Source organism: Prunus dulcis, chromosome 3 (assembly GCF_902201215.1).
Source record: "Prunus dulcis chromosome 3, ALMONDv2, whole genome shotgun sequence".
In the NCBI taxonomy this organism is placed as follows: Eukaryota; Viridiplantae; Streptophyta; class Magnoliopsida; order Rosales; family Rosaceae; genus Prunus; species Prunus dulcis.
In genome coordinates, this window is record NC_047652.1 from 4,723,787 (window position 1) to 4,848,492 (window position 124,706).

General features: G+C 37.3%; 16 protein-coding genes, 1 long non-coding RNA gene and 2 other non-coding genes across 25 annotated transcripts; 5 read left to right on the forward strand and 14 right to left on the reverse strand.

Moving 5' to 3' along the window:
* The first annotated feature begins 11,900 nt into the window (after positions 1-11,900).
* Positions 11,901-16,390, forward strand: LOC117621072 (homeobox-leucine zipper protein GLABRA 2). The gene is made up of 11 exons (XM_034351347.1): positions 11,901-12,118; positions 12,231-12,508; positions 13,109-13,226; positions 13,328-13,522; positions 13,610-13,984; positions 14,105-14,206; positions 14,382-14,591; positions 14,917-15,091; positions 15,192-15,463; positions 15,565-15,651; positions 15,752-16,390. The coding sequence occupies exons 1-11, from the start codon at positions 12,038-12,040 to the stop codon at positions 16,130-16,132; spliced, it is 2,274 nt and encodes a 757-aa protein (XP_034207238.1). The 5' UTR covers positions 11,901-12,037; the 3' UTR covers positions 16,133-16,390.
* A 1,557-nt stretch (positions 16,391-17,947) lies between these two features.
* LOC117621073 (30S ribosomal protein S17, chloroplastic) lies at positions 17,948-18,715 on the reverse strand. The gene has a single exon (XM_034351349.1). The coding sequence runs from the start codon at positions 18,590-18,592 to the stop codon at positions 18,131-18,133; it is 462 nt and encodes a 153-aa protein (XP_034207240.1). The 5' UTR covers positions 18,593-18,715; the 3' UTR covers positions 17,948-18,130.
* A 16,350-nt stretch (positions 18,716-35,065) lies between these two features.
* Positions 35,066-36,425, forward strand: LOC117621377 (photosystem I reaction center subunit VI, chloroplastic-like). Its single transcript, XM_034351813.1, has 3 exons — positions 35,066-35,311; positions 35,411-35,537; positions 36,029-36,425. The coding sequence occupies exons 1-3, from the start codon at positions 35,184-35,186 to the stop codon at positions 36,206-36,208; spliced, it is 435 nt and encodes a 144-aa protein (XP_034207704.1). The 5' UTR covers positions 35,066-35,183; the 3' UTR covers positions 36,209-36,425.
* Positions 35,640-35,713, reverse strand: TRNAT-AGU. The gene has a single exon. It is a non-coding gene; the product is annotated as a tRNA-Thr (tRNA).
* A 137-nt stretch (positions 36,426-36,562) lies between the features above and the next one.
* Positions 36,563-39,891, reverse strand: LOC117621376 (rop guanine nucleotide exchange factor 12-like). Its single transcript, XM_034351812.1, has 7 exons — positions 39,173-39,891; positions 38,929-39,045; positions 38,480-38,634; positions 38,288-38,362; positions 37,905-38,177; positions 37,475-37,795; positions 36,563-37,258 (listed from the first exon to the last, which is right to left on the reverse strand). The coding sequence occupies exons 1-7, from the start codon at positions 39,402-39,404 to the stop codon at positions 36,833-36,835; spliced, it is 1,599 nt and encodes a 532-aa protein (XP_034207703.1). The 5' UTR covers positions 39,405-39,891; the 3' UTR covers positions 36,563-36,832.
* Positions 39,892-40,637: 746 nt separating this feature from the next.
* LOC117623223 (probable E3 ubiquitin-protein ligase RHC1A) lies at positions 40,638-42,915 on the reverse strand. The gene is made up of 2 exons (XM_034354122.1): positions 42,790-42,915; positions 40,638-42,085 (listed from the first exon to the last, which is right to left on the reverse strand). The coding sequence occupies exon 2, from the start codon at positions 42,000-42,002 to the stop codon at positions 41,037-41,039; it is 966 nt and encodes a 321-aa protein (XP_034210013.1). The 5' UTR covers positions 42,003-42,085; positions 42,790-42,915; the 3' UTR covers positions 40,638-41,036.
* A 1,167-nt stretch (positions 42,916-44,082) lies between these two features.
* LOC117623494 (glyoxylate/hydroxypyruvate reductase A HPR2-like) lies at positions 44,083-46,788 on the forward strand. 2 transcript variants are annotated; one of them, XR_004585138.1, is made up of 3 exons: positions 44,083-44,594; positions 45,769-46,392; positions 46,520-46,788. XR_004585138.1 is itself a non-coding variant. In XM_034354497.1 (3 exons), exons 1-2 carry the CDS (start codon positions 44,172-44,174, stop codon positions 46,285-46,287), a joined length of 942 nt encoding a protein of 313 aa, XP_034210388.1. In that variant the 5' UTR covers positions 44,083-44,171; the 3' UTR covers positions 46,288-46,301; positions 46,520-46,788. The 2 variants fall into 2 exon arrangements, 1 of the variants encoding a protein (XP_034210388.1); XM_034354497.1 differs by having other exon boundaries at positions 45,769-46,301.
* Positions 46,789-47,435: 647 nt separating this feature from the next.
* Positions 47,436-50,325, forward strand: LOC117623493 (glyoxylate/hydroxypyruvate reductase A HPR2-like). The gene is made up of 2 exons (XM_034354496.1): positions 47,436-48,129; positions 49,631-50,325. Exons 1-2 carry the CDS (start codon positions 47,482-47,484, stop codon positions 50,147-50,149), a joined length of 1,167 nt encoding a protein of 388 aa, XP_034210387.1. The 5' UTR covers positions 47,436-47,481; the 3' UTR covers positions 50,150-50,325.
* Positions 50,326-50,470: 145 nt separating this feature from the next.
* LOC117623492 (protein disulfide isomerase-like 1-6) lies at positions 50,471-55,754 on the reverse strand. The gene is made up of 12 exons (XM_034354494.1): positions 54,959-55,754; positions 54,560-54,689; positions 54,226-54,391; positions 53,807-53,925; positions 53,171-53,251; positions 52,995-53,084; positions 52,815-52,886; positions 52,666-52,734; positions 52,192-52,272; positions 51,445-51,579; positions 50,980-51,033; positions 50,471-50,893 (listed from the first exon to the last, which is right to left on the reverse strand). Exons 1-12 carry the CDS (start codon positions 55,474-55,476, stop codon positions 50,777-50,779), a joined length of 1,632 nt encoding a protein of 543 aa, XP_034210385.1. The 5' UTR covers positions 55,477-55,754; the 3' UTR covers positions 50,471-50,776.
* Positions 55,755-56,400: 646 nt separating this feature from the next.
* On the reverse strand, positions 56,401-58,881 carry LOC117623323. The gene is made up of 3 exons (XM_034354258.1): positions 57,902-58,881; positions 57,360-57,545; positions 56,401-56,983 (listed from the first exon to the last, which is right to left on the reverse strand). Exons 1-3 carry the CDS (start codon positions 58,367-58,369, stop codon positions 56,699-56,701), a joined length of 939 nt encoding a protein of 312 aa, XP_034210149.1. The 5' UTR covers positions 58,370-58,881; the 3' UTR covers positions 56,401-56,698.
* Positions 58,882-59,995: 1,114 nt separating this feature from the next.
* Positions 59,996-60,067, reverse strand: TRNAM-CAU. The gene has a single exon. It is a non-coding gene; the product is annotated as a tRNA-Met (tRNA).
* A 7,086-nt stretch (positions 60,068-67,153) lies between these two features.
* LOC117620589 (dynein light chain LC6, flagellar outer arm-like) lies at positions 67,154-68,054 on the forward strand. The gene is made up of 2 exons (XM_034350699.1): positions 67,154-67,548; positions 67,658-68,054. Exons 1-2 carry the CDS (start codon positions 67,411-67,413, stop codon positions 67,817-67,819), a joined length of 300 nt encoding a protein of 99 aa, XP_034206590.1. The 5' UTR covers positions 67,154-67,410; the 3' UTR covers positions 67,820-68,054.
* Positions 68,055-69,555: 1,501 nt separating this feature from the next.
* Positions 69,556-73,355, reverse strand: LOC117623326 (sulfite exporter TauE/SafE family protein 3-like). Of its 2 annotated transcripts, none has more exons than XM_034354266.1 (13): positions 73,202-73,355; positions 72,466-72,781; positions 71,938-72,097; positions 71,589-71,789; positions 71,457-71,521; positions 71,330-71,366; positions 71,167-71,246; positions 71,012-71,098; positions 70,858-70,908; positions 70,523-70,744; positions 70,231-70,324; positions 69,981-70,121; positions 69,556-69,904 (listed from the first exon to the last, which is right to left on the reverse strand). In XM_034354266.1, exons 2-13 carry the CDS (start codon positions 72,676-72,678, stop codon positions 69,819-69,821), a joined length of 1,437 nt encoding a protein of 478 aa, XP_034210157.1. In that variant the 5' UTR covers positions 72,679-72,781; positions 73,202-73,355; the 3' UTR covers positions 69,556-69,818. The 2 variants fall into 2 exon arrangements, with proteins under 2 accessions (XP_034210157.1, XP_034210156.1); XM_034354265.1 differs by having other exon boundaries at positions 72,466-73,076.
* Positions 73,356-74,673: 1,318 nt separating this feature from the next.
* Positions 74,674-79,033, reverse strand: LOC117622141 (sulfite exporter TauE/SafE family protein 3-like). Of its 5 annotated transcripts, none has more exons than XM_034352706.1 (13): positions 78,922-79,033; positions 78,468-78,739; positions 77,541-77,700; positions 76,878-77,078; positions 76,725-76,789; positions 76,602-76,632; positions 76,425-76,516; positions 76,271-76,357; positions 76,109-76,159; positions 75,737-75,958; positions 75,381-75,474; positions 75,119-75,259; positions 74,674-75,003 (listed from the first exon to the last, which is right to left on the reverse strand). In XM_034352706.1, the coding sequence occupies exons 2-13, from the start codon at positions 78,699-78,701 to the stop codon at positions 74,918-74,920; spliced, it is 1,464 nt and encodes a 487-aa protein (XP_034208597.1). In that variant the 5' UTR covers positions 78,702-78,739; positions 78,922-79,033; the 3' UTR covers positions 74,674-74,917. The 5 variants fall into 5 exon arrangements, with proteins under 5 accessions (XP_034208597.1, XP_034208601.1, XP_034208600.1 ...); XM_034352710.1 differs by having other exon boundaries at positions 75,119-75,281; XM_034352709.1 differs by having other exon boundaries at positions 78,941-79,016.
* Positions 79,034-80,612: 1,579 nt separating this feature from the next.
* On the reverse strand, positions 80,613-85,777 carry LOC117623491 (sulfite exporter TauE/SafE family protein 3-like). The gene is made up of 13 exons (XM_034354493.1): positions 85,471-85,777; positions 85,055-85,290; positions 84,609-84,768; positions 83,010-83,210; positions 82,872-82,936; positions 82,751-82,778; positions 82,547-82,638; positions 82,387-82,473; positions 82,225-82,275; positions 81,876-82,097; positions 81,504-81,597; positions 81,241-81,381; positions 80,613-81,126 (listed from the first exon to the last, which is right to left on the reverse strand). Exons 2-13 carry the CDS (start codon positions 85,274-85,276, stop codon positions 81,050-81,052), a joined length of 1,440 nt encoding a protein of 479 aa, XP_034210384.1. The 5' UTR covers positions 85,277-85,290; positions 85,471-85,777; the 3' UTR covers positions 80,613-81,049.
* A 2,770-nt stretch (positions 85,778-88,547) lies between these two features.
* On the reverse strand, positions 88,548-89,160 carry LOC117622968. The gene is made up of 2 exons (XR_004585054.1): positions 89,049-89,160; positions 88,548-88,968 (listed from the first exon to the last, which is right to left on the reverse strand). It is a non-coding gene; the product is annotated as an uncharacterized LOC117622968 (long non-coding RNA).
* Positions 89,161-96,104: 6,944 nt separating this feature from the next.
* Positions 96,105-96,885, reverse strand: LOC117622300. Its single transcript, XM_034352934.1, has one exon. The coding sequence runs from the start codon at positions 96,758-96,760 to the stop codon at positions 96,254-96,256; it is 507 nt and encodes a 168-aa protein (XP_034208825.1). The 5' UTR covers positions 96,761-96,885; the 3' UTR covers positions 96,105-96,253.
* Positions 96,886-97,497: 612 nt separating this feature from the next.
* LOC117622885 (ras-related protein Rab7) lies at positions 97,498-101,489 on the reverse strand. Its single transcript, XM_034353681.1, has 7 exons — positions 101,209-101,489; positions 100,907-100,933; positions 100,712-100,811; positions 99,772-99,918; positions 99,607-99,687; positions 99,359-99,504; positions 97,498-97,849 (listed from the first exon to the last, which is right to left on the reverse strand). The coding sequence occupies exons 1-7, from the start codon at positions 101,259-101,261 to the stop codon at positions 97,780-97,782; spliced, it is 624 nt and encodes a 207-aa protein (XP_034209572.1). The 5' UTR covers positions 101,262-101,489; the 3' UTR covers positions 97,498-97,779.
* Positions 101,490-103,415: 1,926 nt separating this feature from the next.
* Positions 103,416-108,207, reverse strand: LOC117623148 (proline-rich receptor-like protein kinase PERK1). The gene is made up of 8 exons (XM_034354019.1): positions 107,703-108,207; positions 106,910-107,395; positions 106,679-106,765; positions 106,503-106,573; positions 105,869-105,945; positions 105,566-105,713; positions 105,046-105,207; positions 103,416-104,104 (listed from the first exon to the last, which is right to left on the reverse strand). The coding sequence occupies exons 1-8, from the start codon at positions 108,082-108,084 to the stop codon at positions 103,784-103,786; spliced, it is 1,734 nt and encodes a 577-aa protein (XP_034209910.1). The 5' UTR covers positions 108,085-108,207; the 3' UTR covers positions 103,416-103,783.
* Positions 108,208-124,706: the final 16,499 nt, after the last annotated feature.

The following is a 124,706-nucleotide window of genomic DNA, read 5'->3' on the forward strand; positions in this document are numbered from 1 at the left end:
TTTCTTTTACTCCTCTCTTTTATCATTCCTTATTCATCTTTCCTGTTGGTTGGTATATAAAATTTTTCATATTCGTGTGATAAAACCTCTATAGGTAGAGGTAGGAGATAGGAATCAAGCATTTGTGCACCCAATATAACAAAGGAACAAGTTAAAGAAGGTCGTTTCTCCAATTGGGTTAATTTTGGTCCTTTTCACAATCGGGTTAATTCGGGTAATTTCTCCAATAGGTTTTATTCGGGTAATTTCCCCAATAGGGTTAATTATGATCGTTTTCCCTAAACCAAACCATGAACTTCAATATTTCCAAATATGAACTTCCAAACATGAACTTAAAAAAATCTTTTTGCCTCTGTGCACTTGCAATAAAACATAGGACGCATCCGTCACAATAGAAGACACCAAGCTAAACGCAACAATTATACACGAATCGGACAATCTCAGGGATTTTTCCCACCAACTCAGGTAAATCACCCCCGAGTATATTCCAAACCTGTCTCAAACCATTCATTTTTTCTTTTTCCCTCCTCTCTTTTACCCTTCTTTATTCATCTTTTATGTTGGTTGGTGTAAAAAAATTTTCATCTTCGAGTAATAAAACCTTTATAGGTGGAGGTAGGAGGTAGGGAGCAAGCTCTTGTACGCTTTAGATGTGTATCCGAAATAACTAAGGAACAAGTTAACAAATGTCGTTTTCCCAATTGGGTTAATTTAGGTCGTTTTCCCAATCGGGTTAATTCAGGTAATTTCCCCAATAGGGTTAATTCGGGTAATTTCCCTAATAAGGTTAATTCAGATCGTTTTCTCAAAACCAAACAATGAACTTCAATATTTCCAAATATGAACTTCCAAACATGAACTTAAAAAAATCTTTTGCCTCTGTGCTCTTGCAATAAAACATAGGACGCATCCGTCGCAACAGAGGATGCCAAGATAAACGCAACAATTATACACGAATCAGACAATCTCAAGGATTTTTCCCACCAACTCAGGTAAATGACCCCCGAGTATCTTCCAAACCTGCCTCATACCATTCATTTTTTACTTTTCCCTTCTCTCTTTTACCCTTATTTATTCATCTTTTATGTTAGTTGGTGTATAAAATTTTTCATCTTCGAGTAATAAAACCTCTATAGGTGGAGGTAGGAGGTAGGGAGCAAGCTCTTGTATGCTTTAGATGCGTATCCGAAATGACCGAGGAACAAGTTAACAAATGTCGTTTCCCCAATTGGGTTAACTCAGGTCGTTTCCTCAATCGGGTTAATTTGAGTAATTTCCCCAATCATGTTAATTCAAGTCATTTCCCCTAAACCAAACCATGAACTTCAATATTTCCAAATATGAACTTCCAAACATGAACTTCAAAAAATATTTTTGCCTCTATGCACTTGCAAGAAAAGAATAGGATGTAGTTGTTACAACAGAGGACGGCAAGCTAACCCTAACAGTGTACAGAGCCATCATCTTTTAATTATATATGAATCGGACAATCTCATAGATTTTTCCAACCAACTCAGGTAAATCACCCCTGTGTGTCTTCCAAACCTATCTCACACCATTTATTTTTTCTTTTTCACAGTCTCTCTTTTACCATTTTTTATTCATCTTTTCTGTTGGTTGGTCAATAAAATTTTTCATCTTTGAGTAATAAAACATCTATAGGTGGAGGTAGGACGTAGGGAGCAATTTCTTGCATGCTTCAAATGTGCACCAAAAATAATCGAGAAACAAGTTAACGAAAGTCGTTTCCCTAATTGGGTTAATTGATGTCGTTTCCCTAATCGAGTTAATTCGAGTAATTTCCTTAATCGAGTTAATTCGAGTAATTTCCCTAATAATGTTAATTCGGGTCATTTCTCCTAAACCAAATCATGAATTTCAATATTTCCTAATATGAACTTCAAAAAATATTTTTGCCTCTATGCTCTTGCAATAAAAGTATAAGACGCAGTCGTCACAACAGAGGACGCCAAGCTAACCGCAACAATTATACACGAATTGGACAATCTCATGTTTTTTTCCCACAAATTCAGGTAAATCACCCCTAAGTGTCTTCCAAACCTGTCTCACACTATTCATTTTTTTCTTTTTTCCTTTTCTATTTTACCCTTGTTTATTCATCTTTTCTGTTGATTGGTTTATAAAATTTTTCATCGTTGAGTAATAAAACCTCTATAGGTGGAGTTTGGAGCAAGGGAGCAAGCTCTTGCATGCTTCATATGTGCACTCGAAATAACCGAGAAATAAGTTAACGAAGGTCGTTTCCCCAATTGGGTTAATCCAGGTCGTTTCCCCTAATTAAATATTTCCAAATATGAACTTCAAAAAATATTTTTGCCTCTATGCTCTTGCAATAAAAGTATAGGAAGCAGCTATTGCAACAGAGGACATCTAGCTAACCCCAACAGTGTACAGAGCCATCATCTTCCCATTATACACAAATCAGAAAATCTCATGGATTTTTCCCTCTAACTCAAGTAAATCACCCCTGAGTGTCTTCTGAACCTGTCTCACACCATTCATTTTTTCTTTTTCCATTCTCTCTTTTACCCTTCTTTAGTTATCTTTCCTGTTGGTTGATAAATAAAATTTTTCATCTTCGAGTCTTAAAACCTCTAGTGGAGGTAGGAGGTAGGGAGCAAACTCTTGCATGCTTCAGCTGTGCACTCGAAATAACATGGGAACAAGTTAACGATGGTTGTTTCTCCAATTCCGTTAATTCGGGTTGTTTCCCCAATCGGGTTGATTAAGGTCATTTCCCCAATCGGGTTGATTAGAGTCATTTCCCCAATCGGATTAATTCGGGTTGTTTCCCATAAACCAAACCATGAACTTCAATATTCCCAAACATGAACTTAAAAAAAATTAAGACATGAACTTTAAAACATGAACTTCAAGAGCACTAAAACAAGTCAAAGCATGAACTTCAAAAAATCAAAACATACACTTCAAGAATTCAAAACATTAAATATAAACCAAATAAGAGAGATAGTAAAGCAAACATACAAGAGGACATGCATACGTGATCAGAGATAATTAAGCAAGGCAAGACAGCTGTAACATATGTACTCATATGTCGATTATAAATAATAAACTTAAAGATTAACATGCAATCATCACATCTCTCTTAAAATTCCGAAACCATAGAACAAAGAAGCAAACATAAACACAAAATGAAAAAGCAACATAACATAAACAACAACATCATCATATTTAATAGCTCAAAGCGTAAAGAAAGAACAAAACAGAATAGAGTGCCAAGAGAGAACAAAAAAACCTCAATTATACCTACTACGTGCACCTTACTACTTGCTCCTTACTGAGCAAGAAATTAAAAATATATAAATCAAAAATGAATGGGAAGAACAAAGAGAGAGAGAGAGAGAGAGAGAGAGAGATTGAAGGGAAAGAAATTAACTACTTTGTAAAACTTTAAGTTCTGAGTTACCTGAGGCGGTTGAGAATCCAACTAGGCTTTGAGTTCTGACGTCCCTGAGATGTTTGAGAAATTCATCAGTCAGTCCAATTCATATTGAATTGAAAAATGACAACTATTGTAGCTGTTATGGGGGCTGTCGCTATTAGCTTGTTGTAGTTTGGTGTGACGACAACGTCCTGTTTTAATATGGCCAAAGCACAGATTGCGACTGCGGCAGTGAGAGCAGGCCAAGCAGCCCCTCCTGCTCCAGGGCTGCTTGGGCTTCTAGGAGGCGGAATGACTGCCGCTGCGGCTGTTGTAGAGGTGAATTGCCCTAGAGAGGAAGCACCCACTGTTGGATGTTAGAGCTTCTGCAGCATTGCAACAAGTCAAAATATGAACTTCAAAAAATGAAAACAACAACTTCAAGAATTCAAAACAAGAACTTCAAGAAATCAAAACATGAACTTCAAAAGCATTGAAACAAATCAAAATATGAACTTCAAAAAATCAAGACATGAACTTTAAGAATTCAAAACATGAACTTCAAGAATTCAAAACATGAATTTCAAGAGCATTGGAACAAGTCAAAACATGAATGTCAAAAAATCAAAACATGAATTTCAAGAATTCAAACAATTAATTTCAAAGAACATTGAAACAAGTCATAACATGAACTTCAAAAAATCATAGAGAACCCTCCCCAACCACAAGGGAATGAGTACTATTGAATTAGACACCACCAACTGAGTGGTTGGTTTGTGACTAATAAGTTGGCCAATATCAAATGTCATAGCACCCGAGTCAATAATTCATGTGGGCTTTGGAGAGGACGTATGAAAAGCATAAGCTTTGGTGGTGACGATAGAAGCATGAGCCCGAGTAGCTGGTTCAGCATGAGTGACTGCATGCATCTATGAGTATGCAAGGAGGGAGTGAATCGTAGGGGGTCCTGACATCGTAGTGGAAGTAAGAGTTGATATGAGTGGTGTGTTTGTGGTTAAGGAGTTTATTTGAGAATTTGAGGAATTTGATGTATGAATTTGATTTGAAAGGTATGTGTTTAAGGAGTTTGATAAGAGGATTTGATTTGAGAGGTAAGGAATTTGATTTAGGGTTTGGATTTGAATTTGAGGGCATGATTTGAGGGATTAGAGACAACCTAGGATCGATTGCTCTGATACCACACTAAAATATGAATATGGTTTGAATACTTTAGGTTAATTGTATTCTTTTCTATAAAGAGTTATATATAGGAGTTTATAAGAGTGATTTACAAGGAAATAGATACAATATTTAATTATGAGAATATCTCTTAATTATACAAGAATTTGTCAACTATATAAAACAAGGAAGTAAATCACATAATTAACTTAGCAAATAAATCTCCTTGATTTTAGGTTAACTCACGTCAACACTTTCCACGCTGATTGTAATCCTTTAAGCTTTGGATACTAATTGTAGTAAAGTTTCTATTAATTTTTAGATTACTACTGAGACATACTGAAACATGTACTACAACTTTGTATAATGATCTACACATTATTGGTTGGCCTTTGTTAAACTTATGATTGATTGGTTTGGAAGAAGAAAAAAAAGTTGTTTATAGGCATTATGATTGGAAACTACCATATTTTTAATAGATTATTGGTGTGGATTTGCGGAATGCTCAATAAAGGTGACCATAGATGAGCTGGAATTTGATACTAAAGTCCAAGAAATGCACAGTTGCACATCTACTAGCATTTCAAGGGCTTTAAATGTCATAGAGCTGGCTGCAAGAGTTAATATGAGATTGCAATCTGTATTTGCCTTTTTTTTTTTTTTTTTAATATTTTAATTTCCTCTGATTTGTGTACAATTAAACTTAGGCCATGTGAAATAGTTTTAAACCAAAAAGTGCTAATTAATAGTTTAAAACTAAAATTAAACTAAACTAAATACAACTTAGGTTATGTGTTCGAATCCCCTCACCATATCACAACAGGTTTTAGTTTCAGGGTCTGGAAAGTATACATATTAGTGTCCAAGTAATGTGCTGAATAAATTAAATGAGAAGTATATTTGGAAGTTTTAAAATCAAGTATAGGTGTCCAGAAAAACAACACTATTAACATTTTAGGACCGAAGGTGGGTGTACGGCCCATTAGACTGGACCAAAGCCCAATAAATTCGTTGGCCAAATTCCGTTAGTCTTTAGACGACGGTCAATTTCCGCCGGCGACATCTTTTCCCCAATCTAACTAACGGTTATGTAGAAAACCTTAATCACTCAAAATTTTCAAAAATCCTTCCAACACCTAATCGCTTAGTTAAATTGGTGAAGATTAGTGGGAGTTAGAAGCTTTGATTTTTCTTCGCTCCATTTTTCGCTGCCTCCATTTTCTTGTTCTTGTACTTACGAATTTTAAATAATTATAAATCCTGATTTGTGTAAATTGCCTATTGCCAGGTAATTGTTCAACCCAGAAGATTTGATAGAAAGACCCAATTGAAGCCCTAGCTTTTCTGGTGGAAGGCAATTGACACCAAGGTCGAATTTGCAGTCAACAATTGCAGGTTAGTCTCTTTTCCTATAGGTGAAATGGCACTTTTGTGCGTTCTGTATTTAGATCATATCAATAAAGCCCCTTTATTTCTCACCAAAAAAGAAAAGAAAAAAAGAAAAAGAAATTAGAGTAGTTCATAGGGTTTTTCAAGTGAATTCAGTGTTGATTTTGAGACATTACAACTTACAAGTTCTAAGCTTTTTCTTATAAATTTTGCACTAGGTAATCTTTTTGCATTTTGTGAGCACATTCTATCTGCCTTGGTCAAGAATTTACAAATTTTCATTGAATAAAGTTGCAATAGTTCTCTGTTTGCATTATTCTTCTAGTGTACTCTGAGTTGTTCTTTCTGCAGATTGTTTCTTTTTTTGCTTATAGTTCCTTTTAGAACAATTGCCCTGAATGAAACTTTAGGTGATCAGTCAATTGAAGAACATGTGCATTGCACGTTTAATTCATGATTATATATGTCTATGGCTCCATTAACTTCATGTTGGATATTGTGAAAAATATGGCATGCATGCATTGGATCAGCATTGGAGTTAGTTGTAGACTGGTAGTTGATTTTATCCTTTCTTTTTGACTGATGTGAACCATCAAATTGTTAGGGAAAAGGCTAATTTTCCAAACCAATAACCAACCATTCGACTATAATGATTGGCATTCATTTGAGATCCAATTCTGTATATTTAATGACATAGTTGTCTGGATAGTGTGAGGGTTTTGCCTAACATTTAGCCTGCTTGAAACGATTAATCTGACCATACCTGATCATGCTGAGTTTAGGAATATCTGGCATGACTAATCTCTCCATTTTGATGTTTCTTAGTTTAAACGTATTCTAGTTGAGAAGTTGACAACAAATCCAGACTTAGTTAGTCCATATCCCAATGACTTTATCTTGATGAAAGGGATTTTCTGAAAAGACTTGCTTCTCCGATAGAACTGAAAGCTATGGTGGCTAGGCTTTGTGTAAAATTCTAACGTGTAATTTTAATTGGAGATAAATGATAACAATTTCTAAATTGTTGAGTAAACAATCACCTTGGTTTGATCTGTAAGTGTACTGGATAATGGTTTAATATTGCAGAGAGTAACAATGATCCGCGGGCAAAAGTTTTTGCTCACCTAATCTCCAGTTTCAGCACTCATGAATCTAAATTTATTTAGGAGTTTAATTACTAAGAAGGGACAAATTGTGGTGGAGGATCTATTTTTGTTTTTGGAATCATATATTGCCTCAGTGTTATCCTTGGGCGTTCATTAATGAATTACCTAGAATTGTTCAGAGACTCATCAAATCTATTTTGAAGTACATACTCCACAAAATGTCCATAGCATTCATTTCATTTCTCTTTAATCTATTCAGTTTTGCTTGGCGCTACTTAGTGGTAGCTTTTCACCTGACTTCCAAGACCACCATCTCATCTACTCTTCAATAGCTAACTGCCACTCAAGGGTTGGATAGGAAGTCTGCTTTTTCTGCAGGATCTTATGAGCTTCATGCTAGTTGTGCTAAGATTGAGTGGCGTGGCATCCTTATTTGACCCAATTTTCAATGAGACCACATCCCAAGGTGGATGGTCTTTTTACGTGTCATGGAGCGTTTGCCGCCATGCGAATTGCGTGTCGTGTTAGTTTTTATTTTTTATTTTTTATTTTGTATTACGAGGGTAGGGGATATTCGAATTTGGAACCTCTTCCAACATTGAGAAGAGAAACACGAACAAACCAAGTGCTACTACTCGGTGCATGTCGTGCTAGGTTGCTTGGTGATCTGAAATTTATGACTAAATGCCATTTTATTAGTCTTAGGTGACTTAAATTATTATATTGGAAGATGTTCATGGATTTTCTGAGCAAGTTCTTTCTGTGATGAATGATAGTCTTGAGCCTAGGAATTGTTGGACCATAGAATTCCATATGATGGCTAGAGGTAGGCGATTTAGCTGTATTTCTTTGATTTTACTAGAATATATTTCCCTTTTTCCAAGGTGGCTCATATCCAGTTTAACAACATGTGGTGATTGTTTAATGAAATTCAACCTGATTTGGAACATGTTTACAGTGTAAAACATCTACTGGCTGCCATCTTTGATATATTATCTCATTATGTAGACTAATCTCTATGATTCTTCTCTTCTTCTTCCAGTGACATATGCAATTCCATGATGAAAACAAGCATCTTTTAGTCTTCGAGTTTTCGTAAAGTGAATGAGATAATGATATTTAAGCAGGAAATGGAATAATTAATCTCTATTGTAATTTGTATAATAAATGATGAGATGTTTATACAAGGAACAAGTAAACCAAAGTTGAAGGAAACAGTGATTTGGAACAGGACATAAGATTGTTAATACTTTCTCTAAGCAAGTTTAATATTCTTCTTTGACAACCTTTTCTTGTTTGTATGGCTTTCCCTCTTTTCTTTTGAATCTTTTTGTGGACTGCATCATTTCAGGTCTTCCCCCACCTCAATTTTATCAAAGCTTCTTCATCTTTGCCTTGCTTTTCCCTAATTGAAAAAAAATAAATAAATAAAATAAAATTGTGATTATGTGTTGTGAGTGACACCAAAACTTGTCTCACAAGAAAGCCAAAATTACTTCAAATCAAAGGTAAAGCAAAGCAAAGCAAAGCCAAAGATGCCACTTTCTTGTGGGTTTTTTGGTTTCTTCCTTTTATTTGCTTTCCTTAATGGATCTTAAAAAGGACAAGGCAGTGCAGGACGAAAGAGAGAGGGATAAAGTGAAGAGAGAGAAATTCCAAAAGGAACCTCAGGCCAATAAATACAGCTTTTTTTATTTGTTTTTATAAGAATCATGTGATTGCTACAAACTATCTACCGTTCCAAACTACCAATATTTAGAGAAGAATTGTAAGGACATGAAGGACATTATATAATTTGACGATTTGAATTGCAGATGAGCTTAATCATAACCCATATGGCACCAAAACTATAATTATGGATTGTGATGGCTCATAATGGTGCTGGTGACTTTTATTTTATTTTATTTGGGGGAAAAAAAATAAAAATAAATGCCTGGAGCTTGAAATTTAATCAAGGTTTCTCTTATGCACAACCTAAGGTCAATGGGGTGTTGATGGAAGAAAAAAGAAAGCTACAAGCTCACATTGTGATTTGTGAATTTTGATTGACTGCATCAAACCAATGTTGTGTTGTGCTGTATGACATCAAGTGTCGAGGACCAATAGATCATCTACTTCAAGCTGCATGCCACCTAATATTTTCTTATAATGAATTCAGTTTGAAATTTGGGATGTATCACTCAAGTACACTGCTAGCTCAACCCAAACTTAGTGGTCTTATTTATTTATTTATGAACCAAGTAAATTTTTTATAGTGTAATCTAATGTAAAACTAAATGCATTACTTTACTTACTCCGAGATTTGAGTTTCTGTGTTCGGATCTCTCTTTTGCTAATATCGCTTATGAAAAAAGAAAAAAAAGTAGTACTTTACCTTTTAAATTGGAGTTACCAGTTGTAAGTTTAGTATTAAACTGAAGTGTGCAGGGTTACCTTGTTGCTTAGGACTTTTGGTTTTCCCTTAATCCCTTGCAAAGTCTACTTTTCCTTTGTTTCTTCCAAAAGCTGTAGGGATAGAGGGAGTAACCTTTTTCTTTTTTTTCTTTTTTTTTCTTTTTTCTCCTTTAATATAAATGAAAGCAGTATATAACGCAAATGGGTTCCTACCACAGTGGTGGTGGATTCCCCCTCTCCTCCATGGCGCCCCAGGATCAAATTCCAGTGAAATTTATTTCCTCCAATATAACCCCAAAAAAAAAAAAAATGTATGTATAACCAAAGAAATCCTTCCCTCAATCCAAAAATAATGATAAATTATTTTAAAAAGCATTTATCATAATTTCCCTATTTCTTACTTGGTGCGCAAATGTCACTTTTCAAAACTTTAATAATATCATTTTCTAATTGTAATAATTAGATTTTGATTAGAAAAATAGATTTTGAAGGACACAAAAATTGCCTGCCTCATGAGAGAGTGTTGTCTATTTCCCATGAGGTCCAAGGGAATAACAAGAATAGGGCATTTGACCGAAGAAACCGTTGTGTTCGTCCATCCGTCCATCCATCCGTCGGGGCTTTTAGAGTTGAGAGAGTTTTTTGGTTTCTTAAATAATTCGAAAAGCTTGGACCCAAATTCATTAATTGCATTCACTTCTTTCGGCCTTTTAAATGACATAAAGACACAAACAAAATAAATAATATAATAATATAATAAATAAAAAACAATTTTAAAAAGCCAAAAAAAAAAGAGAGGATTGGATAGCACAAAAAGCTCGGTCTACTAGCATCACCATGTGCTGGTTGTTCATGACTTATGACTGTAAGTTTTGACCTTACTGTTCGTTAGCTGCAGCTTCTTTTCTTGTCTTCTTCTATGTGGCTTGGCTAAGCCGAGCTCATGGCTCTTCTACTTTGTTTGTTCCTTCCTTCTACTCTCAACCAAACAATTGTAACTTCTAAAAAGAAAAACAATTATAGGAAAATGTTATATAGTTTCTATTATTTTAATTAGTTATGGTCGACGGTTTTCACACTCTCATTTTATACAACCGACATAACGAGAGAATGCATGTAATTCAAACGGGTGTGTAGAAGCTGATTAAGCTTGACGATATGGAATTATTAATGGATATGTCATCCATTCTATCAGGAAGAAAGAATAAGCGTGATACAATATAAATGTGATCAGAAAATACAAAAGTAAACCAATCATTCGAGACAATAATTGTTGATGAAGTTCATTCAATTTGAGCAACGCCTCGGATTGCTAGAGATTCATTCTTCGCAACTCAAAAAGAGTTATTTGATCTATCTTATGCAATGCCCTCTTGAAAATTGTGGTTAACAGGCTATTAGGTAGAGCAATTAATGTCATAAGATATCATAATAAGCAAGAGCTCTTTGGAGTCTTTAAAGTCTTATAAAATATTGAAGTTAAACCTTTTCTTTTTAAGTAAGAGAATTGAATCTAGAATAATCTTTTCTTAATCTCATTATGTTGGATGGTTATGAGCTATGATGGCACATGGAAAGAGATTTGAGGTTTTAAGACCTAAAAGTGGAGAAGTGTGAGCACCAAACTCCACCTAGCATCTACCACTTATATTTCTCTTTTGGGCATATTTATGCTCAAATGACAAGTGATGACTATTTTTTTTTTCCAAGGAAATTGATTTGAGCTTGAGACCTAAAGGGGAAAAATAAGTCTCATGGCCACAATAATTTAACACGTATATTACTTTCTCCTAGTTCATATTTGTATTGAGAGAGCTAGTGGGATCCAATTTAAAACCCTTTCATGATTTCATCCTTCATTGCTTGCTTTGTTGTGCCATTGAAAGTTGAATATATAGGAGATGGTGGTTGATTTGTCATTTTGAAGTCATAGATGGAAAAATAAATACATCCATTTTTTATTTTTTTTTACAAAGCAATGGAGAAAATGCAATTCGAATGCAAAATAACAGACACACTATTTTGATTAACTAGTCCAAAAAAATATGTATAAATAAATTCATATATATATATATATATATGTGAGCCCGCCCACCTAAGCCTAAACCTAAAGGCTCTTATAAGCCGCTAGTTAGCTAATATATGATGAAAGACAGGAAACAGAAAATACCGTTGAGGCGTTGGACTCAACTGCTTCAAGTCAAGGTAGTTGAGTTCTCTCAAACTTCACACTTCCTCCTCTACAAAAGAATATCTAACAGTCAACCCCTACCAGCCTTCTCTCTCTCTCTCTCTCTCTCTCTCTCTCTCTCTCTCTCTCTCAAATCAAAATCCCTCACATCCCAATAGCAAAAAAAAAAAAAAAAAAGAAGGAAAAAAAACAACTCTTGCACTTCATTTTGTTTTATATCCTTAAATCAGCTACACCCGCACCTCTCTCTCTCTCTCTCCTTGAGCTGCAGTTAGCTAGGTAGCCACCATTGGCATCCCATAAAACAAACCCGTTGGTCACAAGTTCTAGTTGAAAACTCTTAACATCTATATTATAGCATGCACTAAGCTTGCCATGGGCGTGGACATGTCTAACAATCCACCAACTTCTCGCACCAAGGACTTCTTTGCCTCCCCAGCCCTCTCCCTCAGCCTTGTACGTACCATTCATTCTTCTTCACAATCCTTTTCATTTCTTCTCATCCATTTCCTTTACATGTTTGTGTTAAATAACTTTCTTTTTTGTTTTTTGTATTTGGGTTTTGAAGGCTGGGATTTTTCGTGATGCTGGAGAAACGGCGGCGGCTAGCAGGGAAGTGGAGGATGGAGACGAGGGCAGCGGAGGCGCAGGCAGTGTCCGCCGTAGAGAAGACACGGCAGAGATTAGTAGTGAGAACTCGGGGCCCGCGAGGTCAAGATCGGAAGACGAATTCGATTTAGAAGGAGAGCACGATGAAGATGATGGTGATGGAGACAACAAGAATAAGAAGAAGAAGAGAAAGAAGTACCACAGGCACACCACTGAGCAAATCCGAGAAATGGAAGCGTAAATTCCATATTCCCTCTCTTTTTCCTATTTTTCTGTTTGTTACGCTTTACAATACAAGCGATATTAAAAAGGAGAATCGAGCACAACACCTAAGTGCAAAGTTAATCATATGAACTTCAAGTCCTTCTTTCTTTTCTTCAATTTAGCTCTTTTATTTCAAATTTTAACACTTAATTCATAGTAGAGTTTTTATTTTATTTTTCTTTTCAAAATTCCATGTTTTGTTGGAAATTGGATATGACTTATTGGAATTTGAATAATGCACATGGTTTTGGAATTGGTCGGCGTTAATTCTTTTTAGTTTTCATGCCACACAAGGCATGCAGCTTTATGAACAAAAAAGATAACTTTATCATGTACGATGTACTACAAAGATCCAAAGATGACTCAATCTTTTAAATGACTCCCCTTTTTGCTCTTGTTTTATATGCAAGTAGTTATCTCTCTCTACAGCAAAGAAGAAAACTAAAACCACTAATTAATTTCCTGAATCCAAATTAGTTGATTTCAATTAAAAATAATCAGTGTGATCTACATGCAATGTGTTCCTATATTGTCAATGAACATCCTGCCTCTTACATGATGAAACTTCTGCAGGCTATTCAAAGAGTCACCCCATCCAGATGAGAAGCAGAGGCAGCACCTGAGCAAGCAATTAGGCCTTGCTCCAAGGCAGGTCAAGTTTTGGTTCCAAAATCGTCGAACCCAAATCAAGGTACTTCATTTCATTTTCTGATCATTTCTATTGACAGTGTTGCTTCTTGTTCTTTTAAATAGTTTGTAACGAAGAATGGGATGGTTGGTTCTTTTTCACAGGCCATACAAGAGCGCCATGAGAACTCTTTGTTGAAAGGAGAAATGGAGAAACTCAGAGATGAAAACAAGGCAATGAGGGAGCAAATAAACAAATCTTGTTGCCCCAACTGTGGCACTGCAACCACTAGCAGAGATGCCAGCCTCACGACCGAAGAGCAACAACTGCGAATCGAAAATGCCAGACTTAAATCCGAGGTTCGAGTTTTGTAAAATGCTCAAGTTAATATTGTACATGTCACATGTTTGGAAGTGACTAAGTGGCTCCAATATATAATTATGTAGGTTGAAAAACTCAGAGCAGCTCTTGTGAAAAATCCTCCTGGGACATCCTCTCCTTCATGTTCTTCTGGGCATGACCAGGAGAACAGAAGTTCTTTGGACTTCTATACTGGAATTTTTGGTCTAGAGAAGTCGAGGATTATGGAGATAGTGAATCAAGCTATGGAGGAGCTTAAGAAGATGGCCACTGCAGGGGAACCACTCTGGGTTCGGAGTGTGGAGACTGGCCGCGAAATACTAAACTATGATGAGTACATCAAAGAGTTCAACATTGAAATTCCTGGAAATGGGAGGCCGAAGAGATCCATCGAGGCCTCCAGAGAGACAGGGGTGGTGTTTGTGGATATGCCGCGGCTGGTTCAGAGTTTCATGGATGTGGTACACACTAGCACCTCTTGTATGCATGAAGCTGAAATCTTATATCATGAAAAGTCTTATTGCCTTGTAGGTATAAGAATTGCGAGCTAATACTTATAATATTATGATTTTGATCTGCAGAATCAATGGAAGGAAATGTTTCCGTGCATGATCTCGAAGGCAGCCACTGTTGATGTTATCAGCAATGGTGAAGGAGACAATAGAAATGGTGCTGTACAATTGGTAAGCTGCAGAATTATGCCCTTTTTGTTTCCTTTTCTCCATAAACATAGAAACCCATTTTCTTTCATTTGGATGAGCTGCAAAGTTCGTTTTTGACATGAATACGTAAGATCAGTCTGCCTGCAGCATAGATCAAAGCCTTTTGCAGATGTTTGATAGTTGAGTGTGGTTGCAGATGTTTGCAGAGCTTCAAATGCTTACACCATTAGTTCCAACAAGAGAAGTGTACTTTGTTCGATGCTGCAAGCAACTGAGTGCTGAGCAATGGGCTATCGTAGATGTTTCGATCGACAAAGTTGAAGATAACATCGATGCATCGTTGGTGAAATGCAGAAAGCGTCCCTCTGGTTGCATCATGGAGGACAAATCAAATGGCCATTGCAAGGTATGTAGATTTGTTAGCAAATGTCAATCTTTTAATCTTGTGTGCATAGAACATGACATTAGATCGGCATCCTTTGGTGAGATTTTCAATTCATTCATTGACTGCATTTCAAGAACCTAGACTGCCCCGAGTGTGAATTTTGGGACATCAGAATTTTAGATGAAGTACCTACATGAGTATTGGTTTTGTTTTGACAATTGACTTTGGCCAGGGAATGGAAACTACACAAAAATGAAAACAGAAACACAGAGGTGAAAATGATAGAGCCATGCATAAATATTCAGTGGTGCAAACAAGGTTTATAATGATTAATAATGGTCTACAGGTAATCTGGGTAGAACACTTAGAATGCCAGAAAAGCACAATTCAGACCATGTACCGCACCATTGTCAACAGCGGTCTAGCATTCGGTGCAAGACATTGGGTTGCAACGCTGCAACTGCAATGCGAACGGCTTGTTTTTTTCATGGCAACCAATGTTCCTATGAAGGATTCAACTGGTATGTCCAAGTTAAACAGAATTCAAATACATACAGAATCGCTGCAGCAGGGGACATATAGTCTCTAATAAAATGCTTGATACTGATTACTGAATATTAGGTGTAGCCACCCTGGCTGGAAGAAAAAGCATATTAAAATTGGCACAAAGAATGACATGGAGTTTTTGTCGTGCAATCGGAGCATCAAGCTATCATACCTGGACTAAGATCTCAAGCAAGACAGGGGATGACATAAGGATTGCCTCCAGGAAGAACTTGAATGACCCTGGAGAACCTCTCGGCGTGATCTTATGTGCAGTTTCTTCAGTATGGTTGCCTGTCTGTCCTTACGTCCTCTTCGATTTCTTAAGAGATGAGACTCGCAGGAATGAGGTTAGCAAAGATGGCTCTGTTTACAATACAACTGTACTAATCAATAATCATGTTAATTGTTAAGATAATTGTTTGACAGTTTTTTGCTCTCTAATTGCTAGTGGGACATTATGATAAATGGAGGCCCAGCTCAAACAATTGCCAACCTATCCAAAGGACAAGATCGTGGCAATGCTGTTACTATCCAAGTGGGTTCTCCTCCTTCACGCACAAGTTAATAAGCCTCATATTTCTAATGCAAAATATTCATAATTTTTGCTTATATATTCTGGAATTCCAATCTTTCAGACCATGAAATCAAAAGAGAACAGCATGTGGATACTGCAAGATACCTGCATAAATTCTTATGAGTCAATGGTGGTCTATGCTCCGGTGGATATAACCGGCATGCAGTCTGTGATGACCGGATGTGACGCAAGCAACATTGCCATATTGCCTTCCGGGTTCTCAATTCTTCCGGATGGGCTGGAGTCAAGGCCTATGGTCATCACTTCCAAGCAAGAAGACAGAAGCAGTGAAGGAGGAACTTTGCTGACAGCAGCATTTCAAGTCTTAACTAATTCCTCTCCTACAGCCAAACTAACTATGGAATCTGTGGAGTCTGTCAACACCCTTATATCATGTACCTTGAGAAATATTAAAACAAGCTTGCAGTGTGAGGATGGCTGATCACCACAACTTTATTAATTAGCTAGACGTAGTTAACAGTTAAACATAGGGTTTTCTTTCTTCTTTATTTTTGGAATTACCAGTGGTTTTAGCATATGTTTTGTGAGTTTGTTTCATTCGTTTTGGTTGGAATGGGAGACTTGTACTGGAGGGCAAGTCTACATCAGTATTCTGGCAAGATTTGATTTATAATCTTTATAGTTTTACAAGTTTCCATGTACAGAACTATTTATCAATGTGAAATTTGCTTAAAGTTAATTGGTATTGCATTCTTACCATCTGAAATGGTCCAGATAAGCCCATACCATGCATTACAGCAGATAATCCTGCTGAATGCCACACTAAAGCAAAGCAAAACTGGCTTGCCTAAAAGAAACTCTATAGATTAACAATCAGTCAACATGGTAAACTATCATTTACCACAAGGTTAAAGAAAGTAGCACGTGTTACAAGTCAGATGTAATTTACACCAGCTCTAACTCGCACTGGATTACTACTGACAAATTGACCGCCTACATCGTGCTGTCATTGAAGCTGCAGCAGTCCCCACAAAGATGAGAGATTGGAGGTACCCTTCTTCACTTCTATCAACTAGCTCAATAAATTTTTTCTACATATAGACTTTCAGCATTATGATCATTCTTCACCGAACGGCAACACTTGAACTTTACACAACAGGAATCACAAAAGACTCATTTTGCAGCTACATCAGCAATTATGCACTTCCTCGTCGGTCAATTTCATGCAATTTGTCAGAGAAAAAAAAAAAGGAATGAAAAGTTTTACTTTCAACTATTTCAGTCCCCTTTTATACTCCAGACTTCATACTTCAGTAATTTAGTATCAGCACTTTAAACATCCAATCCTTGTTTCAAATTCCATAAAATAGCATTTCCTGGACAAACAAACTTACAAGTTACATCTATTCAGCTTAATGAAACCAGCTAGTGGTTTGATGGCATCTCCTCAATACTAAGTCTCTATGATATCTCATATTTACCGGTCATGGCAAGTAAATAATCCAAAAACCATATGTAGTAAAAACAGAACATGTTCTAGCAAAGGGTCCCGGCCTCACAAGGTTTCTAACTTGACAGGAATAGAGCTTGGACTTGCTCATAGAAACACAAGTAACAACAACAATTAAGAGGAAAATCACCCCCTATGACTATAATAATCACTCAAATGCTAAATTTCTCCCAGTTGAGAAACCAAACCTGAAAACTAAATAAAACCCTACATTGCAAATACTAACAACCACCACTTATGGGCATATTGTCAACAAGCTGTTGTTCCAAGTTCCTCCTGACAGAATAGGGTGATGATCAACTCCAAGGATTAGTGTCAGTTGCTCACTAGTAGTTTAACCAATGTGATTCAAGGTAATCAAAAGACCACTCTGATGGTATTAACTCAAGAGACTACAGCTAGAGAAATCAGATAGTAGCAAAAGTTCTAATTTTCCCCAATATTAGACTAATACATTCTTTTTGTGTCAAGAGCATATATCTCTTTAAATTTACCCTGTAAAACACAATTACTCCAACCCAATAGGAGTACCAATTTCCACATTAAATTCAGCAAGCAAGCAAAATTCTTTCATAGTTTTACAATGAATTTAAACCCACAAATGATCACATTCATGCCTTCTTTTACTCACATTCCTCACACTTGTTCCTACTCTCATGTATGCATTAATCCAAATTCACTGAACACTACCTACATTAGATTTGAGGATTCATCAATTCCCAATCCAAACCAAATTCATGGAAAGCTAAATCCACACAATTCAATCTAGAAGTATAACGAAACCCATTAAACCAGAATTAGAACAAAATCAGTTAAATAAGTTAATATGAAATCCATTACCAAAAACCCATTAAAATTATACTAATTCCAAGCAACAAAAGCTAAGCATTGAATCATTTTCGACCAAATTACACAAATTCTCATTCCAAATCACAAAATGAACAATCAAACAGCAACATGGACCTCACTCTAAACCTGCTGAGACTCCAAAGGAATCCCAAGCTCTTTGGATGCATCTTCTTCAACAGACTTGCTCTTCACATTCTTGGCAGGAAGCGGAACAGCAATGAAAGTCTTGGTCTTGCTAATGGGTCTGCTTTTTTCAAGCTGCACAACGTCCCCAACCTGGAACTGGTTTTCTGGGTCGTGAGCCTGGTACTTCTTCTTCTTCCTCACCCTCCTCTTGTACTTCGGGTGTGGGGCCAAGCGAGTGACCTCAACGGCGACGGTCTTGTCGCTTGTGGAGCAGACGACTCGGCCTTGAAGGTACTTCAGGGCTCTGACGGGAGGGAGGAAAGAGTGGCGTTGTAGGGTTGGGAAGGAGAGAGAGGAAGTGGGTTTGGAGAGAGGAGAGAGAGGGGTAGAGGAGCCATGGAGGAATTGGGTGGAGAGCTTGGGAGAAAGATGGAGAAGTGAAGCTGTGAGTGACATTTTCTTTGGTTTGATGTTTGAGTTTGGAGTTTGGGTAAAAAAAGGCAGGAAGGGATAAGAGGGATGGGATGAGGTGGTGTCTCTCTCCACTCTATCTTCTGGATTGGGATTCAATTTTGGGTTTCTCTATTGAATTTTTCTATGTACACCCAAAAAAATAATTGGTTTTTGGACACATAATTTTCATGCCATTCATGTTTAAATTTGAAACTTATATGAACTAGCTCTTGGTGTTAGTAATATTCATTTTTTCAATATTATAAAATTCTAAATTAAAACCTCAAATTAATTTGAGACTCAACTCTCCAAACATTTCAGATTTAAAAGAAATTCTAAATTCAAATCTTAAACCCCTAATTAAATATTTTGAGAGTTTTAATTTGAGACTGTAATGGGCTTGGATACTTTTATATGGTTGATTATTATCCAGAATTTGGCCGTCAATTCACACCCAAAAACCTACATGAAAATGGGTCTAGTAAATATTATGTTTATTTAGCCCACATATGTTGATTTTGTGCTTGCGAAAAATTCTTGAGTTCGACTGCCGGGTCAAGTCATCCCCATGAAACAGCAAAACTCAAAGTCTAACCAGATCTCACTCTAGTTCTACTCCGTCCACGACAGACGTACATCTTGGATGCTTCATAACATGCATGATATGCAGGTGTGTCAAAGTCTAGTGATCGATCATGTGCTTATGCTTTGTTCGTTACAATTTAGTGAACATCAATGCTCCCATGCCTCATTGTGTCTAGCTTGACTGGAATTGCCAATTCTCATGCCTGTTAACTTTTAATCCTTGAGGAAGATTAATTTGTACGGATGCGATTATAAGATTCCCAAATTTCTTTTGTTGTGAAATCTGGATCCATTGTAATTAGTGCCCACCGCATATGTTTTGTTTTGAGTATCTTCATGATGTTTTTATTGATTTCATTAAATTGAAGAGGGTTGGGTCAAAGTGGTGCTATAATTGCCAATAAAGTAAAAAATAATTAAGATTATTCCTAAAAATATTATAGTAGTTAAGATTAATATAATGTGTGTTTTCAGTTCAAAATCAATTGGTAGTGGATAAAAAGGTTTAATCTTAGGATGATTCTTAAAAATATTAAGGCAAAGCTTTCATTTCCAATATAGGATAATACTCTTAACATGCCCCTTCGCATATGGCGCCACTCGAACTAAACAGTGAACAATACATTATTAAGTGACGCATGTAGTTGTTGGGATCAACACGTAGATAACCTTCTATAATAACATTAGAATGTGAGCATTCAATCAATCATTTAAATTAGGACAATATGCTTGGCTCCTGATATATCAGAAGTCATTCCTCAACACATGATGTGGCCTCCTTGAAAAAGACACATGTTTTTTTTTGTTTTTCACTGACACTCCCTCTCTCTCCTCAACCGCCATGCGGCTATACTCTTGACATGTATTAAAATATTTAAACAGTATAGCCGCACGGCTATACTCTTTAGATAAATTCGTATATTTATGAAGTATAGCTTTTCGGCTATACTATTTAAAATTCGAAAGTGGATCATTTTCTTTTTCTTTAATATAAAATTAGTTTCTTTTAGGTCAATAAATATTTTTTTATTTTCTTTTTTGTAATTAAATAATATCTTAGTCTTATTTAAGTACTTTAATTAGTAATTATGTTTTAATTGTTATTTCTTTAGTGAGTAATTAATATTAGTTATTTTAATTAACTCCATAAATTATATTACGTAATAAATAGTAATTAACTATTTGAAATTCACTAACCTAAAGCCAATCAACTACCACTCCCTTATCTTCTTTTGCAGTAATAAGACTAATGTAGTTGTGTAATTTTTGTGTGTGGTATAGTATTGAGAGCAATGTTACGTGCGTGGCAAGAGATTTGCTTTGACCTTTATCTTTTTATTAGCCTTTTCGCACACGCTTTCGCGCTTGCGAGAGGCATTTTTTAAAAAAATTTAAATTTATTTTAGAATTAAAAAAGATAATGGGTAGTTGTATTCCATAAAAATATGATCCATTATCTTATTTTACTTTTATTTTTTATTTTTTAACATGAAAAAGTGTGAATTTACCATATCATCTTCATTATTCTTAATGTTTGTATTAATCAATGACATTTTCTGGTATTTTGAATGTTTCACCATGCCTAATATCAAAAGGCCATATTAAATTACAAACGGGGGTACATGCAAATGTGAAGTGAGTACAAGCACGCAATGCAGTTATGCAAAATTTATTGGAAATTCTACTCTTATTATATTTTCTATATTTCTATACGGTATTTTTATACCACCTTATGTGGTATCTAACTTACAGGTGCCACATCAATTACTTATGTGTCAGTTATGTTTTAATTTTTATTCTCTTTTAGTTAAAGCAACTAATTCATTACTATTTTCATGCCTTCACACTGCCCTCCACCGATTGGTTTTTCATCATTGGGACAAGTCCACAGTGAAAACCAATATAGGACTCCAGATCTATAACTTCTTATATTTGACATAAAATTTTGTGTTACCTTATATTAATAGGAAGACATAATTAGTATACTTATATATGCAAACAACTCACGAATCATTCCCCTTTAATAGGTAGACTAACTCAACACTCGAACCTAAGTAAGTACGTAGTTACATAAACTCCTGCTACCTAGGTACACAAATGGGGCAAAAAGAAGAAGGAGAACCACCAACGTTGAAGGAGAATAAAGTTAAATTCAAGTGGTGTGTAGAGTTTTTTTTTTAAAATTTTGGTGGAAGGGTGTGAGAGACTTTGGGGAAAGAAATGGTAGGTTTGTATTATAAATGGTAATTGTCTAATTAATTTCAAAATGAATGAAGAAATTTTTTTTTGGTAAAAATTAACAAAGAGATATTATTGGGGGTAAAATGAGCATTGGGAAACCCATCTTGATCAGAAAATCAGCTGACACTATCATTCATTCGAATTTTGATATAACCCCAAAAAAATGAGCCTAATTGATCTTAAAAAAACCCATGGCTTTTTCCATGAATGCTTGAACTTTTGAGTTAATATCTAATTTTTTAAAATTGCTATTGGACTATATAACGCTTTACATATTTATTTATTTTGAAATATAAGTTGCAGGTCTGAAGTTTGTGATTTGAGTCAAATAAAATAAAAAGTTACTTAGTACCTTAAACTTTAAAGTAACCATTTTGTTTTTTGCCAATGTTGAAATATTATATTCATAATTCAAATACGTCAGCCACAAATGCTACAAATACAATATTCCTAGGGGCCAATACAATACAATACAAATACACTAACTACACATTCTTCATAAAAATATGGAGAGGTCCAACGATAATATCAAGTTCATACACTATACCAACTCCCATGTAAGGCCAAAGAAATTCTCATGCCAAAAGTGTAAATTTTAAAGTTACCATTTGACAACATAAAAGATTAACAAAAATAAACTTCAAACCCTAAAATATACACTCATGAAGACTTGAATAAACTTCAACCCCTTCAAAAGCAAAAAATAACGGGTAGTTATCACAATTTAAAATTTTGATGAAATAAAATAATGAATTCTAACCTTCCGTTTTGATGAAGAAATTGAAAATTACATAGAATTCTAAAATGACGAAATTTTGATTTCCATCATTTCAATTTTTGGCAATTGAAGATTTCAGTGTTTGGATTCATGTATGTCGAATTTTGTAAATGACACTATAGAAATTGTGAAATGACGCCTATTTTGATGGAAATTAAACTCGGGAATTTGATGCTCCAATTTTCACGATTTTTTTTCACGTCATTTAATAAATTCCACGCTTAACTTGCCAAACAAGGGAATTGTCAATTTCTCCTCTTTAATTCTCGACTTTTAGTTAAATTACGAGTTGTTTTCCCTCATCCAAACGGAGGGTAATTGAAAATAAGACTAAGTTCCAATCCAATATTGCATTCTTGTTTTTGTCTTCCAAAACTCCAAAAACAAGAATACATAACATAAAAGAAAAAGAATTACATGTTATGGAGTTTTGCATCTACAAACACATTTACTTCATCATCTTTATTTGATTTTCGGCTTGCATGTCCATGTTTGAGGTTCTAGCTCAGCGCTTCAGACTGGGCTTTCGCTGAGTTCGCTGACGTCAGCGCACTAAAATCAATTTTTTTTACTGTTGACTGCCACGTGTCGTCACCGGGTGGCTCCGATTGGATTTTTTTTCAGCAATCCTACGGTTCTCTTTTTTTTGGCCAAAAAAATTTTAAAAAAATCCAAAAAAATCCGAAAAAATTCTGAAATTTTTTTTAAAAAAATACCAAAAATTTATGTATTTTTTCCCTATAAATACCTAACCATTTTATCTACTTTCAACACCAAATCTTCATACAATTTCTTCTCCATACAATATTTTCTACTCTCCACTCACATAATTCATTTTCCACACCAAAATATTTTTAATTGCCATTTTAATCAATTTAATGTAACTTTTTTTTGCATATTCTATTTCTTTTTGTTGCACAATGTTTATTTTATTTTTGCATTTCCTAATTGGCTTTATTTATTTACATAATCAATTTTATTCTTGCATTTCAAATAGTTTATAATTTCATGCATAATCTTTATTTTTGTTTTTGCATTTTCAATTTGTCTATATTTATTTACATAATCAATTTTATTCTTGCATTTGAAAATAGTTTATAATTTCTTGCATTGTATATTTTTTGAATGCACTTCCAATTATTTATTTTGAATAGATCATACAAGCACAAATTTTATCTGGAATAAGACACGTGGCAACCGAGATTCACATCCGAAAATCTTATCCGAAAATTTAATTACAAAAGATTATCAAAATTAATGATTTAAAGTATAAAAAAATAGGAAATAAAGTACAATGAATAGTAATTGCCCTAGACTTGCCCTAGACTTTGCCCTTGTGGGTGGAACTACAAATGGCAAGGCTGACACTATTCACGTGAATAGTATCAGCCCTTGCTTGCCCTAGCCTTAGACTTTGCCCTTAGGGGTGGAGTTGCTCTAACTCTCAAATTTTGGACCCTTATGAGTACTGTCTTGGGGGGGGGGGAGGGGGACCTTATTCAAGCAAATATTTCTTCAATACGTAAGAGTTAGGTTATTCATGTAAAACTCTCTGTGGATTAAATATCTAAAGCTTTTTACCTAGATTGACCTTAGGTCCCTTCATGCATTAATATCATACATGAAAAATTGTTTTATGTAAAAATATTGACTAAGTATGAAAAATGGTTTTTCGGAATAATCATTTTCTCAAGATAATTTTTGGCGGCTTTTATTCCTTACACATCAAATAAGAAAACTTGATTTTATAGGATTTTATTATGAAGTATATATTGACTTAATGAGCCATTATTTTTAGCCTAAATTGTATTGCACTAAAACCGATTTTTCATATTTTGATTTGGTGGGAATTTGATTTTCTAGTATTTTTATTTGAATCCAAATGGGGGGTACTTCCTTATTTATATTGTAAAATTAAGTAAATGGAGTAATATAAAAATAAATGAAAGTAAAAGGACAAAGACACCAAGCAGTTTGTGGGCAATTTGCAGGGGTCAATATCTTCGCCTCCAATGGTGGATTCCAGGCTTGCAAGGGTCAATTGACCCCTCTTGCCCCTATGTAGATCCGCCCCCTGATATGCACCAAATTCACCAAATTTTATCATATTTACTAATTATCATGATCAAGATAACTAAATACAATCATTAACTAATGTGGTATTACTTAGCAACTTCAGCGTAGATTATCTTTTGTGTTGTGAAGTGTATATATGATATACGCACGGTGATGATTTTGGTATTCTGAAATCACCATTAAATACCACATTGTTAAAGTTGTTAGGACTTTCTTAGTCACTAAGGTTAGACTTCCTTTTCAGGTCTAATACTTACGTAGCTGTTAATAATTCATGTTTCTAAGGAACAAGTATTGTTGCACGTTCAGTTTAAAGTCTAGTCATATACCACGATTCTAGGAGCTGTAAAATCGTGGGTTGTTGCATTTCCATTCAGTTACTTTGTAAGGCTTTTAAAAGCTATTGCTATCTTTCAATTCAATAAGACATTCTTCCTGCAAAACAAGTGGTATCAAACTTTCTCTTACTCAGTTTCTTGTGGATTTTCTGGTTCCAACATTTGGTATCAGAGCTCCACCATGGGGCTTGATCGAAAGTCTTAAAGCAAACACGAGTTCAGTGAGAAGGGGTAACGATATGGCTGGTGAAAGCAATTTTGTACAGCCAGCCATTCCCAAGTTCGATGGGCACTATGATCATTGGAGCATGCTAATGGAGAATTTTCTGCGATCCAAGGAATACTGGGGTTTGGTGGAAGCTGGGATCCCTACAGCAGCAGAAGGGGTGGATTCTACTGAGGTACAGAAGAAGACAATCGAGGATCACAAGCTAAAGGGTCTGAAGACAAAGAACTATCTGTTTCAAGCCATTGATCGATCGATTTTGGAGACAATCTTGAAGAAGGATACAACAAAGGCTATTTGGGACTCCTTGAAGCAGAAATATCAAGGCACAGCCCGAGTCAAACGTGCACAGCTGCAAGCTCTTCGCAAAGAGTTTGAGGTGCTTCACATGAAGGTGGAAGAATAGGTGAATGATTATTTTGCACGAACTCTCACTATTGCCAACAAAATGAGAATTCACGGAGAACAGATGGGTGATGTGGTGGTCATTGAGAAAATCTTAAGATCCATGATTCCAAAATTTGATTACGTTGTGTGCTCAATTGAGGAGTCAAATGATATTGACATTCTATCCATCGACGAACTTCAAAGCAGTTTGCTAGTTCATGAGCAACGGATGAGTAGACATACTGTTAGTACATGCTGATATTTGCGGGCCAATCAATCCAACATCAAACAGCAAAAAACGGTATCTCATCACCTTCATAGATGACTTCAGTCGAAAGACTTGGGTATATTTTTTGGTGAAAAAGTCTGAAGCTTTTGTTGTTTTTAAAAACTACAAAGCTAGGGTGGAAAAAGAAACTGGATACATAAGGGCCCTTTGCACAGATCGTGGAGGTGAATTCACATCACAAGAATTCACTAATTTTTGTAGTGTGAATGGAATTCGAAGACAACTAACAGCTGCATACACTCCCCAACAAAACGGAGTTGCCGAGAGGAAGAACCGAACAATTATGAACATGGTTCGCAACATGCTTTCTGGAAAGCACATTACAAAAACATTTTGGCCTGAAGCAGTTAACTGGACTGTGCATATTCTAAATAGAAGCCCTACACTTGCCGTGAGAAGTAAGACACCAGAAGAGGCATGGAGTGGAGTTAAACCATCAGTGGGTCATTTCAGAATTTTTGGATGTATCTCTCACGTTCATGTACCTGATCAGAGAAAAATAAAGCTTGACAATAAAAGTCTCAAATGCATATTCTTTGGGGTAAGTGACGAGTTGAAAGCTTACAGATTATTTGACCCGATTTCTAAGAAAATAATTGTGAGCCGAGATGTTGTTTTTGAAGAAGATCAAAGTTGGGATTGGGAGGTGTGTTATAAGGAAGCCATTGTGGCAGACCTTGAGTGTGAAACAGATGAAGGAGAGGGAACAGAAGTTGGTGACAATGAGGAGGAATTGGAAGCTGACAGCACTGAAGAAAACGAGGACAGTGAAGAAACGGATCATGGTATTGCCCAAGAAAACTCGTCTCATGAGGAGATTGATGAGAACTCACCTCATGATGCACGGACACGAAGACCACCAGCATGGATGAAAGACTATGAGAGTGGGCAAGGTCTTTTCGAGGAAGAAGAATCAAACATTGCTTACTTGGCTTTGTCCACTGACAGTGATCCTATATTCTTTGAAGATGCGATAAAGAATGAGAAATGGAGGCAAGCCATGAACTCCGAGATCGAGGCAATAGAAAGAAATGATACGTGGGAACTTACAGAGTTACCACTTGGCAGCAAAGTTATTGGGGTGAAGTGGGTTTACAAGATGAAACTCAATGAGAATGGAGAAGTAGATAAATACAAGGCACGACTCGTTGCAAAAGGGTACAGTCAAAAGTATGGAGTAGACTATGCTGAGGTATTTGCACTTGTGGCTAGGCTTGACACCATTCGGGTTGTGATTTCACTTGCTGCTCAGAAGGGTTGGACGATCTATCAACTAGACGTCAAGTCTGCCTTTCTACATGGAGAGTTAAATGAAGAAGTTTTTGTCATCCAACCTCCTGGCTATGAGAAAACGGGACATGAACACAAAGTGTACAAGCTTAAGAAAGCCTTGTACGGTCTGAAACAAGCTCCTCAAGCTTGGTACAGTGGTATAGAGACTTATTTTGACAATGAAGGTTTCAAGAAGTGTCCCTATGAACATACTTTGTTCATCAAAATAGCGGATGGAGGTAAAGTTTTGTTTGTTTGTCTTTATGTTGATGATCGCATGTTTACTGGAAATGATGAGGTTATGTTTAAAGATTTCAAACGATCCATGATGATTGAATTTGATATGACTGATCTCGGAAAGATGAAGTATTTTCTTGGTATTGAGGTGTTGCAAAGACCAGATGGTGTTTTCATTGGGCAACGAAAATATGCACAGGAGGTGCTTAACAGGTTCAAAATGGATCAATGTAATCCAGTGCATAATCTAGTAGCTCCTTGGTTTAAACTCATGAAGGACGAAGATGGAGTAAGGGTAGACAGTACACTCTACAAACAAATTGTAGGAAGCCTTATGTATCTGACTGCTACACGTCCTGATATGACATTCATAGTTAGTTTGATTAGTAGGTACATGGAGCGTCCCACTGAGATGCACCTACAGGCGGCAAAAAGAGCATTAAGGTACGTAAAGGGAACTATTGGTATCGGGGTGTTTTACAAGAAGGGAGGAAAGCAGGAGTTTTTGGGATACACGCATAGTGATTACGCAGGTGATCAGGATGACAGAAAGAGTGCTTCGGGGTCTGTGTTTCTGATGAGTTCAGGTGCTGTGTCTTGGTCTTCGAAGAAACAGCCAGTGGTCACTCTTTCCACCACTGAGGCCGAGTTTATTTCTGCAGCATCTAGTGCTTGTCAAGTAGTCTGGTTAAGGAGAATTTTAAAGGAACTGTGTCATGATCAACGCAAATCTACAGTGTTATATTGTGACAACGTATCAGCCATCAAACTCTCAAAAAATCCAGTCTTGCATGGTCGTAGCAAACACATTGATGTTCGCTTTCACTTTCTTCGTGATCTTACGAAGGAGGGAATTGTGGAGTTGGTTTAGTGTTCAACCCAGGAGCAGGTCGTAGATATTTTTACAAAGCCTTTGAAGCTTGATTTTTTCTTAAAGCTGCGAGGTTTGCTGGGTGTCTGTTCTTATCCAGCAGTAAACTGAATGACAATGGTATTCAGTTTAAGGGAGAATGTTAAAGTTGTTAGGACTTTCTTAGTCACTAAGGTTAGACTTCCTTTTCAGGTCTAATACTTACGTAGCTGTTAATAATTCCTGTTTCTAAGGAACAATTATTGTTGCACGTTCAGTTTAAAGTCTAGTCATATACCACGATTCTAAGAGCTGTAAAATCGTGGGTTGTTGCATTTCCATTCGGTTACTTTGTAAGGCTTTTAAAAGCTATTGCTATCTTTCAATTCAATAAGAGATTCTTCCTGCAAAACAAGTGCTATCAAACTTTCTCTTACTCAGTTTCTTGTGGATTTTCTGGTTCCAACACACATGCACTTTTCATTTGTGAGTAGTAGAGTATTGCGGATGTGAGATGTAGAGTGCCTAAATCATCATCTCTAATATTTATTATTGACTCACATAATATGATGTGGAAGAGTACACTAGGCCTCCAAATAGTCCTAGCAATCCTCCAGAAAATGGAATGCACATTGCAATAAATCCTGCTAAGACTGGATAAACATTCCAAACAAAATCAAATATCAGGACATGGAAGATGCCCGACATATGACAAGTACATAGAATTAGCACAAATGAAGAATGGCTATAATCAATACTTTAATTTGGTGCCTATGTCATAGAAAACCTGTTTTTAATTTTAGAAAATGGGTAATAAGAGAAAATACATGAATTAATTAACAAAGATAAGTGGATATTCAAAACAATCAATTTTTTTCAAGTTGCAATAGGAAATTGAAGTCGAATTCCAAAACTAATATAGTTACAAATAAAGAAATTGTAATATTTAAAATAAAAGAGTAACAATATAATAGGGTTAATTACAGTTTAGTACCATGTGGTTACATCCTTAAGACATGTTAGTCCTTATCTTTTCAATTTCAACAATCACATACCTCGGTCTTTTAAATTTGTTACAATGTGGTTCCACCATTGGTGTTTATGTCAAATCTCTCTGTTAATTGCCTACGTGGCACTATGAGTCCCATATTATTTAATTTTTAAAATTTAAATTGATTAAATATAATAAAATATTTTTTGTGTGGAAAAAGTTGAAGAAAAAGAGAAAATAAAAATATTGGGACCCACTTACTCAAAACCAGAGCCCCCTTCCTTCCACCTGCACCACCTCTCGCTCGCAGCCTCCACCCTCCCCACAGCCCCTACTTCCCACCAAGCCACCTCTCTCATCACCGCAGCTCTCTCGCATCCTCCACTTTCCCTACAACCCCGACCTCCACCAAGCCACCCCTCCTCCCACCATAGCTCTCTCTCTCTCTCTCTCTCTCTCTCTCTCTCTCTCTCTCTCTCTCTCTCTCCAGCACCCACAATTTCGAGCCCAACATTATTCCCTCACCCAAAAACTAGACGCTCCCTTCTCTACCGCCCTTAATCCCTTCTTGCGTGTCGACTTCGTAGCCAAGATCTGGATCTGCCCTTTCTGCTACCATCAGAATTACTTCTCACCTCACTATGTCACGATCTCCAGACCAACCTCTCTATGAAGCTCTACCCTCAGTACATAACCCTCCAGTATGTTGTGTCGGCCGATTCAGCCTCCCCTCAATCTTTGCCATCTCTGGTCTTCATCTTCATGCTTGACACATGTATGATAGAAGAGGAGAGAGAGAGAGAGAGAGAGAGAGAGAGAGAGAGAGAGAGAGAGAGAGAGAGAGAAAAGAAGAAGAAGAATTCTTGGGAGAGGGGGGGAATCGGGAAGTAGGAGGGGGGTTGCAGGATGGGTTGGAGGGTGGTTGTGGCATGGGTTTGGGGGTTGGAGCTTGCGGCTAGTGGTCATGGGTGAATAGGGGGAGAAGAAATTGACGGGGGAGAGGGAGAGCGCAGAGAGGATAGTTTTATTTATTTATTTTGTGTTTAAATTTTTTTTCTTCTTCATATTTTAATCAATTTAAATTTTAAAAAATAAATAATGTGGGACCCATAGTGCCACGTAGGCAATTAACGGAGAGATCTTACGGAAACCCTAACTGCAGAACCACATTGTAACAAATTTAAAAGACCGAGATATGTGATTGTTAAAATTGAAAAGATAGGGACTAACATGTCTTAAGGGTGTAAGCACAACGTGCTAAACTGTAATTAACCCAATATAATATGTATCACATTTATTGATTACATTGTTGATCACATTAATATTTTTCAATAGTGATAAGATGTACGAAAGACTCACGTATGCAATTTAGTCACGATCTCCAGACCAACCTCTCTATGAAGCTCTACCCTCAGTACATAACCCTCCAGTATGTTGTGTCGGCCGATTCAGCCTCCCCTCAATCTTTGCCATCTCTGGTCTTCATCTTCATGCTTGACACATGTATGATAGAAGAGGAGAGAGAGAGAGAGAGAGAGAGAGAGAGAGAGAGAGAGAGAGAGAGAGAGAGAGAAAAGAAGAAGAAGAATTCTTGGGAGAGGGGGGGAATCGGGAAGTAGGAGGGGGGTTGCAGGATGGGTTGGAGGGTGGTTGTGGCATGGGTTTGGGGGTTGGAGCTTGCGGCTAGTGGTCATGGGTGAATAGGGGGAGAAGAAATTGACGGGGGAGAGGAGAGCGCAGAGAGGATAGTTTTATTTATTTATTTTGTGTTTAAATTTTTTTTCTTCTTCATATTTTAATCAATTTAAATTTTAAAAAATAAATAATGTGGGACCCATAGTGCCATGTAGGCAATTAACGGAGAGATCTTACGGAAACCCTAACGGCAGAACCACATTGTAACAAATTTAAAAGACCGAGATATGTGATTGTTAAAATTGAAAAGATAGGGACTAACATGTCTTAAGGGTGTAAGCACAACGTGCTAAACTGTAATTAACCCAATATAATATGTATCACATTTACTGATTACATTGTTGATCACATTAATATTTTTCAATAGTGATAAGATGTACGAAAGACTCACGTATGCAATTTAGTCTTACTTAACAATGCATTACCTATAAACGTGATACGAGTAGTTTTGTATAAATTGAAATGGTACATACGTACGTACAAACTACAACCAATGAAGCATAAAGGTCGTCTGGGTTTGAAACCAAAATTTCCTACTAAATATGACTCAATCACATCAAACACAGGCATCCAAAAGATCTGAATACAAAACAGAAAAAGAAATCCATTAGCAAATGATTTAATTTTCACAATTTCTTTAGTCTATATAATACATCTTCTAATTAATTTAAATTAATGTAACCGTTTTGCTTTACCTGATAGCTTCCTATAGCATGAAAGAACACCATAATGTTGGCCAATGCAACGAGCCAATTAGTTTTCTCCAGTGAGATGAGAACATCATCTTCTATAACATTGCCAAAAGCGCAGAAGCCATAGATTGCAACAGCAACATAGCAAAATGCCATTAGTTTTCTCCAGTGAGATGAGAACATCATCTTCTACAACATTGCCAAAAGCCCATAAGCCAGAGATTGCAACAGCAAGATAGCAAAATGGCACAGTGATGTAAGCAACCACAACACCTTTCCACATGGCAACTTTTGATGGCTTCTCTGGAGTTGAAGGGATTGTGGCCTGAATCTCCAAGGCCACACTGTGCCCTGCAAAAGCAAATGCTACCGTTCCAAATCCATTCAGCATATCAAAAACTTTTCCAGACGTTCAATGAGACCGAACTCCATGATTAACATGTTGATGGTGATTTGTGGATGCCACAAATGATATCATGGCGCAACTACATCCAATTAATCCCCATTTTACACAACCATCAATTAAGTATTCCTAAGAAGAACTAATATATGGACCATTATATATAATACACATACTTTTAAAACATATTTTGGCTGCCATGTACGTGGTATTCAAGTTATCACAGTGAATAATGATGGGCAACGAAAGGGGAAAACACAATTCAGGCAAGAGAACACGAAATAGAATAATATAAGTAGACATGGCAGGAGCAACATCCAGTACGGGAGCGGCTAGAGGCTCTGCAGCTGAAGGTGCGACATGAGACTCAGACTTAGGAGAGGGCGAGTCTACAACAAAGGGCGATTCTGCAGGGGAGGGCAAGTCTTGGACTGGCCTTTGAGACGACTTTCACTCACCTAGCTATTACTTACACGTACTTATAACATTTCCTGAGTTTTGAAAAAACTAGACTCTAGACTAAAATGCCACCCACTGCAGGCAAAATATATGGTGAAGGTTCTTATGAATGGCTCGAGGAATGGCTAAACATTAAATTTAATTTCCTCCAATAGCTCATTTATAATGGAAATCCTTGATACATTTGTATGAATATTGTTCAATGTAAACCTACAAGTTGCAGTAATATACTATATTCAACATATAGTAACTATCACAATCCCATATAAGTGATATTTAATTCAATTCTTGCGGAAACAGACTTTGAAGAACATGATCATACCATCATGATGAATAGTCTCTTCACCATGTGGTTGGCATTTCCTAACTACTATTCTTTTCTTTACTTTATAAAAATAAAAATAAAAAAACAAAAAATCAACATTTTTTATTGATAAATTAACACTTTTTACACTAAGTTTTCTCATATCATTATCAAAGTTTAGTTGAAAAGGATCTGAGATTGCTAATTTTAAGCTTACTATAACCTATTATTTCGTAAAACTAAAATGGTCATCACTTAAAAAAACTTCCAACACACATGGGGGTCTAGCATGACATAGTTGAGTGTGATGCTTTTTGGTCACCGATTAATTAGCCACGGTTGATTAGTTTTGATCACATTATGAGAGCTACAAGGCAACTTCTTTCTACATGAGAGGAAGAAAGTTCCACAACCCCTGCATTCCAACAGTTTTCATCTTCGTTAAATCCTCGGAAACTAAAAAGATAAATGCAATCAAGAAACAAATCATGTAACAAACGTTCAACATTTAACAACCGCATACCTGACACAATTAATCTTTCTACCGTTTGCCTACCTTTAATGTGATGTGGGAGTGGGAGGATAGTTTTCAATGTGAAGTGGTGTACAAGGCCTCAAAGGAACAATGGATCTCTTACACGGCTAGTTTGGGGGTTTGAGCTACCCAAATTATGATGACTAGCTCAATTCATCAAATTTCAGCTGCCAATAATGTTCTTTTACCTATTCAAAGCTATTCCAGTGGGTTTATAGCCATGAATGTGAAGAAAGTGGAAAAGTGCAGTCTTCAAACCTCAATTCGACCTTGTTGTTCCTTTTTGATTAGGTTTGAGGGGTCCAATTTTTCTTTGAAGATTTTAGAGGCCAACATCCTGCATAGATATTTTCTACATAATATACTACACTTGTGGGAACTGGTTTTGGGGCCAATTTTTGACAAAACAATTTATTTGGGACATTGGTCTTGTTGCTGCACTTTGGCAATTTTTGCTCTGCTGCTGCTATCCTTGTAGCACCTTTTACTGATGTTGTTGTCTTCAAAGGCAGCTATCTCACACTAGGGGTGGGCGTGGCCCGGTTCAGTTCAATTTCTACCTCACATTGGAATTGGTACTATTCAATTAGTGTAATCGGTAGGTTCAATTTAAACCAATTGCAGTTCGGTTTCCGGTTTTTCCGATTTTGGACCGAATGTTTTTTTGTATATTTTTCAATTATTATTATTATTATTTTACAAATTCCAACTAAAGTTTATATTTTGGGCTTCAAAATTCACAAATGACCTAATTTCATACAAAGAGAGATGATTGGGCCTAGAAAAGAGAGACGCTTTGAAGTTAAGCTTGGGGAAATATTAGATATGGGATTTGAACTTTAGTATTGGACTTAAATATTTAAAAAATACACAGTCAGTCCGATCTGATCTAGTTTTGTAAGGTGTGAAATCAATACCGAAATCGATTTGATTTGGTCCAGTCTAGTTCGGTGTTTGTTTGTTGACTTTTTAGTCAACACGATTTTTTTCTAGTTTTTTCTGTCCAGTGCAGCTTGGTGTTCCGATTTTCCGATCTCAATGCCTACCCCTATCTCACACCAAGTTTGAGGGTGGTTTGCCTTGTACACAAGAGCATCATGACGCATCAATTTATCTTCATGGAGCTAGAGCCAATAAACCCCGGAAGTCCTCTTCTTTTTCTTGTTTCTTTTCTTTTCTTTTAGTTTAATTTTTTTTTTCCTCCTTCCTTCCTTAACTGTGGTGTTGCTTTCTTTTCTTAACATTAGGGACAATGTTTAGTTCTTGTTTTTGGAGAACATTTCCTATTGAAAAGAGTGATAATCTAAACTATCAAGTCCATTATTAGTTTTTCCTCCTTCGGCCAAGTTCATATTAATGTGTTTTAAGTCAATATATTCCATGGATGATAAATAAATACAGAGAAAGAGAATCTTTGTGTTTTAATATTTCTATAAGAGGGGATTCGAATTTAATTCATATTTTACATTGGAAAAGAAAAATCAATGTATTAATAGCTAGTCAAATTGAAAAAACTTACTAATCATTCAAATATGACACACTCAAATTGAAAAACTTTTAATCATTCAACTATGTTCAAATAAATAAACGAATACAATATTTCTATAAAATAAAATAATCACAATATCTCGAATTTGACTTCTTGTTTTTTTAATTTTGATATTCCATTAAAAGTTTTAATTGAGGGTAATTTTTCCAAGTGTGACCTTTTTCTATATAAATTTTAAAGTTATTTTGGCTAACGACTTTTAATATCTTTTCCTCCAATTATATTATTTGTTTTAATTATTCTTAAAGCATGAGCTAACTTATGAACAAAAAATAAAAATAAAGTAAAATAAAGGAAAATTCGAACTCGAATACAAACACAATACTCTAAACAACCAGTCTAACTCACATATCCCGTCTTATGATCATCATGGTTATTATTTACTCTATTCACAAAGAAAATAACAAAACAAAATGACCACTAATAATAATAGTATACTCTAGCTGGATTTCTGAATATGATCAACAAGGATAGCCTTATCCAGCTTCCACTCCACGTGGCAGCATGCAAGTGAAGTTCAATATCCTCCAAACAAAACCCATCTCACCACGTGTCATGCTCAGATCCATGCAAAAGATCAAAAACCCAAACACACTCGGCTCCTCATCCTCCATAACCCCACTGAAACAAGAACATAAGAAAAATAAAATTAGCTAGCCAGAGACTCAGAGCAGACCAAATTATCTGGCCATGGCATCTCTGGCAACCTTAGCAGCTGTTCAACCAGCCACCATCAATGGCCTTGCCGGAAGTTCCTTCACTGGAACCAAGCTCTCTGTCAAGCCCACCGGCCAGACCCTCAGACCCAAAAACATCAGGTAAGTGCTAGAAGAAAAGGTTCTATATATTTCCATGAGCTTGTAAATTTGTAATGGGTGTGTTTAATTATAAGTTTACTGGGTGTGTTGCGTAAATAGGAGCGGTGCTGTGGTGGCCAAGTATGGAGACAAAAGTGTCTACTTCGACCTTGAGGATCTGGGCAACACTACCGGGAAGTGGGACTTGTACGGCTCAGATGCACCCTCACCCTACAACCCTCTTCAGGTTCCGTTGCTAACTACCCTAAATTCTTTGAACCTACGTAAATAATGTACTTAAAATTAGGAAGAAAAAAAAACAGAAAAAGAGAAAAATAAAATACAATAATGCTTTCATTGAGAGTCGAACTCAAGACCTCCCGCTTACTAAACGGGTGCTCTAACCAACTGAGCTATGAAAGCTGTTGTTGACAGAAGCAAAATTTTATAAAGCTTAAACGGCTTATTTTAAAAGCAGTTTTCTTTTCTACCTTTATTTTTAGTGGAAATCCTGACACATTAAACTTTATATTTGTCTCTAATGTTATAACATGTGCTATATAATCAAATATCATGTATATATTAACCTTGGTCATGTTGGTCCAATATTTCCCAATTATTTTCTAACCCAAGCTAATAATTAACAATTGAATATGTAACCCAAGTTGGTTCAGTTATTTGACCAAGTCATCATCTAATTTAAGCTTGCATGGCTATGAAATGCTAATATTTATGCAGAGCAAGTTCTTTGAGACATTTGCTGCTCCATTCACCAAGAGAGGCTTGTTGCTCAAGTTCCTGATCTTGGGAGGTGCTTCCACCATTGCTTACCTTAGTGCCACTGCTTCAGATGACATTCTACCCATCAAGAAGGGCCCACAACTTCCACCCAAGCTAGGCCCACGTGGCAAGATCTAATTGCATTTGGGATTTTCCATCTCTTCAAAGCTTTTCATCATGTGTATGTAATTGCTTCTCTATTTTGTACTTGTAAGTATGTCTAATGCAGAATTAAGACCACCTCACTTGACAATTATTCAAAGATGTTTCTTTCAAGTGCAATTTGGGGCACTACTGCTTTTATGTTTTAAGATCATGATATCTTCATCATATTTTGTGGTCTATGATCAGTGAAGTCTGAAATCTTCAAAACATGATGAAAATTGGTAGAAAATATTGCAAACAGTCTGGAGGATTTGAAGTACAAATGGGCAAGGAAAAAAATTGAACATATGTCTAAGACAAGTCATCAAATTTATATTTTCAGTCAGTCTACAAAGCCATTTCTTCCACAGAAGAAGAAACCATGTTCAAAATGCTTCATATGTACCCCCATTGGGTTTTCTCATTCTTTCCTATGTACAAAAGGAAGGAATTGAATGAAAATAAGTGATGACAACTCCAAGGATGCCAATGAGTGCTGAAATTTACATTTGAAGGCCAGGCTTTCTTGCTCTTTACATCGCTGCGTCTCTCTCATTTTGTTCCTCTTTTTCTCTCTTTTTTGCTCAAACTCCTTTGATTTTTCTCCTGTCAATGCTGTTAGTGGCGTGCCGTTGGACTTCTCAATCCACCCAAGTTATCTAGATAGGAAATCTTCTTGTTGGTCACTATGTTGGCAATCTTCTGCATATGTGGATGCTTAACCTCACAGAAGTCTTTGCCTTCATCTGTAGCATCTGGGTCCTTTTTTGCCTCAGTGTCACCTTGATCCAATCCCCAACCCATGAAATCCGACAGTGTCATTGAACCGGGTGTCTCTGTCCCGGAATTCTCTTCTTTCGTGGACCTATCTGGAGAAGTTGCAACTGGTGTAGATTCTCCTAAATTGTTCCTTTTACATGCTACATGTGATGGATTCTGAGAAGCATAATCAGCGTATAGTACATCTTCAATCCGGGACAAGACTGTGAAGGCCAAGCTTTCTAGTATTCTTGAATAGCTCTCAAGAATAGCCTGTCCAACATTCTATAAAGCCAAGAAAAAGCCTTTATGTAAGTTCATAGAGCATGATCAAATATTACAAGAGAGAATTTTTCCCAAACAACACTTCTACAAACAGAATAGAATATATTATGTGGTATGTTCTGTTACATTGCCAATAAGCTTGCATTAACTTTTTGATTCTGCAATTAGGGGGTGGAGTAATTCTTCAAGATTTAAGGTATATGAATTATGTCTTACCGCGTTGTATTGGATTTTACTGATGTCTAGTGAAGATTGAGGGATTCCAGGGAACCTCTGCTTGAGGAGGAGTAAGATGGTCTCTGCTCTCTCTTCAAAGAGCTCTCTCTTTTCCAAGCTCACGGCTGAGCCCCAACCTGATTTCCCATCTTTTTGGTTCATCTTTCTCTTCCATATCACCATGGAAGCCTCCATTTTGTTCTTGAGGTCCAGTATTTTGTGCTCCGATGATAAGTCCATGCTGCAAAGAAATTGGTCAGGATCAAAGAATTCAACTGTAATGCTCCGATAGATCGAATCACCAAGACTTGCCCTTCCATTCTGCAAAAAACCAATAAACCATCTCAATTTCATAAAGTAGTAAGAGAACTTATCAAGGCTCAAAAGTGGCCTGTAACATTGCAATGAGATTAGTTCTATCATTCTTTACCTTGGGGAGGGATTCAATGTAGTTCTCGGGAATTTCCATTTCTGTTAAAACTTGAGCATTTATGGCCATTGCTGCTTTAAGCACTTGGTTGACACAATCTTTTTGATACTGCAAAAATTTTCTAGCCGCTTCTGATAAACCATTTGGCGGAACTTTAGGAGTAGGTAGCCACCATTTGTCATCTTTTCTCTTTGCATTTCCTTTCTCGTTCTCATCAGCATCTTTGGATACATAATAGAACTCTTGCTTGTCTATGAAATTATCTAGACAGTCCTGATTATTATAAATTTTGTCAGAGCAATATAATCCATTGTGCACACGGGACATGAAACCATATGTTATGGAAAATGGAAAAGAATTTTAGCAAGCACGTAATTGCTTACAATAAGCATTGCATCAAGCTTTCGCAGGGCAGGGATGTTCATGTGAAGATCTGTTCGTTGCCGAGTCACCATTATCTATTAAACCAAAACATGCAAACTCTCATCAAGATGTGAAATGTTGCACAATGCGCCCATATGTGTGTGTGTGAGTGTGTGTGTGAAAAAGAGAGAGGAGAAGGGAAGAGATTGTACCTCCATATTGCTTCCATCCTTGGATTTCTGTTGTGAAGGAACAAATTCAACTATGTAATCACTCACACATAATAACCAATCTATTTCTTTTCTCCACCTCTTTTTCCTGTCTGCAGACATGGGTTCTAGGCGAGTTTGTTCTCCAAAAACAGAAGCTGCAATGCAGTTGGAAGAGTAACATGAGGGTTATGCGAACTGGAAATTTAACAAATCGGCCTTTTCAATAGTACAAATTATATAATTTGTAAGAAAAAAGTCTAAATAGTTGGACGTTCAAAATCAAAAACCAACATTATGAAATCTGAAATAGCGGCATTTCAGAATTGATATGTTTCCTACATTTACCTTAAACTAATGTATAATCTTTCCAGATATATCTTGCTGTCATAACATTTATAATACAACTATTCATACCACATTTACACAAAATAGACAAAGAGTATGCATACCGGCAAGGTTTGTAATAGCATTCGACAATGCCAAAGCTGACGAAACACCCTTTCCTCCACCAGACATATCTTCTCCCAAAAGCAACTTGGCAAACCTCTCCTTCATCTGCTCCATATCTGAATCAAACCCGACAAGCCAAATAATTATAATTCAAATAAAGATATGTATGCTGGCAAATTCTGCAGGACCAGCTAAGCTATTTATTCAGACTAACAACAACAATTATGGTGGTGACAAGCTCACCTGTCTGTTGTTGCTTTTCTCTGGCTTCGGCTTCTTCTTTGCTCAACCGTGACTTGGAGCCTTGAGCTCCATTACTTCTTGAACCCTTCTTATCATCGTCCTGAAACTCTAACGCGGTAGCGCTCTCAACGCTCAAACTCTTGGTATGCCTTCCTGTATTCTCATGCATCCCTTTGAAATTATGCAATCTAGACTTGTAATTTTCTTCTTCTTCTTCAAGTGCTCGGACCATTCTCAACTTTTTGAGAAAAACCTTTATAGAATGAACAAGCGAGAACAAGGCATGAGTGCTGCTCAATCTATTGGCAGGAGGGAGGGGAGGAGAGGGATCTATTTTGTCTGTTACTCAAGTTCTTACAGGTGAGAACTTCCAAATGATTGAGAGACAGAGCTGTTGCCGTTGTTGTTTTTTGTTGCTGATGTTGTTGTTCTTGTGGTCGATGATGTTGTTTTTGTTTGTGATCTTGTTTCTTGAGAAATTGGCAAGTTTTGACAAAAATGCGGAGGTGATTGGTTTTGAGATTGATGGGTTTTTGGGGTCAGTTAATTTCTTTTCTTTTTTTGATATCAGTTGGGTTGGTGGAACGTGGGGTGCATGTTGTGAGAAATGAGGAAACAAAACTATTCTTTTTGTTGTTGTGTTGGGAGGTTTTGGCTTTGGCTTTTTGAGGTTTGCATGAATTGGATGGTTGAGGTTTAAATGTGGAGGTCAAGGAAAGCTAAAATCCCGGTAAGACAGAGGTGCATTTCTTATTTACCAGCTCTCTCTCTCTCTCTGTCCTCATGAAGTGGATGGTTCTGGTAGGTCAATATCAGCTTCTCCCTTCATAGAATATTTATTTCATTTTATATGAGAGAGAAAGAAAGAAAGACAGACGGACAGACAGACAGACAGAAAATTTTGTTCATCTTCTCTACTCCAACGACTTCTTTATAAGAACTTCATTATCAATTCTCCAATATTTATGAATACACTGCCTTTTTGTTTATATAATAAAGACATTAAAAAACAGCCTATAATAATATCTATGAATAATATTTTTTTTTCAAAGAAAATATCTGTGAATAATATATCGACCGACATTGTTAATCTAGTGATATTTCTCTCTACTTTGTAAGAAAATATTATTCGTGCAATTCAATATTTGGCCGGGTTGGTTTCAGAACTGTGCACCTTTGATTTGGGAGGACTAAAATTCAGCATTACATCGAATGCAAGTTGGATCACAAGTTTCTACTTATTCCAATCAAAATTGATTAAGATTTTCTTGGTTTATCATATAGCTAAGTCTAAGGTTTTGATCTCATTAAAAAGAAAAAGTTTAAAGTATTAATGGATAAACGTTAAAACCAGTTTTTATTTGTTCCTATGATCTATTCCAATTCATGCTTAGTTTTCTTTTTTCTGAAGTTTCCATCAATTTCCATATCCTTCATAGTAAATTACACAAATGATTCTTATGTGGGATTAACAAAATGATTCAAACCTCCTATGGTAAAAAGTTTACACCGATCAAGACAGCGAGTATGAAGCATACAATGGAAGCCAAGAACAACTTAGAAATACAGCAGTTCACAAAAGAAGGAAATAGTCATTTACATAGAAAGAGAGGCATATTAAACACCAAAAGACCATCATACACCTTTTAACAACATACTGGAACGCTAAAACAGGGTCTCAAACCCACACGCTGCTCTTAGGAAGCAGTGCTAGAGCATCTCGGTTCGAGTCCGATTGGCGGCATGGCATCTTCTAAAACAGGGTCTCAAACCCACACTCACCACAAGCAATTTGCTTAGTTCAATTGGCAGCTCTACATTCTGAAACAAGAGGAGAGCAAACAGTATTGTGAACTTTATAACCTCAGTAATCAAATGGCCATCCTGAATACCCCATCTGATTATTGTTTTCACGCATAGTCGATGAGCTACTTTCGGCTGTTGGGTTATGGTTAGAGGTATGGGTATGGGTATGGGTATGGCTAGAGCTAGAGCTGGCACCAGATGAGCGAAATGGCCACAAATAAGAGAAAGGATTTCTCCTTCCTTGGTTTTCTCTACCACCCTCCCTTCCATTGGTATTGCTACCAAAACTACTGCTTCTACTTCGACCATTCGAGCTACCACCACTTGCGGCTCCTTGCAGAGGCAGTTCTTGGCGGCAAACAGGGCATGAGTTGTGTTGGACTAGCCATGGTACAATACAATCTGTGTGATATAGATGGTTACAGGGCATTTGCCTTGCTTCAGATCCAAGCTCGAACTTGTCTTTGCAAACAGGGCAGTGTGAATCAGAACGAAGATGCCTATTTGTGATCTTAATAGTAGGCATTGCATCAATTGAAACTCTGGATGCTGGAGGAGGGCCTCGCCGGTCATTAGCTGAAAGCTGCTCAAACAGTTCTTCCAAGCCAGGACCTACAAAATAATCCCCCACATTACCCCGCGTCACACTTATTCCAGGAGAGCCATTGAAAAAAGCTTCGAATGCACCATTCCCAGACAGTCGAAAAGGAATTTGGCCACCAAAGATCAACAGAGGAGTAAATGCCGGGTTACGTTCAGGAGCTATATCTGATCTTCCCCTGATATCGCTACGTCTTCTGTCTGTCGATTGCTGCCAGGCTGAGAAAGCTTCCATGAACCCAAACCTCCTGTCATGATCATCATCATTGTCCAGTCCAAAGAAATCCAGTGGACTGACATGAACCATATCATTGAGTTCTTGAATAAATCCTCCATCGCAGCTTGGGCAAACTGCATCTCGCCCTTGCAGACGAACCGGACGCCTGCAATTGTAACACCAATGGGTGTTTCGGCCACTTGACATTATCTCCTCTCCCTCTGCTCTTTCAAATCTTATTGTACAAGCAACAAGTCTCGTCTCTGAACTCCTCAATCTTCGAAGGTTAGCTGAGCATGGTAACATAGGGAGATCAAAAAAGGATTCAGACACAAGGTCAGCCAATTGTTTCAAAATCATTAAAAATCATACAATCTGGACCCAAACAAATTCAAATTTGATGGTTTCATATAAAGAAATTGAAACTACATTTGATACTATCAAAGAATATCAAAATCTGAATCCATTGTTGGAAAGATAAATTATTCAGATAGATTATTCAATATATATATATGCTTCTATAATTTCTTCAATCCAAATTATTTTCTCAAAGCTTAGAATTACCCAATTCAAATACTAAACAATAGAATTCCAGTATAACCAAACCCATCTATTTCAGGTTGATAATTGCTTGCATCTTAGCAATTAGTGATTCCATATACAGAATACCAAACAAATAAACAAAAATATAACCAAGATCAGAACTTTGACCAGCACAACCATCAGTAAGAGAAAAAAAAAAAAAAAAAACCTAGTCTCATTTGCTGCTAGAAATTACCAAAGCCTCTGATATACAAAATCTGAAAAACCCAAGAAATTCAGAAACTTGGAACTACAAAATTTTTATTAAAAAAAAAATAAAAATTACAAGAAACACTGACCTTAGATTCATTAGAATCAACAAACAAAAGCCTTAACATCCAAAATAGGAAGCCGTAAAAAATATCTAGTTAGTGCAGAAGAACTTTAAGCAACAAAAATAAAATCCCCTAACCTTGAGAACGCAAAGCTTTGCTCAATTTTCTCGGATTGTGTTCTCATCGATTGTGCGAAGATAAAAATGAGTGAGGCGTGTGTTATCTCTCCCTTTCTCTAGTCTCTTCTTCCGATTGGTCTTCCCTCATATCAGAGCCGTTCATTTGATCCTGCGGTTGGAAATAACTTCACTAGAGCATTTTTTGTGTATTGACATTGACCAAAAATAAGCTGTGTAATCTCTATAGTCTATACCTAGCGAAATACCCTTCCAAATAACTCAAAACAATCCAAAATAGAATTACATTTTTAAATGGACAAATACACAAAAATAATATATTTAAAAAAATAAAGATTTATGTCAAAAAATATATATATAAATAAATATAAAACACATGTGTGAGGGCGAGTCAAGAGGTTTTTTTTTCTTGGTCAACAAGAGGTTAAGTTTTTACTTGAGTCAAATCACAAACTTTTCTTCCTTTTATCTCAAGTTTTCAATTGTGTCCATCCAAGTGTAGTTGCCATAGTTGGACTAAGTCATATAAATTTTGTCTATTTTAATGAACTTGCTTGTCACATGTAATAAATACAAGCATAAAAATTGATGGAAAACCATTGGATTTGACAACTTAAACCAAGGATCAATTATTTGATCATTATAGTGCTACAATGAAAAAAAAAAGTACTTATGTATATGCTTGGCTTCGTACGTCTCTCACAATATTTTCTTGTATAAGGGTAAAGAAAAGTGATTTCGCCTTTATTTTATTTATTTATTTGTTTTATTGTAATTTGCTCGCTCACTTGGTTATAATTGTATGAAGTTATTTACATTAACATCCCTTGAGGTTTAAAGATTTTTCACAAAATCTTCTGAGGTTTAGGAAATTAGACTAGCACTCCATGATGTTTTAAATTATTTTCACAAACCCATTTTTGTCTATTTTTCATTTAAAGATTGATGGTTTTAGATAAAAGAATTTCTCCAAATAACAAAGTCTTTGAAATTAGATTGCACATATATTTATTGATGCTGATTTTGTCATTTGCACACGTTTTTAAAATTAAATTATCAAATTTTGGATGAACAAACGAAAAGATTTTTATGAAAATAATTTAAACACTCAAAGAGTGTTCATGTATTTTACGAAATCTCAGGGGATTTTGTGAAAAATCTGAAAATAACTCTATATATTTGTATGCTCTCTCCCTTTACACAACACGTCGACGTTTACATTGTCGTCCTCGCGGGACCACCACAGAATTGCGAGCCACCCCCATAACTACCAGTCAGACAGTCACCGAATCACTCTCAGTTCACAAATAACAACCTTTTCCAAGCGTTTTGGGGGCCACAAAACTCAAAACCAATCAAAACCCATTACTCAAAATCCAACAATGGACTCCATAGGCGTGCTCATGCCAGTTCCAATGTCCCCATATTTAGAGCAAGAGCTCGAGAAGCGCTTCAACCTCTTGAAGCTCTGGACCGTCCCTCAAAAAACCCAGTTCCTCAAGGACCATTCCGGCTCCATCCGAGCCGTCGTCGGTAATGCAGGGAACGGAGCGGACGCCGAGCTCATCGAGACTTTGCCAAAGCTGGAGATCGTGGCCAGTTTCAGCGTTGGGACCGATAAGGTCGATTTGAACAAGTGCAGGGAAAAGGGCATTCGGGTCACCAACACGCCCGATGTTTTGACCGATGACGTGGCGGACCTTGCTATTGGGTTGGCGTTGGCTGTGTTGAGAAGGCTCTGTGAGAGCGATCGGTATGTGAGGAGTGGGCAGTGGAAGAAGGGTGACTACAAGTTGACCACCAAGGTTTGCTTTTTCTTAGTATTTTAGACATAATTTATATTGCTTATTATTGGGTTGGTTTTGTTTTGCTTTGCTTTGCTTGTGCATTGGCAACCAATTTCTAATGTTGTTTACTGGAATTGGAGATTATGGTAAAGAAAGTTTACCAATTGTTGAACCAAAAGGGAAAGAATAATAAACCTGATACTGATATATTTTTTTTTTTTGGTCATAAACCTGATACTGATATTGAAAAGTTGAATGGGTGATTCTTGATAAGGCTATGCTGTTAAGAACAAAGTAGTGGATTTTGATGTTCTATGCTCAATTTAGTGTTCGAGGGCAAGAACGTGTGATTCTTGCCCAAATTAGCAGTCAGGCAAACACTACTGAATGTTGTTTCCAATTGCTGTTGCCGTAACGTGTCTTATTTTCCTGAACTCTTATTGAAAACAACTTTGTTGTGGTGATGTATTTCGGATGACAAGCAAAGAAAGGAGGTGAGATGGTAGTAATTGTTTGTTCTTCTATGATGCAGTGATTGATGTCTTTCTTGTAGTGCGTGTTCAGTGCACTCTACATTGTTTGTGTATATGATATTATAAAAGAGAATGCAAAACTTTTTTTCAACAGTGACCAAATTTCTTGAACAAGGAAGCCTTGGTGTTTGTTTCTCTGTTTTCTGTACAGATGTGAATTGATTTTGGCTGAGTTGGTCATTTTCTATTTAATGTGTTCCGCTGTGTGGTGTTTGTTTAATTGCCATTATCGTAGACTGGGTATTGCTCAATATTGTGTAATTGCTTTTGGTGCTCTGTCTTGCATGCATAAAATGCTGCACGATATAGTAATCAAGCAAATGACAGCATAAAGGTATGAATTCCTTTCTTAAAACCATGACAGGATGCTAACGGTGTGTTTTCTTAGGGTAGTTTGAATCTAATGGTTATGTCACATATTAGCATATGATATAGTGAAAATTTTGGGTTCTATACCTCCTTTGAATCTTTGATGATGCAATTACTTGACATTTGAACTTTTAAAAGTTGGAGATAAATGTGCCTTTAATGTGATACGTCAAGTTCATCAGTTGCTAAAACAAATAGCATTTTTTTTTTCCTTTTTTTATCTCTTCCTGACTTTTCATCCATATAGTATCTTTGTTTCCGCTTTCTAATAGCTCTCCTGTCGTTTACAGTTCACCGGAAAAACAGTTGGCATCGTCGGTCTGGGACGAATTGGCAAAGCAGTTGCCAAGAGAGCTGAGGCTTTTAGCTGCCCAATCTCTTACCACTCCAGAACAGAAAAACCAGAGTTGAAGTACAAATACTATCCATGTGTTGTGGAGTTGGCCTCGAACTGTGATATTCTGGTTGTTGTATGCGCATTAACTGAAGAGACCCGTCACATTATTAATCGTGAAGTCATTGATGCTTTGGGCCCAAAGGGTGTTCTCATTAACATTGGGAGGGGTCCTCATGTTGATGAACCTGAGCTGGTTTCTGCTCTGCTAGAAGGCCGGTTAGGTGGTGGTGGACTTGATGTTTATGAAAATGAACCAGAAGTACCTGAGCAGTTGTTTGAGCTTGAGAATGTGGTACTCTTGCCTCATGTAGGAAGTGACACTGTACAAACTGACACTGCCATGGCTGACCTTGTGATTGGGAATCTTGAGGCTCACTTTTCAAACAAACCATTGTTGACACCAGTCGTTTAACAGAGTATTTGAAGGTAAAGTTGATTGAAGGCTTCATTATCTTGTTCTGGTACCAAAACTTCTTCAATCCATGACCATTGTTTCAAGAGTTGGCAAAGAATCTTGGTAATTAAAGTGCATATTCGCTTCTGATTGACTAGAGATTGATTGCATCCATTTTATTCAATTATTGCAATGTCCGCAATGGAAGTAGTTGGGATGGCTCCTTAACAAGTTTTGTACCCACTTGCAGGTTCTTGTGTGTTTTGAAGAATGAAGGATTTCATCCTTCACTTGCAAGTGCTTGGAACCTCCAACGAGTACAACAATCTGAAGTATCCATTAAGTGGTGGATACCCTCAATCGGCAAGATCTCCTTTACCCTATAAAGAGTCTGTAATTTCAAAATGCCCTAGAAAGAGAGAAATAAGAGAATTAAAGTGATGAAATTAGGAAATGAAATTACCCTTAAATTTGGTGGAACAATATTTGACAAACAAAAAAAAAGGTTGGAAGTGTTCATTGATAGAAGTATATTCTCCCCTTATAAGTTCACAAAAAGTAAATTTTTTTTTTTTCTGAAAGAGTTGCAACAAGAGATACAAAATCCCAATCTAGAAACCCAACTCAAACTAACCCAGAGCAATAAAGAACCAACGCAAACACAAAACGTACAAGGCCCGCACAAAATGCATCTCAAATCAAACATAATTACACCTTCTACTTGCCTAAAAAATGCCTACACTCCAGTTCTTGTTCTCTTGTCTTTTGCTGAAGTTTCCATTTCCAATTTTCCACCGACTCCCTCTACTATGCCAGCCCATTTTTGCAATAAACTAGTCTCTCGATTCAGACTCATGCTTGTGTCACTTCTTTTTCAGAGAATCTTGTTTTTTTGGTCAAATTATGGAGAATCTTGTTAAACATAGAGTTTTATTTACTTTTTGCTTTCTAATTATTTGTATCTTAATATAAGCTACTGTTTTACGTTTTTCTTCCTTTAAAATGAAATTGTGTTTTGAATTTTTTCTTTGTAACGACTTTCTGCCTTTTAAATGTTTCGAGTTTTTTTTTAATGTTTAACCATTCTGTGACTTTTGATATATATATATATATATCACATTAATGATTAACAAAATAAACTTTTAATTATTTAGTAAAACAAAATTGCATTATTCTATTAATATAATTTATCTTATTTTTTTAAAATAAAACATGGCCGGTCACTACAACACGCTTGGTTTTGGTTGTAAGCTAATCTCAATCTGCCTTCATCCAACGAGACGTTCACATTTAACTCCATTTCTTCCCTTCCACTGGTCCTCCTCTCTGAACACCACACAACAACAAACAACCGTCCACCACTACCAGTCCACAAATCCCAACCTTTCCCACCGTTTTGGGTGCCACCAATCGAAACCCAGTACCGAAAATCCAACAATGGAGTCCATAGGCGTTCTCATGCCAGCCCCAATGTCCTCATACTTAGAGCAAGAGCTCGAGAAGCGCTTCAACCTCTTGAAGCTCTGGACCGTCCCTCAAAAACCCCAGTTCCTCAAGGACCATTCCAGCTCCATCCGAGCCGTCGTCGGTAATGCAGGGAACGGAGCGGACGCCGAGCTCATCGAGAAATTGCCGAAGCTGGAGATCGTGGCCAGTTTCAGCGTCGGGGTCGATAAGGTCGATTTGAACAAGTGCAGGGAAAAGGGTATTCGGGTCACCAACACGCCCGATGTTTTGACCGATGACGTGGCGGACCTTGCTATTGGGTTGACGTTGGCTGTGCTGAGAAGGCTCTGTGAGTGTGATCGGTATGTGAGGAGCGGGCAGTGGAAGAAGGGTGACTACAAGTTGACCACCAAGGTTGTGTCTTTTCTCTGTTTTTGGACTTAATTTGCATTGGTTATGCTTTTTTTTTTTTTTTCATCTACTTACCGTTGAGTTGGTTTGTTTTTCTTTTTTTCTTTTGGTCTCAAGTAATATTGATTATGGTTTTTGTGATTTGTGTCTAGGTTTAAAGTGAAATTTTGAAATTGTGTTTTGTTATTTGTTGCTTTTGGTGGAATACCCAGTTTGAGTTTATGGTAAAAATTTACCCCAAAAAAAGAAAACCCAATTGTTTGAAAGAAATAAGAAACGTGATACTGGTATCGACCAGTTGAATTGATGATAAAGCTTTGTTGTTAAGCACAAGATGTGAAGTCCTGGATTTGATGTTCTTTACTGAGTTTAGAATTTAAAGGCATGAAATAGTAGTGCTTCTGCAGATTAGCAGTCAGTTTAAGTACAGGCTGAAAGATGTCTTAAAGTGCTGTTGTCTGTACTGAAAGCAACTCTGTACTGATGTATTTAGGATGACATCAACCCATACCCATTAAAGGGAAAGAGGGTGAGATGGTATTCAGTATTGATTGTTTGTTTCTGATTCTTTTTTGAATAGGTTCTTCAGTAGATGTAATGAGGAAAGCTTGCGGCCGTTGTTGATTGTTTGTTTCTCATTATTGTGTGTACATGCGTATCTGTGAACCCTTTGTGGTTATGGAGTGTTCATCGCATTCTATTTCTTAGGTTGAAAAATGCTTGCTTACTAGCTGCTTTGCTCTTCGGGCTTGGTGTATCTATTGAAACTTTTCGTATTGTTTCCAATTTTACAGTAATGCATTTGAAAATTTAGTAACAAAATTCACGTCCATTCTGTATAATACTTTCAAACTAACATGGTTATTTTTTATCTGTTTTGTGTGCAAATGTCAATGCCTGTTGAATTACGCATTTTTCGATTTATTGTTTTCCTGTGTGTGGTTCTTTTTTCATTTCATTGTTAATATCGTGGACTTTGCTATTTCTCAATATTCTGTGTAATTGCTTTTGCTCCTCTGTCTTCCATGTATAAACTGCTTCCCTGTAGGTTTCAAAGAGTTTTGCCACTTTTATATAAGCTGCTTATGTGCTACGCACATGATAGCATAAGATATGAAGTCCTTTCATGAAATCAAGATTCTCAAGATGTGTTGTTATTATGGTAGTTCGAATGTAATAATTTTGTGACATGTTGATATTTTTGGGTTCTTTACCGCTTTTAATTATGTCTACCACTTTAAAGTTGGAGACAGATGTAGCTCTAATTTGAAATGTCGAGTTTATCAATTGATAGAACAAATAGTTTTTATTTATATTTATTTATAGGAATGTAGAACAAATAGCTTTTTTCCCCTTTCTCTTTCCCTTTCTTGGGTCCTGAAATAGAGTTAGTAGTGAATTAGTAACTACGAGCCAGGGAAAAATCTGCCTAAAACATTTCTTTCTTGATTTTAACTTCCATTCATATAGTATCTTTGTTTTAATAGTTGTCCTTTCTTTACAGTTCACTGGAAAAACAGTTGGCATCATCGGTCTGGGAAGAATAGGCAAAGCAGTTGCAAAGAGAGCTGAGGCTTTTAGCTGCCCAATTGCTTACTACTCCAGAACTGCAAAACCAGAGTTGAAGTACAAATACTACCCAACTGTTGTGGAGTTGGCCTCCAACTGTGATGTTCTAGTTGTTGCATGCCCATTAACTGAAGAGACCCGCCACATTGTCAACAGGGAAGTCATTGATGCTTTGGGTCCAAAGGGTGTTCTCATCAACATTGGGAGAGGCCCTCATGTTGATGAAGTTGAGTTGGTATCCGCTCTGGTAGAAGGCCGGTTAGGTGGGGCAGGGCTCGATGTTTATGAGAAGGAACCAGAAGTCCCCGAGCAGCTGTTTGGACTTGAGAATGTGGTGCTCTTGCCTCATGTGGGAAGCGGCACCGTAGAAACTCGCAATGTCATGGCTGACCTTGTGGTTGAGAATCTTGAGGCTCACTTCTTGAAGAAACCATTGTTGACACCAGTGGTTTAGTACTTGTAGTATCTGAACATGTTGTCCATTTACCACAAATGTCTTCTTCAATAATTTGTTTCTATCAAACAAAAAGAGATGGCTGTTTCTAGGATTGGAAATGAGTCTTGGTGAAACAACTGATTGAAATTTCTCGTTAATTCATTGAAGCATGAATCAGTACATTTTAACCTTAATTGGAAACCTTCTAATCGCGAATTAATAAATGCAACCTTAAAGCAGATTTTTCTCTTTAATGGCTTAACAAATCAAATATGGATTGAGATGCTAATTAGAACAACTTTTTTTCTTGAAAATTATCATTTGCACCGTGCGATGAACTAGCCACAAAAACAGGAATTGCGCCAGTAAAATCCCTGTTGACTGAAGTGAATAAATATGCACCTTTAGCTAGGCAGCTACTTTTGTGCGGACAAAATTGTCAAGTATACATATATAATGCTTCACAGAAAAGCTAGATGCCTTAACAAGGGAGTGTATATACCAATTCCACATGCCTAACTTCCTACAGACCATAAATTTTTTTTTTTAAAAAAAACGTCTTCCTCAGTATTCTAGTTATAAATCACGCAGTAATCAGTATCATATCCTATCTCGAACTCTCGGTATACCAACCAGTATATGTATCTATAATTCATCTTTAGGGACATTATCTTTTTCTTTAGCAACATTATCTTTCGCTTTCAAATGTTTGTTGATAGTTGTGGCCAGGTCCTTCAAGCTGGATTTTGTGGAAAGTTTGATCTGCACAGTGGAAAACATTTCTTGCATAAGATGGCTCTACTGATTGGAATATAACAGAAAAATCGGGATGTGTAATGACTAATTACCGGATTGGCTTTATCATTGGCTGTGTAAAATAAGAGTGTTGGATAGTCGTTTACCTGCAATAACAAACAATAATAACTGAGATAGATTTCAAAATCATCACTCTAGCGTCTCATCAACCGAAAACTTCATGGTCAGAGACTCAGAGTTGGTTCTCATTGATGATATTTCTGCCATATTAAATTGGTTGGAAATTGACACCCTCTGCCATATTGAAACAAAGAAGACAACCGGAACTCTAAATGCTCTAGCAGGACATAAGTAAATGCTATAAGAAGTGCTTGAAACAAAGGCATATTCATAACTAGCCCTCTCCCTATGCTCTAAGATGCTATGAACACAGGATGAGAGAGTTAATGTCTGTATCTCCTTAATGCTTACCAATGTCCAAGGTCATGGATTACATGAAAAGCTAGGGTTTTATCCAATATTGAAAACCAATACATGATCCCAAAAATAACACTTACTTGCAGTTTTGGATGTTCATTTGCAGAAGCATCTATTCTTGCGAAGACTAGATTATCCAAACCTTTAAAGTGCTTAGCCAACTTCTCAACGTGTTTGCTAGTGGTCTCGCAGTTGATGCACCATGGTGTGAACACCTGTTTCACAATGATGATAAATATTCTATGGGCATAGTCAAAATAGTCTCTCTATAGAAAATTCTGAAACCTCAACACCAATTAAGATTTAAAAAATTCTAGAAGTTGGGTGGGGTATATAGTTAAGTATATTCAAAAAATTCGCTCAACGTCACCACTATCATATGGAGATCAAGGTTATTCTTGAATTCCATAATTCTTTGTTTTAAAGAAGTGGTTTCTTCTATGTATCTTGACCAATGGAACTCGAGATTACTATTACAAAAATATGATGAATTCTACAATTCTTTGTATTTTCAGTGGTTTTTTGTCTGCTTTATGCAATGGCTTCTTTTTCGGGAAAAATAGGTGCAGTACCTGTATCAATGTACAATGTACATGCTCATATAGTAAAGAATATCAAAGAATACAATCATAACATAGCCCAGCCAAACTAACAGCACTGATATTCCATATTTCATATTTTGTTTGATGAGCAAGACAAATCCTAACATAACAGTGCATAATTATATATAACAGAAACATTATTACATACTTTTCTTTTTCAAACATGAGGAACTTCCGCTTAGATGTGATCAAGTGAACAGAAGTAGAAGGGAGAAACACACATACCTCTAGTAGAACATTCTTGTGACTATTCAAAACCTTGTCATCAAATGTCTTTCCTACAATGCCCTGGACAGTTTCATTTGTCTGCAATTTTCGCAATTGTAACGAAGTGAGATCAAAATATGTGATATAGCATATATTTAAAAAATTCATAAAAATGTGACGCATCTCCCAGATTTATTGGCTGATTTAGACAATACTTTATGTTATAGAACTATAAGTTTACAAGAAGTGCCTTCATATTTGTTCTTAATGGCTATGTTAAACACCACACTACAGTTTTGGTTGGTTCACAGTTCACCAGCTCAGTGAATAACATCAACTTTTTGGCTGAAGGATAATGTAACACACACAGAACCAATCATGCAACTATTGTCCAAATGTATCCTAATAGAAAAGAAACTAAGATAGGATTCCAAGATTAAGTTATCATCACTGATCCAAAAAAACCTTTGAGGAGGAAGCGAGGGGACTCACGTTATCAGGTATTGGTTGCGATTTGAAGTGCGAAGATAGAGTACCACGCAGAAGCCCTGAGCAGAACTCCTACAAAAGCCAATTCAGAATTTTAGTGGCCTAGGTAGATATTCTTCACAAGGAAAATTCACAACATGAGAAATTGTTACTTTGATATTGCTTGGTGTTGGATCTGACTCTAATAAATATTTAGAGTTGACGCTGATATCAAAAGCAGTCACCTGTTCAGAGCACATACAAAACCTGATTAGTTATAGCCTTATTAAAAGCTTATTTGACAAAGAACAAGAACTCATAGTCAACATCTAGTTCAGATGTGGGAAACTGACCACAGTACTATCTGATTCTTCAAGCCCAAATAATGTTAAGTACGGCTTAGCAAGGTTTTCATCTGTGTTGTCTATATATATAAACAGTATCTGGATCAAGAGAATGACAAAGGAAAAATCATTAGTAGGTTTAACCAGTTCACCAAATAGCTTCAACATTTAGTACATTTGAGTACCTTTGACTTGAACTGTCTAGCAACATCTTGAAGGGGCTCAAGAAGTTTCTTAAAGTCATCTGCCTCTGCAAAGACAAGAACCTAGGCAATAATAGAGAGTCATTAAACAAAATAACCTTGCAAGTATGCTTTCGCATTTCCAAATTGTGATTGATACTGAGCTTCAAGAAAAGTGTAACCCTTAAAAGTTAATGTACGTCCACAAATATTATTTTGACATATGATTTACATTGAATGACAGAAACCTGCAAATTGTCATTTTGAGTATCTTGAATTCCAGAATCCAGAAGGGAGATGAACAGTTTCCACAAGTTTGGAAGATCATAATGTAGCTTTTGATTACAGTTTCTCAAATAATCTAATTCAGAAGGCCAAACTTGGCTCTTAATTGCGTACCGAGTGTACTAGTTCAATTTACAATTTTGAGTATTGTACACATGATTGTTGTTTCTTATTTATTTATTTTCAATGACCCTTTTTGTTTAATATTGTCCAGACTTCAAATTTTCATCTGCAACAAGGTACATGGTAAAACAATATAAAAATTCAACAAAAAGATGTAGACATATATATAATAACAAGACAATTTATGATTGAAGCTTAAAAAAGATATGATGTATTGGAAGAAACAGCAACCTGAAGTTTAATAGGGCTGGAGTAAACTCTGGCGGAATTTGTTTCAGTCAGTTTGTTAACCAATGGAAGCTTGTTATAGTCTAGAAACTGCAAAATTTTGTCCGTTTCAAAGGTCCCTTCTGCAAAACCAAACAAATTCATGAATATGTTAGAATAAGTCCGTAACTAAAAAATATGTCTACTTATTGTTCACAGAATATAAACTTCATTTAATAACAAAAATGAGCAAAAATCACATATTGACCAAGTTGAACAAGCAAGCAGGAAAACAATAAATTTCATCACCTTGGAAAAAAAAGGAGATATAAATTACACAAAGCACAAATACAACAAGAATAAAATTGAACTACAAATAACAAGCTTTTCTGAGAGAAAAATTGTGTCAGTAATAGATAAGTTTTACTCATTCACCAACTCACCATATGAAGTATATCTTTCTGGCTCACTTTTCGCAATTCCAAGGAAAAGATTAGTTGGTTTTACATTTGGAAAGAGAACTTTAGCAACCTCAATGTTGCTTACTCCTACAAACTGGATTGCATTGTCCGCTGCTGCTGCTTTTACAAATTCTTCGTAGTCAGGCCCCTGAATAATTTCAGAACAAACATATAAGCCCAAGAATATAAATACTGTCCAAACAAATATACAATCAAGGCAGAGGCCTCATTCTAACCCCAGATTCAAAATCAGGTTGACAGTATTTCTTGTGTAGCATTCTAAGATAATCTAGAAAAACAATAAACGTGCACCAACCTCAAATTTTTCAAACAGACCAACAACAAATATATGGTGCTTTTTGAGAAACTCTTCTGCCTCTGTCACTGAGCTTATCCTAATAACAGGTTCACCAGTTTTCTTCCTTGCCCAAATCACTATTTCTTCCCTGAATCAAAATTTGCCCAACAAGAACATTAATGGAAATGCACAACTCAGTTGATGTATATATTCAAACACATACGTACATTATATTCATGCTGCACAGAAATGATTAAAAATTGTTCAAGTCAAACACACTATGAGGCCAATAACAAGCACATAAAGCACAGAAATTTTCTGCTGAGTTATATTTTATCATCTCACTGACGACCAAACAACAAAGATTCACATAAAATATTTCAATTAAACAGTTTGACCAATTTGTGAGCTACTTACGCAGAAAAGCCACCGGTGTACACTTGAGAGGTGCCATTGACAAACAGAAGCAGAGTAGGGAACCCTTTGATCTCAAGAGACGACGCCGTTTTCGGATGCCGCTCGGCATCAAGCTTAGCCAAGAAAAGGGGGCTTCCCAATTCTTTCAATGAAGTTGCAGCCTCAGCAAACTGAGGCATAAGCTCAGCGCTCCTAGAGCACCAAGGGGCATACCCAAGAACCAGAACAAACTCATGCCCTTCAATGACCCTCTTTGTGTTGTCATGGTTAAGCTCAAGAACAATCCTCTGGGCTTTGGTTAACACCTCTGCCTCTGAGGACCTCACACTGGCACTGGAACCTTCTTGCTCTTCTTCTTGTTCCACTTGTTCATCCAATGCCAATAGCTCCTCCAATTCACCATCTTCATTTTCATCTGTGGTGGGTTCAGAGGCTTTGATGGAAGTTAGGAAATTGACTAATAGGAGAAGGGTGAGGGTTAAAAGGATCAATCTTGAAGTGGGTTTTGGTCTAAACATGGTGTTGAGCAATGGGTTTATCAGAAGTTTGCAGAGGGAAGTGCGGTTCTTGTGGATCTTGAATGAGACCTATGGTGTAAAAGACAGGGTCTTTGTGAGAAGCTTTTATATCAGAGAGAACTGAGAAGGGGATCTGTGTAACATGAAGATGAAAATGAAGGTCTTTAATATCTAGTGTCAGTCAAATATAATAGAAAGGTAATGTCCAATTCCCTTGATTGATGCTACTGCCTTTCACTGCCTTGATTGATGCAATTGTTGCCTTTGTATTTTTCTTTTTTCTTTTTGTAATATTATTAGAATAAATAAATGAAATTGTCAATTTTTAGTTATTTTAGAAAATGTCAAATATTCCCTTTTCATTGAAATGTTATTTTGAATATAACCTGCATGAACTATTTCTTATTGCTTGTGCATCCTTATGGTGGTAGCCACTACGCACCATGTTTTCAGGTACAAAATAAGGTTGACCATGGCAAAGTCATTATGAAACTGTTGCCATAATGAGTTTCCCTTCCATCGATTCACTTCTTTCTTGTAGAGAAAATTGAGTGCGATCACAAAATTAATAATAAATGCTAGAAACTTCACGTCTTTTTTCAAAAGAAAATATTTTTGCTCACTATTTTAACTCAAAGTGAGAATACATACTAGATTACCGTGATCATTAACGTAGAAATTACAATATTCCGTTTATGTTGGAAGCTGTTATTTGCAACTCAAAGTATTCTATTTATTTTGAAGTACTAATAACAATTTTCTTTTTCTTTTCTCATATAAATATTGTACTTATGTCTAAAAGGAGGTTGCTTTAAGGTTTAGCGCCTAGAGATTATGATTTGGTGTTAAAGGACTTGTAAAGTAAGATATCAGCTAGAAGAGGTGAGCAGAGGATTTGACCCTCCAATTATATGACTCAGAACATTGTGCTGCACATCCAAAACTTCATTGTCGTTGAAATCGTTCATACAATACAACATGCATAACACAAATTCAAACTTATTTACATTCATTTGCACAATCCTCACAGAGGATCACAACTAAACCAGTGCCAGGAATTGTCAAAGTAGGGATTTTAATCAGGCCAGAAAAGAAAGCGACAATTTTAACTTGTCGAAAATGAGCAACTCAACTCAAATTGCAGGTACTCTGTATGCTCCATGAAATTTCACAAGCAATGAGTAACAGATACTGCAAGTATGCACCTCAATGCTAAAGGACATCACTCATAAGTGCATGAACTCTTTTTGAACTTGATGGGTTTGGTAAAAGTGGGATCCAGAACCAAAGGGCACGAGATTCGCCTTCGATGCTTTGTTTTCACTAGCTTCCCTACCACAAATGCTCGAGACCGGATTTCTAACTTTAAGGTCAATGGAATTGGAACCAACCCACCAGTCTTTGTGTATGTCAAACTTGATGCAGCCCCGTATAGAGGAACCTTAGTTCCTTGCAAGTTCACTGATACCGTTCGGAGACTCTTTCTTGGCTGATAATATTTCTTCAACTGCAACAACAAAGTTAGCAAAAGTTAAAACTTACCATGAGGTTCCAATGGCAATGGAACAGCCATTGATCTTTATTGGATTGGTTCAATATGCTTTGCTCTTTTGCCTATTTTGTGCAACATGCTATAACTTAACCTAAATACTCAACTTTCATTGTTTGTTAACATAGCATCTTAGTGGTGTAAATTACGATTTTGGTTCCTGTGTTCTGACCTGAAAACCATTTAGGTCCCTTGCAAATTGGCAAATTGAAACTTCAGGAACCCAAATGTCGAAAAACAGAAACCAAAATGGTAGTTTCCCCTTAAGATTAAGCAGATTGATCACCAATTTTCTTAGAGATTAAAATGGTATTCATGGAGCACAGAATCCAACCTGGCCAGTTGCCACAGAAATCTCTGAGTAGGCGAGAATGATAGGTGCGGAGCTAACATGAATTCCAAACATTGAAGCAGAGTTGTGCACGCTCAATCTTAATGAGCCATTCACTGTCAACATCTTTGTTGGAACCCCACTGGAATCTGAACCCTCACCAATATAGAAGTTACTAATTTCCAAGCTCTGCAAGAATCACAAGTCCTCCGTTAGACCAAAACAATCTCATCCTGTTTGCAACAGCAAAATTCCCACTTCATGCTACATTATCCTTGAATTAAAACCCCCACGCACTTTTCTTTTTTTGCCTAATGCACCAAATTATCATAAGGGGCATTTTGAAAATAGAAGAACAACAAGTCCAATTCCTACAAATAATCATTCTTCATTATGTCTCACACTATAAAAGGCTAAGGAACACATTGTTCAACATCAGAATAAGAACTTAGACAAAATTCAGTATCAAATGATGATAAAGACATATATACTACAGAAAATTTTGAACAAATATTAGACTATGACAAGTTGTAAAATTAGCATACCTTGACTACAACCGTTGCATTGTAAGGCCTGCTTGCACCCCATATGATCAAGCAGAAGATAGTGAACAACATCACAAAGCTAAGGAGAGCAATGCAGACCTGCACACGCCGCGAGAGCCCCTTATCAAAATCATCATAAGCCCCTTCTTCCATTATCACCTTACACTCTGGCCACCCCTTGTCATTCCTTGGCTTCCTACCGCCTTTTCTACCCGAAGAGGACCTGAAAATCCCCGAGAATCTACTCGCAGAGGAGTTCCTTGAGTGACGGCCAAAGGAGGGGTGTGAGGGTGACTCCATGGGACTGTTGTTGTAGATTGGAGTGGCCTGCATTGATGAGGACTTGTCTCCATCATGAGAGTCCCTAGAAGGGCTCTGCACATAGTATACAGGTACCTTTGGGGACCTTGATGGTGATGATGGAGCCAAGCTTGTGACATCAGACTCAGATTTTGTTGAATGCATCATTTCCTAGTAGTAACTATGCAGGATTGGAATTACAAGACAAGGCTCTGTGCCAAAAACTTAAAACACAAATTTGGAAATTCCCAAGTTCACAAACTAGTTGATGGAGCAAGAAAACACTAAAAATTGAATGGAATTTCACCAAAGCTTCAAACTTTGAGCAAATTCTCTGAAACCCAGAAAAGGGTTGGAAATATATGAACAGGTTTCCATGCTAAAGTGAAGAAGTTGACCAATTGAACTGTGTACTAGAAAGAAAAATGAACAAAATTGAAAACCCTTTATGGAATTTTCACAATTGAACTACTTCAACAGATGAGATGGTGATAAAGAATAGTCAAGATTGTATCAAATGCCACCACAAATCACTGTCTGTTTCTCTCTGCTGTGTCTCTCTCTCCATATGTTAGCAAAACAAAGATAGCAAGTGTAGTGAAGCTTTCTTTTTCTTTTTCTTTTTCTTTTTGCACTCAACGACCAATGAGAAGCTATGCACGCCCCCACTTGACACTTTGTTTTTTAGCCAACACCAGTTGTGAATTGGGCAACTAAGTGTCGGCAGAACATATATTCTTGTTATTATATTCCCCCATAAATAATTGTCTAATTATGTAATTGGGATTATATATGTTATCTGTAGATATGTGACACCGACGCTCCTAATAGTATTATTTGTTTTGATGGGTGTTTTGACAAACTACCTAATAAGATTCGGAGCCTAGTGCTTGTGACTTTTAATTTTTTATTTTATTTTATCTGCATGATTGTCCATAAATAAATGTTTAATAATATTTCCGTTTATGCTTTTCTTTGATGGTGCTTTGGAAAATGTTTTGTTTGAGTATGTGTTTTATAAATTGTCTCATCCTATTCCTATCATGACATAAGAGGTATGAGACTTATGAACCACGCAGACCACAAAAATATATTTTTATTTACATTTATAAAAAATAAAAAATAAAAAACCACAACCAAAATAGCTACACAACAAAGTCAAGCACCTACACTTTGCCAAGTGGTTTGCGTGCTGAGGGTGGGTGGGAATAAGCATGGGGAAAAAGCCATTGTTTTCTCTATTCATGATACAAGAGAAAAGGAAAGGAGGTGATTTAGAACTTGAATTTTCTTCTTTGGGCAATTTAAGGGCAAGACGTTTGGTTATTTTTTTCTTTGTTCAAAAGACACTTCATTCAATTAGGTATTATAAGTTAAGCACATTGGAAAGGTCTTCTTCTATCCTAACATGAAAATTGAGACACACAAACACATTCTTAGCAAAAAGATGCATCGTCTGATTACAAATAAAGTGATCATACGTATATGAATAGTACGAAAAGAACTAAATAAATTCTTCATTTCCTAAATTATTTTTTTTAATTTTAAATTCACTTTGCCTATTTTATTTTTTTCCTTTTAAGTAATGTTAGAGGAGAAACTAAAAATTGGAAAGAAAAAAAAAAACAACAAAAGAAAACAATATCATCAATGCTAGTGAAGTACTGGGTTTATTAATAGTGAACGGACTAGAAGCCCAATAGTGAGTAAATGATAAGCAAAAAGGTCCAATAGCAAGCCCAAAAATCCAAAATGAAAAAAACACAAAAAAAAGCGTTTGGAAGCCTTCTCTTGTATCAGAGCCAGGTTTCGATCCTGGGACCTGTGGGTTATGGGCCCACCACGCTTCCGCTGCGCCACTCTGATCTGTTGAACATTGACTACACTTACTCATATTTAACCACGTATTTCTAAAAGCAACCCCCTTACATATGCATATATTGGCCAGGCTAGAATGAGGGGTTTTTGTAAGGGGTTATAATGAGTGGGTCCTTAATAGCTATTCGATTCAGTGTAAAGTTATTATTGGACTGTTGGATTGAAACCCCTTATTGTAATCCCTCAACATAGCCCCTCATTATAGAAGCTCCCTGCATATATGGCTAGTGTTCTTCTACAATGTAATTTCTGCCATCAGATCCTTTTTCAATTTTTTTTTTCTTCCCATGTTCACTAATTTTTATATTTTGCATCCAACATGGGTTATCTGTTTGTTTTTTTTTTTTTTTTGGCCTGATTGGTTATCTTTTTGTAACCTTTGAATTTTATAAAGTTACACACTTTCCAAATTGTTGTTGTAATTCCTCCATAATCCATATATACTTTGTTTGAAATTTCAACTAACAAAAAAATTGTTGGCGTGACTTGTGGATTATTGACTTTCCTTGCACACCAAGGATTCCCATATTAATTGTAATTGATTTACTTTAATTCCTGATTTCATACTGTAAATAGAAATATGAATTTATTATTTTACTTGGGCACTAAGGCTTCGTTGTATTATAAATATAACTTCCTACAAAGAGTCATACACAGAAAATTCCAACAAATAAATATTCTCTCATAATTTCTCATATTTTAATATGGTATCAGATCATCGATCTTGGGATTGCTAACTCTATTTTCAAACCCTCGCCACCATGAGGGATGATGATTTTTTCATTCCTCATAGAGGAAGCACCATCGACCCCGTCTCTCCTTCTCACTCAACCTTAGCCGAATTGAGTGCTCAGATGGCTCAGTTTGTAGAGATGCAGAACCATACCCCAACCCTAGCCGAATTGAGTGCTCAGATGGCTAAGTTCCTAATTATGCATAACCAGACCTCGAACCTAATCCTAACTCAGGATCCGACCAAGACCTTGATTTTGCCCTCGATCTTCGAAGAATTTATTTTTAAAAAGACCTAGACCTCGAACATGTCTCTAATTCTGACCCAGATACTGACTCCGACTCAAACTCAGACCCCAACTCTTACACAGATTCTGATCCAGATTCCTACTCAACCTATATGTTATGCATCTTTCACTGCATAGATTACGATTTCCAGACTAACGACCCCCAACACAGGGAGAGATTGCGCATCCTATGGTAATCCGAGACACACTCGTGATACTTGTTTCAAATTGCATAGCTACACCGAATGATGGGCTACTCTTAAAGATAAAACAACGCGATACTGCTAGTAATGGTACTGGTATTGGATTCCATACTTTAGATAAGAGTGATTCCCAGGCTGGATAATTGATTCTAGTGCAACTGATCATATGACATTTGATCCTGATGATTTTCTGAAACTACCCAAAAGATCGAACACAACTCGATACTATCAATAATGGTACTGGTTATGGATTCCATACTTCAAATAAGAGTGATTCCACAGGCTGGATAATTGATTCTAGTGCAACTAATCATATAACATTTGATCCTAATGATTTTATGAATACTACCCAACCTAGACAAACTTGCATTGCGAACGCTAATAGAGTTACTTATCTTGTGGCACGGGATGGCATTGTTGCTCTCTCATCATCTCTATCATTATCTAATATTTTACATGTTTCATCTCTATCAAATAAATTGATGTCCGTTAGTCAAATTAATGAACAATTGAATTGTATGTACTAATTTACTCTAGTTTTTGTTTGCTATAGGATATTCACACTAAGGAGATTCTTGGTTATGATATTAAGTGATGAAGTGACAAGACCCGCCCTGAATTTCTCGAAATCTGTGATTGATCCTGTGGTATTTCCGACATCACACTGATGTCGGGCCCACTTACTAGCTACATAGCATATTTTCCAAAACAAGGAAAAGTGGGAAATAGACATTTCCCAAAAATATAGTAAAATAGTCCCAACAGCAGAATACATAATATAGCAGCACACAATTTACATAATAGGCCTCTGGCCATACATCCAACCCTAGCATGGATGATAACAGAGCATATTTAAAGAATTCCAGCTTACAAACACAATAAAGTTCAACGAAAATAAAAACAATTAAAGGTAGCCCTACAGAAGTTTGGGGCTCAATCGTGCAAGTCACGTCTCAGCCACTAGTTTCAAGTCTAGCTACTGCATGGGAATAGCAAAACAGAAAACTTGTGAGTGGACAAAAACAAAGTTTTGTTATAATTGAAAACAACATACTAACCCCGCGTTTTGAAAAACGATGCTAAAAACATGCAATTCAATCTATTCATACTTAATCAAGGTGAAATCAAAGTACTTTCACATCCCCGATATCATATAATAATATCCAAGTCAAATCCTTTGGCTCCAACCAAACTCGTTCCCGAAACATAAGCTTATAAAACGGAATATGTAAAGATAGCTTTAAAATAGTTAAATGTATGTATATATATAAAACCGGCCGAAACTTAGGTTGTAAAACAAGTTTCAAAACTTCAAAATCGATCCTAACCAACCTAATCATCAGCTAGATCACGTTGAAAGGATGAGAAAGCATACCTGGATCGACAAAAATTGTGGACAGAATCGTCGGAAAAGACATCGAAAAGTTTGGGTAAAAATTGGCCCTTTTCAAGCTTTTTTCTGCGGCTGGAGCTGCCGGCTGTGGCGGAAATGGGGCGGGATGGAGAGAGGATGGTGGGCTGGTCATTTTGGTACCGGCCCTATAGCCTGAGGTGGTTGGACGGGAAAACTACCGGCCAAAATATGGCCGGCTAGAGCTGTCGTGCGAGAGAGAGAGAGAGAGAGAGAGAGAGAGAGAGAGAGATATCTGGTGGTTTTTAAAAATCTAACTTCGAAATATTTACAATTGTGCCACAGCACTTCCGTTGATTGTAACTTTTTCGTTAAAACTCCGATTTGAGCCTACTACGTGTCTACAAACTTGTATTGACGCGCTCAACGCAATGGTGCCATTTAATTCCCCACAATCTTACCGAATTAAAAAGTGACTAAAATGACCCTATTCCAAGGGTAAAATTGTAATTTTGAAATTAAATAAAAGAAATTAAATCATTTATATATATTAAATAAATGGTTAATAGTGTGATGCATCCTTCTGATAGCAAACATAAGCAAATCTAGCTGTGGCACCGTCGATTAGGATATCCGTGTTTTAATTATATGAAGCATGTTCTGCTGGATTTATTCTTAGATTTTAAAGACTACGACTTCAAAATGTGACACATGTATTTTGGCCGAGAGTCACCGTGTGCCCTATTCGTTGAGTATGAGCAAGTATACTACTCTGTTTACGTTCATTCACTCTGTTTGGGGACCATCACCTATCACTATATCTTCTGGCGTTCAATGGTTTGTCACATTCGTAGATGATTGTATACAAATAACATAGCTTTATTTGATGAAAAATAAAAACGAAGTGTCTTCATTGTTTTAATTCTTCCACAAACAGATGCAAACTCAGTTTAATGCTAAAATACAGATTCTTCGCTCAGATAATGGTGGAGAATTTGTTAATAATGACTTTCAGACTTACTTCCAACAACATGAAATTATCCATGAGACGATTTGTCCTCACACACCACAACAAAATGGTGTTGCTAAACAAAAGAATTGACATCTTATGGAAACAACCCGAGCACTTCTGATTGGTGCTCATGCTCATTGTCGTCACTGGATGATGCTGTCATCACCACCATTCACCTGATTAACCGCATGCCATATGTGGTTCTGAACTTTTGTACTTCCCTACAAGTGCTCATGCAACACGAGCCCTACCCTCTATTTTAGTGCTCACACTCTGAATCTTTGGATGTGTGGCCTTTGTTTATCTACGCAAAAATCAACGTAGCAAGCTTATCCATGCGTCATTCATTGTGTTTTTTTTAAGGATATTTCACTCATCAGAAAGGTTATCGTTACCAACCAGACCTATGTCACTTTAGATATAATCTTTCTGGAATCTGAGATGTTCTTCCGTGATCCCGCATCCAATTCTATGCTTCAGGAGCACGTAAGGAGTGAAGAGCAAAATTGGAGCAACTTGGAAAAAGAAGAAAATTGTGTCTGCACAAAAGCGATCAATCGTCTTACCTTTAACGATCGATCGCCACAAGGTCTGGAGCATGGGTCTTCTCTCTGCCAAGAAACGATCTCTCATCTAACACCAAAGATTGACCGCCCCCGTGCATGGAACACAATGTTCTTCTCTGCTGGAAACTGATCAATTATCCATTCCCGACGATCTATCGTCTAACCCTTGCAAATCTGCTTTTGATTTGAGTCTCACTCCTATAAACAACCTATAGCAACAAGTTGAAAACCCTCATTCTCATTGAACAATACCAATGGACCAATTTCCTGAGAATATCTTTGAGGTAACTACTTCTACTACACTTGTGAATTTAAAAGGTAAATATATTGGATATCAATTACCTTTCCGTTAGAATCGTGGGAAGCCATCAAATCGTTATTCACCAGATATTGGCAAGACATCAAAGTATCCAATTGTGAACCATGTATCCACTGAGAAACTATTTGAACCACTCAAGACTTTTGTGCATCAGTTTTCTACTATCCAATTGTATGGATTGAAACAGTCACCGCGCACATGATTTGGACGGTTCACCATGAAGATGAAGAACAATGGTTTCAGATAGAGTAACACAAATCATACTGTGTTCTTGAAACATCAAAAAGGGAAGGTAACTTTAATAATCTATGTTGATGATATGATTATACTGAGAATGATAAACATGAAATATCTTAGCTACAAGACTATTTGGCTACTGAATTTGAGATGAAGAATCTATGTGGACTCAAGTATTTCTTGGGAATTGAGGTGGCCCGATCAAAGTAAGGCATATTTCGCTCTCAAAGGAAATATATCTTGGACTTGTTGATAGACACAGGAATGCTATATTGCAAACCTTTAAACAATCCTATTTTTCAGAATCATCATCTTGGAGAACACTCAGATCAAGTTCCAACTAACAAAGAAAGATATCAAGGGTTAGTAGGAAGATTGACATACTTGTCACATACCCGACCAGATATTGCTTATGCGATGAGCGTCGAGAATCAATATATGCATTCTAAGTGAAGACCACTTGAATGCAGTTCTTCGGATATTTAGATATTTGAAGTATGCACTCGGAAAAGGACTTATGTTCTCAAAACATGGTCATCTGAATATTGATGTGTATTCATATGAAGATTGGGTAGGCAGTGTAACAAATAGAAGATCCACATCTAGTTACTTCATATTCATGGAAGATAATTTGGTGACATGGAGGAGCAATAAACAGAAGGTAGTAACTTTATCTAGTGCGGAAGTCGAGTTCAGAGGTATGACTAAAGGAATTTGTGAGCTCCTTTAGTTAAGGAAGTTGCTTACTAAACTTGGGTATGAACCTACGTCCACAATGAATTTTTTTTGTGACAACAAGGCTACAATCGCTATTGCACAAAATCCAGTTCAACATAATCGCATCAAACATGTTGAGGTGCATCGACACTTCATCAAACAGAAGCTTGAGGCTAAAGTGATTCAGTTTCCTTTCATGAAGTTCCAAGATCAATTGGTAGATATTTTGACAAAGGCAATTTCCAGTAGAGCGTTACACAATTCACTGGACCAGTTGGGCATTGACAACATCTATGTACCAACGTGAGAGGGAGTGTTAGCGTGACTTGTGGACCGTTAACTTTCCTTGCTCACCAAGGATTCCCATATTAATTGTAATTTATTTACTTTAATTCTTGATTTCCTTTTGTAAATAGAAATAAAATTTTATTATTTTACTTGGCCACTAAGAATCCGTTGTATTATATATATGACTGCCTACAAAGAGAGAAAATCACAAAAAATTCTCACAAACAAATATTTTCTCATAATTTCTCATATTTTAGCAAGAACTTCCAATTGAAAATCATAATAAACGCCTTCATGACTTGTAAATATTTTAAGGCCGAACGACATGATATTCGTATCAAATCAAATCACCTCCTAAAAATCCCCATGACAAAAATGTCAACATCAACACCTCCTATACATGAAATATCATCGGCACATATTCTCAAAGTATGTAACAATTCGATGGTGTAAAGAGAGAGCAAATTGCAAGTTAGTGACTCTATTCACATAATCAACTATGGGTGATTCTCTGCATATAAAAATTGAAATAAAAGAGAAGTCAAAGCCAAGTAAATAGACTGTGCAACAAAATCAGGGTATCTATACCATGGAATTCGATTTGAAAAAGGTCAATAAGAATTGTAAAAATAATGTAGCTTATTTATTTTCAAAAAAGAAAAAAGTCCAAGCATGAATCTTGTTAAATTGATTGTATCTTATTATTGATAGCATTAAGAGGGGAAATGTTTGCAGATATGAGCGTAGCCTAGTTGACTAGAGTGGTTATGCTTCCCACTCTATACATGACTTCGATTCCCCTTTTCTAGTTTAAATTGCTTATATCAAAAACAAAATAATAAAGAGGGGAAATGTTTAATAGGATTTTGAGACCATGTAAGTAAATTGAAACGTTTTTAGAATCAACTCGTTAATAATTTTATTGGTAATTTACCACGTAATGTTAGATGATATTTCAAGTTCAAAACATCACATGACAAGTCAAAACAGAAGTTTTTGAAAAAATGAGATGAGATTCACAAACATGAGTAGACATCACTTCAAGTTCTTGAGAAAAGTTCTTGGAAATGTGAGATGAAATTCACAAACATGAGTAAGCCTCACCTTGATTTAGGATCATCCGTAGACCTCAAAATCTTAAATTGTCAGACTGATGATGCAAATAGCAATGCACAACCTCCCATCTTAGCCATACCCAAAAAGCGAAAAAATAAAAAAACTAAAATGGTCCATAACGTGGCAAGAGCCGTACTGGTTATATAATTAAAAAATAGAATAAAGTCAAAGAAAATCCATAAAGTGAGGAGAAAAGACTGAGAAAAACAATATTTATTGGAGTACGTGCCAGGTTGGAATTGCCTTTATGGGCTTCAGCAAAATCTGCCGTGTGTTTATCTCTGTCTACCTCCTCTAGCAACATGTGCCATTTTTTCCCTCTTCTATTTCTGATAACCACGCTCTGAAAATTCATATTAAAATCAAGAGAGAATCATTTCCTCCTTGAAGATAAGAACTACCAAATCCTAAAAAATCCCAACTGGGTTGTCTTCTTCAGGCACAAAAACACACACAGAGAGAGAGAGAGAGAGAGAGAGAGAGAGAGACAAAGAGAAGAAAAGATGTTGGAAGGCAAAGCTTTCGTGGAGGACACAGACATGCCAGTGAAGATGCAGATGCAGGCCATGGCTGCTGCTTCTCAAGCTCTGGATCTTTATGACGTCTTTGATTGCAGATCCATAGCTGCCCACATAAAAAAGGTACAAACTTTCTCTGCCACTTTGTCTAAACTAACATAATTGAAGAATTTCCTCTGTTTTCTTTCTGTGGATAATTGATGGATTTATTTTTTTATATACTTTTTTTCAGGAGTTTGACATGAGATATGGGGGCGGTTGGCAATGTGTGGTGGGCTCAAACTTTGGGTGTTTCTTCACTCATTCAAAAGGAAGCTTCATCTACTTTACACTTGAGAGTCTCAGCTTCCTCATCTTCAAAGGGGCTTCTTCTCCTTCCTCACCCGAAGGCTAACGCAGTGTTTGGCAGAAAAGAAAAAAAGTTGGAGATTCAGAAAGGCTGTACATTTTGCTTCTTTGTTCCCTTTTTTTGGGTTTTTCTTGTTTTCCTGAACTGGGTTGGTCTTGCAATGGAGATGTTTAGGGTAGGCTATGCTAGGTAGGGACTTTTATTTTGTGATCAAGTGCTTTGTAATGTTTTTCTATGCAATGCAATGTGATATAGCTTTTAGCATTTTTTTAGTTTTTTTTGGAATCTTTTGTTACTGTTTGTTTTCTGGAATTAATTTCCTATGTGACTTTTTCTGGCTCAAAGGGTTTAGCCAAAACTATTTGTGGATGTTCTTATCAGTTTTGTTTTTACTTTTTTAGTTTAGCCTTCTTTCTTTAGAACTAGTTTGGAATTGGATATGCCTCTAATATCTACGCTTAGAATTGTTTCCAATATTAAAAAGATGGATTAACTTCAATTTAGTACTCTCCAGTTGCACTCGTAAGATGGATTAATTTTAATTTAATACTCTTCAATTTAAAAAAATAAATTAATTTCAATTTAATACTCTCAATTTTAACAATTAAGAATTTCGAATTTTGGTTTTGGTTTTATCCTGGGATTAGGATATATTGTCTGAAAATACCCTTAAAATAACTTTAAAACACAAAAATGTGAGACCTACGTGGCATATGAATGGAATGTCCTAGATTGAGACAAGAGTGAGTCAGCAAACCAAAGATATCTCAATCCACCTCCTCCTTAACCCTATCCCTTTATCCACCGCTAACCTTTTGAGATTCACATATTTTCTCCTATTTATCTTCTCAATCACCAAGCAAATTAGTAAATGATGTCGATAAATCTCTTTCTAAGACAAAAATAAAAATAAAAATTAGAGTACTATTATCTTCCACCAAAAATATAAAATCAGCCTGGGAATTAAGCAATGCTTATGACAACCTTTGTTATCTACCACAAATTGCTTGTAGTTTTATAATGGTGAATGTTGAGCATGGTATACTAATTTTAGTTTGAAAGGGGAGGAAAGGATGCCCAGCGACTGATTCTTTTGGCTAAATTTTATTAATTTTCATAAGTTTTTTATTTTATTTTTAAAATCAGCGATATTGGACGATGTGAGAATCGAACCTAGTACATCAAGTGTAAGAGTAAGTACTCTTAACAACTTGAGGTATAAGCCCCTTGCATAAAGTTCATGTATATATATATTTTTTGTCTGAAAACATAGAGTTCATATTATTAGTTTAGTTTACATTGTGTGATTTGATATTTTTTTTCAAGTACAAGTAATAGTCTAAATTATAAAGGGATGAGGATTTCTCACACATACACACATTCTACCACGGTGCCATAGGGTTTTAAACTTGAGACCATTAGTCTGCAAATCGAGGCCTCTTTTCACTGAACTAGACCCGATACTTGCATAATTTGATACTTAGACTAGCAAGAGGTTTGCATAATTTGATACTTAAGACTAGCAAGAGGTTTTTTCAGTCGCCATTTGTTTAACAAAAAATTTCACCACCTACTTTTTACTACTATTATTATTTTTCATATACAAGCCATATTGGGGAGGGTATTCAAACCCAAAAACTCAGTGAAAGAGTAGCTACTCTTAACAACATGAGCTACAAACCTCACTTGGGTTTGGCATGAACGAATAGGCTGATTTTTATTAGCAGTATCTTGTAGTTAGTGATGTGGTGGTTCAAATACTTGTCAATTTCATCCTCACCTTATCCTTGTCAAATGCATCCATATCTAGAATTGTGTCAATACAAGTTTATGCATCTGAACAGCAAGTATATCCAACAATTTTAAAAATAATAAACAAATGCAAAGCAGAAAATTGAAGTTCGACTTTAGCATTACTGTTGGAACACTTAAAATCATATAATCATTGCAACATGATTTGAAGTGTGAAGAATTTTGATGGTCTGGGATGTGAAGAATTTTGATGGTCTGGGAGTTAAGGAAGTCAAGAGAAGAGTTAACAAGATTAGGATTTCTGTGTGCACATCCTCTCAAACCACAGGGATTCCTTGTGCTCAATCTTTTTCACCATGTTTGCTATGCCAACCCCACCTGTTCACAAACAAAAGCTATGTAAAACAGAAAATCCATATCTTGATCTGGACACATATGTAAAAATGACACATACCTAATGTCAATGCACTCACAAATATTGTGAGAGCCAGAATGAAGATGATCAAGGATGCTCTTCCTAATGCTTTGATCACCTTTCCTACTAAATATTGCCCCATGATCGCGGAAACGGTAGCAACAGCAGCAAAGTAGAGAGCTGCAGAGGAATCACAATGAAATAAAAGCCAACATTTATGACTAAGTTGAAGATAGAAATCATCTTCTAGACTTACTGACACAGAAACTTGAATGGTTAAAAAATTTACCATATGGAATTGGAAACCGTTTTAGGAGGTAGTATTCTAACACAGACATGGATGAAGAGAATGTCATGATTAATGTGGCTGTGGCACTTGAAACCTGCAAATGTAAGGAGGATTTAAAGGCGTCCAGTAATTTCCTAGAAAATTTCTGACGGATAGCTTTTCCCTTTTGAGGGGTGCAAAAAAGGAAATGAAAACAATGTGAATTGTACTGTAAATAATAAAAAAAATTGTAACTTTCAAAGGAAACAAACTCAACTGCAGAACTTATCAAATGTTGAAGCATGAAATGTACCTGAGGAGGAATTCCCATCTCCAAAAAGACTGGGCCCATAATAAACCCTCCACCAAGACCAAGCAACCCACCAAGTATTCCAGCTACTATGCCAAAGGCACAATAAGAAACAAGCTTGTGCACTCTCCAGTTTGCACCACCTTCTCCCTTGGATTCAATTATTCTGCTCCCCTTGTATAGCTTAACTGCCTCATATGAAGTTATTCCCACGGTCACCGGAATCTAAACAAAAAGAAGGAAGAAAAAGTTCCCATATGGTTAGGTTCTTATTTCGCAATCATCATTTCCAGCCACAAGGAAGATAGCTTTCCTGATACAAGCAGCATGGAAGGTACCTGTAAGAGATTTAATATCCAATATACCACTGAACATTTCGCCGCGTAATTCTGTGCCAGCAAAAATGAGTTTCTTATTAATCTGACTTCTTAGGGAAATTCCAAATAAATAAGCTATCAAGGAAAATCAACATCATATGTACTTGATTGAAACCTTAGCAATCTGCAATGCAAGTATTATGATCCAGATAATAACTATGACCCCAAGTTGCCTCCAGCGAACATTGTGAAGAATAGAAACCTGGGAAGGTCACAGAAGAAGTCAGTCCCTATAAAACCATGCATAGAGTTTAGTTTGAAAATTCTAACCTTCTTTCTTTTAGTTTCCTTGGTTTCAGTCGTGTCGTTGCCTACTCCTCCCGGGATAGTTATGTCTTCACTGCCAGCACCTAGTTAAGGAGCATGTCATCCTGGAAAAACCTATAGATGACAGACGTGTACCAGAAAGTGAAGAAATGAGTGACCAACTCACCTTTTGATTGCAAACTTTTGGAAGCATCCAGCAAATTCTGAAGAAATGAAACAGGGTGCAGTATTAGATGGACAACATGATGCAGAACATACAATCAGCCTAGAAAACAAGCAAATTTTAAAACTACCTTTTTTGTGATAGTTTCTTTCTTCCACGTCTCAACGCCTCTGAAGAACGACTTAGTTGATGTGCCTGCAGATATACATAATTAAGTTGTCCAAGTGCGAACAGGGAAGGATGCAGTTTAGAAAAGTGTTACCTAAGAGAACAATAATGAGTAAGATTGTGATCATCCATTCAGAAAGAACAACATTCAAAGAAACTCCTATACTGATCCCCAGCACCAACATTGGTTGGAACAGAAGTGCAAGATCATAGTCAATGAGGGGCAACTCGAGTGTCGGATGCCTGAGCCTTAAATTGTAGAAGACAGTTGCAGCTGCTCCACTTGTGATCATACCTGACCAACCACACAGAAACATGCAAAATCAATTTTCCTGCTTATTATTATAATTCTTTGGAATTTTATAAAACTAATGTATTTGAGTTCAGAAGAGGTGGCTTCCTCAGAAGGTGAAAAGGGAAAAAGCTGTGATGAAAGTACTTACATTTTGATATTGCTGTTGATGATTTCTGATCAAAGCCAATAATCAAGGTGAGCATTGGAACAAAAAAGCCACCCCCACCAACACCTCCTACACTCCCAAATGCTGCCCCAAGGAATCCAATTATCGTTCCAACGGCAATTTTCCAGCCAAACCTCATTTCCTGTGACCCAAATTTCAATGAATAATGCACCACAACATTTCTTAGTCAGGGCTATCTAGAGTGCCAGACCTTCTAAAATCTATTATTAAGAAGAGAAAAACAAATGAGTCCATGCTTTTTGGCCTATTGGTAACAGAGAAGTTGTTTCTTTGATGATAAAACAGAGGAAGGTCGGAGGGAACAATAGGGAACGGAAATTGAGAAGTAAAACAGTATACATAAATATATACGCCCAACTTTTTACATGCTTAATCATTCTTAAGCAACATTTTCTCACCAGCCAAACAGTATTCAGCTTCACACAATCAGTCTAGAATCACCGAAAAAAAAATAATATATCTGACAAAGTTAATGGAAATTGGACTTACAGGCCAGACATGCTTATAAACCACTCCACCGGGATGCGAAAGAAATTTGGACGCTCGGATTAAGTCATTAGATTCAACCTCTTCCCCAAGAGTCTGACTTAAAGGTTGCTGCTCCAAAATTTCTTGTGCTGAAACAAATACTAAAGCTAAAACAAGGTAAACCATTCCAAGCAACCTCAGACTCCACCAATTTGATCCGCTCCGACCAGCCATCGGAAACCTCGGAACTTCCTCCTCAAACCCAACAATCGAAACAGAACATTTATTCTAACAAATACTCATGGTTGAAACCAAAACCATGTTCTTGTACCAAGTTCTGCAGAATTTAAAAGTACTGTTAAGAGGAATACTAATCTCTAGACATAAGCAGTCAATTTTGGAATCTATTCTTGTGTTCAGAATTTTTCCTTGTAACTGTACACAAAAGTGGTACTTTCTCTCTTTGTCAAAAGTATAGTGGTAGCCCAGCCGTGGACTAGTCTCTCTCAAACTCCCAGCCAAGAAGACATTTCATGTTTAGATTGCATGCAGGAATTCCATGCATGAAAACAAGCTTGAGGTCTGCTAATTCACACACACACCCCGTCCACTTTCAACTTCCAGTTGCCCGTCTGCTTCCCATGCCATGATAACCATTTTTCTGATGAAATCAGGAAAAGGAAAAAAAAAAAAAAAAGTAGCAACAAAAAAGACTATGTAAAAAAAATTATGAAATGAAGAATCAAATTACTTAAACCTTGAATTTCTTTGTTGTAGAAACCCACTTAGCCCAGCATTATGCAGACACCAACTGACCAATATCTGTGATGCATCCACCATTTTTTTCTTGTTTCTTTGTGTACACTGTTTTTGGTAGTCTTCACTGGCTATGGTTTTGGTTGGAACTTTTATTTTAATTTATATATTCTTGTAGTTTTGGTGGACGGGAAACTTAATTGTTCTTTGTTTAATTGCTTGTGTTTTGGCGTTTATTTATTTATTTTTATCTGGCTAGAAGTTATTATTTGTAAAAGGTGAAGGAGATGGAAGAACATGATGTTAAATGCATTTAATTTACCGACTTCTCCTTGCTTCCGAGCATCCCATCACATCAAGTTGGTTCACATCAACAAAATTCTGGTAAATTATTACCGGAAGTATTTAGAAAAAAAAGAAAGGGGATTCCATAAAACAAAAGGTAAATTGAAAGCTGTAAATTTTGGTCACTTTACTTCCACAAGCGTTTTGGTCTAATGATATTTTCTCTTTTCTCAAATTCAATGTTTGATGTTTAAATATTTTCTTTCTCATGTCATTATAGTACAAGGTTAAGACAACAGAATGAGAACAAGAAACACAAATCTTGGTTTGTTTGAAAAATCTTCATCAATTGGATTTTAGATACCTATGAGAAAAAGCAAATATCATTCTCAAGTGTCACAACCACAAGATAAATGCCACATCCCGTATTGTTGTGTGGTAAATGCGAGACCAGACAAAATGTATCAAGACTGTAGATGGGCTTGACCCATTCCAATTTGGTTTGGGTCATGTCTAGGTCATCTAAATATCATGCACAACTCGAGACTCGAATGTGACTGGATTTTTTTTCCAATCAGATCTTGATAAGGATTTGATCTAAACGCTTATCAAATATGATATTGATTTACAGTTTGAAAACATAACATGTTACATTATCTAATAACATCATACGTTTAACATGTCAAATATTGCTCCGTCTTTTGTTGTCTTTATTTCAAATTGTCTAAGCGTTGCCTCCACCAAAAATCTCCCCACTCCCATTTTGTTGAAATGATTGGAGTGTCACCAAATTAATGGAAATTTACTTGGAACACGGCATGCAATTTTTCATGTGTTCTCATTATTAATTTTCTCAGTGGTCCAACAGACTGCATTAAACAAAATCCAATTTTAGTCAAAGGCACCAAGAAAAAGCTAACCCGTTCATATTTGCTTGATGTGATAGAGATATAAGGTAGCAAATAATTAAGGGAAGCTGTTTTGTCGATTGTGTGCATAACGTGAAGGATGAATCTTTGTCCATAGGAAGCCCGAAGCAACTTTGGTTGATTTTGTATATTTTGCTTTTGCTGGTTCAAATTGTATATCCTGTTCAGGTTTTTAGCCCTTATACATAGCAGGATACAAGATGCTTTCTTTACTTCCATGATTTCAAAAGAAGAAAGGAAATTATAATAAAATCCCATAAATCATTAGGAAAGCAACTGATCAAATTTATTTTCCAAATCTCAAAAGGTACAAGCCGAATTGGTGCTCAAGAATTTCAGGACAGTTCGTTTCTCTTCCCTCTCATGCTAGTGATAACTTGTAGGACCAGCTCAGTTGGTCCAAAAAAGGATCCAACTTTTGTTGTCAAATCAGAAGAATCTTGCAGCTTAGGGTAGGGTAAGGAGTTTGCGATGGTGGAAGTGGAAGCAGAAAGTCGCTGAAACTAGGCATCATAAGTGCAGATGTTTTCAAATCCCATGTACTCTTTGTGCTCAATCTTTTCAACCATATCTGCTATTCCAACCCCACCTGTTTAAAAACACATTAAGCATCCATTAATCATTTGGAGGAAAATAAAAAGATACCCTAATCCATTTCATGGGTAGGAAATGATCACTAACATAATGTATGAATGAAAACATACCTAATGATATTGCACTCACAAAGATTGTGAAGGCCAGAATGAAGATAATTATAGATGCTCTCCCTAAAATCATGACCACCTTTCTCACTACATGTTGCCCTACAATGGCAGAAAGGGTGGCTACAGCAGCAAGATAGAGAGCTGCAAGACAAATCAAATAACACTGACTAAAGCCAACTTCAAATTATTGGAATAAGATTTTATCTTCCTACCATTCAACATTCTATAATTTACCAGAAACTTGAATGGCTACGATGGTTACCGTAAGGAACTGGAAAACGATGTAGGAGGTAGTACTCTATAACAGACATGGAGGCAGAAAATGTCATGGCAAATGTGGCTGTGGCACTTGACACCTGCATGAAAGTTCTCAAACAGAGTGAGCCAGGCATGAAAACAAACAAGTATATAACACATAATTACCACTTATCATTGAAATATCGTCTTCGCCAGTGGTAACAGGCAAAGTGAAAGATGGTCATTCTCATTCAGCTGTTTTACCTTAAGGATGACTGTTCTTAATGGGATAATTAAATGCTGGATTATATGTAAGGAAATTCAATAAACACAAACTCAATTAGTCCACTCACTAACATCAAAGAGAAGTATAAAATTCACCTGAGGTGGGATTCCCAGCTCCAGAAAGACAGGACCCAAAATGAACCCTCCACCAAGACCAAGCAATCCACCAACTATACCAGCTATGATGCCACAGGCACTATAAAGAACAAGCTGGTGCACTTTCCAATCTGTGTTCGATTCGCCCTTGGATGCAATCACTCTACGTCCCGTGTACAGGTTAACTGCCTCATATATAGTTACTCCGAAAGCAACAGGGAGCTAAGAATTCATTTGAGGAAAAACAAGGAAAAACATCATGGTTTTGAACCAAAATTCATTAATTCAATCTCAAATGAGGGTCGTGTTTGAAGCGTGAAATATGGAAAGTGAAGATTTATGTTTTCTTCTGATAAGGGACATGAAGGGTACCTGCAAGAGGTTTAATGCCCAATATGTAGCTGAACAAGTTGTGGTATAATTCTGTGACAACAAACAAGTTTCCCATCAGTCTGACTCAATGCATAAAAGCAAAAAAGGGAAGTACCAAATCATAAGCCTATAAAGAAAATCATCCAAATAGTAGATAAATACCTTAGAAATCTGCAATACAAGTATTATGACCCAGACAGCAACAAGAACTAGAAGTTCCTTCCAGTAAAGATTCTCAATGATAGGAACCTGAGAAGGTTACAGAAGTCAGCATCTAAAATGCTTCATGGAAAATATAAACTGCAAAGATTAGTACCTCTGTTCTTTTAGGTTCCCTGATTTCTGTTGGAGTGCCAATGCTTGGGCCACCAGGTAGAGGTTTGTATTCAACTTCTTCCCTAGGATCCCCTGAATGAAAAAATATCTATATATTAGACTGGTTCAAAAGTTGAAGAACCATTGCTAGCAAAGAGAGATTGAGAGATCAACTCACCATTCGACTGCATTTGTCGTCTAGCAGCCTCCTGAAAATTGGAAAAGTAGAGTGAGCCAAGATGCAGGGGATGGATTAAATTATGCCATATTTACAAATCAAACTAACACATCTTAAGGTGACCTCTTTTATTATAGTTTCTTTCTTCCATGTCTCAATGCCCTTGTAGAATGCCCTAGTTGATGTGCCTGCATGTCATCGCTATACAACTCAAACAAGTTGTCCAATTGATGAAACAAGAAAAGCACGGAAGATTTCGTTTCAAATAACTCTTACCTATGAAAGTAATAATTAGCAACACGGTAATCATCCAGTCAGCAAATATCACATTGAAAGCAACTCCAATACTGATCCCAAGCACAAGCATTGGTTGGAAAAGAAGCGCCAAGTCATAGTCGATGAGGGGCAGGTCAAGCGTGGGATGCCTTAGCCTTAAATTGTAGATAACAGAAGAAAATGCAGCACCAGTGATCATACCTGACCAACCAGCACAAGCATTCAAAATTGCGTTCATTTTTATGGATTCATTCGGTGAAAGCAACAAAGGACCCATATGTTTCTATCTGTCTACATTTTTCGGTCTCTCCACGTGCAGGATCGAGTTGCATGCGAGAGATGGTATTAGCTTGATATATATTGTTTGGCACATTTCTTAACAGTTTAAGCCTCTCACTGAGACAAATAGTCAAATAATACTATTAAAATGTAAGAAGGGAAAAGAGAACTAGAAGTATAGCTTTTTTCTAATGGTCATAACCAGAAGTATACACTGATGCATAAGTTGAATAATTGCATCAACACTCAAGACTTCAAATAGCATGACTTGGGATGATATTTTGGGGTGCCTAGTTGGATTTTATAAACGCTGCAATAAAATTTGAGGCTTTTGTTGCAGCTGAAAACTGTAAAAGAGGGCAAAACCTGTGAGAAAGGACTTACACTTTGATATTGCTGTTGATGATTTTTGATCAAACCCAATAATCAGAGTGAGCATTGGAACAAAAATGCCACCCCCACCAACTCCACCCACAGTCCCAAAAGCAGCCCCAAAGAATCCAATTACTGTACCCACCACAATTTTCCAGCCCAATTTCATTTCCTGCATATCCAATTTCACCACATCATAAATAAGTCAAGTTTTGAACACTTACTGCACCCTCAAAAAAAATAAAAAAAGAAGCAAATTATGAACTATTTTAAAGCACTAAACAAGGGTGCTCTAGCAAGCACTATATATCTAGGCTTCTGCTGCTATTCCACAACCATTATCATGGTTTTTCAAGCTTTAGAATCAAATTCGGATAGTAGTTGAGTTTTAAATTGAAAGTATGCTATATCAAATCAGATTCAGATTAAAATCCAGACACCTCTATCAGAAACCACCATAGTCCACGAAAAGTATCTTCTTGTAAGTTTGTGGCTGCTTGAAAGAATCTTTTTGGCGTTTGGTTATTTGTCTTGGGCTGAAATTTGCTATCAAAGAGGGTTGAATTCCCCTACTTATCCCTTTGAGGATATGAGTAGGTCTTAAGACCACACCAAAAAAAAAAAAAGAAAAAAAAGAAAAGAAAAGAAGAGTTATCTCTTTATGTGTTTGTGTTAGATTTTGTGAGTGTAAAACACAGACTAGCTACAGCATACACAATCATGTTCATCTGTAATAATTCCTTTACATAGACTTTATTATATGCTGGATAATTGATGTTTTGATAAATAAAGCACTGCAAAAAATGCCTTTAAATAAAATAAAAAGAAGCTTCATAGACTCATAAATTTATCACAACCCACAACCACCTTTTCCTGTAAAGAAAAATATAGGACTTACAATTCAAAATATATGATAAGGGAAATGAAAATTAGACTTACAGGCCAAACATGCTCATAACTCCCTGGACCTTGTTGCCATAGAAAGTTGAACACTCTGGTAAATATATCAGAATCAGATTGAAACTTTTGAGTCCCATTAATGTATCTTGAAGAAGCATCATCTCGCTCCAAGCTGGTTCCTTGTGCTGAAGCAAGTACAAGAAAACCAGTCACAAGCAATATTGCAGTCCACCTCAGACCCGACCATTCTGCTCCAACAGCTTCTGTAGCCATGAATGCAGATTTATGTCTGAATCTTTGTAATGAAAACTCTGAAAACAAAAAAGGAATAATTTCCAGTTATATAAAAGAAAGCAGGGTAACCCAAATGCATGCATTAATAAAATTCTATATATTATGGATATGAGAAAGAAGCTAACCAAAAAGAAAGAGCAATAATAAACAAAAGGAAAAGAAACTGGAGCTCAACTGACTCAAACCAGAAAAGAACTACCTAGCTTCAGCGTACTCACTCTATTATGGCCCTGTAATGTCAGTCATATAATTATATATAGGATTGCTCTCTTATGTCAATTATATCATTTTCTCCCTCTCTCTCTCTCTCTCTCTCTCTCTCTCTCTCTCTCTCTCTCTCCTTTTTCTACAGGAACAAATTTTTTGAGAATTAAACTTCTTTCAGGATTTAAAAATAAACTCTGTATCCGAGTTCGATTATCTTTTCTCGTAGTTTAGATTAGATTAAAGTAGAATATTCTTGTATAAAAAATAATAATAATAAATAAAGCTTCTTTTATTATAGACTCATTCCATACTAAAAATATTTATAAAAAAACCCTTGTATTACACTTATTAAATTGAAGCCAAATCCGCATTAGTTACTTATTTTTTATGGCTATTTTGCCAAGGTAAAAAATGATAGCAAATTCAAAGTCATTCACTTCGGTCAATATTACTCTTAAATTTTGAATTTGACTTTAAGGTAATCCCTGAGCAATTATTGTTGAAATATGTTTTTGGTGATCTGAATTAGCTATCGATGGTGGTTTCAATAATTGGTGGGTGGCGGGGGGTGGGCGTGGGGTGTGGGGGTGGTACGGTGCTTACCGTAGCCACACAGACCACCTGTTTCAAGGCCATCCACGTGTTTTTTAAGGTAGAACTGCCCTTTTTCTAGTTAAAAATAAAATACGTTCTTGTTCTTTTTTTTTTTTTCTTTTTTTTTTCCGAAACTTAAAAGAGTAAGTGTCATGAGTTCAAACTTGACATCATTGATTTGCAAATAAACACTATTATCACTAAGCTATAATACTTCTAAAGAAAAGAAACTCTTACTTTCTCGTCAACTATATGATTTGATGTATTTGATATATATTTGTGTTTTTATGAGTAATTTGTACATATATGGCACACAACAATCTGCAACTCAAGTAGGTAATTTGAGTGAAATTGTCATTCACATGCATGTGTTGTTGTTTTTTTTATTTTGATTTTGTTTCTTTCTTTCAAAGCCATAAGATTCAACACTAATTACAAAACTCATTTGTAATAATAAATAATAATAATAGAGAATAGGATCTCAAACTAATATTCCAACAAACCTTGTTTACTGTTTAGTATACTTATTTATCTATAATATTTCAAGGGAAGTACTGATTTCATCAAAATCGATGAATCAAACTAAGGAGTTGAATTCCGATTACGGATTACTTGTGTGTTTACTTCGTATAGATGAATGAAAGAAGTAAGTGGGGCCCACACAAATTCAGGAATTCAACTCTTGATTTTCGAGGAATTTGACTCTTGAATGAGATGTGATATTCTAATTTCTGGAGAACTAGATAGCCCGTCATGAATCCATTTTAAAATTTCAAATTTGTCATCTACTTTAACCCAATAATTTATTTAGAACAAGTGCATTTTAGTAATCAAACTAGTTTTAATTCATATTCATGAGAATTTGGTAAACAACTTATAAGGAGTCAATACAATTCCTACCCTAATTCCACATAATTTGGTAAACAACTTTAATATTCTAACTCCTCCTCAATTCAATTCTTCCTAATTTAATTATGGTAGTAAACACACCAGGAGTGTATAAAAAAATGATGTGAACATACAAATCCTTTGCAAATAATTTTTTATTTTTATTTTCAACACGTGATCTCGTGGTATAAATAAATGAGGTGGACCTACAAACCTTTTTTTTATATTATTATATAAATTTAAAACACGTGATGTTAGCTAGAATTGACTAGACAAGCAAAACAATACCACACAAGACAGATAGAGTCTTAGATCACAAGCTGTGGGACATGCCTATCCTGAGCCTGAACCCAAACCTAAACCCAGGTAGAAAGGTTGTTAACACCACCATGCCCACCTCCTTTACATTCAATTCATATCATAGACCATAACTTAATGAGTTATCAACACCTCCTTCCTTCCCATTGGATATATAATATTGAAAAAAAAAAAAACAAAAGCAAAAGACAAATACAGGTCAACATATGCTTTTGTTCCCAGAAAGGGAGTTGGAGACAACTTATAGGACCAGCCAATTCGTAGGTCCAGAAAGCTTGAGATTGGGAAAGTGAAGACAGAAGTCACTAAAACTAGCCCTGCTAATTGCAGATGTTTTCAAATCCCATGTATTCTTTGCGCTCTATCTTTCCAATCATATCTGCTATGCCAACCCCACCTGTTAAAAAAAAAATATATTAAGAATCCATTAAAAAGAAACCAGAATCAAAATCATAGGGGAATGACAAATATAAGGTAGTCTCTTCTGCAAATCAATCAAATGTTCACATACCTAGTGATATTGCACTCACAAAGATTGTGGAGGCCAGAATGAAGATAATTATAGATGCTCTGCCTAATACACTGATCACCTTTCTCACCACATGTTGGCCTACAAGGGCAGACAGGCTGGACACAACAGCAAAGTAGACAGCTGCAAAATAAATTGACAATGACCAGAGCTGGGACATCAAATTATTGAATGCCAAAGAAAATCTTGTATTCCTACCATTCAACGTTTTATCAACAGAAACTTGAATGGATGAGAGAAGTTACCGAAAGGGACCGGAAAACGTTTGAGGAGGTAGTACTCAACAACGGACATGGATGCAGAGAACGTCATTGCAAATGTGGCAGTTGCACTAGATACCTGCACGACAATTCTCAACCATTGAGCCAGGATGGAAACATCATCATTAGAAAAGAAGCGGCCGGCGTCTCTTAAATGATTTTAGGACCACTTATCTATAACAGATAGGAACACTTATCACGTATCACCTGAGTGAAATTGTGAAGACAGTGTAATGGGAAAGTGTGCACCTAATTTTGAGCTATTTTTAACTAAAAATAGAAAGGTGGGACCTGTTTCTTACTGGGATTGAATGCTAGAATTATCTGAGGAAATTAAAGAAATATGTAAGTACACACCTGAGGTGGGATTCCCAGCTCAAGAAAAAGAGGTCCCAGAATGAACCCTCCACCAAGACCAAGCAATCCGCCAACTATCCCAGCTATGATGCCACAGGCACAATACAGAACAAGCTGGTGCACTTTCCAATCTGTGCCTGATTCTTCCTTGGATGCAATTACTCTGCGCCCCTTGTACAGGTTAACTGCCTCATACGTAGATACTCCGAAAGCCACAGGGATCTAAAATAAAAATTTAAAAACTACTGAACGACGACTCGATAATTCAAGCTCATAATGGGGATTGTCTTTTCTTATGCAACAAACGGAAAATGCAAGTGTTTTTTCTTGTAAAAGACATGGAAGGTACCTGCAGGAGATTTAATACCCAGTATTCTGCTGAACAAGTTGTGGTGTAATTCTGTGCACAACAAACAAGTTTTCAAGCTGAGTTTTCAATGCATGAAAGCAAAGGGAAGCGCCAAATCGTAAGTTTCTAAAGAAAATGAACCGCATAGAAATGGATAAAGACCTTAGCAATCTGCAACGCAAGTATTATGACCCAGACAGCAACAAGTAGTAGTAATTCCTTCCAGTAAACATTCTCAATAATAGAAACCTGAGATGGTTATAGAAGTTAGTCTCCAAAATCATGTGTCTAAGGAAGGACATTCAGGCTGCAAAAATTATACCTCTGTTCTTTTAAATTCCTTGGTGCCTAATAGAATGACATTGTTTGGGCCACTAGCTAGAGGTCCGTATTCAACTTCGTCACTAGAATTACCTGAATCAAAGATACTTAAATATTAGACTGGAATCGAATCCTCGTTTCGATGCCCAAATTTGGATAGGTGAAGGAACATTGCTAGCAAAGACTGAGTGATAGATAAACTCACCATCTGACTGCATTAGTCTGGCAAACTCCTGAAAATTCAAAAACTAGTCAACTGAAATGCAGGGTTTGATGAAGTGAAGCCACATATACAAATAAATCCAATAACTAAATTTTGAGACAACCTGTTTCATTACAGTTTCTCTTTTCCATGCCTCAACACCCTTCAAGAATGCCTTCGTTGATGTGCCTGCAGGAGGTCATCATAATACGACTCAAACGAGTTGCCTAAAATGGAACGAGAAATTTCATATAATTCTTACCTAAGAAAAAAATAATTAGCAACACTGTGATCATCCAGTCAGCAAAGATAACATTGAAAGAAACTCCAATACTGATCCCAAGCAAAAGCATTGGTTGCAAAAGAAGTGCCAGGTCATAGTCGATGATCGGCAGATCAAGTGTCGGATGCCTTAGCCTCAAATTGTAGAAAACACTTGCAGCTGCTCCACCAGTGATCATACCTGTCCAACCAGAGAGAACCATGCCAAACTGCTTTCAGGTGTGTTTGCTGTTGAATTATAAGCTCTTAAGCTGAGTTAAGAGTTAGTTAAAACAGCATATTTGTTTTCTTAATTTTTATAGTCAAGTGTAAAGATCCTATTGGATAACTAAATGAATGGCTGAGATCACCTCGTGATGTAAGGGATCTAGCTATTGTGCCTAACGGTTATATTCCTCACTCCAAGTGCGTGTGGTTGTAACTTGTAATGGAATAGAAGAAAACATTCCACTGCTCCAAGAAAGCAGAGCAGTTGTCATTTTTCGTTTATTCCTTCCTCTCTCCCTTCGTCACTCTCACAGTCTCACTCACACACATCAGAAAACGCTAAACGCTTACATTTGCAAAGTGAAAAGCTAGATAACTTTCCTATTAAATAAACAATTCCATGAATGGTGAACTTATTTATAATTTTTTTTTTTTTCAAAGGCAATGGCACACACATCATTTGGTGGAAAGCAAAGAACCTAATTGAAATTAAGCATCTCAAATTGCGATCGGTTACACCCTCCATGGAGAAAAACAGAACCAGAAGTATAAAATGAAGCATAAATTCATCATGTTTATTTCTATAAACAGCAGTTGAGGGGCCAATAGGTTTCATTTCAATATTGCATCAACATTCAAGTAGCATACAGTTTCTAAATTACTGAGATGATCTTAGGGGTGCATAATCAAATGTTGAAAAATAATGTCCATTTGTGTTCTACACAGTTCTAGAAGAATCATGAATACAAGGATGGTTCTAGAGTTGTGGGGAACATACTATGTCGGCTAGACAAAGAGAACTGAAGTTGGAAGAACTCTCTAGAGCAAGAACACTCATGTTGCTAGACTATGGCAGTGGAGCATGATGGCTAAACAATAGCCACAAATATAACATTGTACAATATAGAATATTCAAGATGAAGCCACACACTTGTGGCTGGAGTAAAGAAGCCAAGTCGGTGGACTTGGTGATGTCGGCTAAGAATGCCTATAAATAGGCACGCAATGCCCCAAAGCAAGGCGGAGTCTAACAAAAAGAACTCCCAAACTAATGGAGCCAAGAGCTACCGAAACAAAGCTATGTTGAGGAGCCAATAAGCTCACCAATCTAAGTGAAGGGCCAAATAGCCCAAACTATTCTAAATCAAGCTCTGTACTATTCTCCTCCAATATAATAAAATCACTTTGTTCAACTATTGTCCTATTGTCCTAAAGCCCTTCACACATAAACCAAAAATGGTGTCCGAGCATCACAGACACTCATCTCGCCTACTATATTCCAACATCAAATTATAAATTTGCCAAGATGAGATGTTCTAGTGCAGTCATGGAAACTGGAAGGGAAGGGTAAAACCTGTGAGCAAGGACTTACATTTCGATATTGCCGTTGAAGATTTCTCATCAAATCCTATAATCAAAGTGAGCATTGGAACAAAAATGCCACCTCCACCAACTCCACCAACAGTCCCAAAAGAAGCACCGATGAATCCAATTACTGTACCGACAACAATTTTCCAGTCGAATTTCAGTTCCTGCATATCCGATTTTGCCACATCATAAGTTGGACAAGTTTTGAGCAGTTACCGGCCAAAAGTTTTAAGTCTTGTTGAACCATTTTAGCACAATTAACAAAGGGTGTTCTAGCATGCACCATCTCTACTTCCATGGTTCCACAATCAATCAAAGGATCAAACTATTCAATTTTCTAAGCAATTCAGGTTGCAATCTGATCTTGTTAGAAGGAAAAATATGGGAATGACATATCAGATATATCATGAAGGAAAAACTCATCAAGAAGGCAATGAAAGTTAGACTTACAGGCCAAACATGCTCATAACCCAATCGACCCGGCTGCCAAAGAAAGTTCAACACTCTCTCGAAATAATCGGGTTGAAACTTATCACTCCCACTGTAACTTGAAGCATCTTGTTCCAAAGTTTCTTGTGCTGAAGCAACTACTGAAGCTGCTAGAAGAAAACCAATCACAACCATTGCAGCCGTCCTCCTAAGACTCCACCATTCTAATCCAACTTGACCCATCTAATATCTCCAACCTACAGAATATCAAACTTCCTTAAACCAAAAGCTCTGTAAAAATATTTGTTGCTGTCCCTCACTCTCTAAGCTGGAAATGGAGTTGCTAGCCAAAACCTAGAAGTAGAGTTAGCTTTGCTTTTTATATTTGTATAAAGATGGTGACTTTAAATTTAAAGTTATAGAGAACTGCGTATCACCTGGACATGAAAGTACTAAGAAACTTCTTGCCAAAAAGAACCGAGAAGATTTCAGAAAGGAGCTCTGTTTTTGTCACACTCTGCCTCCCTCTCTCTCCCTCTGTCGTCCAACATCTGTCTTGATTGTCCCTTTCTACCTCTCTCTCTCTCGCGTCCAAAATCTGTCTTCACCGTATCTCACTGGCTTTCTCTCACTGGCTCTCTCTTCCGTTTTCTCTCTCTCCTATATAAGGTGGAATGGAATGGAAATCTCATGAATCTTTTGTTTGCTTCTTCAAAATATTCCCATTCAAAACATAAGCCCGCTTCTCTTAGAGACAATAATAAGTAAACAATTTTCTATTTAAACCTCACACTTTTCTTTGTTCATCCCAATACTTAAAATCATTACACTCTTAAATTTTATTATTATACACAAAGACAAAAAAAGTCATCCAACTTAATACTTAACCCTGTATATCTATGCACACATGCCCACATATCCCACCACTCTTCATATTAAGTTTTAGGAAAACATAAACTCATCTACATCCTATGGCCATATTATTCTTCTCTTTTAATCTAAGAAACTAACTACACTCTCATCTTCTCTTCACAAACTCTAAATAATAAAATAATGTTGCTACACAGTTGACAACATTATTATTTTTATCACTTTAAGTAATGTGAGGTTGAGGTGAACTTAGAATGATGAGGAGTAAGATAGCAGGGTATGAGGTTGATAAATTATTTATTTTTATTTTTTTTTCTGTTTGGTATGTATTTTATTATAATTTGATAATATAGTGAGATTTTCTTAGAACTTGTAAAAATTTGAATTAAAAGTTGATAAACTTAGAATGTAGAATAAAACAAAGAGAAGTGCGGAGTTTAAATAGAAAAACTCATAAATAAAATATCTTTCGTCCGCTGGAAAATGTTTAGCAAATCATTCCTAGGATGTTATCCTCTATAATCTAAAATTAGCTTTTCATATATGGCAGACATTTTGTGCTTTTTGGGTCCCGAATGTATCATCAATTGGAGTAAATTATGTCTTTGTTTAAAAAGTCGAAAAGTGTTTCGCTAATACATGACTCAAGAGATATAGATTGACGTAAACGGTTTTTAGATATACATATGATTTTGGCAAGATGTTGACCTACACTTGCCTTTTTCTTTTTCTTTTCTTTAAGGAAAGCTAACATAGCAGGATATGATGCGCAAACGTGGGTTACACTCGTTGATACGTCACTTTGCACTTAAATTCGAGTTTTTTTATTTATAAATTAAATTAATTTAAAATAAATTATTACTTATATTAAATTTTTTTTAAAATAATAATAATTGGATATGATGGTTATTTCTCAACATAACCAACCAATTAATAAAGCAAATAGATCCATGAACTGCATTGGTCCATCAAGTTGGGTGGGAGAAAGGAAACTTGACTTTTGGATCGACCTATGGCCGATCTCCATGAAAAAAAATAGCACTATCATCAGCATGTGACTGAATAGAATCAAATGATAATTGAGCTGCAATGATTTGTTTATCATGAGTTCCGTCAAAATTAAGCAACTGTCAGAACGAGGTACAGAAACAAAGGGCTGAAATACACATATATCTCTATAAAAAAAATTAATAATAAATATTTTATGCATCCAGCATAACATGTTGCCCATGATGATAATGTGAGGGAGAGAAGTTTTTGCATTATTTTGATACAAGCGATATTGTGGAAGGAGAGAATCGAACTTAGGATCTAGAGTGTAAGGTAAATACCTTTAACTAGGGGTGGGCACGGTTCGGTTTGGACCGGTTTTTGTCTCAAATTAGAACCGATCCGATACTATTCATGCGGTTTGGTTCGGTTCGGTTTTAATTAAAAAAATTCAAAAACTGTCCGGTTCGGTTTGAACCGGTTTCGGTCCGGTTCCGGTTCCGGTTCGGTTTTGAACCGGATTATAAAAATTATTTTTTAAAATTGTTTTGTAATACAATTCTCAACTAAAATATTATTTTTTTACTTGAAAATTAACAAATTATTCAATTTCATATAAAAAATAAATATTAAAGTGAGAAAAGAGAGATATTTTGACATTGAACTTGGATAAATATTAGGTTTTTTTTAGTGAAATTAAAAATATAGCATTAAATATAAATATATATTGAAATTATATATTTTTTTAGTTTCACCGGTTCGGTTCGGCCCGGTTCGGTTTTTGAAGACATGGAACCGGATCCGAATCCGGTCCAAACCGGTCCGGTTCGATTTTTGACTTTTTGGTCAACTCGGTTTTTTTCCGGTTTGGTTCGATGTGGTTCGGCTCGGATTTCCGGTTTGCCAGTTTGAGTGCCCACCCCTACCTTTAACCACTTAAGCTGCTAGTCCTTGGGAGAAGTTTTTGCATTATTTCATCAAATCTTTGATGAATTAGAATCTCCATGAATATAAGATCCTATCTAATACAAAAACCATGCCAACACCACCAAAATGTTCCACAATTCCATCTGTATATTCCACAATTCCATTATCCATCCCATACAATTTATACAACCAAACACAAACTTAGCAATGTGATTTACCCTTGTTACACATAAATAACCTAAATCGCTCTCTCAGGATTGGAGTGTAGAGAGTAGTATTGTGTGATGGTTCCGTCCTCCAAGTTGAAGATACCCATGTCAAATGGTTCATCACTGTGTAATGTTGGCCAATTTGATAAGTAATCATCGGTGTAATATATGGAATATGACTGTCATCCAGAAAACTTTGAAGCTAAAACAGAGATTGAGTGATTGCCGCCCACGAACAAGGCCTCATCTCCATTGCTTTTCACCTCAACATTGTGCCCAATAGATCCTCCATCTTCATACACCCACTTGTAAACGACGAAGTGTGTAGTCTGCAGCCTAGAATCATACCTAAAATGACCGTCACTTGACACATAAAATTTTAAGATATGCAACAAGTCTCCCTTAGTTGATTCCACAAGATATGCATGCAAAAATTTACAAGATGGTAACGGTTTATAAGGTGTGCGTAGCTTTAGCCGCAGCAAGTCACTGCTAAAAACATTCAATGACTCAATCTCTCCAAAGGTTTCAAGTGCGTACACTTTTATAGAATATAACATCATTAAATTCACCAGTTGGGATGGGATAAGTCCAATTGTTTTGGCCTGCCTTGATGAAAGCCAACATGAAACCGCGACCGTAAAGTGCTACAACCACATAATTCTCTGGATTCATAGTGGGATCAGCAGACAAGATAATCTTACGAACGTAATGCTCATGGTAGGGGGGGTCATCGTGTGAGATAATAGTTTTCAAGGGAGGGAGAAAGATGGGCTTTGCTTTTGTGAAAAGGTGCCTGAGTACTACCACGGGAAGTCTTTGCTCCACATCTACTGTGGCAAACCAACAATGGCTAGAGCCACAACACCTCCTGCTAAAAGGCACTTGCAGTCGAATTATGTTACGCACGTTTACTCATGAGACCAGCAAGGAACCCATCTGCCACAGGACTCAATTAGATATAGTGTTAATCACAGTATATAGAGCAGGTAAAATTAAAAATTAGATTAGACCGTTACCTTTTTTTTCACATGCCAAAAAAAATTCGTCGAACGCATCCATAAGATCCGGATACCTTCCAAGTAAATCACTCACCTACAAAAGCAAAAATCTCTACAAATTAGAGATTGTATTCTGATTAATGTCCTTAAATGAGTAAGGAGATGATAACATTACATATCTATATTACATGCACATGTCTTAGCCAACCGGTGGGTAAGAAAAATCAATATGCCTCTGGTGTGTCTGTTTCACTCGCCACACAGACATTTCACGTTCTGTTTGCTTGTGACGTCCCCCCACACAGACATTTCTGTTTGCTTGTGATGGTCCGCCATGCCTCCAATCCATGCACGTCTCTTCTTTTGCTTTTAAAGACCAATCATCAGCTGTCACGTTGTTGTCCACTCCACGTCATTGTAGGGCAGTTTAACGATTCGAATCGAAGACCAATGATGAGTGTCAGTTCTATTAATCGTGGCACTACTGATTAAGATAGTTTCTCTATACTCTTTAGTGGTTGGAGTATGTGTTTAGACCCCATTTTTAACAGTCTTGGGCTTAAACAATATGGGCTTTCAAAAAAGAAATACTAGGAGACGAACGACTGAGAAGAAGTGTTCGAGGTTCAAGCAGAGAACCAGTGACCCAAAAGGTACTTAACCCGAAAGTATGTTGACTGGCTGAATGAGTATGGAGTTATCGACTAGTCCAAAAAAAAAAAAAAAAAATCCGGAGGTTACCTTTTCTACCGCCCAAGTTGTCAGAATTTGACCAAATGTTATCTTTTCCACCACTCATTTTAACCAATCACGAACAATAGAGTCTAAAGGAAGATTTGAAGGTGATTGGACGTCTGTCAGAGTAATGGTCAGAAATTTAGTTCGACCCAAGAGTTTACCAAGCCTAAAAATAGAGGACCCCCATCAATGCTCAAAGGGTCCAACACAAAATCAAAAAGCCTCATCGAGCAAAAATCTTTATCTTTTATCGTGTATCTTTAAAATGCTTTCTTATGAGTAAGAGTAACTATCAATAACCATCGCAAAGAATCCCAGAAATCATTCTGAGATTCGTGGGCAATCCCCACTTCATTCCATCCATCATTATATTAACAAGAAAGTTCTTTTGATACCCGCATTTCTTAAGCATTTTCTTGAGCACTACCATTTCTATCTAGATTCCTCATATACTCGCATTTCTTGAGTAGTCTAAACCCATGGAGCTACCAAACTCAATGCCACCATCGCCAAGCTCAGGGACGGACCTACCCTTTGGCTAACCTGGGCTACAGCCCAGGTGAGTTTGTCTTTTTTCAGCCTAAACTAACATACCCAGCCCAGCCAACAGACAACCATGCACTACACTCTTGGATTGGTTGTGCGCCACTTGGTTCTCCACTGTTATGAGCGTATGACTTTTCATCGAGCACATCACACTAAAAAGAACAAATTTATATGGTCACTCGTTTTGTTTTGGTACTTTTTCTTTCTTTCTTTTTTCTTTCTTTTTTTTTTTTGGTTGCAATTTTGCACTATAAATAGTAAGATATAAGCCAGGGTCAGTTACTTCAACCCCAAATCTTCACCTTTTTAATTTTTTGGGTACAAAAAGGGCCAAAGGCTAAACCCCCATTTTTCGGTCAAAAATATCCATATTTTCTTTTTTGATAGAAAATAACATGTTCTTCACTTCACACACCCCTGTCCGTAGAAAACAAAATAGCGATATGTACTAGATGAATTTTGTGGGGTAAAGCTCAATTATGTCCTCTTGATTAGAATATATTTTTTGTGATCAATGAAATTCACTCATACTGTCAAGTTTTCTATCTTCTTAATAGATTTGTGCATAATGTAAAATTAGCCCACCCCAATTTGAAATCCTTTAATAATAGGGAAACTATTTTCCCCACAGCAATAAGAAAATAGTAAGAATGTATAACCAAAACCTACTCGTATTCCTAGTAGGACTTGTGTTTCGTTGCCAAAGATAGACAGAGGGGCTGGTTGTGAACTGTAATTCAGAGCTAAGGTTATGGACTGTGGTTGTGAATTTTTAATGAGTAGCTTCAGCCAGTTTCAAACATACATGAAAAAATTGGACGCAAAAGCTCTTCTCCATGTGTTTCACAAACTCATCAAAATCAATCACTCCATCTTCATTCGTATATCTACTACCGTCGTTGGCAGCCGTCAACCACCGCACCGGCTGGCCACCATCCACTTCCGCTACCCACTAAGAGCATTTCCACCAGTTAGCCCCTTGTCATGGCAATGGGAGTCTTAGGACAGCTACTATTCATGTGAATAGTGCCTGCCCTAGCTCTCCTCAACAAAGTGTGTTTCCAGCAGTTTAGGCTTGCCATGACAAATACTATTCATTTTTTTGTTTTTTTCACAACTTTGTTTACTTAAACAATTAATTTGGATAATATTTTCTTATAAGATTTTTGGGTTCCTATGTGTTAATACTATTCCTATCGGATAAGATTTTCGGTTTCAAATTTCAGATAAATTTCAAAATTTAGATACATTTCAAAATTCAAATTTCAGATAAATTTAAAATGTCAAATTTCAAATACATTTTGAAATTCAAATTTCATATATAAATTTCAAATTTCAAATTTCATTTGAATTTACAATTTCAGATAAGATTTTCACCATCTAAGATTGCGCCGCGTGTCATATCTATCTGTCTAAATTTTTCTATAAAATCAGAGGTTTAGCTTATACCTCCCACACCAGTTTTTCTCTACATTTTCATTTCTCATATTTTAGATTTCATTCTCCATTCTCAATGACAGACATGCAAGAGGTTTTGGAGAGGCAAGAGCGAGAAACTAGAGAAAGAATGCGTAGACGAGCTGCAAGCAAAAGGGCGCAGAGAGAACTAGATGAGCAACTTGGCATAGCAGTTGCTTTGCTGGAGGAAGAAAACCAGGTCGCCGTGGTTCACGAGAAGGCCGTCGCCCAAATGTGGACAGACATAGACATTCTCGGGGTAAGAATCTTATGGAAGATTATTTTATCCCACAATCTCTGTACTCTGATGTTCATTTTCGAGGGAGATATAGAATGCAACCCCATTTGTTCAATAAAGTCATGCATGATATTTGCAATTATGATGAATATTTTGTTCAAAAGAGAAATTGTGCTGGAAATTTGGGACTTCTTCCAGAGCAGAAGTTCACAGCTGTGATATGAATGTTGGCGTATGGGTCATCTGCTGATCAGGTGGATGAGATTGCCGGATGGGGAAGTCCACTGTTTTGGAGAGCTTGGTGCGATTTTGTGATGCAGTGGAAACTCTGTACACCAGAGACTACCTCCGCAGACCTACGCCCAGGGACCTGCAACGGCTTCTCCAAAAAGCTGAGTCTCGAGGATTTCCTGGCATGATTGGTAGCATTGACTGCATGCACTGGCAGTGGAAAAATTGTCCAACTGCTTGGCAAGGGGATTACGGAAATAGAAAAGGGCAGAAAAGTATCATCCTGGAAGCAGTTGTTGGTTTTGATACATGGGTTTGGCACGCCTTCTTCGGAGTTGCCGAATCTCAAAACGATTTGAATGTCCTAGGTCAATCCCCGGTGTTCAATGATGTTTTGAGAGGTGAAGCCCCAAATATCACATATGAAATTAACAATACCATCTACCAGAACGGGTATTATCTAGCTGATGGCATCTACCCGAGGTGGACAACATTTGTGAAAACAATTCCACATCCCCGATCCCATAAGCAAAATTTTTTTGCTCGCTATCAAGAGGGGTACAGAAAAGATGTTGAGAGGTGCTTTGGTATCCTTCAAGCCCGGTGGGCTATTATCAAGGGGCGCGGCACGTCTATTTGACGAGGAGGTGCTTAGGAGTATAATGATGACTTGTATCATCCTCCATAACATGATTGTGGAAGATGAATATGATTACGATGTTGATGAAGTGTATGAACCAAATCCCATGGACACGGCCCTAACACGAATTTATGAAAAACCAGTGGGGCCAAATGGAGAACCAGTGCAGCATGAACCGTTGGTTAGAGACGGTAGTTTCATGCCCCATATGATTGATCGCTACACGGAGATGCAATCGTCGTATATTCATGAACACCGTCAAGTTGACTTGATGGAGCATTTATGGGCGGTGAAAGGCAATGAAGGTGAATGAAGTGAAGTGAAGATGTTTTTTTAATTTATTATGTTTATGTTGTATTTTTAGTTATGCTTTGTTTTTTTTATGCTTTATTATTTTTAGTTGTGGGTTGTTTATTTTTTATGCTTTGGTTGTGGGTTGTTTATTTTTTATGCTTTGGTTGTGGTTTGTTTATTTTTTATGCTTTGGTTGTGGTTTGCTTTTTATGTATGGAATGTTTTGAATAAAAAGGAATTTTGTTGAATATTTTCTTTATTCACTAAAAGAAAAGCAATACAACTAATAAAATAAAATACATGAATTAAACAAAACAAAAAATACAATGAAATCAAAGGCAAGTAAACTAAGACATGAAAGGCAAGCAAACTATTTTAATGGTTTTCATCATTTAACCAATCCGTGTTGCTAGGTCCATCGTCACGAAAAAGTCTTCGTCTCATAACATCCCTTCGTTCTAGCTTCCAAAATTGTTTTGTTTCAGGGGACATATGGCTTGTATCCATGGCCATGGTTTCCCGATCTTTTTTTTCAATGTTTTGTTCGCGTACATACTCCCTTTCTTTGCGTACATACTCCATTTCTTTTGCATATTCTAGTTGAATAGCCATATCGTGCTCTTGTTGTTTCAAGTCCATTTCAATTCTCATGGCTTGGTGCTTTGAAAGTTCCTCCAAAAATTTAGATGCATTCTTGCTAGAATTACTCCCTCTCTTCGCCTTCGCCGCCTTCCTCCCAATAGGCCTTGGCTCCTTTTCAATGGGTGAGTCTTGACTCATCGGGGAATCCATAGGTGAATCCGATGCCCGCGTCTCATGAAGTGGAGTCTCGTTCAAGACTACCGTTGGACCGGTTGGAATAATTTGGAATCTCTTACAAGTCTTCACCACCTCCCAACAATGGGTATGGTTGAAACTTTTTTTCCCTTGCCCAGTAGCACCAAACCACATTTGTGCTTGCATAATCTATAAAAAAAAATTAAATGGAAATGCAAGAAACTTTAAAAAATATTGGCAATGCAACATGTAAAAAAAAAACTAATGCAAATTCAATAAATTTTAAAAAAATGCAACATGTATAAAATAAAAAAAACTAGAGACATATTAACAAAATATATAAATTGCAAGAAACATTTAAATAAAAATTAATATGACATAGAAATTAATAGAACGAAAATGACAAATAATTTACCTCACTGCTAAGGTTTTCTCCACTTCTATGGTTGTCCATCGCTTTTGCCAAGGCATTTCTCCATTTCGCCAACTCTTTATTAAGAATTTTCCACCTACTAGATAATGTCATTTCTGTACGTGTCGAACCAATTGCCCTTTCACAAAATGCTTGATGAATTTTTTTTCCACATATGAGAAAATTGGACCCAAGCCTCACCAGAGACGGACCCACAGTGGGGTCAATGGGGTCAAACGACCCCATGGACTCCATGGAAGCAAGGTAGAAGGTGGCTTTGAAATGGGGTATGACCCCATGAGAGAGGGGATTTGCAGACAAGAGATGAACAGGGCTCTGTTCTGTTTTTGAAAGAAGCTCGTTTTGGCCCAGCTTCTATTTTTTTTTTTTAAAACAGACTGACCAAAATGGCGTCGTTTTGGACAAAAACGCGCTGGCCAAAACGGCGTCGTTTTGGACCAGACGCGCGAATTTTTTTTTAAAACTCGCTGGCCAAAACGCCGTCGTTTTGGACCAGCGAATTTTTTTTAAAAACCCACTGGCCAAAACGCCGTCGTTTTGAACCAGCGAATTTTTTTTTAAAAGACCTGGCCAAAACGACGTCGTTTTGGTCCAAGTGTTATAAAAAAAAAAAACACAGATCAGTTTCCCTTCTTCTTCCTCCCGAATTTTCATTCCAAAACACCTATTTTCTAAACCCTAAAACTAAATCCCCAATCTCCACCCCCCACAAACCTTTAACCCTCTTCCCCACCAAGCCTTGAAGCCCCAAATCCTCCATTTTTTTACATGAATTATGAATGAATGTACTCTAGTTTTATTTTCAATGTTATTTTAATCTTTCAAAAAAAAATTAAACTTTTACACTATGACCCCACGACACAAAATTCCTGGGTCCGTCCCTGAGCCTCACACAAGCTAACATCTTCCATCATGCTCCATGCCCCTCCATTTTCAGTAGGAGAACTCATAATATGATAGAGAAAAATACAACTTGAAAGTAAAAAAATATTGAGTAGAAAGTGAATAATAGTAGAAGGAGAAGAAAATGTAAGAGGATTTGGTGTTAAAAGTGAAGAGTATTGGTTGGTATTTATACCAAAAAAATTCAGTAATTTGTGTGTATTTTTTTAAAAAAATTTCGATTTTTTTTCATTTTTTTATTGCAAAAAAATTGGCTTCAGTTGGATTGAAGGAAAAAATTGAATCGGAGAGCCAATAGGCCGACACGTGGAAGGTAGCCGTTGGCGGCTACTGTAGTGCAACGTTTCAAATTTTTACGCACCAACGGTGAAAAAAATTTAAAAGCTGAAGGGCTGGCGCCAGCCTAGCGTCAGCCATGACGTCACCACCCTTGGACTCTTGCTCGGGCCAAACTCCACCTCGGGCCAGCCCAATCTCGTGGCCCCCACCTCTTACCGAAGTTGCCTTTTATTGCTGAAAGCCCACTTTTCTCCCAAACCCCCCCAGCCCGAGTCCAGCCTTAGCTGTTGGCCTTGCTCTAATGGGACACTATGGTAGACCGTAGATCACATTCAATTAAATTAATTTTTTTTTAAATTGTAATGCAAGTTTTTTTTTTTTCTACACAAATTATCATATTTTTTATGAAATTTAGAAAATAGTTGTTCACTAACACTAAAAATTTTCTTATTATAGTTGGGAATGCATCCATTCATGTGGAGGTAGGCAACATGTTATGGTGGTGGATGCATAAAATGCAAACCTTCTTAAAACCACTTGCAACAAAGCTTGTGTATTTTACCTCATCTTCACATTGTCAATTTGTCTTTACACTATACAATACAAGCACAAACAGCATGAAGTTAACACAATCACCAAAAATAAAATCAAAACAAAACTAGTAAATGTAAAATCTAATTAGGGTTTCAAACATAACCCCCAACCAAAATTGGTCCTTCACCATCACCATTCCTCACCTTACTGTTCTTCTTCCCTCCAATTTCTAACCCAGCCAACCCATCCACACAAGCCCTATCACCACCCTCTCTCACATCTTCACCTCCCACAATCACCTTATCCCCTTTCACCTCCTCACCGCCCACCACCACTTCATCTCCACCGACCTCCACCGACCGACCCTTATCGCCGCCACACGGTGCCGTCGACCGCGTCTCAGGCCCAGCTCCGATCACCTCGTCGGCGGGAACCTTTAGGTCAGGCCATGGGTCACTGATGCAATCCTCAAAGGCTTCTTCGTCTTCGTCGGCGGTGAAGATCGAGGTGGATCGGGACTTCACGGCCGTGGCGGCTTTGAGGAAGGCTTCTTTGATGGAGTCCGCTGGGAGCGCGCAGTCTTCGAGGCCAGCGTCTTCGAGACGCGGAGGGAGGATGTGGTGCAGTAAGCCAGCTCCTTGTTCCTTGGTGGCCTCCATTGTTGAGATTTGAGGGAAAGCTTCGTGCTCAAAAACCCTAACTAATCGAAGACGAAGAAGAAGAGGAAGTGCAGCGAAAGATGTAGAAAATACCGTGTCTGTTTGGTTGCTTGAAGAATGATGCGCTTTTACCCTTTTTCGCATAGATATCTGCTGTCAGCGGTACACGCGTCACGCTCTGAAGGAATATTAGTGTAGCTACGTGTTAATAGCTACTTGCTTGCTCAGGTGTTTTTTTTTTTTTTTTTCGGGAAAAAAAAAATGCATAGAGGAAAAAGAAAAGAAATAAAATAATTTAAAAAAAATTCAAGTAAAGGTCGGTATTAGACTTACTAAATTTGACAAAAATTGAATATATTGTGTTTTACAAGTCCCATTTAGAAGAGTATGGTAATAAACTTGACTCTAATCAGTCTAAACCAAACCACCATACGGGGCCTTATAAGTTACAACACAACAAAACAAGCTATTCTGATTTCACGTAATTTACTTTTACTGCTGAATGGTGACAAGATTATTGTATGTAGTTATGTAAATAATCTCCACTAAAAACACCCTATGGGTCTAAATTCAATCCAAAACTACCTAGTATTTCTTGGGCCTTCATAGGTTCAAGGCTGCACGATTAAAGAAATTACTGATCACTGTTTAGTGGGTTTTTCTGGAAACTGATATCTACCAAGTATCAGCACAACTAACTCCCATAGATTTTAAGTACGCATTTCACGAAGATTCTAAGTGTAAATAAGTATATGTTGAGTTTGAAGGAGCTATAGTAAATGAAAATAACCATTATCTTCCCAGAAGAAACAAATGGAAGGGGAAATACAACCATCAAATATAAACAGAAACAATACAAAGTAAACAAATGACTCTTCCCATCCACTTATAATACAAATAAAAAAATTGTAACCTTGCCTATATTATCAACTTTTAAATTACTGAGTCTTAATCACCAAATATCGTTGATGATAATTGCTTTCTGCCATCCACAGAAAAAGCCCCATTCAACAACTCTTTCAACATTCACAGCCAGTAGATCTTTGCTGCCTCCCTCCACCAGCAACATCAATTGTGTCAGGAAGGTATCTTCATCATCCACACACAAAAGCCAAAAGTGTTTAATTAGTAACCGCATTAAAAATTGGGTATTCCTACTGATTTAACATGTACATGATAAGGAAAAGAAAAATGGGAGAAGGGCAAGTTCGTTAAATATAAAGGAGTCATTTGTTTCTGTCTGTGGCAATTGCTTTCTTTTTACACTGTATCAACTTTAGGTTAAACCTAAAACCTGGTTTGAGCGAGAACTGGAACTGAAATCATAAGGACTACATTCAACCATATTTTTCTAATTTGCAGCTTTGATGTTCTACCGCATTTTCCAACATGAAATGAAATCATAAGCAACTTTTTGTTTCTGACTGCACAGCCCACGTTCTATTGGACAAGCAAAACTTGTGTAGGACCGTCATACCACGTCATCATGCTGATGTGGTGAGCCTAACCATTCAAAGGAGGCCATTCAAATGAAGAACTTCACTTCTTTCTAACAAATGACTTCCTTTGAGTGGTTAGACCCACTAAGTCAGTACAATGACATCATATAACGGTCCCACACAAGCTTCTCTCTGGTTGGACAGTTCGCTGGTTCATTTATAATAGCTATGCAATCAAAACCAAACTATTCTGCAGTAATTTTTCAAAAAAGTAGCATCACTTTCATAATATGTGCAGTACCATCAATCTTGATCTGGCAGCTAATATTAAAGACCGTTCCACCCCATTTCAAGTTAAATTGGAGAGGACTGCGGTCCAAAAACAATAGAAATCGTGGGCCCCAGCTGTCAAGAACAGTTTCCTGTTCTTCTTTCTCTCCCTTACTTCAAGATAAGCACTTCTACCTAAACTTTGCTTATCCATGTTGGCTTTTGTGATGGTAATCAGCTTCCCAATACCAATGCTACGATCAGAACTATTGACCATGCCACCATGGACCAAAGAATTTGTTGGTCAAGTACAGATGGATTGGATTATAATTCAATCCAAAACCATAGCATTCCAACATGCTTCCCAAGCTTTTGTTTGTGTTGACTGTTTGAGCTCCATTATTCATGCTTGTTATTAAGTCATTGAAACAAAATGATCTCTTATCATTAATTAATTGGCCAAAGTAGGTTAAACAAAAAGGTAGCCTCTCTCCACACAAAGTTCATCCCTCCATGGGTTGAATGCAAAAACCCCTTAATAAAAAGGCGAGGGAATACCACTTGACTATAATTACTCATTATCAAAAGCAACTATAACCAAGAGGTACTTCTCCATATCAACTCATGGGATAAGAGTAAACAAGATAATTGCTATCCTTATTCTGTAGCTACCATCATCATTTGACAAAAAATAAATTGACTGGTAACATAATTTTTTTTTCCAAATACTTTAAATTGATCAACTATAGAATTGTCTTCACCTATTCAGATAATTATCTCAAATTATGGCGGCGCTATATAAGATATTTACTAAATAATGAACGAAGGACTAAATTCAATACTGAAAAGAAGAAATCCATGGCGAAAGGAGAGACTAGAGAATACTTACATCTCTTCTTCAGGTTCATTCTTCAGTGCATTTTTGGCTATACACTGGAAGGCATCATCTACATTAAAGCCCTCTTTTGCAGAGGTCTCAAAGTATGGTATGTTTCCCTTGGAAGCACACCAAGCCTTTGCTTTCTTTTCAGAAACCTACAGCCAAAAGAGTAGAACCATATGCACGCGCTATAAGAAAAGAACAGCTGCACATACATCCTAGAACAACATAGAACCTCCATATTCTAGATGACATACCACTCGACTATTTCCACCATCAACATCAATCTTGTTCCCCAACACGACAAATGGAAAGTTTTCAGGGTCTGATGGACTGGCCTAAACATCAAATCCAGAAAATGTAACTTCAGTCAATGTTTCAATACATGTGATTATCTAAGAAGCCAATCTAATGGTAATTACCTGAATCAGAAATTCTTCCCTCCAGTTGTTAAGATTTTCAAATGATTTCATGACATTCACATCATACACAAGAACACAGCAATCTGCACCACGATAGAAAGCCACACCAAGACTTTGAAACCTCTCTTGCCCAGCTGTATCCCAAATCTGTAAAAATGAATAAAAGATGTAAACCTTCTAATTTACACGTTCATGAATCCCAAATGTTCTCTTACAAATGATTTCATGACATTCACATCAATACTTGCTTCATGTCACTTTGCACTACATGCTGCATGTTCTAAATAGGGGTGTCAATACTACAGAAGTAGGTAGATAATATCCCAAACATGAAGCAAATCAGTTTCTTTCCAGTATATGTTGTTTATGGAAACAAATAGTTTTTGAACTGCTAAAGCATAGATTTCATCTCCCATTCTTTCTTTTTCTATTATAATTAATTTCTTTTTATCTAGTACCTTTACAGCCATCACTGAACTTAAGTCACTCTTTCCCTCTCAGCATCAATGACATAGAGAGAAATAGTTGAAACTTTTTTCGTGACCCCGAAACCCCACGATGATCAACTGTCCATACAAATATCATAAGCTGCGCACTAAAGAAAACATTCTTGATCTTGAGAGAGCAAAAATTAAGTTAAATTTTCAACTTGGGATTTCTCCTCCCCTCGGTACATTAAATGAACCACACCAAATGAAAGCAACTACTTTTTGAATGAGAATTACAAAAGTAATAAATGGGGTTTTCAATAAGAAAGCAAAATATTTTAAAAGCCACAATCTAAGTGACAATGAGTTAACAACACCGAACCAATCAGACCACAGAGTTCTGGGTACCAATTATGATTGTTCAAATATTCATTGCATAACATGGATTTCGGCTTTTATTCAATAACATTCTTCAAATAATAAAACCACATGAATGCTCAGCGATCTCTCACCTGCAACGTGAACAACCTATCTTCAAACTGAACTTCCTTGGTCAGAAAATCGGCTCCAATTGTGGCCTTGTACTGATTACTAAACTTACGATTCACATACCTAAAATTCGAAAACATAATGAATTACCAAACCGACAAAAAATAAATCCAGAATTTGAAGAAAAATAAATGCATGATCTAGATTTTGGACGGTACTGATTCATCAGCGATGTCTTCCCCACCCTGCCAAATAAAAAGTAAACAAAACATAGATTAGCATAGAAACACATTTTCAACATGAACAAATAAATGTCTAAATCCTGGCATTAATTACAAGCAAAATTGAACTATTAACCAAAAGAATAAAACAACTTGTTTTATCCAATAAATCAGAATACATATAACTAGTTGACCAAAATTGTGAATTTGAATTTGTACAAGCAAGCAACGAGATTCAGAATTTTAATTCTTCGATTTGCAAATAAACAAACAATTATTAAGAAACTGATGAAGCTTACCCGCTGTCGCCGAGGATAATGACCTTCAGAAGCATGCGCCTACGAGAAGCCATGGATCAAAGGTGTGGAGAATTCAAATCAGGGTTTGCTTGCGCGACCAGAAAAACAAAAGGGAAATTTTTCGAACTTCGAATTTGGTGTTTGAAAGTTTCGGGGAGAGAGAGAGAGAGAGCGAGAGCGAGGGTATTCTAGAGCTGGTATTGGTGTTGTTGGGATGGGAGCAGAGCTAACCGAATAGTGACAGCCTGGACAAAATTGTACTGTTTCTGACTTTCTACTATACCAAAAGTACCCATACTTTTTGGTTGATTTTACACATGAAGTCTGGACTTTCTTAAAAAAGAGAATATCCCATTTTTGTCACTCGAATCAATTCTGGAACCTTTGTTTTCTTTATTTGGAATTAATAAGACTTCCACATCTTTACTTATTATTGGCTTAAATGTCAAAATGTTCCCTATGTTTTACCTCATCGGCCAATTTAGTCCCCGTGTTATTAATTTGGCCAATTTAGTCTATGTGTTTATATATTTTAGCAAATGTGGTCCTTCTTGTCAAAATTCAATTGGAACTAAAGAAATTTTTTTTAAAAATTAATTACAAATTTTCAAATTCAAATAATATTAAAAACTTAATTATTAAAAGCGATGTTCTTGCATCCTCTAGCAAAGAAAGTGATAGTCAATCGTATTTTCTTGTCGCAATCATCTTCCTTTTCCACTACCAGCACACAATGTGTATTTTTTGGGGTTGAAGTGGGTGTAGTGAGAGTGGCTATGGGTTTGGGAGATGGTTGAGTTCTAAGCGTGAAATTTGGGGAGGTAAAACTTTTTTTAATTCCATTTTTAGATTGAATTTGGATATGTAATAATTAATTACAGTTTTTTAAATTAATTTGAAATATTTTTTTTCCAGTTTTAACAAAATTTTGGCAAAAAGGATCACATTTGCTAACATATACAAACACAGGGATTAAATTGGCTAAATTGATAACACGGGGATTAAATTGGCCGATGAGGTAAAACACAGGGACTATTTTGACATTTAAGCCCTTATTATTTGGTACAAAGAGAATAAGAAAAGCAAAATATAGAGGAGAGAATAAATGGATAGGAGACTTCGTGACCGTTTGGCATTACTTATTTGGGGTGATAAATGATTTTTTTTTTTAATTTTGGGAAGCCCTGCCCGTTTGGTAAACTATGAGAAAATTACTTATTGTTGAAAATTGTTGTGAGAGAAAGGTATAACCCTCCGTTTGGATGAAGGAAAATAACTCGGAATTTAGCTAAAAGTCGGGAATTTAAGAGGGGAAATTAACAATTCCCTTGTTTGCAACTTAAGCGCGAAACTTATTAAATGACCCGCGGAAAAAATCATGAAAATTGAGGCATCAAATTCCTGAGTTTAATTTCCACTAAAATAGGCGTCATTTCACAATTTCCAAAGCGCGGGAATTCATATTTTCCAGTGTGCCAAAACTTACATTTAAAAAAAATCAGCCAAACTTTTCATAATGAGGTGCTTTCATTTTCTAATTATATGGGAATCAGTTTCGAAGATGCGCTAGGTTTAATGATTATGCGGGAATTATTTTCTGATTATGCGGGAATTAGTACCAACAACACTTTTAACAAAAAATTTACCAAACACTAAACTGCTTTATCTCACAGCTGATTTCTCTCACAGAAAATCTGACATAAATTATTTTCACAGCACAGCAATGCCAAACTTACCCACCAAATCAATTTAATTTTTATGAAGTCTAGAATCATAAAGTAAGTACAAAATCATGATTTTGATAATTCTAATTTCATTTAAAATTAGGAAGGGAATTCGAAACTTGAGTGTAAAAAGACAAACTCACTATCCTGGCCCACTAGTGTAACCCATGTTTGGAGTATGTCGAACTTTTACTTTTATTTTTATAAAGATTATAAAACCTTGCTATAGAACCAATTCACCCAAAATAAAATACTACCACTTAATATTTTTCTTATTTATTGACAAGCGTAAATTACTTTTTTCTTTGACAATTCATCCTATTTTAACAATCTTTACCTTGTATAATGGATGAGAGTTGGTGACAACAAGAAGACCCTGATTGGACGGCATCCTGGTCTCCAATAAAAGAGATGAAAATCGGACTTTGAGTTTATCTGATATACACATAAATAAAATAAAAAAACAAATAACACATGCGCAGATTCAACAAAATTTGAACACTAACCAACCGTTAATGTTAACAATGAAAAATCCACCATAATACATACAGAATTATTCCTCCTAATTGTTCCTAACTTCAATATATAAAAAGATTTCTTCACATGGACATTTCAATCAAACTCTTGGGAGGTATAGAAACACTTGAATTCTTCAAACGACTGAGCATGCGACTCCCACAAAAATCAGTAATCTAGCTGAAAAAAGTACATTTAATCTACCAAATGTACCATCAGAAGTGTTTTTTCATGTAAACGTGACACGGCATAGTGTGTGATTCTGGAAAGTTCAGAAGGATGTGGGGTGTAGAACAGGAGAAATTGGTTTTTCCAAGGTTTTGGGGGATCAGTTTTCAAGAGCTTTCACTCAAATTATGGGTGTTTTTCTTCGTTTTCCCAAGTTCAATCTCTTGGGAGGTTTGTTGGCCTTCATCACTAGAGGCAGATTGGTGCTGATCAAACTCACTGCTAGGCCCACTAATCCCACTAGTTCCTTGCTCTTGCTCTTGCTCTTGGCTTTCTAATGCTAGTTTTCTGAATTTCTGCAAGTCTTCCTTGTATTCACGAGTGTTGTAGTCTGAGCTTCCGTAGGAACTGTATATTTTACTGTGACCCGGTATAACTCCCTCATTTAACTCATCTGGAGAATGATTTCCTTCCAAAGCTCGAACTACCTGCTTTTAATCAAAGATTATGAACGAAATGCCACATACAGAACAATTTATATATATCTCAGAGTAAAAACACAAATCAGCATTGGACAGTCAAAATGGAATCAATGGATTTCCTAGGCATACTGACAATCTGAACAAATACCAGGTAATAGGAGAGATAAATGAAACGGAAAATCTGACTAAGAACGACCCCACACAATTTTACACAACTAGGTGGGTTTGAACTTTAAACTGTCTGTCTGTTTGGATTTACCAAACATGAAACAGATTCGATTGGGTCTGTTGGCAGTTTATGCACTCTTTTACTCAATGAAACTAAACCAATCCTCTAACACGAGGGACTTCGGATTCAAACCTCCCACTGGAGATCAACAAGTGACAGCTGCTGTCGATTAGACCACCACTGTCACTTCTAGTCCCTTGAACTCTTCTCTTAAAAGCTGTGAGTGTTGAACAGAACTGAGTAAGATAGGTGTTGACTATGGTACAAATTTTATATTTCAGGGGTACTTTAGATAATCCACATGTTATTTAGGGTTTTATATGTGTAATCATGTATTGCTCAAGTTTTGTCGTTAAATAAGGTAACAAATTTTTTTCTCCACAAAGTTATCCACAACAATCCCACATCTCTCTGGGAGCACGTACCTGCTCTTCAGCCGTACTTAAAAATTACCTCATGACTACAGTAGTAAGTAAATAGCTCTATGAAGAATGGATCGGATCGAATTGGAAAATGGAAAACACTTTGCAATAAAGTTAACCATTGTTGGACTCTTGCTAAACCAAAAAGTAAGGATCCACTTAAAGCACTTCTGTAGGGGGTTCTAAGTCCATACACAAATAAAGATAACAGAATTATAACAATTCGGCTGCTAAAAACAAGACTATTAGACTTATTTTGACAGCTCAAACTAATTTCAGAACTTTGTAAAGATTACCTGGCTCATTCGTGGCCGACGTCGGCCAGAATGACGTACGCAAGCAGCAGCGCAAGCAAGCATACAGGCCATTTCACCAGTGTTGTAGTCATTCTGCAACCTTACATCAACAATAGCATCAAAGTTGCCTGTTTCCAATGCTTGTGCAAGCATAGGCCTTGCCTGAAATTCAATAACATTGTCCATCATCTTTCCCATGCCATTCAAGCCTTGCAATGAATAAGATTTCATTACAATAGGTGAAAACAAAAACTGTTAGCCACACAGAAGACTTGTCCACTGCCCTAAACCAAAGAAATATCCCACAGAACTGTGTTTGTGTTTGTGTGTGTGTGTGTGTGTGTGTGTGTGTGTGAGAGAGAGATTACGCTCTGCATCTAAACAAAGGTGTGTGCTTTATAGTTCGTTCTCCACAAAAACATGATGGTAAAGTTCAGGTGCCATAATTGAACAGCTCTACTACAAGTACAACAAATTGATAAAATGCTAGAAATTAGTAGTGATGATATTGTCTACACACCCACTCAACCATGCTATCATCAGTGAAAGATTGAGTTTTATCAATTGGTTGGCGTCCAGTTATCAACTCCAATAGAACAACCCCAAATGAGAAGACATCTGACTTCTCGGTGAGCTTTCCACTAGATGCATATTCAGGAGCTAAGTAACTGCATTTGGTAAATTTACAAACAAGCAAAAATGGAACTATATTATCAAATCAACCATGACATCCCAACAACAGATGGTTTTATTTTCACTCCACAAATAGACTTCATGGAACCAATAAAGCTATGAGTAAATTAATACAGACAATTGATCTTACCCAAAAGTTCCCATGACCCTAGTGGAGACATGAGTATCTGTATCTAAAGAAACCTTGGCAAGTCCAAAATCTGCAACCTGAACAAAAATCACATACAATACACAATACGAGTTAATTTTAGGAGCATTTCAAAACAAATTAAAAAACCATTCAAGAATTCCGACTTAAAGATGGATTTGCATATTCAAATGCTAAGCAATGCTGATTCGAATGTTTTAAGTTAAAGTTATCCAGATAGCCAGTCAATTCAACTACAATGCGTTCCTTTAGTTTGCCATGGAGAATTGAAAAGGCAGGAAAAGGATCAAAATTTTGGTGAGGAACTTACAATACTATCCCTCATATATGAATGCGAATCTCCTTGTTTCTTTTTTTTCCTCCATTTAAGAAAAGAAAGTAGATATGACCAAAACAAACAAATCTACAGTAGTTATTTATTATCATATCATTCATCATGTCTTCGGATTTTACCGGTTTGGAATTAGTGGTTAATTAAGAGATTAGGTAATGAACCATGAAGCTATTACAATGCTACCTTAATTAGGCTCAACTATCCAGGAAGAACATTGTAACTTTGATGCATTTGAAAGTTTAAAAAGAATCGTATCAAAATGGGGAAGCTGTTACTATCTACCTTTGCCTCAAAGTTACAGTCAAGAAGAATATTAGATCCCTTGATGTCACGGTGTATGATCTTGGGCTGACCTGAGATATAGTTCAACAGTGGGTGACTTCCAAGGCAGATAACAATGACCAAACATTTTGCTTATGGTTAGCAACACAACAAACTAGAGTGCAAAGAAGGCTTACAGTCCTCATGGAGATATGCCAATCCTTTTGCAGAGCCTAGGGCAATTTTCAATCTTGTTGGCCAATTCATAGTTGGCCTCCCCTTTCCTGCAATGATTTTCTTTGATAAGATTCCAATCATTGCTATGAAATGCAGAATAAAAACCAGATCCTAGCATAACCGTTCTTTTTCTTTCGTTCTATTTTGGTGATTTAGAAAGGCAGCAAACTATAACCAACGAAAAGACATACCATGCAGATGAAATTCCAAGGTATCGTTTGGAACAAACTCATAAATAAGCATCCTTTGGGCCCCGCTAATGCAGTGTCCAACCAGTGAAACAAGATGTCTGTGATGGACGCGACTAATGACCTCGATCTCTGCCTGGAATTCACGCTCCCCTTGTCCACTCCCAGCTTTCAGCTGCTTAATTGCAACCACTTTCCCATTTGGAAGGACTCCTTTATGAACATAACCAAATCCTCCTTGACCAAGGAGATTGGCATTGGAGAAACCATTTGTTGCCATCAGTAACTCTTCATATGTAAATGTGATTTGCGATGATCCAAAGGCAATGCCCGGAGATTGTCCTGAGGGTGGTTTCTCAGAGCTCAAGCTGCTACTGGTTGAAGATGGTACTGGAAAATGAGCAGGCTTTGAATATATTTCTACTTTGTCTGCCAGTGGAGGAGTATAATTCTGTTGCAAATGCTGAGGTTGGCCACTAAATTGATCATCTGGAGAAATCAAAGGATATAAATTGCACAAATTAATTAGGGGCAAAGACCAGATGTCTATAGACATTTCCGTGCCATGAAACCCAATGAATGAACTCAGAGGAAATAATTCAAGAAATCCATCACAAAATTCAAAAATTGCAAATTCAACTCCCTCAATTCCAATGTGCAAACTTAGGCAGTGCACCCACATTCACTATATAACTAATATCAAAACTTCACACTTCACATAAACAAAAGTTTCCAACCAAAAGAAAATTCGAGTTTTCAGATTTCAATTTTCGAACAACAAAAAAAGGAAGCTCACTTTTAGGTTCATGTGGATACTCATATGGCCTCCCTTGCTGCCGCCTCTTCCGTCTCCTGTAGAAAAAGAAGAAAATCGACACGAAAACTAGCATACTGAACCCTCCAATCCCAACCCCGACTATAATCGCAACATTCGTTTTCGTCGGCAAGGTCCCACTCCCCGGCGACGGCGGCGGCGGCGGAGACTCGGTCGGCGCTGTGGGAGGGGGAGGGGGAGGTGTTGTGGCGTTGGCCGGAGGAGAAGGAGTAGTAGGCGCTGGGGCGTTGGTCGCCGGAGGAGGTGGTGACGTGGCCTTGGTCGCCGGAGGGGGAGGTGACGTGGCGTTAGTCACCGGAGGAAGAGGTGACGTAGAGTTGGTCGCCGGAGACGGCGCCGACATTTCTGGCGAGGTTCGAAGTTAGCCGAGGGATTGAAGCAGCACCTCGCCGTCTTTTTCTTTTTTTCTTTTTTGCGTTTGCGAAGAGAAGGTGTCTGAAAGTGAAATGAACAGTCACATGGGCGGTAGTTAGTGGAGAATGAAGGGAAGACTAACGCGGTGGGCCCCAAATCGAAAGAGACCGTTTATACTTCGCGTAATTTTTGTCTCTTTTTTTTTTTTTTTTTGGTCTGAGCTTAATTTTTGTCTTTGGTACGTCAACTTTTCCTAACTGTTTGATTTTCTTTTTCTTTTTTTTTGGTCAGATTTGATTTTCTTTTTCTGTTTTCCTTTTCTATAACTTTTCTTACCAAAAATTAAGAAATAGATGTAGATTGTTTTCCTTGAAACTTGGAAGGGATTGAGCCATTTACGTATCAAAATTCACTCTAACTTTTTTTCTGTTTCCCTGCCTGCTTAATTTAATTGTTTTCGGTGATAGGGGAATTGGAAATTAACTTCAACTCAAAAGGAAAGAAAGGTATTAACTAAAATACAATAGGATACGTGAAATATTTCTGACAAAGTAATACAAGTAATGTTCAAAGAGGGAAAATCGGACACAAGGCATCATGTACAGAGATAAACTTTCTAAATATTTATGTATTGTGACCGATCGAAACAATGTCTTATTATTTAAAGCAGTGAATGATCCAATCTGTAATGATATAAAAACTAAATTCTATATTATTATGTGAAAATGTAAGTGCGTTTTACAATTAAATCATTTTGGTAACAAGGCCTCTAAATTCTTGTTAGGTGCAATGAGGATTGGTAATTCAGGACAATATAAATATAATATAATGCGCTCATACCTTTAGGTTCATGTGGAGGCTCTCCGGGGAAAATCTCCACCACATCCTGTCGTTTGCCTCTCTTCCTCCTAAAGTAGATGATGAAAATGCGCAAAGCCAGCACAAGTAGTATGAAACCTATCACACACCCCGCAATCACTCCAGCCAAAATTACCTTCGATACTACGCACCTTTTCCCCAGGCGCAATCTCGGGTTGCATAATGGTGGTGGCGGTGGCGATGACAATGGTGATTGCGGTGGCGATGACAATGGTGATGGCGGTGGCGATGACAATGGTGATGGCAGTGGCGGTGGCGATGACAATGGTGATGACGCCGGTCCATATTGAGATTCAAGTGTTGTTGCCAGGGGCGATTCATATTGAAATTCAGGCGGTGTTGCCAGGGACGATTCATATTGAAATTCTGAGGGAGTTGGAGGGGAGGAATCTTGGTAGTACAAAAAAGGTGATGACATGTTTAGATTGCTAGCTTTTTTTCTTTTTTTTTTTAGGAATCCTTGAACCTATTTGTAGAATTTTTAGCTTTCCTTCCTACCCTTTGTAAGAAAACCAGTAATCTTTGTCCCAATGAGTCGCCTTTTTAGAACAAACTCTTGTAACAGTAGCAGTTCTACAGTATTAGTAAACCCCCGGAAATAGTAAATGACCGGAAATAGTAAATGAACAAAAAATGGAAACAAAACTAGTAATGAAATTGACTATAAAGATTGGAATATCCCCAAAATCCCTAGTACATTAATTTACAAGAAAAAATTTTCACTTTCAAGTTTCAAAAGTACAACCCATGTGAAAACAGTCGAACAAGTCTATGCCTTGAGTAAAGAACACGAAACATGTCAATTATTAAACCTTGAGTCAATAAAGAAACATAAGAGTGATGGAAACAATTTCCTTCACATTGGCCTCATTCAAGTAGCAGTCAAACCCCTTAGCAGGTTTGGACCAAATGCCTCTATTTTACTACTTGCCTACGTGATGCCAGATTGACAAACTTTAGTGATAGTACCCTAGGAATAATATAGTCAAGCTTGTTTAATGGTCCTAACTTTAGTGGGATACATCAGAAGGTATCGATGATGAAGGTGGTGGTGGCGGAGATTCATATTGAAATTCAGGTGGTATTGCCAGGGCCGATTCATATTGGAATTCTTGAGGAGTTGGAGGGAGGGAATCTTGGTAGTACGAAAAAGGCAAATCCTCTGGTGATGACATATTTAGATTGCTAGTTATTTTTTTTCAGGAATCCTTGAACCTGTTTATAGAATTTTAGTTTTCCTTCCTACCCTTTGTAAGAAAATCAGTAATCTTTGTACCAATGAGTCGTCTTTTTAGAACAAACTCTTATAACAGTAGCAGTTCTAGAGCCAGTATTAGTAAACTCCCGGAAATAGTAAATGAAGCACAAATAGAATACGAAACTAGTAATGAAATTGACTATAAAGATTGGAATATCTTCAAAATCCCTAGTACATAAATTTACAAGAAAAAATGGTCACTTTCAAGTTTCAAAAGTACAACCCATGTGAAAACAGTCGAACAAGTCTATGCCTTGAGTAAAGAACACGAAACATGTCAATTATTAAACCTTCAGTCAATAAAGAAACATAAGAGTGATGGAAACAATTTCCTTCACATTGGCCTCGTTCAAGTAGCAGTCAAACCCCTTACCAGGTTCGGACTAAATGCCTCTATTTTACTTTGCCTACGTGATGCCAGATTGACCAACTTTAGTGATAGTACCCTAGGAATAATAGAGTCAAGCTTGTTTAATGGTCCTAACTTTAGTGGGATACATTAGAACGTATCGATGATTGCGGTGGCGGTGGAGGAGATTCATATTGAAATTCAGGTGGTGTTGCCAGGGCCGATTCATATTGGAATTCTGGAGGAGTTGGAGGGGGGAAATATTGGTAGTACGAAAAAGGCGAATCCGCTGGTGATGACATGTTTAGATTGCTAGCTATTTTTTTTCAAGATTCCTTAAACCTGTTTATAGAATTTTTAACTTTCCATCCTACCCTTTGGAAGAAAACCAGTAATCTTTGTCCCAATGAGTTGCCTTTTTAGAACAAACTCTTGTAACAGTAGCAATTCTAGAACCAGTATTAGTAAACTCTCGGAAATAGTAAATGAACAAACAAATAGAATACGAAACTAGTAATGAAATTGACTATAAAGATTAGAATATCCTCAAAATCCCTAGTACAGAAATTTACAAGAAAAAAAGGTCACTTTCAAATTTCAAAAGTACAACCCATGTGAAAACAGTTGAACAAGTCTATGCCTTGAGTAAAGAACACGAAACATGTCAATTATTAAACCTTGAGTCAATAAAGAAACATAAGAGTGATGGAAACAATTTCCTTCATATTGGCCTCTTTCAAATAGCAGTCAAACCCCTTACCAGGTTTGGACTAAATGCCTCTATTTTACTTTCCCTACGTGATGCCAGATTGACCAACTTTAGTGATAGTACCCTAGAAATAATAGAGTCAAGCTTGTTTAATGGTCCTAACTTTAGTGGGATACATTAGAAGGTATCGATGATGGCAGCGGCAGTGGCGGAGATTCATATTGAAATTCAGGTGGTGTTGCCAGGGCCGATTCATATTGGAATTCTGGAGGAGTTGAAAGGGGGAAATACTGGTAGTACGAAAAAGGCGAATTCGCTGGTGATGACATGTTTAGATTGCTAGCTATTTTTTTTCAAGAATCCTTGAACCTGTTTATAGAATTTTTAACTTTCCTTCCTACCCTTTGTAAGAAAACCAATAATCTTTGTCCCAATGAGTCGCCTTTTTAGAACTAACTCTTGTAACAGTAGCAATTCTAGAGCTAGTATTAGTAAACTCTCGGAAATAGTAAATGAAGCACAAATAGAATACGAAACTAGTAATGAAATTGACTATAAAGATTGGAATATCTTCAAAATCCCTAGTACATAAATTTACAAGGAAAAATAGTCACTTTCAAGTTTCAAAAGTACAACCCATGTGAAAACAGTCGATCAAGTCTATGCCTTGAGTAAAGAACACGAAACATGTCTATTATTAAACCTTGAGTCAATAAAGAAACATAAAAGTGATGGAAACAATTTCCTTCACATTGGCCTCGTTCAAGTTGCAGTCAAACACCTTACCAGGTTTGGACTAAATGCCTCTATTTTACTTTGCCTATGTGATGCCAGATTGACCAACTTTAGTGATAGTACCCTAGGAATAGTAGAGTCAAGCTTGTTTAATGGTCCTAACTTTAGTGGGATACATCAGAAGGTATCGTTGATGGCAGTGGCGGTGGCGGAGATTCATATTGAAATTCAGATGGTGTTGCTAGGGTCGATTCATATTGAAATTCTGGAGGAGTTGGAGGGGGGGAATATTGGTAGTACGAAAAAGGTGAATCCGCTGGTGATGACATGTTTAGATTGCTAGCTTTTGTTTCTTCAGGAATCCTTGAACCTATTTATAGAATTTTTAGCTTTACTTCATACCCTTTGTAAGAACACCAGTAATCTTTGTCCCAATGAGTCACCTTTTTAGAACAAACTCTTGTAACAATAGCAGTTCTAGAGCCAATATTAGTAAACTCTCGGAAATAGTAAATGAACAACAAATAGAATACGAAACTAGTAATGAAATTGACTATAAAGATTGGAATATCCCCAAAATCCCTAATACAGAAATTTACAAGAAAAAATGGTCACTTTCAAGTTTCAAAAGTACAACCCATGTGAAAACAGTTGAACAAGTCTATGTCTTGAGTAAATAACACGAAACATGTCAATTATTAAACCTTGAGTCAATAAAGAAACGTAAGAGTGACAGAAACAATTTCCTTCACATTGGCCTCATTCAAGTAGCAGTCAAACCCCTTACCAGGTTTGGACTAAATGCCTATATTTTACTTTGCCTACTTGATGCCAGATTTACCAACTTTAGTGATAGTACCCTAGGAATAATAGAGTCAAGTTTGTTTAATGGTCCAATTCGCTTTGATTGTTACCCAGACTTCACAGTAAGCCTTAGTGATCCTCACATATTAAAAACTCTAACATTAAACATTAAAACTTCAAAGTATAAAGTCTTGTCAGGTACCCAACCTCTAGCTTTAGTCTACATAATTTATTATGAAGTCACAGGAACTAATATGAATTTCCAAGCTCTTAATAAGAGTCCAAAAGACCAAACTTTGCGTATTCAAAGTAGTAAAGCCGATGCTAATATAAGAGTCCCCCATACAATTAAGTGGTCAAAAGTAACTCTACCCCTAGATTGGACACTAACAACATAAAATCAACCCACTCCCATTCAGCATAATTTGAATAATTTAGACTATATCCAACAATATTTAGACGGTATCGTAAAAATAAATTTTGGAAACCATCCCCACAAGTCCTCAGTCCAAATACAACAACTTCCAACACCCAGTCAATCCTTTAAAAATACCCCTGCTAGACATTCATTTGCAGCTTCCTCCTCTACATTGGAAAGAGACCTAGAGTTAGAGAAAATGTTAATTGATTTAAACTTAGAATCTTTAAGAAAAGCCTCCAAGGTCAACCACCCTTATTATGGTAAGAAACTAGTCAAAGAAGATGAGAAATCAGATTACCCAGACTCCCCCACACAAACTGATTTTGAAGCTGAAGCTATTCCAACAGACAATTTGTTGTGAACCCTCAATAAAGAATTCAAAATACGTTGGAAAATTCTAGACAAACACCTAGAGTCAAAAGAAAATGTTGAAAGACGGGAAAAATATAGGGCTACATACCCAAGTAAAGATCAAAGACAACAAATATTTAATGAATGGAAGGCTTACATGCTCCAAACCAAATCAGAAATTTTCTATCTTGATTTTGTTGAAAACCTTTACAAATAGAATGTTCACCCGTTTTAGATTCGTTCCTGTGATAGTAAGGTAAAGTTCCCCCATTGCCTCGAAAATCATTGACGGTCAACAAGTCAATTTTCTTTTGTGTGTGAGCGTGCCACTGCTAGCAACGAAAATCCTAGCAGACTTTTTAAAAATAGATAACTTAAGCCCCAAGTTACTGATTTCTAAACAAGCGATTGTGAATTTGGGTGAGGAATATCTCTCAAGTAAGTTCTTTTCTTGCCTCATACTGGTGAGGACTTCACAATTTTTCACAATACAAAATTGGTAGTTCTGCCCAGAATAAATGATAAGAAAGTGAACTGTTTCAGGCAGAATTGCCTTTTACAAAGCTCAAAAAGGAAGACCAACTTTAAAAAAAACAAAACAAAAAACGTTGGACTTCAATTTCTGCCTAGATGAATGCTTTTGATCTGGGCTGAACTGAGTATGTTTGTGCTGGATTAGACTATCAACATCTTCAACTGTCAAGTTTCAGCTATAAATTGATACCAACGTTCGAGTGTGGCAGAGCTTAAATCTATTTCAAGCCGTGGAAGGCTTTTTGAACTGGCAGAATTGGAACTTCTTCAGTCTGGCAGGGGCAGAAGTGGCTGAATTTGATGATTACTGAACTGGAACTGCACTGTAGTTCCTATTCTGCTTGATCAGGGCTCTCCATAAATTTGTTGAGGCTTTCATATTTGTAAAATCCGAACTCTGCTTGATTTGGCTTATCAAATTTGTAACGAGCGAAATCTCACTTTGAATGATTATTTCTCTGAAACTGAACTGAATTTAGAGATTATGGATTATAGCTGACTTGTTTCTTGTGGCTCAATGAGCTTTTGGTTGCTACAGTGTCTTGAAGGTTTTTGAGATCAAGTGATCATTTTGAGTTTTTGTTTTGATTGAATTTTTTTGCTGTCCTTGATCTGTTCATCTTGTCTCATATTTATAGAAAATGCTGGAGCGGGATTTCTAATCTTTTAATAATGGGCAGCAAATCTTCTTAAAAGATCTTTTTTCTTTTCTTAATGTCATAAGAGAAGAAAGCTACTATTCTGACAGAGAAGGGTTGTCAACAATCAGCTTCCATGGAGGTCTTTTCCTTGCTTTTTTCTGAAAGAAAACCAACTCTCTTTGTTCTCTGTTTGTTCCTTGTAAAGAGAAAAACTCAATCGACCATGATGGTCAGTTTGCTTTCCCTATTTTGAACAACTCCCTTGCTCCCTACTTATCTCTTGAAATAGTAGTCTGCTTATCTCTTGGAAGAGCCGTCTGCTTTGGTGCAGACTTTCTATATATATATACATATATATATAAGGGATTTTAATCTTCTTCCTCTGGCAGCAAAAATGGAGAAGTCCTCCTGTAAGACATGCCTTCATTAACTCTATATCAACTCTTCTGTGATAATTGAAAATTTTGACTTTTTCAACGTCAGGTAGTCACGTGGGGGCTTCATTGAGAAAAAGATATGATGTTTTTGCCTTTTTTGGGATAGAGACCAAGTGGTGAGATTTTCACAAAAGCTGGGCTTTTATCTAAAATTGTGTGTATCAGTTTTTAATTGCCAATAATGGTATTTGATTCTTTTCAGATCATGGCTACATTCGTAATTTGTTCAAAAGGGTCTGGGCTTTTCCAGTGTCTTGGTTTTCTTCTTCTGATTCCTGTAAATGAAAGCCCAAATTTTTTTGGTTCGTGGGCCTCTCGACGAAAATGGGCTGGCGTGCAGAATTTTGACCTAAACATAGAAAAAAGGAATAAAGACTATAACACAAGAAAAATGGAAAAGAGAAAACAAAACAGAAGTCATAGTTAGTCATCCCCAAGTAGAAACGATAATCATTTATCATAAAAAATACTAAAATTACTGTCAGTCCCTTTAAAATTCCTGAACAAAATGATAAAAAAAATTAGTTCAACAAAATAATTATACAAATCAAAGTCTAATAATTTTGGGAAAACAACTAGATAAAATAGAAACGAAATTTGATAAAATTCTTACCCGAGAAGTAAACCACAATAAAAGAAAGAAAGACCTTTAGTCAAATTCCAAGACCTAAAATCTGGTCAAACACTTAAAACAACCCCCAAGAAAATAGAAAAAATACTTGAACAATTGACACCCCTCAAAGAAAAACCCAAAACAGAGTCATCCTCTACCTTTAAAGTGGTCCAAGCAAATGAAAGTCGTCCCTTTGTCTTGAATCACACAGAAATAGAGTCACCAATTGACACTGACACTGATACTGACTCTAGTAATATATCCAAAATAGAAAACGCCTTTAACAATTTAAAACTCAATAGACTAAGGAGTAAAATAAATCCTACTAGTTTAACAAAGAATTGGTACCCTAAGCCAACTCCCCTAGATATCCAGTTTGACGAACGAAATTTCCAGAGTCAATTCTCAGTCTCTTCTGATAAACTTTATGAGTGGAATATAGATGGTCTGTTTGAACAAGAAATTATGAATAAACTACAGCACATGTCCATGGTAGCCAATAGTTACATCACTAATCATAACCTTAGACAGTCAGATATAGTACCCCTCATAGAAACAGGGTTTACAGGAACTTTACGTTTTTGGCGGGATAAACACCTCACAGAAGAGTCAAGACGTCAAATAATACATGCAGTAAAACTAAACGAAGATGGATTTCCTATATTTGAATAAAATGCTAATACAGGAATTGAAGACGGAGTCAATACCTTATTATACACGATAATTGAACACTTCATAGGTACACCTAGTAACACTACAGCCATAATTCATGATCAGCTTAGTAACCTTAGATGTTTCAAGTTAAATGATTTCAAATGGTACAAAGATGTCTTTATATCTAGAGTCATGCTAAGAGATGACAGTAATCAACCATTTTGGAAAGAAAAATTCATTAATGGTCTTCCCAATCTTTTCGCTCAGAAAATACGAACTGTTCTGAGTAATGATCAGGGTCACATAGATTTCGATAGTTTAACTTATGGAAATATTATCTGTACAATTAACCAAGTAGGAATGAAAATGTGTGTTAAAATGAAAATAGGTAAACAAATTCAGTCATAAAAAAATTCAGCTAAATACGAATTAGGAGATTTCTATGAGCAGTACAGTTTAGCTTCTATACCTCCATCTAGAAAAGTCAAGCATAAGAATTATGACCAAAACAATTGAACAAGACATTATGCTAGAAAACGACAACCTTTCAAAAATAATGATGAATTTTATAGTACAAATAAGTTTAACCCTGTTGAGGCCCAAAAATCCAAGGGGTTAGGCCCAAGGTGATTATTGGCCCAATAGGGACCAAATGAACGCAAGAAAATTTAGGGAACAAATTAACACGAGCTACGGGCCACATGCTACGTCAAACAAGCACGTGCGGGGAGACCCAAAACATGCTAACTTTACAAAAACATGCTCACTCCTATTGAACTCGGCTATGGCTTATGATGATAGGATAAAAATCCAAGCACAAGCATAGGTGTCGGAACCGCCATGCCAACACCAAGATGTGTTACAAGCTTAGGTGGGCCCAAGCCACCAAAATCACCCGGGGCTTGCTTGAACGGGTTGTGGTATGGATGGCAACGGGTTTTCATAAAACGCATTGACGAGCCAAGGGAGTGGTAGTTTTGGGTCACTTGGGGGGCCCAAAACTCAAGCCTATTTCTTCGGCCCGAAATGCATGGGTTAGCATGAGAGAAGAGAGAGCATAACCCAATACCTTAGAAAAAAGATGCAAAGCCTGTTAGAAAAGGCTAAGACAATTAGAAGGCCTAAACATGCTGTTAAAGTGCAATTGGCAAGCTGTTTCCGGCAGCTTGACGAAAAGCCCAGTAGACTGACCAGAATCACATATCACCAATTCAAAGCCTAGGAAAGAAAAGCCCAGCCCAAACTCTCTGCAAAATATCTGGCCAAGCACGTCTTGTCCCTATCCAAGAGTCAACAGCAACCATCTTAAAAACCAGAGGAAATCCACACGAGTAAGAGGTTTACTCGTTGGGTAAAACGTAGCTCCTTTCCCTCCCATTGTCCTGGCAGCTTGCATAGGAAAAGTTGAGAGAAAAGCAAGCGGCTCTTCACCTCTATGAGGAAGGGCCAGCAAAACCGAGACCTTGGAACCACAAATGGGTTCCTTACCCATATGTCTTGAGCGGATAAGATTCATCAAAGAAGACGAAGTAGGGGAAAACAATGGAAAGAGGGAGGGAACTATGACGAAATTAGAACCCTGAGTGGCTATAAGAGGAGGACTTCTGCTACCCAGAAGGACCAACCCATTTTTCCAGAGCTCGACCAAGCATTGTCAAGCAGCTGGAAAATCTACTCAAGCCACCCCATCTCCTCCTCCATTCGTTTTTTCTTCCTCCATTAGGAAGGAAACCAGCCAAATCTTCCTTTGCCTGCTCTAAACCTCCCTCCTCCATAGGAAAAACTCATCTCTCTCTCTCAAAATTGCTAAACCTGTGAAAGCCTAGCTCCCATGCCACATGCTCTCCAAGCCAGGCTCTTTTGTAAAACTGGTTAAGTTTGTTTGGGCTATTAGCGAAGGAAGCCTGAGAGTGTTTGCGTAACAGTTTCATCGGATTCTGTGAAAAACACTCTTCCAGGCGCTTGGTATCGAACCCAGGCACTTGGGGAATTTTGCTCACTTCTCTTCTTACGGCAGCCCAAGCCCATTCGTCAGGCTGCTGGAACAAAAAAGGCCCCAACATAAATTGGCGACTCTGCTGGGGACCAAGCTGCCATTTTTTCGCTAATGCCTCCAAAAAAGAAGACTAGGAGCAATACCATGGCCTCTCAAGGCGGATCTGACCACGGTGATTCTGAATCACGACAAAATGCCTCCTCTAGGCAGCAAGAACGTGCAAGTGAGGGAGCTTTTACCCTCACGGACCTTATTACGGCTATGCAGACTATGGGAGAAACCCAAAGAGAGATGATGAACACCATCAAAGAGCTAAGGAATGCTGTTCCTAAGCCAAACGAAGAAAATACCCGACATCCACAGGAGGAATCTGCTGCTGCTGGAAAAGAGTCCGAACAAAAGGGACCATCTTTTGTTACCCAGGAGGATGTCGTGGCCATGCTGGAAAAGGAACTCAGTCGAAGCCAAGAGGACTGGAAATACATTCCTCAGCCACCTTACCCATCAAGCTTACTCCAGCAGCCTTATCCCAAAGGCTACGAAACACCAAACTTTGTCCTTTTCGATGGAAGGAAGGGGAGTCCAAAGGAGCATGTTAGTCGTTTCATCGATGCCTTAGGACCACATGCCGGTGATTATAATCTCCGACTGCGAGAATTTTCAAAAAGTCTTACTGATCGGGCCTATACCTGGTATACGACGTTGGCGCCAGGTTCCATTCGTTCTTGGGACGATCTGGCAGGCAGGTTTTGTAAAAAATACTTTCAGCACGAGGAAAGAGTCACCACCACTCAGCTCAACAATACCCGCCAGAAGTATGGTGAAGATCGTGTGGACTTTGTACGAAGGTTTCGAGATCTGGCCCTAGATTGCTATGATGAAAAAGATGAAGAGGCACTTGTCGAAATCTGCATCAGCAACATTGTGGCAGATTATAGAGTGTACCTGGAAAACATTGGCATCAGTCAATTTTCTAGGTTGTTGGAAGCAGTAAGAAAAACAAGCATGTCCGTCAAACCGACAGGACAAAGGACTTGGAGGAATGAGAAGAAGGAGGCGCACCAAACGCTAGCTGTAGATGACAAGCCGTCCAATGACTACAGCGCACGCAAAAGGAAGGACCGAGAGACGTATCCGCCACTACCATGCAAAGATGAGGAGTTTCATGCCATCCTGGACACAATGATCGCTGATGGCGCGATCAAACCTCTCAGGCCCTACAAAGTCCCCACCCGAGAAGAAAAGAATGACCCTAGGTACTGTCGCTACCATCAATTCGTGGGACATCCAACTACCGCTTGTCAAGCTCTGAGGAAAATCTTGCATGGCAAAATACACGAAGGGGTTCTTGAGCTTCCCTCTAAAAGGCAGATTATTGATGAGGACCCTTTGCCAAAACGAAGGGGAAAGGAAATAGTTGCTGTCATAACATGCTCTAATGATTTACTCGATGACGATGAGCCTTGTCATCCATGGAAGGACGACCCCAAACCACCGGAGGCCATCTGGGAGCCTTGCGGAAATATGGAGAAAGCTTTCTGGCGGAAATATTCAAAACCCCCGAGTTATGATGCGCCATGGCCACCCGCTCAAGGATGGGATGATTGCACAGCCAATAAGGTGTTTACGCTGGAAGAACAATGCCTGGGAGCCTTCGTAAGGACAACAGGAAACAACGGCCGTCACGTTTCATGCTCTTACCGAAGCTGAAGCAACTGTAATGGAGCGCTATTTAGGTAAAAGGCAAGGACCCACGGCCTCACAAGTCCTTCAAAGGAACCCAAAATTCAAATCACTCTTTGATCAACTTGACTTCGGGCCTCAAGCGAGGGAAGCAGCTACGGCAGCTCTCATGAGCATCTCTGAGTCCGGTTCTCATTGTTTTACCGCACAGCCAAAGAGGTCATTTTTGGAAAACGACAACGCTATCGTTTTCACAGATGAGGACATGGAGGTTCCATATCCGGATCACAGAAGGCCACTTTACCTGGAAGGACAAATCAACGACGTGTTTATAAGGCGGGCCTTGGTAGACACAGGTTCTTCCGTTAATATATTACCTCTGTCTGTGCTTACGGCAGCTGGCATCCCATTATCCAAAATTGTCCAATCACAAACAAGCATCAGCGGCTTTGGAAACAAAAGTGAAGTAACGGTGGGACATATGCAAGTAAATTTAAAGGTGGGGCCAATTCGGTCACTTACAAAATTCTATGTCGTGGATGTGGATGTGGCTTATCATGCGCTGCTTGGAAGGCCATGGCTCAATAAACATAAGCTTGTGGTCTCTACTTACCATCAATGTGTGAAAGGAAGAATTGGGCTGAGACCGCTCCGCATACCAGGAAATCAGACACCATTCAACAAAAACGAAGCCCATTATTTGGAAGCTGAATTCTACACCGAATGAACAGATGCTGGAAGCAACCCATCCAAAGATTTTGGAACCTGTCTCCCTTCTTGGACAGAAATTCGTGATTTAAGTAATGAAGAACTCATCACCATCATCAACCGAGGAAGAAAGAGACACTCGGAAGCTAACAATCATGCCTATGATCATCCCCGGTGCTCAAAAGTAACGCTCCCCGATGGGCGCACCGTGTACCGCTTATGACGGGATTGGGGGCTTAACCGTGTCTTACGGGAAAGCCCCGAGTATGGAGGAGAAGCGATGCAAACCAACGACTGCAAAGATTCAGATGACAAGGCACTTTCACCTTGTGCCTTCCAGGAGCCAATGGTTGCTCCCAAGCACATGCAAGATGGCTCAGTGGCAGTAACTGAGCAATTGGAGACAATTGACTTAAGTGATGATCCTGTCGTCCAAAGACCCATTTCCATCAGCATCCATTTAACAAAGGAGGAGAAGGAAGTTTTGGTGCCTTTGTTAAAGGAATTTCGAGATGTGTTCGCTTGGAGCTACGAAGAAATGCCCGGCCTTGATCCAAATTTGGTGAGTCACACGTTGAATATTGAGCTGGGTACCAGACCCGTCGTACAGCCCAGAAGGAATTTTCATCCTGAGGTTGAAAAGCAAATCAAGGTGGAAATCGAAAAACTGTTAGCTGCTGGATTCATCAAGCCCATCAAGCACCCCACGTGGCTCGCAAATATCATTCCCGTGAAAAAGAAGACCGGGGTCATTAGAGTATGTACAGACTACCGAGACCTCAATCGAGCTTGCCCAAAAGATGAGTTTCCGCTGCCCAACATGGATATATTGATCGATTCAACCTCGGGTCAAGGCATGCTGTCCTTTATGGATGGATTCAGTGGATACAATCAGATCAAAATGTCGCCCAAGGATGCTGAAAAGACGGCCTTTCGAACGCCGTATGGGAATTTCTATTACACGGTCATGCCATTTGGTCTCAAAAATGCGGGTGCCACCTACCAAAGAGCCATGACGGCAGTGTTTCATGATATGATGGGAAAAGAGGTGGAAGACTACGTGGATGACCTTGTGGTGAAATCTAAAACCAGACTGGGACATCAGGAGGTTTTAAGGAAGGGGCTGGAAAGGTGCCGGCTATACGGGCTGAAAATGAATCCGAAGAAGTGTGCGTTCGGAGTATCATCCGGTAAATTCTTGGGGTTTCAGGTACACCAACGCGGCATAGATGTGGATCCCGAAAAGACTAGGGCCCTAAAATCCTTGTCGCCACCAAAGAACCCGAAGGAATTGAAAAGTTTCATGGGGAGGCTGTCGTACATTCGACGCTTTATTCCAGGGCTTGTTGCTATGATGAGCACCTTCACCCCTTTGCTCAAAAAAGGCCAACCGTACATATGGAGCAAGGAATGCCAGGAGGCTTACCAGCAAGTGCAGCAGCTGATAGCCAGGCTACCCACAATGAGGGCACCTACCCCGGGATTTCCACTCAAGCTTTACTTAGCCGCAACAAATACCGCGGTTGGAGCTTTGCTTGCCCAAGATAGTCGTGAGGGGGAAGAAAGCCCCATTTACTATGTAAGCAGACAATTGAAGGGAGCTGAGACAAGGTACCCGAAGACTGAACTATTATGCCTTGCCCTTGTTTATGCTGCACAACGATTGCGACATTACTTTCTTGCTCACAAGCTGCAGCTTGTAGTAAAATCCGACCCTGTGAGATACTTGCTCACAAGACCAGTGCTATCAGGACGCCTTGCACGCTGGTTGCTGCAATTATCTGAGTTCGATATTGTGTGTACGACCCCGAAGGCTATTAGGGGACAGGCTGTAATTGATATGTTAGCCCTATTCCCCGAAGTGGAGGAGTCTACTCTGTCCAAAGAAGTATTAGGAGAACTGCCGGAAGTAGTTGCCACTGTTGTAGAAGAAGCGCCATGGACCCTCTACTTTGATGGATCCTCTACAACCAACGGTGGAGGAGCAGGTGTAGTGATTATCAATCCAGAGGGGAAAACCTCAGCTCTCTCATTCAAGCTAGATTTCCCATGCACAAATAATGTCGCGGAGTATGAGGCTTTTATCATGGGATTGTCTACGGCAAGGGAAATGGGTGCAGAAAGAGTGAAGGTCATTGGAGATTCAAATCTGGTATTGAGCCAATTGCAAGGGAGCTTTGCTGTGAAAGAAGCAACTTTGGCACCCTATCGTACAGCTGCTGAAAGGCTCATTAATTCCTTTAAGCAGGTGGTGATGGAACACATTCCGGGAGTCACTAATAGGTATGCAGATGCTTTGGCTACACTGGGATCAAAACTCTCATATGTGCAGGAGCAACCTAATATTACTGTGGTAAGGAGAGAGACGCCAGTAGTAGAGGCAATGGTCCAGGAGGAGCTGCTGGAAGAAGATGACTGGAGAAACCCGTTAAGAAAAGAATTTGGTGGAGAAAGCAACATTAAGGACTTGAAAGACTATGTGCTCATCTTTGGGGAACTCTATAGACGCCTTCCAGGCGGTGTTTTGACTAGATGCGTGGGAATGGTAGAAGCAAGAAGAAGGTTGCAAGAGGTACACGATGCCACCTGCAGTTTGGAACCAGTGACCAGTTTGTATCGGCGCTTGCAGCGTAAGGGTTATTATTGGTCAGAAATGAGGAAACAAGCAGCCGATGTTCAGGCTAATTGTCCTAAATGTTCTACGGTACCCACTACCGAGGAGGCTTTTACTGTGTCACTGGCGGAGGATTGGAGGGCCCCATATCTAGCATTTTTCGTTGAAGGAGCTCTCCCAACCGATTCCAAGCTCGCTTATAAGCTCAAGAAGACGGTAAAAAGATATTTCATGGATGGAGCGACTCTTTACAGGAAGGGATTTAATGGTGAACCACTACGATGCTTGGAAAGGTCGGAGGCTCATCAAGTCATGCAGGAGATACATGCTGGAGAATGTGGAGAACATCAAGGGATGAAGAGGCTTTATCGGCAGCTGCTGAGTTTCGGATACTATTGGCCTACTATGAAGAAAGATGCACATGACTTTGTTAAGAAATGTCACACATGCCAGATCCATGCTAATTTAAGCCATAAACCTCCAACACTGTTACAGGATATGCGCACCCCATGGCCTTTCCATACATGGGGGCTTGATTTGATTGGGACAATTCATCCTCCTTCCGACGGTTACATATGGATCCTTACAGCTACGGAATATTTCACGAAGTGGGTTGAGGCAGTTCCTCTTCGAAAAGCCACAGGGGCTGCTGTCTCGAATTTCATTCGAGAATACATCGTGTGCAGATTTGGAATTCCATACAAAATGGTTACCGATAATGGCACGCCTTTTGTCAACAAACAGGTAAGCTCAACACTCAATGGTTACGGTATTAAGCATCGTCGCTCCACACCTTACTACCCACAAGGAAATGGTCAAGCAGAGGCCACCAACAAGACAATACTAAGAATTCTGAGCAAGATGGTATATGAGTATAAGGGGAATTGGAGCATCCACCTGCCGGACGCTCTGTGGGCTTACCGCACCTCACCAAGGGGTGCTACTGGTTTTTCGCCTTACTCACTCGTATATGGGTCTGATGCCATCTCACCTGTGGAAATCACCATCCCCACGGCTAGAGTGTCGGCTGTCAATGATCTTGAATGGGATGCAAAATCATGCTCGGATTGGCGTGTGTTAGACCTCGAAGCAGTGGATGAAAGGAGGATGGAAGCTGAAAGAAAAATGGCGCTTTATCACAGGACTACTGCCCAAGCATACAACAGGACCGTTAAGCCTCAAGCTTTCAAGCAAGGAGATCTCGTGCTAAAAGTTGTCGAGCATG

Coding starts and splice junctions, on each gene's coding strand:
- LOC117621073 (XM_034351349.1), bottom strand. CDS start 18,592: ATGTCACTCACAGCTTCACTTCTCCATCTTTCTCCCAAGCTCTCCACC.
- LOC117623494 (XM_034354497.1), top strand. CDS start 44,172: ATGGACTCCATAGGCGTGCTCATGCCAGTTCCAATGTCCCCATATTTA. Junction 44,595..45,768: donor ACTACAAGTTGACCACCAAG/GTTTGCTTTTTC, acceptor TGTCGTTTACAG/TTCACCGGAAAAACAGTTGG.
- LOC117622885 (XM_034353681.1), bottom strand. CDS start 101,261: ATGGCTTCTCGTAGGCGCATGCTTCTGAAGGTCATTATCCTCGGCGAC. Junction 99,688..99,771: donor GGGAAGAATTTCTGATTCAG/GTAATTACCATT, acceptor TTTGATGTTTAG/GCCAGTCCATCAGACCCTGA. Junction 97,850..99,358: donor AATGAACCTGAAGAAGAGAT/GTAAGTATTCTC, acceptor TGGATGATGAAG/ATACCTTCCTGACACAATTG.
- LOC117623223 (XM_034354122.1), bottom strand. CDS start 42,002: ATGTCAAGTGGCCGAAACACCCATTGGTGTTACAATTGCAGGCGTCCG.
- LOC117623491 (XM_034354493.1), bottom strand. CDS start 85,276: ATGGGTCAAGTTGGATTAGAATGGTGGAGTCTTAGGAGGACGGCTGCA. Junction 83,211..84,608: donor TTCAACGGCAATATCGAAAT/GTAAGTCCTTGC, acceptor CTGGTTGGACAG/GTATGATCACTGGTGGAGCA. Junction 82,474..82,546: donor AGGAATTTAAAAGAACAGAG/GTATAATTTTTG, acceptor TAACCATCTCAG/GTTTCTATTATTGAGAATGT.
- LOC117623493 (XM_034354496.1), top strand. CDS start 47,482: ATGGCCGGTCACTACAACACGCTTGGTTTTGGTTGTAAGCTAATCTCA. Junction 48,130..49,630: donor ACTACAAGTTGACCACCAAG/GTTGTGTCTTTT, acceptor CTTTCTTTACAG/TTCACTGGAAAAACAGTTGG.
- LOC117620589 (XM_034350699.1), top strand. CDS start 67,411: ATGTTGGAAGGCAAAGCTTTCGTGGAGGACACAGACATGCCAGTGAAG. Junction 67,549..67,657: donor TAGCTGCCCACATAAAAAAG/GTACAAACTTTC, acceptor ACTTTTTTTCAG/GAGTTTGACATGAGATATGG.
- LOC117623323 (XM_034354258.1), bottom strand. CDS start 58,369: ATGATGCATTCAACAAAATCTGAGTCTGATGTCACAAGCTTGGCTCCA. Junction 57,546..57,901: donor ATGCAACGGTTGTAGTCAAG/GTATGCTAATTT, acceptor TGATTCTTGCAG/AGCTTGGAAATTAGTAACTT. Junction 56,984..57,359: donor TTTCTGTGGCAACTGGCCAG/GTTGGATTCTGT, acceptor TTGTTGTTGCAG/TTGAAGAAATATTATCAGCC.
- LOC117621376 (XM_034351812.1), bottom strand. CDS start 39,404: ATGGTCCGAGCACTTGAAGAAGAAGAAGAAAATTACAAGTCTAGATTG. Junction 38,635..38,928: donor TGCTATTACAAACCTTGCCG/GTATGCATACTC, acceptor ACTGCATTGCAG/CTTCTGTTTTTGGAGAACAA. Junction 38,363..38,479: donor AGGATGGAAGCAATATGGAG/GTACAATCTCTT, acceptor TTGGTTTAATAG/ATAATGGTGACTCGGCAACG.
- LOC117621377 (XM_034351813.1), top strand. CDS start 35,184: ATGGCATCTCTGGCAACCTTAGCAGCTGTTCAACCAGCCACCATCAAT. Junction 35,312..35,410: donor CTCAGACCCAAAAACATCAG/GTAAGTGCTAGA, acceptor TTGCGTAAATAG/GAGCGGTGCTGTGGTGGCCA. Junction 35,538..36,028: donor CACCCTACAACCCTCTTCAG/GTTCCGTTGCTA, acceptor ATATTTATGCAG/AGCAAGTTCTTTGAGACATT.
- LOC117623492 (XM_034354494.1), bottom strand. CDS start 55,476: ATGTTTAGACCAAAACCCACTTCAAGATTGATCCTTTTAACCCTCACC. Junction 53,252..53,806: donor CCAGCCCTATTAAACTTCAG/GTTGCTGTTTCT, acceptor ATTATTGCCTAG/GTTCTTGTCTTTGCAGAGGC. Junction 51,580..52,191: donor ACAAGAATGTTCTACTAGAG/GTATGTGTGTTT, acceptor ATTGTGAAACAG/GTGTTCACACCATGGTGCAT.
- LOC117621072 (XM_034351347.1), top strand. CDS start 12,038: ATGGGCGTGGACATGTCTAACAATCCACCAACTTCTCGCACCAAGGAC. Junction 14,592..14,916: donor AATCAAATGGCCATTGCAAG/GTATGTAGATTT, acceptor AATGGTCTACAG/GTAATCTGGGTAGAACACTT. Junction 15,464..15,564: donor ATGAGACTCGCAGGAATGAG/GTTAGCAAAGAT, acceptor TCTAATTGCTAG/TGGGACATTATGATAAATGG.
- LOC117622300 (XM_034352934.1), bottom strand. CDS start 96,760: ATGGAGGCCACCAAGGAACAAGGAGCTGGCTTACTGCACCACATCCTC.
- LOC117623326 (XM_034354266.1), bottom strand. CDS start 72,678: ATGGCTGGTCGGAGCGGATCAAATTGGTGGAGTCTGAGGTTGCTTGGA. Junction 72,098..72,465: donor TTTATAAGCATGTCTGGCCT/GTAAGTCCAATT, acceptor TTTGGGTCACAG/GAAATGAGGTTTGGCTGGAA. Junction 71,099..71,166: donor AGGAAACTAAAAGAAAGAAG/GTTAGAATTTTC, acceptor TGACCTTCCCAG/GTTTCTATTCTTCACAATGT.
- LOC117623148 (XM_034354019.1), bottom strand. CDS start 108,084: ATGTCGGCGCCGTCTCCGGCGACCAACTCTACGTCACCTCTTCCTCCG. Junction 105,946..106,502: donor ACTGTAACTTTGAGGCAAAG/GTAGATAGTAAC, acceptor ATTTTTGTTCAG/GTTGCAGATTTTGGACTTGC. Junction 105,714..105,868: donor AGGGTCATGGGAACTTTTGG/GTAAGATCAATT, acceptor TACCAAATGCAG/TTACTTAGCTCCTGAATATG.
- LOC117622141 (XM_034352706.1), bottom strand. CDS start 78,701: ATGGCTACAGAAGCTGTTGGAGCAGAATGGTCGGGTCTGAGGTGGACT. Junction 76,633..76,724: donor AAGAAACTATAATAAAAGAG/GTCACCTTAAGA, acceptor TCCAATTTTCAG/GAGGCTGCTAGACGACAAAT. Junction 76,358..76,424: donor GGGAACCTAAAAGAACAGAG/GTACTAATCTTT, acceptor TAACCTTCTCAG/GTTCCTATCATTGAGAATCT.